This window comes from Wyeomyia smithii, chromosome 3, assembly GCF_029784165.1.
Source record: "Wyeomyia smithii strain HCP4-BCI-WySm-NY-G18 chromosome 3, ASM2978416v1, whole genome shotgun sequence".
Lineage (NCBI taxonomy): Eukaryota > Metazoa > Arthropoda > Insecta > Diptera > Culicidae > Wyeomyia > Wyeomyia smithii.
Genome location: NC_073696.1, coordinates 263,562,010 through 263,706,188, shown reverse-complemented (window position 1 = coordinate 263,706,188; position 144,179 = coordinate 263,562,010). Strand labels below are relative to the sequence as shown.

The window sequence follows — 144,179 nt, the reverse complement described above, 5'->3', positions numbered from 1 at the left end:
ATGAAAGCCTCAAGCGACCAAAGCGAGGTCGTAATCTGCGTTTCAACAAGAGGTTGACAATTTTCAATAGTACAGTATTTTAAATAATCAAAGCACAATTTTCTGCATTTGGGCGGATGCGAAGAAAATTTATTGAAAACTAACTAACTTAAATTAGTTATCGGGATATTTCAACTCAGCGGTCTTTAATTTTAGAACCAATAATTTATTTTTTTGGTATAGATACAACAGATGCTTGTGGTGTTTAATTTTTGTTGCATAGGTACAACAGAAATTCAACACCACAAGCATCAGTGTTAACACTACCAAACTATACCAAACAGTTATATGCTTTAAAAAGCCACAGGACAAAGAACAAATAGAATTTTTTCCCTGATGAAGATAATAACCGGTGTCGAAACGTTGGACAAAATTAAATAATTGGTTCTAAAGTTAAAGACCGCTCGCTGATCCGAAATATCCCGACATCAACATTACAGTCGATTTCCAGTTTACATTAAGTTAGTTAGTTGTTTGAAATTGGACATATATATTTCCTTTCTTCGTTTCAAGTTTTTCATTTTACCTATATAGTCGAACTTTCTGAGCGACGTAGTTCTACGTGAAAAAGAATCCAGACGCCCATCGCGTATGTTTGCGCTTCGAATGTAATCGAATTCATCTCAGCAGTGATCACCGTGGTGTACTTCTGTGTATACTCATTAGAGTGATTCATCTGTGGTGTAAGCATCAAGTGTATTATTTTTCAACGAGTGGCAGAAACACAGCACAAAGCAAAATGAAGAAGCTTGGTGCAAGAAAATGCTACACTCAGCACTCATGCTGGGTAAGAAGTGAAGATTCACTCTGCTTTTTCGACATACCGAGGAGAAGGCTAGATTGAAAACGGTACCGAATGTTGGCTTGCGACATATCAAATGCAAAACAACACTGTTGGCGATCGGTATTGGACCATTTGGACGTCTTTTGGCCACTACTGGCCGAGTTCCGGAAATCGAGTGCCCTGATGAAACTGGCTGTATTCACAATGATCCCGAAACCTAATCTCAATTAATCTAAGTCAAAGTAGCCAAATACGCATCGCCAACAGTGTTGTTTTGCAATAACTTGAAGTTTGATACGTTGCAAGCCAGCTTTCGGTACCGTTTTCTAACTAGGATGTAGGCCTGGTAGTAGCCTTGGAGAAGATCGTATAATGCAATCAACATTCATTCAGTTATTGCATAGATGCGTTATGATCAGTACTTTATACGCACTGAAATCATATTGCCCCGCCCTGTGCCATTTGTTTCACACCCAGCTTGTAGAATTTCTCCGCCCACTTTCAAATTATACCATTCTCTCGGTTTCGTTGTGGAGTCTAATGACCACTGTCGCCAACTGTAGAAATTTATATGGAAACGTATAGACTTTCTCGGGTTTTTCGATATAGATTTATTGCTGTAAAAATTACTGATTTAAAACAAAATTAGATAACAAGATTGCATGAGCATGAGCATGAGCATGATTGACCGCCCGCGGTTGCTACTCCGTTATTGCCAGATCAGCTGTAATTACACAAAGAACCAACAGATGATGTTTGGGACCAACATGCATCCTCAATGTGTAAAAACAGGTGACCTAAATCTCTATATTAGGCAATACCAGCGCCGGCCGCATCCGAATGCAGGTCAAAGAAGGAGTTTGTATCGGAATATGTTGACGTGATACTCGCTTTATTGGAAGCCGAGAACACCTCTGCACTTCCACGAGAAATCACTGGGATGTTGGATAAAGGGGAAGGTATACAGCAGGGTTCGTTTTGGTAAACGATGCGCTAATGCGCTAATGTCGGGTTCTTCAGAACAAGTGCCGCGTCCACAAGTTTATTGCATCCGCCACGATATTCATAATGTGATTCGAACTTATTTAGTTTGACAATGTAACACCGCAACAATAAAACGTACGCGAGGATACAGGATTTTTGACTAAACCGAGACAACTCAAAATTACCGTATATCTCCTCGTAAGGTGATGCTCTTTATACCTAAAACTATTGCGCGTTGTTGATCCATCTGTAGATAATACGACCTCATGGAAGGTACCGACGCGGGGGTTGAAATGATATTTATCGACTGAACGAAATCGACTTCGATTTTCGATGTAATAATTTAGATGCAACGCGCGAGCAGTCTCCGACTTAACGTTGATGAAGATGAGAAAGATATGATGAAATATCTGGGTTCACTTCGCGAAATCACCACACGCCGGAAGTCCATATATCAGCAAAACTCGCCCGGGCTAAATACGCGTTTACACCGAAGCGTTACGAACAACCGCTTTAATCCCCCCGGCCGACACATACGCGCAGGAACTCGGCGTTTACGTCGATTATCTCTTAACAATGTACGCCTAATACGCCTAATAAATATGAAAATTGGCAATGTTCCATGCATCCAAAGCCTCAACAATTTAATAAAAGCAAATATATATATATATATATATATATATATATATATATATATATATATATATATATATATATATATATATATATATATATATATATATATATATATATATATATATATATATATATATATATATATATATATATATATATATATATATATATATATATATATATATATATATATATATATATATAAGCCTGAATATATTCTTAAATTTATTGACAAAGTGCCGAACTAGTCATAAATATAACAAATTATGTAAAACAACTGGTCAAAAGTTAGAACAATCAAAAAATCAAAGCATATGATTCCTGAGTTCCTGAGAAACACATACTCAAAACTCCACAAACCACACTAACACTTTGTGGACAAAAATAAAACTTGTTACTGAAACCCTGCGGAAAAAAATACCGCGCACACAATTTCAACGATGAAATCAAAATCTCTCTGTATCTGTTTTCTCACATAAAGTAAAACTAGAAACAAGCATCAAAATATCACTTTACAATACAGACAAGACAAAACGTATACTTAGCTTTCATCTCTGCATTTTCCAGTTGTTTTCATCGTTTTTGGACTTTTCTTTAAATAGAAGTACAGTGGCAACATGCATGTATGCCTTCACACACTCGTTTAATCCATACAACATTTCATTCGTTGAAAAGAGATAGCACATAAACACTGTAAACGGCGATGCATGGTTTTGATCTTATTGGCAAATTTTCACTTCAAGTTTAATTAGATACAAGCCGAATATAATTTGCACTATGCCAATGAATAAATCCCTAATGAGCATTCAATCACTATAAAACTATGTGGAGCAGCTGCTCGAAAAACACTCTCCTAATTGTATGTAATAACACCACACACTCCACACTTTCAAACCGTCGCCAAGACAGCGATAGAAAAAAAAACAAGAAAAAATAAACACTTTGGTGAATCTAAAAAGCAACGCAATAATATTCAATTTTCACAATTAAATTCACTTTTTTTGTGGAACTTCACACTTTTTTTTTTTATTCTCGTTTATTTTCCGTCGGTCTATTTCCGCCACTGTTGTGGCCAATCACCGACGCCCAGGGAGGCGACTCCACACCCAGGACCCTAACTCACGACCCGTTTATTAACGGACCGGCGCCAACGGCTTTACTTCCTCATGCGATGGAAGGCGTGATCCCAGAGATTTTTCGCCTCAGAAAATCTCCCGGTGTCGGCTAGGATTGAATCTAGACCAGTTGGGTTGGTTGTGAGTGGATCACGCCACCTCACAACCATCGACACCTATGTCGGCGGTTGGATTCGAACCCAGGCGTCGAGCGTGGCTGACGGAGACGTTACCAACCACACTAGGCCCCCGCTCAACTTCACACTTTTCGCACTCAGCACATTTCAATAGAACACCTGTATATATGTTTAACAATTCTTTAGGTGTAAAATAACCGAAAATCACCAAACAATGTGATGATTTCAAAGCAGGAACCAGCTGGCCAATCTTGATCACGGCCTCGCATAACCATCCGCGAACTTTTCCAAGAAAAAACAATTTTAAATTTAGAAAATAAACTCACTCCGCGATAACATCTATAACGAACATGCACAACTAAATTAAACAATTTTTCTTCCGATATAACATGCGAGCGAAAAATTTTTGCGTCCGATTTCGGTCATGGCTTGCTTCCTAAAACAAAATTAGATAACAAGATTAAAAAAAAACTTTCTTACATACTTAGCTACGATACAATGAATGCGATCTTGCAATCCAAAAGTTTTATTCAAAAGCGAGTAAGTCGTTAAGAACTAATATTAACAAAGTCAATGCAGTCTTAGCTTTTGTTTTTTCTAATATTTATCAAATAAATAACTTTGTACTGATTCTGGTACAGACTTTTATCGGAAATAATACAGATAGAAATGATTTTTGCAGCTCCCAGACTGGCAGACATGAAAATGATAAGGAAGACATGACAAGAATAATAATAATAATTTTTCTGATACGAATTCCGCCTTCTTAGCAGAATTAACCACCCTTAATTGAAATTGTCATAGAGTTTCGTTTACTACTGATTTTTGGCACACTATAGACTTTTGCTGTACATCACATTATTGCGCATGTGCAGTGGAATCAAATAAGTTTGATTTTGTTACACAATCATTCATCTAACATCCAAATTTATATAGATAGCCGTAGAAAAGGTCGATTAATGCTATCAATATTCATGTTAATTATCGCATACGGTATTCGAACTGAAACATTATTACCCCGCTCCGCGATTGTTTTTTATACCTATGTTTTAAAAAGGTCCACCTTTTTTTAAATTACACTATTCCCTTAGTTTAAAACGTTATAACGTTTTATTCCGTAAATAATTAGAATGACAATGACTATTGAGAATTGAATTGACAATTGATGAATGACAATTTGCCTAGTCCTACATTGACTCCGCATTTGTACACATAGGCACTAATTTTCACACCTTTCTGATTAACTCCGGAAAAGCTCTTAAATTTTCAATCTTTTCGAAACAGCGTATGATTTGTATTCTGCTACTAAATTTTTTTTTGCAATTACATATTTATGTTTTTCGCCAATGTTTTCTTATTCTCAGCATGTTGATATTGCATAAATTTTTAGGTGTTAATGGATATCAATATTTAAAACATCGATAAAATAATATTTTGAAGTAGAATACTTCTCTCAGGAAGTTCGGCTACATAGGGATGTGAAATGAAAATCTAAAACCGAAAAAAATTAAAAATATGTCCAATTTCAAATGCTAATAAATCGGTTAGTATTCAATGGATTTCCTTCGTTCTTGCAGCAATAGATTGGAAAATCTTCTAAGATTCTTCCCAAAATAAGATGATTGTAATTTTATTATTCACACTATTGTACTATTGAAAATAGTCAAGCCTTGTCAAAACGAAAAATTCGACCCCTGATTGGTCGTTATATGCTTGCTTCCCAAGCACGGTCGACAGAATCATATACCTTGCAATTGAAAACATGCTATTTGGCCTATATAAGAGCCTGTTTCAGCCGGAGCCGCTCATAATAGTTCTGAACAGCGACGACAGCAGTCCTCCCTTAGCAGCAGCGGGAGCGAGCAGTGGGAACCATCGATAGCGGAAAGCGGCCACAACTGTGGCATGGCTGTGGATAGGCGTAGCAGTTCCAGCGGATCTCACCATCGATATCAGCAGGGCCAGCAGATGCAGGTACAGTGGATACCAATGGCGGCCACAACTGTGGCATGGCTACGGATAGTGTTGCAGTTGCTCAGCAGTTGGGCCAGCGTATAGCGGCCACAACTGTGGCATGGCTATGCATAGCGTAGCATCAGACAGCGACAACAGCAGTCGTCCTTCCTCAGCAGCAGCACTAGCCCGGTGGTTGGTCACCACGTCTCAGGAGCAGCGCGGTTTTTCTCAGCGTGTGTCGCCAGACAGCCATTATTCCCCCCGTGTTGGGGCAGCATGAAGATTGCCATCAGGAAATCCAATTTTGGAAATCAAAATGCCTTTTTGAAGGCAAATAATTAAGTCATTGAAAGTTAATAATTTTTGTCAACGCAAGCAAGCATTCTGTGTTGCATCCTAGCAATTTAAATTTGTCGCACCCGTCTAATTTACTGAATGTGAAATAGCTTCCACAGTGCATGTTGTCCGTGTGTCTTAATTCCCCCAATGTTAGGGCAGCTCAAAGGTTGTAATTAGCAACCGATTTTGAACAGCAAAATGCTTTTTTGAAGGCAAATAAAAAATAATTGAAGGTTAATAATTTTCTGGCATCAACACAAGCAGACATTCTGTGCGGGATGCAATCAAATTCTGTTGTAGTTGTCTAATTTTTACTTTATTTAGTAAATTCCCCACTGTAGGGGCAGCGCAAACGCTGCGATCAGCATAACCGACATTGAATAATTACCTGCCCTGTTAGTACGCATTCACAAAAGCAGTTAGTTCGACTATGCAGAGCTAATATGAAGTCGATTCAATCAATCAGCATAAACAGAATTTCGTCGTCTCCCAGCTGCCAAGTTGCAACATGATGCAACACGCAACAGCGAGCAAACGAAATTGCTTGATGTTACAAACCGCAATAAGATACGGGTTAAAACCGTTGCGTGTGTGAGAGCACCATCGGTGTTTATTCGCTGGATACACTATCTACTGTCTACTGAACGCAATAATCTGCTTACATGCGACACGGGGACGGGAACATTTTCTTCAACCAAGCTGCACAACACGACACAAAACATGTTATTTTGTTGCTTCAATGAGAGTGCTATCGGTCCGGTTCGACAGAATGTTCACAAGAAATCATTTTTGTGCATCCGTGCTACGAAACTGAGGAAAAACTTTAGAAACTGAAAAAAGAGGTGGAGCTTATCAAATGATCGCTCTCAGCCATGAGCTATATCATTCCACCACGTACGTAAAATAATTCATTCCTATTTTCATCCCTATATAAGAGCCTGTTTTAGTCGAAGCCGCTCATAATAGTTCTGAACAGCGACAACAGCAGTCTTCCCTTAGCAGCAGCGGGAGCAGAGCAATGGGTACCATCGATAGCGGATAGCGGCCACAACTGTGGCATGGCTGTGGATAAGCGTAGCAGTTTCTGCGGATCTCAGCATCGCATCGATAGCAGCTGGGCCAGCAAAAGGAGGTACAGCGGAAACCAATGGCAGCGTTTAGCGGCCACAACTGTGGCGTGGCTACGGATAGCGTTGCAGTTGCTCAGCAGTTGGGCCAGCGTATAGCGGCCGCAACTGTGCCATGGCTATGCATAGCGTAGCTGTTACAGCGGGTATATCAGCATCGGTAGTAGCAGGGTCAGCTGATGCAACGACACTCCCTTCACTAAAGTGCTGTTTCAATGTGATAGCGGGAAGCATCAGCAGCAGGCTTGCATGAAGTAAATACATCAGCCAGCAACTTTCTCTAAGGCCTCTGCCATAGTAGACGCGAGAAGCGGTGCGAACCGATTCGCTCGGCCGTAGGTTAATGTACAGTTCTACTGATGGCTGTACATTAACCTACAGCCGAGCGAATCGGTTCGCGTCGCTTTTCGCGTCTATTATGGCAGAGGCCTAATGGGAAAGTTGTATCATTTTGTTCAGAAGAATATTATTGTCGGTAATATTACAGAGATGCGATTGCGTAAATCCGATTTTGAATTAAAAAATTGTTCTTTTGAGAACAAATAAAACACTTATTTGAAGAGTTAATAGCTTTTGGTACCAAGAGCAGTATAGTGACAGCCTCAACGGTAGATGCAGATGCAGCCGGTACTTCCCTGAGGCCGATGTAAAGGTAAATGGGAGCAGCACGGCGAAACAGTTCGGGTTATGCTTAGACACGCGTCATTTTTCGTTGTTGATATTCCCCACATGAAACGACGCGCTTTCGTATGATAGCGGTGGTATTAGCGGTAGATGCATTTGCCAACAAGCCGTGTCTAGTTTTCAATGTGAAAACACCTTTCTCATTGTGTTGACCGTGCGCCTTAGTCCTCATTATCAAGGTAACACAGAGATGTAAGATAAACACTACATCCTATGATAAATTGAACAATTGTCCTTATAAGGACAACAAATGAATTAATGAAGATTTAATTTTGAATTAGAATACTTCTCTCAGGAAGTTCGGCTACATAGGGATGTAAAATGAAAATCTAAAACTGAAAAAAGTGAGAAAAATTTCAAATGCCAATAAATCGGTTAGTTTTCGATGGATTTCCTTCGTTTTTGCGGCAATCGATTAGAAAATCTTCTAAGATTCCTACCAAATGCATGAAATTGCAATTTTATCATTCGAACTATTGTACTATTGAAAACTCTTAAGCCTTGTCAAAACACAAAATTCGACCTCTGATTGGTCGTTATACCGCGCTTTCCCAAGCACGGTCGGCAGAGTTATGGACCTAGTAAATTGGGAATGCATCATTTGGCCTATATAAGAGCTTCATCAGATAATGAACAAACATTTCATCGGATATTAAATTGAACAACTGAAATTTGAAGAACACAAATGATTATTTGAAGAGTTAATATTTTCTCGTTTTGCGCTATAATTCAAAGTTAATTATCTTCCTCTACATGCATACTCTGATTATTATTACGTGTTTGCGTCGCTTAGTGTTTGGCTACGGTCATGCAGAACGCAAATAAAGGCGCGATGCGATTCGGCAAGACGAAATCTGTTGAAATGTATAGCTCTACTTCGCCTTAAAAAGAGCTGTACATTTCACCACGGTAAGGCGAATCGCATCGCGCCGGCATTCGCGTTCTGCATAACCGTAGCCTTTGTTCCGTTCCCGTTTAATGATGTCGTATTAAATGTGCATATTTCAATTCGGCAGCACTTCAACGTCTCATTTGCACAAAATTTAAAAAGATTCAATGAACTTCATTCAAAATATCAGACAAAAAGAAATTACTATACTGCCAATTAACGGTCAACGTTTATTTACTAGAAAAAATGACTGACACGCAAGCAGCCGGGTTATCTTTCTTGTAAAAGTATTCTACTTCAACCTTGCGGTCGTGGCTTTGCATACAACCTTCTTGTGATTTTTTTTCAATTGAAAAAAATAATATTTTTAATATTTGCAGCATGCCTATATTTCTTTTTAGATTCTGACTGTAAGCTTCCTAGTGAATTTTTCATAAAATTCCATAGAACACTTTTCACTTTCTCATCATTTTCGTATTTTAATAGCGTTTTGATAAATTGTATATTCTATCGGCAGAACTAGCACAATGTCAACTCAATTTATACTGTAGCAGGGGCCTAGTGTGGTTGGTAACGTCTCCGTCAGCCACGCTCGACGCCTGGGTTCGAATCCAACCGCCGACATAGGTGTCGATGGTTGTGAGGTGGCGTGATCCACTCACAACCAACCCAACTGGTCTAGATTCAATCCTAGCCGACACCGGGAGATTTTCTGAGGCGAAAAATCTCTGGGATCACGCCTTCCATCGCATGAGGAAGTAAAGCCGTTGGCGCCGGTCCGTTAATAAACGGGTCGTGAGTTAGGGTCCTGGGTGTGGAGTCGCCTCCCTGGGCGTCGGTGATTGGCCACAACAGTGGCGGAACTAGACCGACGGAAAATAAGCGAGAATAAAAAAAAAAACTCAATTTATACCTGTAAGCACTGTTATAAATTTTGCAATGCTCTCATCAAAAGTGCATTTTTATCTTCCTCGAAAGGGGTTCAGATCCTCAAAAACCCACGCACGCCCGGCGCTGATTCTCCGGCATAATTCACACGTAGGTATGTGTACGTAGTATTGCTCGTCCTTACATGCACAGCGGCACATATTTGCCAAACCTCTAGAACTGGTGATGCTCCGATGATCGAACAATATTGGATTTCGTTTCCAGTGAAAGCACTTGCCGCGCTGCTGATGGTTTTCTCGGATAACCACCATCGATCCCGCAGGATGCGGAGTACTCCTTTACCGTTGTTTACGGTGGCCAAAGTTCACGCTCATTCTACCGGTCGCTGCGAACGGGTTGAGCACAGGAGAGAGGCAGCATCGTATTTGTGGGTATAAAATATCAGTATTTCGCGATATAAATTTCATCAGTTCGGTTCGAACGCGCGCCTCCCCCACGTAGCACGGCTGTGAAAACATCAAACAGTCAGTGTGGCGTTTTCCGCGGTAAAAACCGACGATATGCTCATGTTGGTTTGTTTTTATTTTTACATCTAAAGCGCTACTGTTCGCTGTTTGCACAGCGTCCGTGCTCATGTACGAATACGGAACGGATCGGATCCCACGGATCATCGCAGCGCGATAGCAGAAGCAGCAGCAGCAGTATGCGGAGTGCCTAGATTGATTGGTTTCCGTATCGCTTTTTTCCCGTAGTACATATTTTTGAATGGGCGAGTGTTTCATGAATGCAGCAGAAAAACTTTCTGGCTGATTGTTTTCTTTTCGCTGCCAAAGCAAAGAAGACAGAGTGATGAGTTTGCGTTGCAACGGGAGCAACATTCGCTGGGCTTTTTTTTCGGCTGTGACATTTTTTGCCTAGAAAATTGCACAAACATAATCCTCCTCATAGTCGGCGCACCGACCGAATCCTGTGGACTGGTACACTGTGCCACAAGCCGGTCGAATGGCTTCATTTTTCGGGAAATTAAATACCAAACGATTGGAGTAATGAAAAATGTGCTTATTAATTTTTGATGCTTGTTCCGCAGCCGAAATGATTTTTATCACATAGTTGGCTTAATGAGCTTGAACGAATTTTTAAATTTCGAACAATTTTACAATGTATATAAATGGTATCTCATTCGTATTCAAAGATCTGGAATAAATATACTGATACATATCTGCAAAAACCTACATCTAAGTAAGCTATTGAAAGTGAAACTCCAAAAATTCAATCAAAGTCGAAATCTCAAAATTTTAGTTCAACGAATAGACATTCGTAACAGTCACAAAATCTCATTTTTATGGCGAACTATCGCCCTTTCTTGATGCAAAAGGTAAAAATAAAATATTAATAGTTCACCAAACCAAATAGCTTAAGAGCCAGTTCGCGAGAACCGCAACCACCTTTACAAGGGAGGTTGTATCGAGGTTCTCCGATCGGACTGAAACTTTCGTGATTTGTTTATCTATATAATAGAATAATGTTTTGCATAATGTCAGATTTTTTGAAAAGGGGTAAGTGGGGTAAAAAAGCACGCCAAAAATTAATGTCCAAAAGTTGCTAAAAACGTAAAATTGTTATAACTTTGTGTAAACTGAATCGATTGTCATGAAAATTGGCATGTTTATTCTACTCTATAAAGGCAACAAAATGAGAGTTATTGGAAGTTGCTATCGAGAATACATGATGAGATATTCGCATTTTTCTAAAAAAATAAGGCGATTTTCACAGCAGTTTTTCTCTTGCCAACAGATCTAGGATTAAAATCCAAATAATAAGTTTTGTAGTGCAACTCAAGAGCTTTCATTAGATATAATCAAAAAATGCGCCGTTAGAAGATGCCTGAGAAAATCCATTTTTTCTATAACATGTTATTGGCCATCATTTCGAACCCATTGTGCGAGAAGCGAAACTCCGTTTTGTGTCATTGTTCTTTATGCACTAATGCACTTATGCAAAAGTTTGCAGAAATTTTGGTTTTTGGAAAAGGGGTTAGTGGGGTAAACCGGCTCTTCCAATTCTTGTATTCAGAAACTGCTCAAACCGTAAAGTCGGCTTATTCCCGAAGTAACACGATGAAATGAGAGGTTATTTTTGGAGCTAACAGAGGTAGAATGAAAGCCAACAAAGCCTTGCGATACGTTTTGTTAAACTTTTTTTTAATATGGCCTTTGAATAATTCAATAACCAAGGGGTCGAGATCGGAGGAGGAGATCAAGACCTACCTAGTTGCGGTCTCCGCGAACTGGCTCTTAAGAACATTTCGTTTCGCATAGGCTCCTCAGAACCGGTTCTGCATCAGCACACTATCGATCCACCGTTAATATTACTTATTTTTATTAATATACGAGCACCGGTGGCTGGTTTACTTTCACTCTCGATGTATGTTATGTGCAGCCCCCCATCCCTCGCCTCCCCCCCCCCCCCCCAAGCTCAACGACGCTCGTCGTATGTTGTAACATCTTATGCAGCTCGAGTATGTTGCTCTCGTTCGGATTGCTATTGGCTGGCAGCTTCTCTTGTGCTCAGGCACTGTGGCACGGCAATGAAGCGCGCCTCGCCGCAAACGAGTCGACCTTGTGAGGCTGAACTGGATTTCGGAATGGCTGATCCACAACACAGCACACGCACCCCCATTCGGACGTGTGTTGGAACAAACCGAGCCAAAACGTGGTATACTCTCGCGGGTTGCTACCGGAGTGGATCAAGAGACCACTAGCCAAGAAACATATACGTAGCGTAGCGATATAGGTGTAAATGCGGACGTGGGTGCCGAAATAAAAACAGCAAATTCAATGCGCTAGCCGTGGATGGGAAAGAGCGAAGCCCACGTGAAGCGCGCGTATCAACATTCGTACATTATGTGGGGCAGCAGTGCAGAAACATCTGTTTTTATGAGGGCAACTGCCGCTGCTGGCCTCCGAGAGTAATTTCGAAAATAGCCCAGTGGTGTGTGGTTTCAAATATTTACCCGTTAAATTTGAATATGGAAGGCTGGGATCGTTCTATCTTTTTGCTGATAGTGCCGTACGCAATAGAATGGTGTGTTTAGTTCTCTGCCCTGAAAATGGGGGGATTTGCTTATTTGATTGTTATTAAAGTCTTATTGCCATATTCAAATGTTAGCAATTATCAAAATGGTGCAATTGGGTTTAATCTAAAACATAACCGGGGTTTGCTTCGGGGGGGAAAAAATCTACCCAAGTGAACTGGAATCTCAAAATAGGCTGATATTTGCAAAGAAATTGTTTTATTTTAGATATTGAAATTTGAACTATTCCTGAATCACAGGTTGTGACATTAAAATTATTCGCTAATGCATAGCACATTGGAAAACTGTAAAAAAATTAACATTCTGAACAATAAAATCGACCATATTTTAAATTTTCAGAATCGCCAACTTCGGAAACTTTTTTGACATGATTTTTTGCATGATACATAATAAATTTTTAACAAAAATGTCCTCAAATGTTCTAACTCTTATCTTCCAGATAAAATTCATGCATTTGTTGTGCTTTTGCTCATGAAAACTTGCTTTGTTAGCTTTGTTTGATAAACTAGATCACTTACGACCTGAAATAGGGATAGATTAAAAAGAGTTTTAGTGTTCTTTATAACTATACTTACCGAACTATTCCGAACTATTTTGATGGATGTGCTGCACAAATATCATAAAAATCAACTTGCACCGTATTTGACATCAACTTGCGAAACGAGTATACATTTATGATCTTTGATAGCATCAGCTCAATAAACAGTAATTTTAGAAATTAGGCAAATTTAGAACGAGCTTGAATTACGAGTATCGAACCTCTTGTAATTAAAGCCAACATATTAAAATATGGTTCTTCACCGATCAAAAAGTTCTAAAATCATTGAAATGCTTTTTAGGCCGAGCACGAAAAGAAACTGGTTTACTGGAAGCTGGTGTTATCATTGTTCGACAACAAAAAAATCGATCTGCTCTACCTCATTCAACCATTTGGCATATTTTGCGTATGATGCAGGTGCCCTTTTTTCTCTTAGATTGTTTACAGTAAACTGATAATTGGCTGCAAATGTAATATATTCGAGCTTGCAATTCATCTGGCTTCAAGTTACGATAATCCCATATCGATGAGTGTATGTAATTCACTGCAAAGGGTAAAATTGCACCTAACCAGATGACACACTCCCAAACCACACACACTGCGACACTCTATAATTATCGTTTCGTGATATTAGAAGAAATGACACCTTTTTTAGCTTTAGAATACGAAAGATGATGACAGGTAGAGAAATACAAAAATAAAGCGTTTATTTACGCTCTTGTCAATATATTTATATATTTTGCATTATTGAATCCGGGCCTGATGAATTTTTATTCGTTGGTTTTTTAGGGAGACAAAAATTTAGTCAATTTTAATAGACAAACAAAATAAGAAAAGTGAACATAAACAGTTAAGACGCTTATCAAAAAGTTTATTAAAGCTTAATAAAGACAAAATTAGCTCCCAAAAGAAAAACCTTCAATAAACTGAATCTTTAAATCTCCCGAATAAACGAGAAAGAAAAATTTAAAAAGGCATTTTTAGTAGCAAACCTCATCATATTCAATATAAAAATCTCTAAGTTTGCGGGAAATAATTAAAATTCAACAAGGGGCTAGTAGTTAAATGAACGATGTTGGTGTTGATCAGCTGGATCCTGCGTCATCAATTGGAAGCCGGCTTTGAAAAAAGACTGTGGTGCGACACTATACTGACGACTGTTCTCTCTTTTTACTCTAAGCTATTCACGAGAGCTCCCATACCTTTAGCTGAAGCTCGCACAAGGCAACGAAACTGTCTTGTTGCACACGACAGCTCATTCTTGCGCATGTAATTTGTTCGTTTGGACATGACAGCCTAGTTTGTTCATTTTGAGGATGTCCTGTTGGCTTGGCTTGCGCTGTTGACGACTCGCACTTTTTCCTTTCTCCTTTCTCTTATGTCGTTTTCGTTTTCGCGGTGCACTCGGACTGCAGTTTTGACACCGTGAATGTTTTATTTCACTTTCCGGACTACACTCTTTCTGTCTCTGACTACACCCGAAAAAAGCAGAGTATACTGTAGGGAGTTACTAACACATTCACACATAGTTGTCAAAACTGATCTCGTTCCACGTGGTAAAATTTCAGGTAATTTTTTTTTTCAACACAATTGCGATATGGACATATGAAATGGAAACGAGACAAAATGACGAAGACGATAATGACCGAAACAAAAGAAAATTACACTGAAAATGTTTTATTTGAAGCTGCAAGGTGTAGTCCGGAAAAGTGTAGCTACACCGAGAAAACGAATTCGACATTAGGTCGGTGCCATGAACACGAAGCAAACCGTTTCATGTGTGTTTCCATTGTTGATATTATTCCCCACGTAAGAAAACGTGTTTCGCTCCGTCTCGCTTTCATCATTGCATCGGCCTTACTGTCGTGAATCATAATCACCTGACATCCCGCTCGGATTCGTACCAAAGGATGTCGGGAATTCTGGGCAGTCATTGGCGACAGCTTGGAAGAACCATCAGACAAAAGGAGATGAGAAATAACAGCCCGTTTGGCATCGCAAGTGTGCTGTCGTCAGTGTCTGTCGGGTTATGTGCCGAACGAATGGGGAGCAGGGCCGAATTAGTTAAAAACTTGCAGTCATGGATACACAGTCATTTTCACAAGCCTGAATTTAGAAGAGATGATAATCGGACATAAAACCACCCATAATAATACGGCCAAGGAGGTAGCATGTCTCATTTCAGCGTTTTCATATACTTTTTGACGTTGTTAGCAATATGTGGCCAAGCATTGTCGTGCAAAATGATCAATTTTAATGTAGCCGTTTTTTCTTCAACGCTTGATTCAAATGCACCGTTTGTCGTCAGTAGAGTGCTTCTGTTATGGTTTGACCACCAAGTTTGCGTCCATGATTTCATTCATAGCTTCAGGACGCTCCACGTCTTCTACAGGGTCCGGCAACTAAAGTGCTACATTGAACCAAGCAGATGAGTTTATCGAAACAACAACATTTAATTTCACTTTTTGAAAATTCACTGGTCAAATTCAACTTGTTCACCCTTGAGTTTAGCCACTCAATGTAAATGATCGAGGAACGCATCACCCGAAACCCGCTGGTTCTCTTGTGGTATTTAATCCCAGATCTAGAACTGACTTCGGCCTTCAGCATTCCTCAGATGGTAAAGTCCGTAGGGTTCAAGTCCGGTCAACTTGTCGGCCATTCCGAGCTCGAAATGAACCCAGGAATATGTTCCGCAATCCAGAGTTGGATTTTCTAACACATACACATTAGAGTGGGGCAAAAAGCTCGATTTCCCAGAACCAAGTTTTTTTTTGGTTTCTTTTGGGGCCCCAAATTATCCTAAACATACCGGGAGTCGATTCGTTTTGTCTCCGCTTGGCGCATTGCATTTAAAATTTGAATTAAATGCTGAAAATCTTGTTTTCTGCCAACACTACCAATGTCCGGTACATCAGTAGGATTCCCATCAGAAGTAACCTGTCGTAACGAGTTCATACACTCAGCTGGATCAAGCAAACAAATTTAGGTCAATTTTCTAGGCGTCGGTAGGATGTTATTTCTGATAAAAATCTGACAGACGCCGGTATACTGGTAGTGTTGGCAGGAAACATGATTTTCAACATTAGATTCGCCATACTCAACTTTGAACAGCTGTAGCTTTTTTTTAACATTCTAACCATTTAGTGTCTTCGGCAAAGTGGTTAAGCATCAAAAAACCTACCGTTTGAAGTAATGAAACGTATGGTTTAAGCCATGTTGAGCTCTTTAGAATGTAAAATGCAAAAAAGTTTCGTTTTTTCATACACATTTTCATACAAATTTGAAATGCATTGCGCCAAGCGGAGAAAAAACCAATCGACTTCCAATAAATTTAGGATTGTTTGAGGCCTCAAATAGAATAAAGCGAAACTTGGTTCTGGCTTTCTGCTATCAAGTTTCGTTTTTTCCATATAACGACGTCCCACTCTAATACACATACACAGACACAATGCAAATAAAGCGACGAAGAGTCGTCTAGTGTAATTTTATGTGCAACGTAATAATGGATGTTGAAGTAATGTAGCAGTTCAACTGCCGGACCCTATATGTCAAAATCACAATTTTCGTAGCGTTAAAGCCATTCGAAACAATGTCAAGAAAATCCCTATTTTGATGTATATTGAAATTTACCCCCTCCCCCCCTCCTCTATGGGACCACCTTCCTCTTGTTGCATAATAGCTAATGTTTTGTTCAAAAATCCTTTTTCTTTTTCTTAAAATTTATAAACGTAAGACGTCTGAAAATATTGAAAAAATGACCGGAAGTGTTGCTAGATTTAAAATCTGATCGTTTCATCGCGTTCTTCGAGAAACTTTACGGTAAAACACCCCGAGGAAATACGAGGTGAACTCGAGATATGACATTTTTAAAAGAATTGTTTCAAATTTTAACATAATAATTCCACCATAGTGGTTGAATTTTAGTGGCAGAGAACGAGATGGCTATCGATTTATCATGTCATGAGCGGAAATAATTAAAACAATATAATTTTGAATTCAGTATAACAAAAAAAAATAAAACAATATAAACCATAATTGCTGCAAAAGTGCAATAAAAAGAAAAATAAAAGAAAATAAAGAGTAAAAACCTTTAGCTGCAAGACTGCTTTATAACCAGAAAAATCTAAAATCATAACTTGTGCTTGGCTCATATTACCTATGATATATTATATTTTATGATGTTCTTGTTTGAAATTGCCTTTTTGGATTATTTTGAAGATTTTCAAATAAATCTATTAGGTGCGCAACTAAGTTCAGATAGCGCTAGCGGTTTTGACATATCCCAAATGTGTTTAACCAAGTTGAGACATATTGTATACAAACCGTTTAAACACGTTAGTGATTTAATTGTGATGTCATCAAGTTTATTTGCATGAAAATGTGTGTTTTTGTAACAAACAATCGTCATTTGTGGAAGTATTACTTTTCCCATTTCATGCAAGGAAAACGGCGGCTGAAGTTTTTTAAACTGTACGGAAATGCTGATCTAAGTAAAACAACGTGCCGTCGCTTTAAAGACGGTAATCTCAAGGTTAACGACTGTTCGCGTGAAGGAAGACCAAAAACCATCGAAGACACTGAAAAAAAGTAATTGCTCGATGAGGATCCATGCCAAAAGCAGGAACAGCTTACTTCAGTATAAGGTGTTACCCGTCAAGTTATTTCCAAGCGATTGCATGCTATGGAAACGATTCAAACACAAGAAACTCAGGCTCCTTATGATTTCAAGCCAAGGGACGTTGATTATCGTTTTGTGCCTGTGCTCTAACTGCCCCAGCAACAAAAGAGAAAGAGTTTTCCTTATCGCATCGGGGTGGGTGTTGAAAAATCGATTTTTTACAGAAACCGAAAGTATAGAAAGTCATGAGGACTACCCAGTCATGCTTCTATGTCGTTATCTCGGCCGAATGTACACGCTGTGCAGTTTTATTTAAGACCAATGAAACTATCACTTAGAAACGATATCGTTTTTAATTGCTGCGAATAAACCGAGGACTGTGCGATTAATGGTGAGCAGCGAGCGGCACGAAAAAGTAGTTCCATTGCATGACAACGCTCGGCCTCTTACTACCAAAATCGTTAAAGCTTATATAGAAACGCTCAAATGAGAGTTCCTACATCACCTGCCATATTCCCTAAATATTTGGCGGGTCAATCACCAACACGCCAGAGGTAGCTAACTACCAGTCTCCAGGTAGTTAGCTAGGAGGTTATAAGAGTAAAGAGGGTGCATCACGCACAAAAGCCACTTCCCGACGTAATACTTAACCGTCGTTCCGGGAAGACCAGGGCTGGAGACTGGAGGGGTTTTAGTGGGTCGGGACAGGGATCAGTAGGTGTCTAGGGGAGTGTAACTACCCCAGCATCTCTCCCCTAGTCTCAAACCCACACCCTGAGTTCTCTTCTCAGGTGTCTGTTTGCAGATTTCCCCGCCACCTTTGAAAAAAAAAATATTCCCTAAATATTACGCCGTCCACTTTATTTTTGTTCCGTTCGATGGCAGTTTTGCTCATATAAAAGTTGAAAAATGGTTTAATTTGTGGATAGCCTCAAAATACGAACACTGTTATCCCAACGGTATTCAAACTCTGCCAGAAAATTAGGCGAAGCTGTAGGTAAAGATGGGCAACACTTTGAATGATTCACAGGTTACTTTTCTGTTTAAAATTAAATTGATTAGATAAAAACAGCGAGGACGCACCTAATACCTTTTAAAATGACAAAAACACTTGATATTTTCTTGTAATATTTTTGATCATTTTCCATAATTTGGTATCAGTTCATATCACTTTTCATATTAATGATTATCTATAGGTTATTTACTGACTTTTTTTTAATTATTTTCATTTTTATTGGTTTATTCTATATCAACGAACGAATCCAGCACAAATAAAGTCTAGTTTTCAAAGTAACCCTCACTGACCACTTCGACCAATTTCGAAGAAACCAATTCAATTTAAAATTATGTTTAATTGCAACTATTCGAACTGTCCACGCCCTGCCCTAATCAAGCAAAAACCAGATATCATCAAACATCACCAAAACCTGAAAACCAAATTACATTTCCATTCCATTGTGGACAAGGGACGCTCAAGCTGCTGTCCCGCCCGTACCGTTGATTAACTCTGTCGACAAACGTTGGCCCTAACTGGGCATCTCATCACATCACATCACATCGCATCGCATCGCAGCTGCTGTTGCTGTCACGATATTTGCCGTCGTCCGTCGGCCCGAATGCAATATTTACCCTGCTGAACCGGGCTCCACGGTCCAAGCCGGCCGAAAATGAGTAAACCGTCATTCCGGAACTCACACAACCTGATATTGTTGTTTACCTGCTGTTGATTGTTGATCCAGTATCACCTCCATAATGCAACATCCTGTCACGGTGGTTCTTCCCTCACAGCAGCCAGTGATGCTACAAACCACACTAAGCAACAACCCACATACACACAAACCCACACAAACATGCTCAAACTCTCGGACGGAACCATCATCGACGTTCGGTTTTCCCCCTCCGCACAGCAGTCCCTTCCCGGGTGCATACGAAGCTCAGTTTATAGATTTTCGCACGACAGCACGTGTTTCTAGACCGCCGTAGTTGACGCTTTGATGGCCACGTTTCGAGTCTGGTGTCGAGACTCCTCACTCTTGGCCCCGCAGCCCCATCCGGGCCCCGGTAAATCCAAATAACGAACAACACACGCATTTGATTGAGTTTCGCAAAACAAATTTTCCTTCGTGGTTCACCCTCGGCACCACACCGAGCTCGGGGGAATCGAGCAGGTATGCAGGCAGGCAACACCATTGCCATCGGTGGATCGGTGCTTACGCTAGGAAGTTGCCAGCCAACTCTCCGGTCCCAGGGTGAACCGGTTTCGGGCACACTCACCGGAACCAGGGCGTACGGATGTTTTGTGGAGCAGAGAAAAATAGAGCAAAATTACTGCAAACATGTTACTTGCCACATAATATTTTAATTAAATTTGGGTGCGATGCATTTTTCACGAAGCCATCGCCACTGATCTTGAGGATATCGCGAAGGGAAAGTTTTAGCCGTGGTTTCATTCCGTCAGAGTTTACTTCTCACGTCATTAGGACTTCAAGCAAATCCACCTGGAAGGAAGCCAGAGCGAAAAGTGTTTGGTAGTACTATAATTTTCATAGGCCAGCTGTTTGGTCAGCATTGGCACACACCGAGTAGTGCAAACAGAGCTACGAGAATAATTGGATTAAAGGCGAAATGCTTCATTCTGTATTCTACCTTCCACTGTGACTGTAGGCTTTGCAACGATAACGAGGAATCTGCAAAACTGGAACCTTGCTCTTATTTAAACAAAGATACCGGACTTGTCATTCACTTTGTCACTGCTAGATGCTGATTGTTTATTAACCCTTTTATGATTTTCATAAAGAATGTTCGTTGAAAAAAAAATTATTCGTATTTAATATTGAGCGAAATTCGACTCTTTTTTTATTTCAGACTCGGATTGTAGTTATAATTTACACACACACTATTATATTACAAATAGTAGAGCTATGAAAAGGTTAAGATGACTTCTGCTTCTGTGACTAACGTCAACATTTCACTTCTTTTACAGGATAAATGTTATCTTCTGGTTTGTGTTTGCTTGCAAATGAGAATATTTACTTATAGTCTTAAATTGTGTGTGCAGACACTGAAGAGCAATTAATCTAAGGACTAAAACTAGAATACAATATTCGACCCATAATTCTATTTCATTGATTTATTGCCTCCTCCAAGATTCGAGCCTGTAGCAACTTCTCTTTGCTTATAGAATTTTCTTCCTTTTTACCAGCGTACTGTATACTAAGAATGATTTTATATTACGATATTATAAATAAATTCGATTAGCTTTCGTATCCTAAGCGCTTCCTTCAGTTGGAAAATAAATCACAATCAATGGTCTTGAGATACGATAAATTGGAATCGCTTCACCGAGTATTAAAAGACCCCGATCCTGTGTGTTTTTATGGAAACTTTCCAAAGCGCAATCCCCATCAGCGCTTTTTCAAAAATTGATCCCAACTCAAAGCCGTCGTTTGCAAAACTACATAATTCCACGAAACAGTACGACAAGCTACGCAAACACAATGTTCGTCAGAGGTGTGATAAATTGGATTGCCTTCTACAATTAAACGCTCGACTTCGGGAGCAAGTTTCACTATTAGATAACAAATAAGTGAAATGAAAACGATAAGCTCAGCAACATCAAATTGAACATACTTCTGGAACTCTATCTCATGATTCTGACCACCTTGAGAGTTATAGTCTTCAGTAACGTTGTTCAGGAGGTCAAGGGCTTCAACCACGGAATTCAACCGCAAAGCGGCTGTGTGCACTAATGTGCACGTAGTTTTGAGTATTAAAAGAATTGCGGTCTTCAGCATAGTTATTCGGGTCAAGGGCTTTAAATTAATGCAAATTTTGATTAGACATTCTCCCGAAACCAGGTGCTAATGTGCATGTAGCTTTGTGTATTTTGGTCTCAATTTATCTCGTGAATCCTAATCCGACTTATCCGTGAATCCGAAAGTTATCGCCCTCAGCAAAGTTGTTTAGAAGGTAATTCAATTCGGCGCTGCTATATAAGCTATATAAACCCAAAAGAAATACAGAATAAAATATGAATCGGAACAATCGGTATAAAGTCAGGAGAGTCCACCAACGAAAAAAAATTTTTTCGGCATTTCTTTTGCGATGTTTCTCCAAGTCTGTTTTGTTTCGTATCTCCTTCACCTGATGGTCCAGCTTATCCCAAAGCAACTCGATTGGATACAAGTCTAGAGACTGAATTCACCATAGCATTTTTATCAGTCATCCCCTCTTCTCGAAAAAACAATATCGCACGCTTAGCCTTGGGGCTAATGGCGGCCTCGATTAACTAGATTAGTTGAGAAAATTCGTTATCGATATTGTTTTTGGCACATTTTGCATGTGTAGGATGAGTACAACGATACACCGTGCCCCAGTGCTGAGTCGAGAAAATTTCCAGCTCGAAAAGATCCTCGACTCGATCGGGAATCGAACCCGATAGCACAACCGTGTGGGAGAGCTAGCCGACCGACATCGCTATCCACAGAACCACAGGGACCACTCCCTCTTCTCGAGATTTGCCAATAATCCCCGACGAAGCTTTGAAGAGTACAACTTCTAGGTACTCGAAAACACGAATTATCTGCCAATTCCAGGTGATGCTGAACTTTCTAACTGGTGCTACAATATTCAAACTGGGTGTTGCAAATTTCAGTAAAACGATTTCAAACTTAAGGCGGGTATTGTATGTACGAATCCCGGCTAGTTTCAGTAAAATCTTAGTGCTTGCCTTGTAGTTGCAAGGTTTTGTGCTAGCATCGTGATTATAAAGTTTAATGTTTAATAGTAATTATTTTGTTTGATAGTTTTATAACCAGAAAGGACGAGTTCCGACAGCGGAATCGTTTTATGTCTATTAGAGTTTCATATATAAATTTTATTTTGTTGTTACTGATAAAGTCAGATTAAATTTTATTATTAATTTTTCGCCCCCATTCTTCATAAGCTTCTTCAACCTGAAATTTTTGTTTTCTATGCTCTGTTTCAACTGTTTTAGTGCCAAATAATATTTCGGCTGTTCTAAGTACACTGATATGAGTATGTGATATGAAAGTTTCTGAAAGTTACCACCCTGTTAAGTTTAAAATATCGCCACTTTACACCGTTTCCAGCTCATAACGTATAAAACAATTCCTTTTCATCTCAACTGTTTGTTAGTTTTCTACAACTCTAAAATAAAAACCATGAAACGTAATGTTTATTAAACAATGTCTTCTTTAATAAACCTCTGCTTTAAAAAGTATTTAAAATATATTTTTTCTTTTTCTGACGTGGGATTACGTCTTTGTTTTCTATACTGAGATGCATTCTGTAAAATAGCAAGCGACACTGGCAAATGTTACGTCAGATTTCAAACGATAATAACAGCATAACTACATGATGGATAACAATAACCAATGCATTGTTGGATAGATAAAACGTGTAACAATTTTATAATACGCTAGTCATCATTATTATTTCACTGCTCAACGGTGAAAATTGATAAAAAATTACAAGGAAGTTTACGCGAACGATGAACCAATCCCACGCGAGCATTCCTAGCACAGACGATGTGAATGGACACCAACCATTCCCTGTGATATTCTCTGTTAAATATAAATATAAAAAAAAATGAACAGAGTCTCCCCGTCCCAACAGGTCAATTTACGTTTGCTTCCATGAACTTAGACTTATCTGAAGTCTCGAAGGTAAAGATCTTTCGAAAAGTTTTGAAACAAGCCTTTTACTTGAACAATTTCTAAACCTACTGTCAGAGCATAATTAAAACTGATATCTTGAAAGAAAACATGCTGGTAAAAGCAACAATACCGTACATAACATACATATAATATACATATTATGTGGAGCAGAGCGCCGCTGGTCTCTCGTCGTCTGCAGTGGTACTCGACTTCTATTTCCGTGAAATCAAGGAAAAACTGCAATGCTGCTGCATTGATAGTTATTAAAAGTTTATCTCTTGAATATGGTTCCCCTAAAAAAACATAAACTACTCAACAAGAATTGAGCATTTTTGCAATGGTCATAAGATTTTTTTTGCATTTTATCTTCGATATTCACTAAATGATCGTGATCAAAAGAGTAGATTTATGAAAATACAAATTCATAGAAGCTTAAGAGCCAGCGAATGCTTCTGAATATTTTGTCTATTCATTAGGATCTATTCAGAATCGTTGTTACACATTCCAACATTGTTAGATGATATATTTTTGTTCTCAACTTAACAAATAATATTCTTAGTATATTAGCTGTCTTCGTAATACATTGAATGTAATTGTTGGCAAATAAAAAAAACTTGTCAAACAAAAAACGGAAATTAATCATTTAGAACTTGTAATTGTTGATTGTTATGATTTTTCGCTGGAACTTGTTGATAATTTTGTTCAACATATTTTTATGTATTCCTATGAATGAACCTATGTAACGGCTTCGAAATTATTTCCAAAATAAGATTTATGTAATAAATTTAATTTGATCAGAGTTAAACAAAACAAAATCATACCAAAATCATACCATATCATGAAAACGTAGGTACTGTTGGATTTGGTTTATGAGGAAATAGAGACGCATTGCGAAAAATTCTTGGTGCTTCTACAATAACTACGACACGCTTGTGCATTGTTAAATAGATGTTGTTCGCACACAAAAAAAAACACTACACAATATCGTTAAGTGTAATCGAAGTTCTTTCGAGTGTTGTTCAATATATTTCTGAAAAGAAATTTTTTTATGCGTATAAAAAAAAAACTTAAACTACAGAACAAACGAATTGTTGCTGTCCGATGATTCTGTAACCTTTGTAACTAAAAATCCTTCTAACAACAGTGTTTAGTCCCGCGTCACCATTTCATACAACCCTAGGGCTGTATACCTTGTAGTATTTCTCCCAAATCTGCAACCCGGGAGAATTCGTTAAAAGTACCTAAACACCATATTTACCATTCCATACCAAACCATACACATCTGTATGAGTCAAAAGAAGACACTCTATTATTTTTAATTGTAATGCGGGAAAGCAATGTTTTCAGAAAAATACGCAAAGTTATATAAAAAATCATTACATTTGTTCTCTCTCTCTCTCTATCTTTTTCTCTCTATCTCTCTCTATCACACACTGTCTCTCTATCTCCGGCTATCTTTCTCTCCCTCCCTCTCTATCACTCTCTCTCTATCACTCTCTCTCCATCACTCTCTCTCTATAACTCTCTCTCTATCACTCTCTCTCTATCATTCTCTCTCTATCACTCGCTCTCTATCACTCTCTCTCTCTATCACACTCTCTTTCTCTATCACTCTCTCTCTATCACTCTCTCTCTATCACTCTCTCTCTATATCACTCTCTCTCTATGTCACTCTCTCTCTATATCACTCTCTCTCTATATATATCACTCTCTCTCTCTATATCACTCTCTTTCTCTCAATCACTCTTTCCCTCTCAATCACTCTCTCTCTCTCTATCACTCTCTCTCTATCTCTCTCTCTCTATTACTCTCTCTCTATCACTCTCTCTCTATCACTCTCTCTCTCTTTCTATAATTCTCACTCTATATCTCTCTCTCTATCTCTCTCTCGCTATCATTCTCTCTCTCTATTACTCTCCCTCTATCACTCTCTCTCTCTATAACTCTTTTTCTCTTTATAACTCTCTCTCTATCTTTCTCTCTCTTTCTATCTCTCTATTTCTCTCTTTCTATCTCTCTCTCTCTCTCTCTTTCTATCTCTATCTCTCCCTTTTCTCTCACTCTCTCTTTATCTTTCTCTTCAGTTTGTACTGCCTCATTGCACATCTTTGCGTTTCCTTTTAAACTCAAGAGTGAACCCAAAGGAAACTCTATAGAAACTGTAACAACTACGCATAGAACAGCAGTGTAGTTCTAAGTTGCGAAAAACTCCTTCAAAACTGGTTTAATTTCTCATCATTACGGATTGCCAACGGAATGATACTCGTTTTATTATTATCTCTAGAAGTGTTCTCCACCAATTCACACATTTATGCAGCAAGATACTCCATTGCAGCCGCCAGATCGACAGGTACTCCAGCTCCAACGCGTATAATTTCCGTTACGCAGTAGATAATGAAATAGACCTAACATGAATTGAAGCCCAGCACGAGCTAAACGGGACTTTGTCTTTCCCTCAACTTCGCCTACTCTGCCACGACCAGACAATGTAACTTGCAAATTCGATTGAACGGAACAGCGTGTGATTGACTTAAATACCTACGGATAGCACTAACGCAACAAGTGGGCGACGTGGCGTAGGTGACAGAATGTGGAAATTGGCAAAATAGGACGGACTGCGCTGCACACTGTTTGTAGATATATAAACCAACGTTGTGCGCGAAAGTACACTAGTTTTTTCGTCAACTGTATTCCATCAACAAGCATATCGTTGAAAGCACAGAAAAACATTACCAGAGGTGACAAGACGAAGAGGAACTGCAAGGAGAGCTATACCAGTGAAGTTTGGACTTCCGTACGTTTGTTATTGTCTGGAGAGCTAGCCAAGCACGCTGTGTCCGAAGAAGCTAAACCCTCTAGTGCCCAAGACGGACTTCGAAAAAATCACTATGATGCTTTATAAACATTTTTTAAGTTCTTATTGAAGCTTTTCAGAGGTCCAACTAAAGACCCACTAAAGGCGACACTGGACACTAGAGGGTTAAGATGTTACGAAATACTCTTGCTCGTAGTGAATTGTTTCATTTCTCATGCTACCGGCCTTTCTCAGAACCACAAAGCAATACTGAATTTTTTTACCTTGCAAATTATGAAAAGTACAGTTCTTCATCACTACAGTTCGAGTGATTATAATGTGGTACTATCCTTATAAAAATAATTGTTTTTCGCTGAATGCTCGATATAATTCGATTATCGAGCTAGAATGAATTTTTCAAATTAAAATTTGTTTGTTTTTGTTGAAATGTCACTTAGTAATGCGTAACGCGGATTAAATCTATAGATTGATGGAGCTACACAACTCGGGAAAATCGTTTGATAATTAAACTACAAGAAATATGCTACTCGAAATAACAAGAAAACGAGAATCACCCCACGCCATTTGCAAATGGCAGTTCGCAATGACCATTAAATCAATAGACTTGCCGGGGGTCACTATGGTGACAACACCAATGGCGCTTTTAAGCGCCACGAAGTCATTTATTTGGAGTAGTTAATGTCACCACTGACCAAAACATTGCGAACAGAAAACAACAAAGAATTGTTTCGTTTTCTCTTTCAGTTTGTCATTTTCGAGGCTCCGCTCCCACTGAGAGTTCGCATCATAGCGGGCTCGCGATTGGTTATATTGTGATCATATTGGCAATGAATTTTAACGACTTTCTTTTGAAAAAATTGTTTCAAAAATCCAACGATATATCAATAAACAATACCTGTTTAATGGTAACAAATTTATAGGCATTTGAAATCTTTTATTCTGTCGTTTTACTCCATTGTCGATTTTTTGACATGCCACCCTATTAAAATAAGACGTAATTCTACGTGAAAATTATTATAACAGTATAAAGTGAAATATTCAATATTGTTCTCCTGACTAGGATAGAACTATTGTAAAGCTCATTGCTGGTCACAATAAATTCTATAGCTGACGGGGATATCATCATGGAAATGAATGGAAATAACGATAAAAAGTGGTTTTGCCCTGAAGCCCAAACTGGAAAACAATAAAGATTATAGCTTTTTAACCATTGCTGTGAATTTTGGTGCCCCTAGTACAAATAACTTTTTCAGAGACTTAACCCTGGGAAGATATTCTACGTCAGTTTCACTTCTCGCTTTTTTTCTTGGTTTTTTCCTAATCAATAAAGAAACTTAAACAACCTGAACTCTAGTTCTTGTTATTTATAGATGTTTTTATACCGTAATGACTGTTCATCGATAGTAATTGATGAAGTAAAATTTACATCTTCAATAATTTAAAATTTGCGAGTCAATTTTACTCATGATTATCCTCTTGCGCACATCAAAACATGGTTACCTTTTCAGGGCTAAATGAGTTTTATCGTAAGCAAACGTAGAAGCGACGACTATGGGTGGAACTTTCTACTTTTTAAAAGAATTTACATTTTGTATAGATTCATCAGTGATAACTTCCGTTTCGCCGGTTTCTTGCTCAGGTAAAAAATCAAATACATTTTCACTACAGACACTCGAATTGTCCGAGAGAGAGAATGCTTCTCCTCGTAGTGATGCGTGGTTTCTTTTTTCACCCTGTCCTTTCAGGTGATACGAAAGAAAAGTTAAAAACAAATGTTAAATGCAAAAGTAGGTAGTCTTGATAAAGACTGATGTGAACTAACCTTCTGGTAGTCTTTAAAAAACGCACTGACAGAACACAAACGATCAGTCCACAAGCAACCGTAAAAAAAGTCTCTCCTGTAGGATAATTCAAATCTTGGATTCCTAAATAGTGTCAGGAGTCGATTAACGGCATTACGTAACTTCGCATTTTCAACCAAACTGAACAAAATTCTTTGTAAAGGTTCTTTCTAGGTCCAGCCATTTTCAGGGCTTGTTTGAAAACCGATAATTCTGTATTCGAAAAGTAAAAAAAAAAACGAATGAACTCTCCTAGCCTAAATTACAAATTCATAGCATTATTGAAACCTTTTTTTTTTTAAAGAATTATTATGACAAAATAAGTCGCACAGTTTGAGCAAACTTAAATTTTGTGAGTTGCATTATTTTTTTGCTAGGTATTTTCTTCCAGTTCATTTTTATAAATATATCATAAATTTCAATGTTGAACTATTCTTTCTATTTTATTTATCTAAAAAAAAGTTAGGAAAACTTAGCAAAAAAAAGGGTTAGGGATTTAAGCTCTAACACACCCAAATATTTTATACCGCCGGAAAACAATATTCACGGAACACATCTTAAATCCTAGCGATATTTGGTTACCCTTTTTTTGAAAAATATACATTTTCCACTGTCGAATGGCGCCTTTTCCGTCGCACTAGCGGGTTAGCATACCATGTTGAAGGTTTCCAAAATAAAAGAGCACTTTTCGCACTGTGCATCACGCAAATACCTATTTCAGTTTCTTTTGTTCTCACACAGCCAACGACAACATGTCTCAAACCCTCGACAATCGTGTATACAAAGGCGCATCGTACATACCTACAGAAATGACATTACTAGTATTAATTTACTCTGGAGCACGCAGAACTGAATTTTACTCCTACTTTGAATGGCGTTGTAATGAAGTACGTTTCGTTGCAATTCAAAGTAATGAAACTAGAAAGAACGAGTAGAGTTTCACAAGCTTGCTTTCTCTCTTTGCTGCTGACGACCTGGATTGACCAAAATGAAACTGTGAAAGTGAATTTTTACAATAAAATTTAGAAGCTCTGTTTATTTTTCCGTAACTATTCTCAATATTTCTAATTAGATGGAGGGTAGGAAAACATGGAAAAAATATTAGATAAATGTATTTTAAAGATTATTTTTAATTTGGCGTATAACAAAATATCTTGGGATTTTACTGTGGAACTAAACAGAAACAGAGGTTGTTCATTTCTTGGGCCTTCTTTATTTAATTGTCATCAATATCTATTTCCATGGTCACATATAGGGAGTTATATACAATAAAACAACCAATCAATGTTAATTTTTCATTCTTCGCATTTTACAGAAAACATTTATTGAACCAGACTTGAACGGAAAGCTCAAATCAGAATTGTAACATCTAAAAAACGGTATATCCTAATCCTAATCCGAACAGTGTGAGGTCACGGCCCAGCAAGTAATGTTCTCCTCAAATCTCGAACACTAACAGCTGGCGTGCATCGCCGCCCAAGCTCACCTTCAAAGAAATCGTACACATCAATTCGCGAACCTAACTAGAAGTACAGAAAATAAAGCTCAGCAAAAACTCATCAAACGGTAGCATTGACACTTAAGCCGTAAAACACAAATAAACTGTGAGCAACTTGCGAGCCTTAACAAAATACTTTCCCCGATAAAAAGGGATAATTTTATAGCAAAATAGGATTACTGGCAAAACGGTCGCGATTACGCTGCTAGGGGATTAAACTTCTGGTCTGTCTCTTTCGTCGGATGTTGTGCGTAGAGTTGGGCCACTCCGGGGAGCGGTCGGTGTCCTTTCTTCACGCGACATTCCACCGACCGATATCCATCAGGATTTGACCATCTCGAGCACGAGCATTAAATCAAACAACTCTGACGGCACCGGATGATGGAAAGGACAACACGAGTAAAGATTTACAGATTTAGCGACGAGAAAGTGAAGGGCGACTGATGAAAGGTAAAATCGCACTAACGAGCATCTTCAAGTGGTTGTCCGCGTGGCAGATAACGACGATGTTGCCACTGTGGGTGCCAACAATGGCAGCAGCGGCTTTCGTCCTCGGGCAATCTGCTGCGGGAGCCGGTTCGGAGCGGGGTGCACCTTATCCTTTGCCGCTCTGGACGAGCCTTCCTGATGGTTCACGTTTCGGTAATAGCGCTGTTTGCTGCCGGGATCACCGTAAAAGTCCTCGAAACTGCTAAGTGGCTGTTTTGACCGAACCGAAAAGTACAATAGAAAAGAAAAGAATGAGAAGAGCCCGAAAGAAGATTAACAAAATGATGGTTTAGAGAGTTTCGGTGGAAAATGGCATTGTGCCGCAGCCAACAAGAATTGTTAAATTGGCGATTTGTAGCGACTTGGGACTCGAGTTGAAGAAGGCGGGGTCTCACGAGCATATAAATGAACACTAATTGCGCTTTCTGGTTGATTGGCAGATGCTCTTCTAATTTGGCAGCAGTGTTCTGTGAAATTGTCGAAATGGGAAATTTCACCATCGTTACCATTCGGCGCTGAATTGCATTGAATGCGAAATCCTCTTTGGCTAATAGGTAGACCACGTTCTACGTTCATACGTGTATTATCATTACCGAAATTGAATAATGCAAACATTTCTGGTTGGAGATACTTGGCGGAAGAAAATATTTCAAAGAAAGATTTTACTTACGTTGGACAAAAGGTCGTGATGAAAAGCGGCTGGCGGTTGGCCCCAACCCTGATTCCAGTCGTTACCGTACGCGTAAGCTGGCTGATAACTCAACAAGTTACCCAATGCTACGAAATAGACAATAATTATTTACACCGAAAAGCGCCTACCGATAGGCAAAGCAATCAGACGTCTTCCGACGTTTAAACATCATACCTGCGTGATAACTGACAAAGTTCTGCGGTATTAGCGATAAGCTGGGCTTTGGAGGTTCCAGAAAACGGAAGGAAGGCACCGGAGTGCCATAGACGGGCACTACGGACACCGTCGGCTGTACTGGCACTGGTCGCTTCACTAGCGACGGTTGTTGTAGCTTACTTTTACTATGACTATAGTCAAAGTTGAACACTGAATGGTGTGGTAACCGAAGTTCCTTGAATACCGGCACAGCCATCGGAAGACTGTGGTAGTAGTTAGCTGTGTGTTTTTGGTACTGGTTCTGCTCCCATGGCATAGGAATGGAATAGGTGCTTTCTACGGCACCGACGTCGTTATGGCTGAAAGCCCCAGTGGGGGATGTATACCGACGGTCCGAGCTCTGTGCCACCAGGAATGTCGGTCGGGCAGACCGAGCGGGATGCGGGTGAACCTGATGGCGCCTCTGTTCCAGCAGTACCCCATCCGGAACGGCAATGCCCTCACGCTGGAGCTGGTTCAACGCGAGCCGATCGGTGTGAAAGGCCGAATCCGGAATTTTACCGCCGGCATGTGGAAGGACCTGCTCACGGAATAGCTGTCGTTTCTGGCAGTAGGAGAGTAGAAAATAGTTTCAACCAGGTTCTGGTAGTCTGTTTTTTTTTTTTTTTTGTCGAAGTACATGAACTTGGTATATAAGATTTAAGGAAGTGAAATGTGCCAAAGAAAACAGCGCTTTAAATCATTCACAGCAGAAGAAATATGGCCCTTCATGTCATTCGCGAAGCTTTAAATCCAGTCATCCTACAAGCCATTATTCACCCATCTGAAAGTAGTTTCTTGCTTTCTTCTAATGCAATTTGTTGTTTGTTTGACATATAAGTTTTGAACCTATTACGAATATACATTTACTACAGATACTTCAAAATATGAAAACATCTAATAATCAGTAATTGAATCATTCAGATGGAAAAAAAAAACATTTCAAAACCCTTTTTTATATTTATTTTATTATTCTTTCATTTTGTTTCTTTTTTATTTACTATTATTCAAAGAAAATTTCAGTAATAATTGCATTGTACACATTATTTACTGTTAACATAATAAAAAGCTCGATTTCATTGCCCTTTAGTGAGCGAGAGGTTCAGTTCAAAATTTCGATTGGATTGCATTGATAATCACAGCCCTAGAGCTAAAACTAGACCAAAAAAAAAAGATTATAGCTTTTTGAGCTTTTTTCTTGCCTTTTTTTTATAGAAGAGGTACATTACGGTTAAAATAATTCAAACAATTTACAAGGGTGATCCCGTCTCCCCGCAACGATGCATGGTTTCTTGTTCGCCCTGTTTTTCGGACAGTACGAAAAAAATGAACAATAATTTCAAATTTTAAATAGGTAGTCTTGTGGAAGATTCGTGTACACATAGCCGATTTGATTACACTGGGCTACAAATGAAAACAAAATGCAAGAACTTCTGAAGTGACCCAGTGTAGGTTGTAGGTCTTGTTGAGTGTAACATTCGTTCATACTAGAAATTTTCCAAACACCCCCAAAATCTGAAGTTATGGTCAAAATACGGTTTTTTGGACCTCAGCGCAAATAATATTTTTTGACTCAGTCATTTATTAACTGATTTTCAATATTCAATCAGTTTTAGAAAGAAGACAAATGAAGCTTTCAAAATATATACAGGTTTGTTCTAATATCAATAAAACATGTTAAGTAATTTGAGTTTTCAATTTTTTCAATTTAATTTCAAATTTGCCGTCTATTTTTGTAAAACATACCACAAATACACTATAATTTTGAAAATATATTCAATTCCGAATTAAATGAAAGTAGTTTTGTGGAAATCGGTTGATATTTGGTTAGGTTATATATTTTTTAAGAAAACCAGAATTTTTGGTGTCGATCGCACAATTATGTCACGGAGCTACAAATGATGAAAAAATGCGAGAGCTTTTGATGTGACTTAGTGTGGATTGTAGCTTCAGTCAAGTGTTACTTGCGCGTTTACTTGAAGTTTTTCAAATACCCCAAAAATTATAAGTTATGTTTGAAACCCTGTTTTTTACCTTAGCTCACATTTTTATGTTTAATACGGTTATTTTTCAACCGATTTTTAATAATTTGAGAATAATTATAATATAAGAATTTTATAATTATAATATATAAATATGTATAAAAAGTTTACCTATATGTGATGAATAGTTTTAAAATAAACAAGAAGGTTTATGTTATTTTCAAAAAATTTCCAAATTTATTCGCAATTTTTCACACATTTTTTTTATGATAGAGCTTTAATTGCTGTAAAATTTGGAAAGTTCTTTTTAGTACCAAACGAAAACAATTGGTGTTGTTAATGAAAATCTGTTAAAATTTGGCTGAGAAATGATTTGATGAAACCTATATATACAGGTCGGACTCTATTATCCGGAGACTCGATTATCCGGGAACTCGATTATCCGGAATTCGATTATCCGGAATTTTGGACTCGATTATCCGGAATTTTATTTTTCTGGCATCCGTTTTCAATTCTTTTCCGTAGTTTTGCCTTTACCATCCCTTCTGGTATATTTGTTATCATTTAAATCAATTCCGGCATGTTTGGGACATATTCGAAATAAGTGAAAATAATCAATGTCCAATTTATTTATTTTGCTTCTCAAAATTATACCCTTTTTCGCCTCAGAAATAACTTCTGGTTACGCCACTGCATCATACAAGTAAAATAAAGAAAAGGAATATTTATTTTATGTTCGTTAATTGCAAAATTTCAGTAGTTTTCGTGTGATTTGATTATCCGGAAAACTCGATTATCCGGAATGAATTTTTTTTTATGTTCCGGATAATCGAGTCCGACTTGTATATGGTGGAAAACACCAAGTCATATCTCAGCCAAATAATAACAGATTTTCTAAACAACACCTACTGTTTTCGTTTGGCACTAAATGTACTTTTTAAATTCTACAGTAATTAAAGCTCGTTCATTACAAAAATGTGCGAAAAATTGTGAATAAATTTGGAAAAATTTGAAAATAACATAAACTATCTTATTTATTTTAAAACTATACATCACATATAGGTAAAATTTGAAAAAATATCATCTTATTTTATTTAAAACTTTTCATCACATATAGGTTAACTCTCCAGACATATTTATATGTTTCAAGAGTTCTATTTTTCGCCTTCCCAAAACAGCCAAAATATAAGAAATCGGTTGAAAAATAACCGAATTGAAAATAAAAATGTGAGCTAAGGTAAAAAACAGGGTTTTGACCATAACTAATAATTTTTGGGGTATTTGAAAAACTTCAAGCAAACGCGCAAGTAACATTTGATTGAAGCTACAATCCACACTAAGTCACATCAAAAGTTCTTGCATTTTTTCATCATTTGTAGCTCCGTGAAACAATTGTGCGATCGGAACCAAAAATTCTGGTTTTCTTAAAAAATATATAACTTAACCAAATATCAACCGATTTTCACAAAACTGCTTTCATTTGTTTCGGAACTGAATATACTTTCAAAATTATAGTGTATTTGTGGTATGTTTCTTACCAAAATAGACGGCAAATTTAAAATTAAATTGAAAAATTTCTTAAAAAGTCTAAAAATTTAGATATAAACTCAAATAATTTAACATGTTACATTGATATTAGTAAAAACCTGTATATATTTTGAAAGCTCTATTTGTCTTCTTTCTAAAACTGCTTAAATATTGAGAATCGGTTGATAAATGACTGAGTTAAAAAATATTATTTGCGCTGAGGTCCAAAAAACCGTATTTTGACCATAACTTCAGATTCTGGGGGTGTTTGGAAAATTTCTAGTATGAGCGAATGTTACACTCAACTAGACCTACAACCTACACTAGGTCACTTCAGACGTTCTAAATCGCTGTAGCACAGTGTTATAGTTCAACCAATCGCGTGCCCGCAATGATGCAATCTACGATTTGTTGTTGTTGTTGTTATTGCTTTGTTCGCTCGAGTGCACAACGACACGCCCACCGGAAGTATAACTTTCATTAGTCACATTTAAAAGCTAGCATGCAACAATTTAGTCTTTATTGTTCATCTTATCGCTGTAGCAAAAGGATGATCTACTGAAAACCGGATCGACCAGTAGCAAGCAGACTTGTCGCAGCGCAACAGGCGACGATTTTATGTTTGTATGTTTTTTGCTGCAACAAACGCTCATTTGATTGCAGCATACCGTAACGGACGGAATGTTTTCGTAAATAGCGGTTCACCTAACTGACATTTCGGCTCGGTAATATTTCGTGCCGAATGGTTAACCCGAAATTTACGAATAAATGTGACAACTGTCAGTTTTTTAACCGAGCACACAGTGGTGTCGTTCTCGGCAACAAATGAAAAAAAATACACTGGGGTCGCTTTTTACGCGGGTTGTTTTTATGCGTTTTTTGGAACGGGATATATTTACAATAACGCGTATTATTTTTACTCGATTCGGAAGATTCGTTGTACGTGGTATCAAATAAGTTTGGTATAAATATATCTAATCTAATCTTTCAAATGCGGTACAACCAACCGCGTAAAAAGTGACCCCAGTTTAGTGATAAAAACTCTCACTTTTCTCCTTAGTGTTCATGTTTTGACCGCAGACGGCGAAAGCAACGATTAAAAATTTTTAAATTTCTCCAACATTTCCTTCTTCTTACTGTCTTCTTACTGTCTTTATATTGTGACCTACCAGAGGCATTTTTTAAACTTATTTATCGAACGATTCTTCCGACTTGTTTAGTTGCATCAATCTAGCTATTTAATTTGTATTACACATACTAAACACCTCAATAACAAAAACAAACATATATATAAATCATAATTTAATCTAGCTCGATAGTTAAAATATGATCGAACAATAATTTAACAATTTTGGCGTCACTTTTTAATCGCTTGAAATAAATGTAGAACTGCATATTTCATCATTCGCAAGGTAAGAAAATTGATTGCTTCAACCACGTGTTTGGCGCTTTGAGATAGGCAAATTGTAATTTGTACTTGGCAGGAGGAACGAAGTAGTCCCCGTGGTTCTGTAGTTAGCGATGTCGGTCGGTTAGCTCTCATCCACATACGGTTGTGCTGTCGGGTTCGATTCCCGATCAGGTCGAGGATCTTTTCGAGTTGGAAAGTTTCTCGACTCAGCACTGGGGCACGGTATATCGTTGTACTTATCCTACAACATGCAAAATGTGCCAAAAAACAATATCGATAACAAGTTCTCTCCACTAATCTCTTAGTTGATCGAGACCGCTATTAGCTTTGCAGGCTAGCGTGCGATATTGTTGTCTTGTTAGGAGGAACGAAACAATTAACATTGAATATTTCGTAATAGCTTAAGTTCGGACCCAGCGTACTTGTACTTGACTAGCTCTCCTGGTAACAGTAATAGTACGGAAGGCTAAACTTGGCTGCTCTGCGGCTTGTGTCCTCGATGCCATCTTAATGGCGAGTTTGTTAACGGTTGAACAGTAAACGAAAAACTAATGCAATTCGAGCGCAACGTTCATACCTAAAACAACAACGCGCATCGCAGCCCAACCTTTTTTTTTACTTTTTTCCAGAACACCGTGTGCGCAACCCCGCCCACTTGCTGCGTTAGCCCTTTCCGTAGGTATTTAAGATAATTGCAAAGGTTTATTTCATCGCATCGTCATTCGTTCGTCCGTCCACTCACTTTCGTGCGGTTCGGGTGTATATTCTAAAATCGGTTCCAGTTCATACTTATTCTTCGTGTATCTCGCGATTACGTTCCGGCCGTGTGTGTGGTATATGTAGAAGAAGACGTAGTCAAAAAGCCCAAAAGTATTTAGGTTTAAAGAGATATTTGAGATTTTAAAATATTAGGAGACAAAAAGTTCAATGTCTTAAAATCTAAAATTAAAAAACTTGAAGAGGCTAAAAGTCTAAAAAACTAAAGGTCTAAAAGTCTAAAGTTCTAAAAACTCAAAGTCTAAAAATCCAAACGACTAAAAGTTTGAGAGGTAAAACAACTAAAACTCTAAATATCTACAAGTCTAAAAGTCTAAAAATTTCAAAGTCTAAAAGTCTAAAAATCTAAAAGTCCAAAAGTCTAAAAGTCTAAAAATTCAAAAATCTAAAAGTCCAAAAGTTTAAGACGTTAAAAGTCTAAAAGTCTAAATGTCTAAAAGTCTAAAAGTCTTGAAGTCCGAAAGAGCGCCAAACAGAGCCTGACAAAGTCATTTTCAATTGACAGTTATCAAGTTATAGTGACGCTTTGACCCGTCGCATTCAATTGAAAAGCTTTTGTATCATTCTCAAGTTCTTCGTGGATAACATGAAAATTACTCGGAAGCTCTTGCTTTGATTTTGACAACTGAAGGGCCAGAAAATGATACAAATGCGTTTCAATTGAAAGAGAATATTATTACCATCACTCTCGCATGACGATGAGCGCTAACGGAGATAGGAGGCTTCCATACAGTACTTCGCGCAAGTATATGGAAAAGGGAGGAAAGAAAATCGTGACGATATGAAACGGAGGACACCAACACCAGTTTCACAATTCGAAGTGATTACGCAGCGCCAGTGATGAACAGCGAAAACAATTCTGAAATATTGATCGGAAGTTGCGTGACGTATTTATTGGATGCCATTGCCGTTCTAACTACGGCTTGCGGTATTAGAAAACTATCGTCAAACGACGCGATGCGGTGCTAGTTTCAATTGAGATGCTGAAGGAAATGAAAGAGTCGACGGGAAAGAGAAAGGAGAGATTCGATGACAGCAGCCAGAAGGAAACTGTTCGAATCGAAATGACAGCGCGAAAAAATCAGTTTCATTGTTTTGTTTCGAAAATGATGAGCCCAGGCGCCAAATAATCGATGGTCGAATATCGACCGTGTTTGCTTTGTAAGAAATTTTGCACACGTATTTTGCTTAGCAAATTGAGCATTTTTCACGAATGGAGAGATTTTTTACACCCATAAGTTATTTTTTAAAAGTGCGTATGCATTTTGACATAGGATTCATTCAAAGCAATGTAGCTCAGAAACCTTTGGTTGTAAATAATGGTGTACGATAAGAGGGTTGTGTTTCTGGCTGTAGGAGTGTTGTTTGTACACTACACACACTGGACAAATTGCTCTCGAATGGCCACCAATATGAAGACAACGAAATCCAACAATTCGTTCTTTTTCGAATTTCTTACTTGCTCAACAATAAATGTTGACTCACAAGAGTTTTTACGGACGAACGCAAACTCGCATTCGCTTCCGAAATCATATGCACACATTCGCGTCTACTCTCCTATTCGCGTTTACTTCCCAACTCGTGAGCGCGACCATCCGAAGACAATGGTGTCAAGATGCATTGCGATGATTGCGGAGGGAAAAAAGAATAGTTCGAATAGGGTATCGGACTACTTCGGCAGCGGTTTTCTTCGGCTAGTTTTGCTTTAGACTGCTATAGAAAACAACGCAGTCCGATATCCCACACCCACACCAGTGGCTCTCAATCTTTTTGGCTCCTCGGTCCCTTTTGCTAAACACCAAAAGCTGCGAGGCTCTCTCTGCGACGCACAGAGAGCTTCGCAGCCCCCAAAAAATAAAATACTTGCAATACGAGGCTGCGTTTTTCAGTCTCATATCGTCCTGCAAGTCCAAGTTTCACGCAGGAGAATTGAGAATCCGCTTCCACAGGGATATACAGGAAGAAATTCTAGTAACCTGTCAAATTACCAAGTGCTTCGTGGCTCCCCAACATGAGCCTCACGGCATCGTTGTCGGCCGCGAACCTTCAGTTGGGAACAACTGTCCTACATGTTCCACTATGCAAGACTTTACAGATCCTCCGCCCCACTCTTGGCTAACGGTGCACGAATCAAAACCGGGTAGATGAAAAAAAACATTTTCGTTTTCGAGCACTTTTTTCACTAGGTGTTCCATGTCGAGCAATTTCAGTCTAGTACTCCTAATTCGCGACTACGAAGTTGAAAGAGATTTTCAAGGCTTTTCGCACCTAGGCGAACTCTCATATACAATTGTCAAAATGTGTGTGATGACAAAAGCAAAAATATTTCCTTTTCTTTTTCTCATGCAAAAACCAAACAAATATCAGCACCTTCGTAGTCGCGAATCGTAAGTAGAAACTCGTGTACCATTACGCAGTCGCTGAGTACGAAGATAAAAAAGTTTTTGCGTGCCGGTGCACGTTAGCTACTGTTCCGGCGAGAGTGTGAGGAATAAAGAGTATCTCGACAGAGTGAGTGCAAAAGACTTGAGAAGCGTAGCATATGTCTCGTTGTCAAGCAGGAAGGAAGAGAAAGGTTTGCTTCTCGCTCGCTTTGCAACGCTGATGTCAACTGTCATGCGTTTGGCGATGTTATTTTGTTTTATTCCTTTCCAGGCTCGTAAACGATCAACACTTTCATTTGATTCCGCTCCCTTAACGTGCGTCACAGTTGGCTTTCGCTCCTAAATGTAAACACAAAGAAAGGATTGTCAATCGACACTCGCGCATCAAAAAGATGCACACTGTCATTCGCTTGACGATGTTTTTTCAGCCTATTTCTGTCTACTTCGTTCTATCTTTAGCGTGGTACACAGTTGAAAAGAAAAGAGGTTCACGAAGTTTTGCTCTTTCTACAAAACGGAATTTTGACAGCTGAGAATGCTGACGTCAGTAAGCGCATGATTTTTGCTTTTTTTTTTCAAGAACACTTGAACACACTTGTTCACCGCGATCTGGTGTGAGAGCAGGGATGCCAGGTAATTTATTCAAAAGTCTTCATGATCCGCAAAAAAATGTCTTCCTACCCGAAGACCGAAGGCTGAAAAAACTTTCCGGCAAATCGAAAACTGTCGAGCGAAACAAAAAAAGGTCGCCACTAATGCACTAATGCAAAATTCGGGTCGTTCACATATTTTTCAATGTCTTCACATGTTTTCTCCAATGTCTTCACGTTGTCGTCACAAAAATGGATGTCTTCATCGTACACTCAAAATATTTTTCACGTTATTGTTACGTGAAAGTTCCTATACTTGTTCATTTTCTGTTATTTTGCATGATTTATGTGACAAACATAACATCTACGTAAAAATCGTACCATCTCGAAAAATCCTAATAAACTCGAGACTTGAACTTACAGGTTTCACGAAGCTTCAGTTCAAAGGTGGAAGAGTTACCTAAACAAAAACCGCTAAAGCGGACAATAACAATCCCCGGGAATATCGTAATATTTATCAATTTTTACGTTGTTTTATTCATTTACGAATTGACGAATTTGCATACCTGAGAGATATCTGATAGCAATCACGTTTTACGAAATGTACAGTTTTCATTTATTTCTCTAATTTTTATGAGCTAGGAAACTAGTTTTAGAATTTGTCAAAATATGTTGCGTAATAAATCACTCAGGTATGCAAATTCGTCGTTTACCAGTAGATGAATTCTACGTGAAACTCACATGAAATGCATGTATCTACTGAATAAGTTTCAAAGGATAATTCATCTAACCAGGTCATGATGAACTCAAATGACAATCACGTAGAATCTACTAGAAAACGATAGTGAAAAATATACACGAAACTTTTCCGGAAGCTATAACGTGAAAAATATTTTGAATGTAGGCTAAATGTCTTCCAATCTGGCATCGCTGGTTGTGAGACGACCAACCAACTGCCTGACGCTTTCAGTACCTGAATAATGTCAGTGTTCATTATTCCGTACAAGAACAAGTGACATTTTACTTCACAGAAGTGTTCACAGCAAGTGAACTTTGTTTTCCCTTTCGGTTTATGACTTCTTTTTAGCTGCGTACTAGCTACTAGAAGAAATTTTATGCCTGATTTAGTGCCTGAATTTTACATGGGATTGAGATAGGAAAATGAATTCCTTTTTGAACTGCATACTGCGCTTTTGTTGAGCAATATTATTACAAGATCAATGATATAAGTAATTTCCAAAAGCTCCGCACACAACGTGCGTAATTTTCATTTTGAGAAACATGTCAAAACACGTTAAGGGAAAAAATCCTTATAGTGATAAGTATTCGTTTGACATGCTTGTTCAAGAATATATTTGGACAGCGAGCCTTGCCAACGTCAGAAGGAAAGAAAGTCGTTTAGCGTAATGGATAATTATTCTACCATAACCATTTTTCGATCGGAATTATGTCTTCAGCGAAGTCCAAAAATATGTGTCATTACAAAACCATTTATACAAAAATTCTTTCCAAAAATTAATCGTATTTCGAAGAAAATACTAATCGCACAAAATAATAAATGATATAATTGAACAGTCTGAACTTTACAAATTCAAATGTAAAAAAGCTGGCAAGTCGAAAACCTGTGAATAGAAAAATACAAAAATGGGAACTTTTTCGTACGTTAAGCGAATTTAAAAAAAGCAATAAACATCAATAAGTGAAGTATCGTCTGTTCTAAAATATTACATGAAATATTCGATTACGAATTTAACAATTCGAAGGCAGAACAACACACAGGTAAACTTTAAAGTTTTTTGTTGGTTGTTCTGTTTCTAATTTCTATCATTTGGAATTTAGGTTTTGGCTGAGGTATAACTAATTTTGGATGTTGAATCCACGACATATCAAAGCACCAAACCAGCTGGGTGAAAAAACCGAATTTGGCGCATTTTACATCCACTCACTTGCACACCACTCTAATTACCCTGATAACGTGCGTTAAACCGTAATGTTTGCTGAGTAAAATCGAGATCAGAATTATGTACAGGAAATGCTTCATTTTGATCACCGGATGTATGGCATAGGTATGAAACGTCTAAATGGTGGCGCCAATTTCGTCTTTGGCTTAAGATGTCTTCCTGAAAATAGAAAAAGAAAAAAATCGTAACTTGATTATGAAGCCAAAAATAATGAATAATCACATAAATTGCCTATCAATAAAACCAACGAACCAAACAAAAAAAAAAAAAACAAGTAGACAGCCGCTTCAGTTTCATAATCCCGAAAAGTGCAAAGCACTTGTCCTCCGCCTATCATTGAAGAGACTTTTTTTTCCTCCTCTATGGACGCTTCTCATCTGTTTTTGGCACGCATGAATGTCCAACATCAGCATTCAAATCATCACCAGCCATGCCTAAGTGGAAAGCATCAGCTGATGACAACACCGAAGTCAATTATTCTCCAACCCACACTTTCCTCGAGTGCACTTCGGAATTTGACCCATCCATCCACTTGTTCGGTTTTTTTTCTTCTGTTGGGAAAAACTCACGCTTGGATGGCAATGCAGATCCCTTCTGAGGCAAAGGCACAAGAGATGTTAGTGGACTGGTGAGGAGAGACCAAGAATGGCAACATTCATTAGTCTTCATTACTCTGCTCTGTTGAGTTTTCCGAGTGGCCTAGTTGAGTGCGATACCTTCCGATCTGTGTTTATCTTGCGTATTAGGAACGGCTCCCACATCTTGCAAAAGGCAGGGAATATTTCAGAAAGGGGTTCCTTTCTCATAACGTCTCATACACTGAAATGCACTACTGAAGAAGCAAAAATATTCCTACCGGTAAAGATAAACTTTCCGCAATGTTGGTTCATTCTCGATTTATTCTATGTACAACATTCCTGTTTCTTTTTTATGATTGCATGCTTCATTGTACTGCAAAGCAAGTTTATACCTTACAAGAAGCTTCTCTCAACAACAGGGCATATCGATACACGAATTCGCAAGACAATGTTGCATTACCATTTTCAGCTATTTAGTGCTAATGGAAAGACGATTATGAGCTCTCTGCTGGGAAGCGAAAATCCTCTTACCGCCCCTTCGGCTGAACTGCAACCGGAGCACGGGAGCAACCCAATTGCACGGAAGCAGACACAATGATGGAGCCGACCCAGTGCCAGGACGCGTAAGCCGTTAATCGGTGCACTTTGGCAGAAGCAAATCCATCATCGGCTGAAATGGGACGTAAAATCGGTGGCAAATCCTTCGGAAAATCGTGTCAATTATGAAGCGGGGATGCGATTACCGTACCGTTGCCGAGAATCGGTTCCGATCGTCACTAGCGGGCCGTATAGATTTCCGGGCCTGATAAAAGGCATCGTGGAAAATTAAAACCATTTACCACAAACAGTTGGATAATTTGTTTTGCACGAAATGGATCTCAATTAGGGCAGGTACGGGATTTAATAATGGAATACTTTCGCTTCACACGAGCCGCGCTACATTGAGTTTCAAGTGAATTGAAATATTGTATGATCGAATGCGAGCGAGAATTCCGCAATTCTCATACTCAATTTTTATTATCATTACCTGACTGTTTGTACCAATAGCTTACCCATATATTATACACAATGCTTCTGAGCAATAAATTATTCGAAAAAATGTCAACTTTTCTTTCGATAACTTGAACGAATGTTTGACAGAAATCACACTCGAATAGTATTTACAAAGTGTTGCTCCTCGGTTATCTATTGGGTGAAAGAGAGCGTGATAAAGCTAAATAATAGACTATTAATTATATATCATAGCAGGAGATGAGATGGCTTTCGAAACATTTTTAGCAGAATAATCCACTCTCCGTTCTGCAGTGCAGCTGTTCACACTTGCAAAATATATTCATAGACGATTTCTTATTCCAGCTTTCTAGCATCTTGTGTCTATTCTGGCTCCTATAAATAAAATATGCATCGAACTGCTAGAAACCAACGTACGGAAAACCCACTGCATAATTCATATCGCAAAACAATTTGCAGATTCGACCTGACATTCAGCCTGTTTGCACTAGTCTAGCTTTTCGAAAGTCATTTCTTCTACTCTAGCCTAGCCAGCATAAACGAATCGGCATCGCTGTTGGTGTTGCTTCAAGCTGGACCTCTCGTGCTGCTCTTCTGAACTGACAATGCTCTGCGATGATGACTGGTGAAACGGCAATTTGCCCAAGCTCCGGCCAGATCAACTGTGCCGTTTATGGAGCGGCAAGGAGTCACACAACTGGCAAAAAAGCAGTCATCGTACGGTCATTCACCAAGTCCGTGAGACCATTCCACTTGGCATCTGACTCCAGATAGAACGGTTTATGATTGTACAGAATCCGGAGGAAGAATGTTTATGTACTACAGATTTTTCCCAATTGTCCACCGTCTGCCGTTATGCCAACAGGCCGCATTTGGTTAGTCGTCAGGTATTGTGCATTCGTTCTGCGTCTTTTCGAGGCTGCATTTTGTTGACGTCTGATTGTGTGATGAAAGCGATTATTTAATTAAATGAAATTATCATTAGAACACTTTTCCTGCACTCTTATGGCTCAACAATGGTTACTTAAAAAAGCATGAAACAGTTTATCATTCACGCCCCAAAAAAATTCAGCTGTTAGCATTATACCAAATATCTACCAACATTTTTCAGGATTGTAGGGGAATCAGGTTGACACCATCGTCCTGTTAAGGTGAAGGAGGTTTCATGGTTTTCAGATTGCTTGTAACGTGAGCCTTCCTTCTATGTCAAAGACCACACTTTTTTGGTCATCACCCTTCAACCATTCTTTTACTTTTCACTTCACTTTTATATAGCGGGTTGAAAAAATAATAATACCTCGAAAACAGATGCATTTTAAAAAAACCTAAATTAATCCACCTAGCGGTCAGACTCAGCCTTTCTCATTCAAACTTATTATTTGTAAAAATAGATTCACATGAATGCTTAAATCCAAAAAGGTATATTCACTCTTTGGGTTCTAAAATATTGATGTTGTAATTAAAGTATAAAATATGAAATTTGCCGTAATGTTAGTGCTTCATAAATAGCGAAATATAAGAAATGACTCTTAATTTTGAACAATTCAATCGAGAGCGATATCGGGAACGTTCAAATAGTACGATACCACATTTAAATCATGTTGAGGCCATATATATTGATCTAAGCAGCTATAGTGTTGAATAGTCTTTGAATTTCTTTCCTTTACAAACTTTTGAACAGTGTATCAAATTCTTATGAAGTTTGTTATTTGTAAGTTTGAGAGATGACTCGTTTGTATGACACTAGTTATGTTCAAATAAGTCGTGTAATACTTGAGATAATAGACTTTCGTTCTTTTACAAATTAAAACATAACGGTTGCTTAAGTTTGATTACAATGAAAAGCGAACGTATGGGGGAGCCAAACTTTGAAACCACGTGTTCAATCATAATTCATCAGTATATCCCTCACTAGCCCGTTCATCTGATATCAATATTGTTCAGATCGATTGTGTAGTTTCTAAGATAATGAAGTTTCGTGATTTTCACATTTCAATACATTACAGACGAAGTTACAGTCCGATTACAGTGAAATTCAATAGGGTGTTATGAGGCAGCTAGACCTTTCATTTGACACTAATTTTGTAGAAATCGGTTCAACCATCTCTGAGAAAAGTGAGTGAGTTTATGTAGTCTTCGGAATATGTTCCATTTCATAGCTGGATTTCACATTTTTAAACATAACAGGAAAAGTAATAATCCGTTCGCAAAAAAAATCATTAGGGTCTTATGGGGCAACAAGACTTTCCATATAACACTGATGAGATTAAACAGTCTCCAGAACACGTTTCTTTCCATAACTTTTGAACCATATGTTCAATCTTCATAAAATTCAAAAGTTGAGGGTTTTTAGGTAGCCCGTTCATTTGAAACCAATTTTGTTCAAATCGGTTGTGTAGTTTCTGAGATATTGATGTTTCGTGATTTTTACATTTTGATACATAACCTCTAAACTAGAAATCAGATTACAATAGAATTCAATAGGGTCTTAAAGGGCAATTAGACCTTTCATTTGCAATTGATTTCATTGAAATCGATTCAGCCATCTCTGAGAAAATCGAGTGAGATTGGGAGAGCGTTACACACACACATGCAGAAAATGCTCAGCTCGTCGAGCTGAGTCGAGTGGTATACGCAAGCTTAGGAGAATGACTGGAGAGCGACTGACGACTTTTCCCTCTCTTCACTCTAACAGCCTCATGCATGCGCTATTCATCAGAGCTCACATACAGCTACAGCTTAAACAAGGCAAAGCAACGGTGTTGTGTTGCGTACGACAGCTCATTCTTGTGCATGTATTTTGTTCGTTCGGACATGACAGCCTAGTTTGCTCATTTTGAGAATGTCCTGTTCCTGTTGACAGCCTGCTGATCGGCTGCGGCTGTCGTCGACTTGCATTTTTTCGTTTCTCCTTTTTCACAGGCCGGTGGCATATTGAATACAAAGCAAACCGTTTCCATTGTTGATATTATTTCCCACGTAAGAAAAAACGTGCTTCGCACCATCTCTCTTTCATTCTTTCATCGGCCTTACTGTCGTGATCATAATCACCTGACATCCCGCTCGGATTCGTGTTGAAGGATGTCGGAAGCTTATAGGCTGTCATTTACGACAGCTTGGAAATACCAACACACATATGAAGATGAAAAATAACAGCCCGTATGGAGTTGCATGTGTACTGTCGTCAGTTGCTGTCGAACTGTTCACCGAACGTGTGGGGAGCAGTGAGAGCTGTGCAATACAATGAGAGCCGGATCAGTTGAAAATTTGCTGTCATTGTCTTGCAGTCATTTTCATAACACTGGGTATACGACATTCGGCCCTTTTGAGCACTTTTATACCTTTAGTTTTTGCAGTGATTGCTATACCTTTGTAGGAGAAAGGCAAAAAGTGAAATGATAGAAATGACTTTTAATTTCAACTTCAATCCCGAGCAAGGCCGCAAGCATTGAAATAGTACAATATTAAATTTAAATGATGTTGAGGCCACATATTTTGATCGTAGCTATAGTTTTAAACAGTCTGCGGGTTTCGTTTCTTTCTATAACTTTAAAACCACATGTTTAAACATTATGAAATTCATTGTTTAAGGGTTTGAAAGCCCATTTGTTTGAATTCAACTATGTTCATAGCTTCTGAGATATAAGAGCGCCGAAACTAAAAGTTTGATTACAATGAAATTTAATAGCAACCTAAGCGGCAAATAGACCCTTAATTTGACACCAAGATAGAAAGAATCGGTCAGACCATCTCCGAGAAAAGTGAATGCGAAAGAAAGGTGCACATACACACGTACACACCCACACACAAACACAAACACCTATACATGCATATATGCAGAAAATGCTCGATTCGTCGAACTGAGTAGAGTAGTATATGACATTCGGCCATTTCAATCATATATAGAATATCATATATAGAAAGTCAATATATTTACTTTCATTATGTGATTTCACATTTTTATTAACAACGGACAAAGTTACAATCCGATTGCAGTGAAATTCAATAGCAACCTATGGGGCAACTAGACCTTTCATTTGACACTAATTTTGTGAAAATCGGTTCAGCCATCACTGATAAAAATGAGTGAGTTTAAACAACCTCAGGATAACTTTCCTTTACATAACTTTTAAACCATATGTTCAATCATAACGAAATTCAAAAGTTAAGGGTTCTGGGGACAGCCCAATCATTTGAAACCAATTTTATTGAAATCGGTTGTGCGGTTTCTGAGATATTGATGTTTCGTGATTTTTACATTTTGATACATAACCTCTAAACTAAAAATCCGATTACAATGAAATTCAATAGCAACCTATGGCGCAACTAGACCTTTCATTTGCATTTAACTTTATGAAAATCGGTCCAGCCATCTCTGAGAAAAGTGAGTGAGAAAAAAAGTTGCACATACATACACACACACACACACATACACACATACATACATACATACAGAAAATGCTCAGTTCGTCGAAAGTAGTCGAGTGGTATATGACATTCGGCCATTGGGACCACTTTTATACCTTCGGTTTTTCCAGTGATTGCTATACCTTTCTAGGAGAAAGGCAAAACTAGTCACCCAGAGTTTTATGATTTGAAATAACCACCAGAATTATATTCCATCATTGGAATATAACTACGAAAAAAAAATTGAAAATATATTTTAAAACTAAACTATTGAAAAAAAAACTTTTTTCCTCCAAAAGCTTGGAAATTACTTCATGTTTCAACAAAAAAAAAGTTTCAAGATAAAATTCAACTCTACTTCTTTGAATTTGAAATTTGATAGTTGTGTGGAAGGATGAATCTTAAAAAACCACTCTGAAACTGAACCTTAACCCTCTAGTACTAATTTTAGGACGTATTTCGCAAGCTTTGTAAACATTTTTCAAGTTCTTATTGAAGCTTTTCAGAGGTTCAACTGAAGACCATCTAAAGGCGGCACTGAACACTAGAAACAAAAATAGTCTCTCATACAGGACTTTTCATAAAAAGTTTCGTTACAACTTCAAAAATTTGCTCTTTAATTTTTGATTCCAAATTTTATGTTCATTGTTTTTACTGAACTTTTTCTCTCCCTAAAACTCAATTCTGGTTTTTTTTTCTCTATAAATAAAGGTTTCTAAGCTACAGTACTATAAGTAAAGTGTATTCTAAAATAGGTATAAACTCCTTTTTTGGATTTTTTTATTCTGCGATGTGCGATTTTATGAGGTGAGAATATTTAAACCTGAAAATATTTAAGCAAATCGAAACAAACAATTTAGACTTTCCTTGCAAATAATTGAGTGCGCAATTAGGTTCCCATTCCAACTACAACTTTGTCCCATCTTTCTGGCAGCGCGCGAATACTAGATCTAACCGCGCAATATCCAGGGAATAAGCGGATTAGGTACGACTTCCCGTTTGGAAGTATGAGGCCGAGCGTAGTCATGCAGTAAAATCACTTTTTCGTGCCTCTGCTCGTATTGTAACCAGTTTTCCGCAGTGCTCGGCTTAATCGCATCAATTAATCAAGTCGATACTCTTCCCTAATTATGGTTTGTTTTTAACAGCTTACAACAAATAACACCGACCTAATTCCATGTGTATACGGCCGAACCGACGACGTAGAATCATAACCGGGCAGTCTCCATGAGTCTTTTTCTTTAGGTTGCTGTACAAAACCCATTTTTCATCACCCGCTACGATGTAGTGAAGAAAAGCCTTTTTTTCACCGACTGAAGCAGTTGTTCACAGGCGAAAAAACTACACTTAACACCCCTTGGCCTTGAGGAGCTCAAGCTTTTTGTTTTTGAATCATTCTAAAAACATACCATCACTTGGAAATGGTTTGGTGAGTATCTCTCAATACCGAAGCAAGCTGTTCCTTTGTTTGACATGGATCCTCATCGAGCAATTCCGCCACCTCAGAGTCTTCGAAGTTTTTTGGCCTTTCTTCATGCGGACAGCCACCAGCATCGAAATTGCCGTCTTTATAGCGACGGTACCAAGTACTTAGCACAGCATTTTCGTAAACTTATTTAAACATGCGATGCTTTTCAGTTGCTGTTTTTTTAATCAAATAAGAATAGTGACGCTTCCCTCAAGTAACGATTATTTAAACATTTTCACGCAACTAATGCCCCAAAAATCGCTAACGTGTCAAAGTGGTTCGTTTGTCATATGTCAAAACTTGGTTCTAACTCCACCTGTGGCTGTTTTCTTTAGTTTAGTTTAGCCTTTACGAATAGACTCAAATTATTGAGAACTGACGCAGAGGGTCCAAAACCCCTGGAAAGGAGGATGGTTGTATCAACTCTTAACCATGGCTGTTACGTAAAATCTAATGGTTAAAACCCCTAAGCCAAGATGTTATGCGACACGTTTCGATAGATGATATGGAGGGGGCTGGGGGTGAACAAATTTCCAGCCACTAACGGAGCCTGTGGAATACCTGGCGCCTTTCCACAGTATTCTAGCTTTCTGCGTTTAAGCCACCGTAACACGCAGAGGACCCCCTTCTTTCATGGCAAACTCGTTTGATCAAAAATGGATTCGATACATAAACAACAAATTTCAAACCCTGGCCCCGGCAACCTTAATCTGCCGGAACAAATGGAGTTGACAAGCTCCATGGCGTGAAGCCTACAAGGCCACACTCAACAGGCAGAACCGAGGAGATGGAACTGGAGGAGGACTTCAACCTCGACAGCGAATCGCTGGATGGAGAACCTTCGCTTTCATCACTAATCCTTGGATTGCCTAGCGGAAAAGAGGAGAGCCCGACGGACTGTCTTCCCGATCCATTGACGCAGCCGAATGAAAAAAGGGAAACCTGTGTCATCTCGTGCTCCTGTCAAACGGCTCTCCCAATCGCAACGGCGGCTCCTAAAGAGACTGCTAAGCCAAGGCAACTCACGCGTGGAGGCCGCTAGCTTAGAACGTCAATCAGTCGACCAGATTGACCGCTTAGGTCAAGTCGCAAACAAGCAACAACGATCGACTGATACAGCTTCACCAAACACGAGTACTAAGGACCCGAGCTGCAAAACTGGACTTGGCATGCGCGGAGCCTCCTGCACCGCGTCAAATGTTAGGGGTAACGTACAGGGAGATGCTGGAGACAACAAGCCTTTCGATCACGTCGATCGACTATCCAGCTTCCCGACTTACCCCCGAACTGCTAGAAACTGTTCGTGACGCAATCCTGGACTGCATTGCGGACCAGGAACCATCCGCCATCAGGCCCAAGTTCAGGAGCTGCCGACTAATAAACGGCCTCCTACAACTTGACTGGGCCGATAGTAACACAGTTAGATGGCTGAAGACTACGGCGTCTGCCCTCAAACCATGGGAGGGAGCACACCTTCGTGTATTTCACACGGAGGACCTGTCAAAAGCACTACGATTCGTCGGATACTTTCAGAACAGTGTGGACACCACGAAGGAGAGAATTCTCCGTCTATTCCAAAATTCCAAAACCAGAACGACGGTTTCTCCACACGCGCATGGCGAGTGTACCATCGTAACGTCACTGGCAAGACCGTCGAACTGGTCCAGTTCCAGGACCAACAGTCTGCGAACTAAATAGCAGCACAAAGCTTCCTGCTGAACTTTAAGTACGGGCGAATGGCTCTGTCTTTGCAACAAAGACAAGAAAGGTTCGCTCGGAGACTCCCTCAAAAAGTGCACCGCTACCACCTGCACGCTGCAATCCAGCGACAGAGAAGAAAGTTCCACCGAAAAATCGGAAAAAGACCCAACCCCAAAATCTCAATCTGCCAAAACGTGGAAATCGTACTTCTGTCGCCCGCCGTCTCCTGCAACGGGAGCCTGCTGCTGATGGTGCGCAGACAACCCGACCCAGCGTCACCGCTGAATGCAATCGTCCGCCAATCGGAACTCCACAAGTTCCGACGAAGGACGCGCCGTCCACTTCAAGTGAACAGCATACGCTGCGTCCAGGTGAACCTCCACCATGCAAAGAGCGCTTCTAGTGTTTTTGCCGGAGGTTCACCAAAAATCAACTATCCGTCGCGCTGATCCAAGAACCATGGGTCCACGACACCAGGATCCTTGGCTTAGCCAATCCAAACGGTAAGTTGAACAGAAATATTAAATTTGTTCCCATTACAGAATTCATCCAACGGGATTTGATTGCCATTGCGGTGAAAGTCCAGACGACCAACGGCACTCAGAAAATGGTCGTTACCTTTGCTTACTTCCCAGGGGACCTGGACGATATACCGCCATCCGAGGTTACAGCGCTTGTGCGGTACTACCGAGGTATCAATAAGCAATTCATCGTCGGCTGCAATGCCAACGCGCACCACACAATCTGGGGAAGCTCGGATGTGAACACACGAGGTGAGTACCTGCTTGAATATCTTACTTCTAACAACGTTAATGTATGCAGTCTAGGGAACGAACCAACTTTTAGTAATGCTACTAGATAATAGGTCTTAGATCTCACACTTTGTAGCGCCTCGATAACGGAGAAGGTCAAAAACTGGCATGCCTCTGATAAACCTAGTTTATCTATGGTCTGATAAACGTATCAGATTTGACATCGAAGCTACTCCTCAGTCCTCTAACAAAAGAACACTTAAGAAATCCTAAGAAAACCAACTGAAACCTTTTCAAGGAAAAACTGGTTAGCTCAAGGACATCCTGCCATATAAATATTCGAACTCCAGTTAAACTGGATATCGCAGCGAGTGACCTACTAGGATCACGGAAGCTTTCAATTCAAGCTGCCCGTTAACGAAACGGACAGTCTGCCGTGATGTGCCCTGGTGGAACGAAACACTTAGCAACCTTCGTCGGCAAGCTAGACACCTGTTCAACAGGGCCAAAATGACGTCTAATTAGGTTGCTTATAGAGCATCCCTTACAAAATTCAACGCTGAGCTACGCGAAGTCAAAAGGAGATCCAGAGTCGGATTATGTGAGGACACTCAGACTCTGCCTGAATCTACGCAACTGCAAAAAGCTATGTCCAAAGATCACACGAATGGTCTTGGGCAGTTAAAAAGGGGAGACCAACGAAACACTGGATGTTCTTATGAACACTCACTTTCCTGGCTCGACAGTGACCACCGGGTCGAACATTGAGGAGCAATAAAGGTTCGGATCAAGACGCATGACGTCAAGGGAATCCGCAGTGCTTGCTCGTCGACTGTTCACGGAGACTTCTATCAACTGGGCACCAAGCTCTTTTGAGCCTATGAAGTCACCGGGACCGGATGGCACTCTACCAATCCTCCTGCAAAAATCGGACGGAGTCATCATGTCCGAACTCATCAACTTTTTTCGAGCCAGTATTATTCTAGGGCCCATTCCGGTCAACTGGCGGAACGTTAAGGTGGTGTTTTGCCAAAGCCGGACAAAAAAGACAAAACATTGCCAAAGGCTTTTAGACCTATAATTCTAACGTCAGGGCTTCTCAAGTTGATGGATGGCCTGGGTCTTCTATTATTATTGTTGATAAAAATTTAAAAAAAAACATCCGCAGAGAGTTTCTGAAGAATTGGCCCTTCCATAAGCATCAATATACCTATCAACAGGGCAAATCTACAGAAACCGCTTTGCTTTGCTTAGTGACGTAGATCGAGAAGACACTGAAATTTTCTTGATATTGAGAGAGCTTTCGATAACACGTCCTTTGCATCAATTCACACGGCTCTACAAATAACTTCAACCCCACTAAAACAATTATTATACCCTTTACTATGCGAAGGGTGCATTTAGTCACTCCTCCACTATTGAATGGGGTAAGACTGAGTTTCAGCAATGAGATGAGAACTAGATTACGCTATCAAGAAAACAACTTCAGCGATGTGGACGATGTGGGTTCGGCAAGACCTGGGATTTAAACACTATTAGCACTCTTGTCACCATTGCTCGACCACGTATAACCTACGCAGCCCTAGGATGGTGGTCTAAGGTAAATGAAACGACAGCCCAGGCAAAACTTAACAAAATTTAACGACTGGCCTGTTTTTCATTTACCAGTGCATTGCGCACAACGCCGACTACAGCCATGAAAGCGCTCTGCTTACTGTCACTACACTTACATGTGAAAAAGAAGGCAGAGCTTGGTGCACTTAGGCTACGAACAAACACAACGATGCTCGAAGGTAGCTTAACAGGTCACCTAAGCATTCAAGCTAACACCTTTAATAACAACAGTCTTAGACTGGATGGAAGCAAAACCCAACTTGGACGTTCCATACAGGGTGTGTTCAGGATTGAAGCACCTTATAAATTAGTTTGTAATACGAAACCTAGAGCGAACCTTTTTTGTTTTTATAAATCGATATAGAGAGATAAGCACAGGGTTAAACAGGGTGATTGACAGGGTGCTACGATATGTCTGAAGCGCAACTAGACATGTGAAAATCGGAATCTTTTCAGACAGTCAGGCATCAAAGTCTGCCACATGTGTTTTCAGACCAGTCTGGGAGTGCATTGCAACTCTTGCTTCATCGAGGTTCAACTTCTCCGAAAGTTTCCTTTCAACTCCATACTAGGTTTGGAGCACCAGTCCCAAACGGCCACTGGTTTCATCAACCATGTTGTTCTGACTTGAGGCACAGGTTTACAACCAACAAGCTCAACTCCATCAATAAGTTCGAGCATCCTGTAATCTGTGTAAAGCAATCCGGTCCAGTCACAAAAAAAAACAATTATTCCTCGCAGTCGCAGTGTCACTTCTGCCCAATGCCCTTCCTTCAGGCATATAGAAAAAAAACATAACGTTGGAATAATTCTAGGTCAGAGCCTTCACGTATTTAAAAAATAAAGTTTCATGTTGTCTGCATACATTAAAACGGTCAGCACCACACATGCTCTACATCGTTTACCAGTAAGATTAATAGTGGCGAACCTAGGTGAGAACATTGTGAGCTTCACTGATGAGTAACTGCTTTTTAACCATACTTTTAGTGTTCTGTTGGTCATATTTGAATCCATTTTTAAAGTATCGTTTTTAGTATAAGTTTTTAGTATATATATTTAGTAGAATTTTAGTATAAAACAGAAAGGACTGTTGAGAATGTCGCTATAGCGAGATTTGTCACTATAAAAAGTGTCGTTATAGAGGGACTCGACTGTACCGAAGAGAACAGCTTTGGTCTTTATGTGGTTTATCCGTAGCGCATTTATTGAAGCCCATTCTATTACTCATTGCGGATCTTTATTTAGACGTGGCACTGCAGTTGAAGCGTTAGGTTGAGAGCAATAGAATTGTACGTCACACGCGAACATTTGAACGCGACGATGTCTTACTATTCCGCGTAGTTCACTGATATATGAAGAGAAGAGCAAGGGCTCAAGTACTGAGCCTTGCGGAACACCAGAGATGACGCAGGTACTGCTGACGATACATCTTTACAATGGAACCGTTGCTGAACCACGTGGTGATGTTTTGATCACTGTTTTATCTTTTTCATGAGTTCTGATTTTGTATATCGGTACCAAGTTTAGTTTTAACTATTTTTGGTACTCCAACAGAATTTTATATTTTTTGAAATTTTCATTCAACCTCGATTAAACAACAACAACAATATCGCACGCTTAGCCTTGGGGCTAATAGCGGTCTCGATCAACTAGATTAGTTGAAAGATTTCGTTATCGATATTGTTTTTTTGGCACATTTTGCATGTGTAGGATAAGTACAACGATACACCGTGTCCCAGTGCTGAGTCGAGAAAATTTCCAGCTCGAAAAGATCCTCGCCTCGATCGGGAATCGAACCCGATATCACAACCGTGTGGGAGAGCTAGCCGACCGACATCGCTAACCACAGAGCCACGGGGACCAACCTCGATTAAAACTTTTTGAATATAGTGTCCCGACATTTTTGAAAGAAAAAATTCTTTTAACATTTACCACGGTGTTTATTTGACCGTTGTTGTATTAGGGACCATACTTAAATGACGTAGCATTTATGGGGGGAGGGGGGATATAGACCGTTCCGATAATTATAAATACACTTACGATCAACCGTCATTTCAAATAACGTGCAGTATTCAACCAAACGTTGGCTGCGTCCTGTTGTTTACATCCAAAAGAAACCGATGCTGTCATTTTTTCTAACATTTAGTGCGAAATTTTGAAAATACGTGGCCTTTCTCCAGAGCAAAGAAAGCGAATTGTGCACAAATGGGGCACCGTGAGTGGTCTTTCTATAAGAAAATTAGCCAGAGAAGAAGGTATAAGTGTCGGAGCAGTACAAACCGCATTGCGGAAGTATTGTGAAGAGTGCACATTTACTGGTGCCCCAAGACGTGGTAGAAAACCCGGGCCTGTTGATCCCACAATGGACAAAAAGGTTAAGGAATACTACAAGCGGCATCCTTCAGTATCAGTACGAGATGTGGCGAGAAAGCTTGGAACCTCGGCGAGTAACATTATGCGTGCCAAGGGAAGAATGGGTCTGCAGACCCGTCGGAAGCAGAAGCAGCCAAAACGAAATCCAAAACAAGCTGAATCTGTGAAACCGAGAGCTCGGAAGCTTTATGACAAACTTCTGACCAAAAAATGGGGTGTGTTATCATGGATGACGAAACCTACATAAAACTGGACTATAAGACTCTGCCAGGACCGCAGTTTTATACATCACCGAAGGGAAAGGATGTCCCTGGACCAGTGAAAGCCATTTACACCGAAAAATTCGGCAAGAAGGTAATGGTTTGGCAGGCCATTTGTGAATTTGTGAATATCTCGTCCATTCATTACGAATGATACAATGAATGGTAAAATTTACGTGAAAGAGTGTTTGCAGAAAAGGTTGTTACCCATGGTTAAGCAGCATAACAATCCTCCAATCTTTTGGCCCGATCTTGCTTCCTGCCATTACTCTAAGGATGCAATAGGGTGGTATAAAACAAATAATGTCACATGTGTCTCGAAGAAGATGAATCCTTCAAACTGCCCTCAAATTCGCCCTATTGAAACTTTTTGGGCTTTGACCAAGGCAAAGCTGAGGAAATATGTCGAACCAGCGGACAATGTTGAAAAATTTAAAAAAGATTGGCTTAAAGTGGTAAAAATAGTCGGAGAACACACTGTGCAAAAGCTTATGAGTAGCGTTAAGAGAAAAGTTAGAGAACTCGCGTATCCTACGAAAAATAATCCCAACTTGAATTGAAACTGGAAAGAAAACACTTATAATCTATATTTCAGAATAAAATGACTCGAAAAATCCTGTATTTTTTGTTTTATTCAAGAAAGAAGATGTATTTATAATTTTCGGAACAGTCTATATCATCGTTTTGTGACGAGCTGTGACAGGGAGTGGGGGAGATGTTGGATTAAAATCGACGTAGCATTTATTTTTAAAGATCGATTTCTTACAGGGAAAATGTACAGTAAAAATGCACTAAAACATAGTACAAAGTATTGCAGCGAGAGCTGTCGAAATCTTTTCATCTGTGGCATTCTGAAATCTTCTGAAGGCTCTACTGCATAAACAACTGCATAAACAAGCAACTTTGTGGATTTTAATACAGTCAAACTTCGTTCTAGGAGTCGATATTTTTCTATACTCGATGATGTTATCAGTCCCTTCGATTTCCCATACAAACTCACTCCCAGTAATCGATATTACTCGATGCCTCCTTCGCTCGATGATCCCGTATGGTAACTATGCTAGTTGTTTGGTTTCTATGAGCCAATGTTGTTTTCAAATTCTAAGTTCTTCTGACGTGAAAGAGTGAATGGAATCTCAATTCCCGCAGAAGATGAAGAAAACTGAGAAATGAAGGAATAATGTGCTGACTGTTGTTAAAATGTGATAGGCTAGATCGGATTTCAATGATTTTTGTTAGCGAAATTTGACGAAACAACAATCTCTAGGGCAATAATACTGGAAGCTCTACAGTTAGCAAAAAATCTTGCTTTAACATTATCCAACTAAATTTATGATCCAGCAAGAAATCATTTAATAGCAGAAACAAATCACCTAAAAGCCTCTCTAATAAAAATAACATTATCAGATGCTCACAACTCTTATTTTTCTCATTTTAACATTTGCTAATTTGGACACTTGCTATCAAAAAATGTTAGGTTTATAGTATTAAAAATCACCGGACATATAAAAATGCCGTCACTTTTTATACCTATTTTTAACTTTTGCTATCAAAGGAAAAGTTACTTTTACGTGGTATATTTTTTCTGCAATTTAACTATCTATAACCTTGTCGATTACAGTATTTCAATAAAACGCGTCATTTTTTAGTATATTATATTTTACACATTGACATTTTTAAAGAATTTTCTTTTCAGAATTGTGATTTTAAATGATCAATCAATATCATAGAATAAAATCTCTATCAATATCAAACAAATTTGCAGCTATATCGGAAACAATCGGTCCGGATCGATTCGCGAAGCAAAATGTATTGACTCTAGACACCTGTTGCTACTAAAATTGAATAATATCTTGAGTTAAAAATGATAAAAAATAGTGTACACAGTTCTATGCAATCTATTGCATGAATAATTTACGTCTTCAAAAATTTATTCTATGAGTCGATATTTCCTTGAGTCGATGGTCCCTCCGATATCGACTCCTGGTGGTTTCACTGTAGTGAAAGTTACAAGATACTCGTTTCTTTTCATAGCTGATAAGTTCAGGGATTAGTTTTGGTTGTGTTTTCTACAGATATATAGATCACGCGAAGTTGTATAAACATCTTTCCTTCTCGTGACAAAACACAAACCCTTCTAAACAGAAAATATTAATCCAGAGCAAAGTTAATATAATATTAAATGCTGTCACAAATGTATGAGTGATAAATAAATTGAATTAGACATGATTTGTTTTCAAGTAATTTGTTTTAAATTTAGTTACCACTTGTGTTTTTGTACGTTTTTCTCAAAACCTGAAGTGGAGGGGGGGCTTAATCTAACGCTTCGTTTTTTCAGAGGGGGGTTAAAGTTTTGTGACCAAATGCTGTGAGGGGGGGGGGGGGGGGGGTTTGAAAATCGTGGAAAAATTCTACGTCATTTAAGTATGTTCCCTTACATACGCCATGGGAACTGTGAATGCCAGTCAGTTTGTATTGCCATCCTGTATCTTTGATACAATCTCAAAAAACACCGTTTGAAAAAAAATAGAGCTACGCCTTTTTGAAGTTTCAACGGTGGAAAACCTGCTGGAATGGCTTCATTGGCGGAAATAAATATATTGGCAGCAAAATCAAGATCTACTACGATGTCAGTTCATTACAGAAGTGTTATTGAAGTCTTTTATTCAATGTGTTATAAAGAAAACACTCCTTATAAAACTTAGAAAGGGTGTAGGGGCCATCCACATACCACGTGGACAGATTTTTAACGATTATTACCCCCCCCCCCCCTGCCTCCGTGGACAAATGCCCATATAAATTCTTTTTTTTTTTTTGTAAGGACCTGGACATTCCACAATCCCCCCCCCCTCCAAGCTGTCCACGTGGTATGTGGATGGCCCCTAACTCAAAAAAATTCCAATGGTGTTTTTTGACAATACAAACTAGCATTTATAGTTCTGACAGCGTATTCTTTTCTAATAATTTCACCGTTATTAGAAAAGAATACGCTGTCAGAACTAAAAGTGAATTTTAATAATTTTCTACTGTTTTTTTTTTTTTAAATAGTATATTTGACACGGCACGATACAATTTATGTATAACAGAGCCAAGTAGATTTTTTTTTAAATTCAAAATTAGCAGGGAAAAGAGGGAGGCCTTTTCTTTATTCTCGCGGCCGACTACGTGCTAGTGGGGATTTAAGGTGAGAGGAGGGGTGTTACAATTTTGTTTTTAACTATTTTATATTACAGAATGTATCCATTTGTACGTGGCTAACCAGTGATGTTCTATTTGAGCAGTTTGGTCTGAGGTGTCTGCGTAAACATAGAGATGCCGAGTCTTCGTTTTAGTGTCTCCAGCCGGGTGTATCATTCTCTTTCAGTTTGTGACAGAAATTGTATTCTAGCAAATAGGTAAAAGAAATCAAATTTTAATGCCAGCATTTTTTATAAACCCGTATAGCTGTGTCATGTACTGGAGATCACCGCTTCCCAGAATGTCTCTAACGGGTATGTTCGGTTGTTTTCCTTGGGCCCGAAGGGAATCTATAAGCTCAGACCTAACACCACAGTATTCGGTACACGACCAAACAACATGCTCGATGTCACGGTAGCCAACGCCACAAACGCAGTGATTACTGTCTACAAGCCCTATACGAAAGAGATGCGTGTTTAACGTATAGTGATTGGACATAAGTCTGGACATCACGTGAATGAAGTCCCGACCTACATCCAATCCCTTGAACCATGCTTTCGTCGATACCTTAGGAAAAATAGAATGTAGCCACCGTCTCAGTTCATCTGAGTTCCATGATGATTGCCAACTGTTGAGTGTTCTCTGACGTAAAATGCTATAAAATTCATCATAAGCAATTGGTCTTTCATAAATATCGCCATCAATAGCACCCACCTTAGCTAAAGAGTCAGCCTTTTCGTTACCCGGAATCGAGCAATGAGAAGGGACCCACGCTAAGGTAACCCGGTAATTTTCATCTGTTAAAGCACTTAAAAACCGCCGTATTTTCCCCAGGAAATACGGGGTGTGCTTCACAGGCTTCATTGATCGCAGAGCCTCAATGGCACTGAGACTATCTGTGAAGATGAAGTAGTGGTCTATGGGTAGGGTTTCGATGATTCCAAGAGAGTACTGAATAGCAGCAAGTTCTGCGACGTACACGGAAGCAGGAGCACCGAGTATGTAGGAGGCGGTAAAATTTTCGTGGAAAACACCGAAGCCAGTGGACTCATCTAGATTAGATCCGTCAGTGTAAAACCTTTTATCATAACTAACATGTTTAAACTTATTGGAAAAAATCTTAGGGATCTCTTGGGGTCGCAATTGATCCGGGATACCAGAAATGTCTTGTTTCATGGTGGTGTCGAAGAATATAGCATTATTAGAAGTATCTAAAAGTGCGACATTGGAGGAATCGTATGAAGAAGGATTAATATCTTGAGCCATATAGTCAAAATATAAAGTCATAAATCTGGATTGAGATTGAAGGTCGACCAACCTCTCGAAATTTTCAATTACTAATGGGTTCATAACTGTGCATCGAATTAGCAACCGGCAAGAGAGATTCCAAAAACGATGTTTCAACGGAAGAATACCCGCTAGCACTTTAAGACTCATCGTATGGGTCGACTGCATGCAACCTTAGGCAATACGCAAACAACGATACTGTATTCGTTCCAGTTTGATCAAATGTGTGTTTGCTGCGGAGCGGAAGCAGAAACACCCGTACTCAATTACAGACAATATCGTTGTTTGGTAAAGCCTTAGAAGGTCTCCTGGGTGGGCTCCCCACCAGGTTCCGGTAATCGTACGAAGAAAATTAATCCTCTGTTGGCATTTTCGTGTCAGATACCTAATATGACAAGCCCAGGTGCATTTAGAGTCGAACCAGACCCCGAGATATTTAGCGACTAAAACCTGAGAGATCGTTTTACCCGTTAGAAGGAGCTGTAGCTGAGCTGGGTTATGCTTCCTAGAAAAAACGACCAGCTCAGATTTCTCCGGAGAGAATTCGATACCCAGCTTAAGAGCCCATTCAGACAAATTGTCTAAGGTATCTTGCAATGGTCCTTGCAGATCGCTAGCCTCGCTACCAGTAATGGATACAACGCTATCGTCTGCAAGTTGCCTTAGCGTGCATGAATTTGCAAGACACTCATCGATGTCATTGACGTAAAAATTATATAAGAGAGGACTTAAACATGAGCCCTAGGGAAGGCCCATGTAACTAATTCGGGAAGTTGTCGAATCGCTATGTGAGAAATACATATGCTTTTCTGACAACAAATTGAGCAAAAAGTTATTCAAATTTGGTGAAAGTCCCTGCGAATGAAGTTTCGCGCTTAAAACTTCTACAGAGACAGAGTCAAAAGCCCCCTTAATATCCATGAACGCAGAAGCCATTTGCTCTTTTCGAGCAAATGCGAGTTGAATTTCAGTAGAAAGCACCGCTAGGCAATCGTTCGTCCCTTTGCCCCGGCGAAAGCCAAATTGAGTATCTGAAAGTAACCCGTTTGTTTCGACCCATTTGTCTAACCGTAAGAGGATCATTTTCTCCATTAATTTCCGGAGGCAAGAGAGCATCGCAATCGGCCTATATGAATTGTGATCAGAGGCAGGTTTCCCGGGTTTCCGAATAGCAATGACTTTTACCTCCCTCCAGTCATGCGGAACAATATTTAGCTCAAGAAACTTGTTGAACAAATTCAAGACTCTGCAAAAAGAGAGTCGGGTAGATTTTTCAACAGGTTGAATTTTATTCTCTCTGACCCTGGAGCCTTATTGTTGCACGACAGGAGAGCCATTGAAAATTCCAGCATCGAAAATGGAGGCTCTTCCGTAGTTACTAATAACGCGTCGCGAAAGGTTTTCTGTTCCGGTACAGAGTCCGGACAGACCTTTTTGGCAAAATCGAGTATCCAGCGATCTGAATACTCCTCGCTTTCATTCGAAACGTCACGGTTCCGCATGCGCCTGGCGGTATCCCAAAGAGTGCTCATCGCTGTTTCCCTCGACAACGCGTTTACGAACCGCCGCCAGTACCCGCGGCAATGCATGACCCGCGGTACGAACAGGCGTACAGGCAGACGAACCCTGTCCAAAGAGATGTAGTTCGGCAGTGCGGATCCGGCGAATGTTACACGGAAGGAATCCGAAGGGAAGAATTTCTTCTTCCCTTCTTCGATGGATACTGAATGCAATTGCTTGACATCCAGTATCTTTACATCTTGAATCAGGGGGTTCTTGAAGCAGCCAACCCCGTGACGCAAAATGTCATCGACCGTGAGGCTTCCTTCGGTAACCACACCGTCGATCTCTACGTCCTTGGCAGGGATGTACACGCGGTACTCTCTCGTGAAGAGCTCGTAGCTAGCAATTGCGTTTGCTTGCTTCAAGCTACTCACAACAACTCGCAGTTTGTTCGGTCTAACCTTTGTAATTTCGGTTACGTCCGAAAACCTTTTTGCCAGGTCCTTGCCGATTTGAATAATATTTAGAGGCTTCCTTATGGGCCTGAAGTAAACAACGAACGGACCTCTTGAAGCATTCGAAGCATCTGGGTAAGCTTTCACCCGTGTTGCCGGTACCCTTGGTACGGGGCTAGGTAGCGGGGAAGGTAGAAGGAATTGATGGGGGAGATCTCAATCTCTTCCCCATTTGTTTCCACATCCAGGAATAGTTGCACCTGCATGTCGTCCATTTTGCGGGAGCGTTACGCTCTACCGCACACAAACGATAAATATTCGAATTGGGGAGGGGGGGGGGGGTCAAGTAGTTGCTATTAAATTTTAAAAACAATTTTTCAAACTACAATGGATCAAAACAAAACAAAAGGCAGTAATACTTATACTAATAACAATAGTAATAATAATAATAATAAAAATAATAATAATAATAATAATAATAATAATAATAATAATAATAATAATAATAATAATAATAATAATAATAATAATAATAATAATAATAATAATAATAATAATAATAATAATAATAATAATAATAATAATAATAATAATTATTATTATTATTATTATAATAATAACAATAATAATAATACTATTAATAATAATGATAAAAATTCTAAAGTGAATACTTCACCGAACGTCTAAGACACGACCTCACGGCTGATAGTAGGATTAATCGAGCGTCTCCGCAGAACAAACAATGACGATCCAGCTTCGTGTTGTGACACAGTGGCCGTATCCTACACGCGACCTTGTAGATGCCACTTGTAGTTGACTTCCACTCGCTCGATCGTATGGTGGTCCGTGCTGCTAGCGGGGTAACAGCGGTGCGGGAGAATTATTCTTGCTGATATATCAGCTGCGTATCAGATCACTGGCGGGGTAGCCTGCCCCTACCAGTGTGCAGAAGATGTTTCTGCCGATAAACTGCCGGCTATTGTTATCGCGCAGCACAAGAACTAATCGACAAAAAAAACACCCGTACGATAACTCGTGTATTGTTATTTTGCGAACTCAAACGGAGATGAACAATTTGCGTCTAATCGAGACGAAAGCAAAACAACGAATGAATTTTCTACTGTTACCGTTCTATTGTTTTTGTTCGTAACATGTGTATTTCATTTCTTCGTATTAGTCACCCAGACACATTTTTCTCTATTGATTTCGGATTGCGAACGCTCTAATGATTTTCCAAAATTATATACCAATTTACTTGAAGATTTTTGAAGGTTATTTTTACCCTGGGAAAACGTACCTTGTAAAAAAAAAACAATTAATTCTAGCGTTAATTGAAAAATCCGCTTATAAACCGCGTTAGTTCACAAAAGTTAAGCACCATGAAAGACTTCAGAAAAAACCCACGACGCATTTTAAAATTGTCCTCTTTGACGGCCATTCCAAATCTTTCAAATCTTTTTTTTTTTTTTTTTGACTAAGTCTGTTACTCAATGAACACTTAGACGCGTTAATTCGAAAATCTGCGGAAATTTTTCTGAATTAGCGCGGTATCGCGTAACAAACCCTGACTGAGTTATTTTACAATTGTAAATGATTGTAGACAGTTTAAGCAGCGCCCCAATATTTTTGTTCCCATTTTTTTCTGTTACAGCCTGATCATTTGTTTATAAACCATACTCAATTTCTATTATACTTTATGTGTCTCTCTTGTATAAGTCATGCCCGCCATCTTCATTCAAATTATCCTTTAATTTTTTTTCTGCAAAACACAAAATTTTTATAAGGAGCTATATAATTTTTAACATTTTGATAAATTCTATAAAGTCGAGCTAATTTTCACCTCTATAAGGCTGTTGAAAATTCCCCAACGTTGTGCCATTAAAGGCACATTTATGACATTGTCTAGTATATATAAATTTATAACCGCCTGCTTGGTTTTTCCCCAACTCTCTCATGAAAAACTTTTTTTCTGCTTCTGGGAATAGGACTTTGAGCCCCAAAGCCCCTTTCGTGCACACTTCTTTTTTTTTAACATATTTTTTTAATTGTGACTAATCTCCAAATATCACAGACCACCATGCGCTTCCGCTGTCCTGGTGCTAAATGTCCCTCCTGCCGCTGAAGGTTCCCCATCCACCGGTGCATCCACAGACCCACTCTGGAGCAGAATACACACAATACCTTTCTTTTCGGTGGCATTGAGGGGTAGGTCTTTTGTTCATGTCACACCTTTCCTTGCACAGGAACACCGTACCATACGGAATTACGGAAGGACGAATCTGGCGGAACCGGTTCACCGCTGGAAGGCTCGAAGAGCGCAAAAAAAAATTGTAAACAAGCCTCCTCAGACTGTTTGCATCGTAGCCGGATTCAGCGTTCGCGTTTTATAACACGACAAGGGGAAAAAAGAGATATTGTACGCTACAGTACGCCCCCGAGCGGTAACGGGTAAGTAGGTATTCCCCCTGGGTCCTGGCAGCTCGTGTATGTAAGGACCCCACGCTTTTAGCACGTGTGCCAGCGCGCGCGGGAGCAACAGCGTGAATGACGACGCAGTGGACGACTTCAAACGGAATTCTGTTTAGTAGAAGAGGTACCAGCTGGGACAAAACATACGCTGGCTCTAGTGGAAACTAGTCGGTGAATGACATCCGTGGGTGCATACATGCAATACATTGTAGGGCAGCGAAACGAAGCGAACCTGGCAGTGGCACCTCGTTTGAAGCAAAAAGAATGAGCTTTTCTGTCGAGCTGTTGCTGGTGGATATAGACTGGCAGGTGGGTTGCTTTTTCCTGCCTGCCCCTGGGATCGCTTAGAAGGCCGTGCATTTATTGTTAACGTGCGCGCTACGTTGGTGCTGCTATAGTAACCTTATAGTAAAGGATAAACAAGGGAATGTCAAATATCGCGCTTTTCTTCGAGTAGGGTTTTATGGTGCTTACGGAAGCAATACAAGAACAAGAAGGTTATTCTTATTCTAAGTATCGTGCAGTATGGTAACAAGATGTTTACTGCTGAGGAGTTTGGGATAATTGGCGCAGCTCTACATTTGACACAAAGGAAGCACCAATTTCCTGACTGACATACATAACGAGCAGTGATTCTTAGTACTCATGGGGTTTTCATCTTAGGAATGAAAGCAGGGGAACGAAAGGTTTTACAAAGTGAATTAAATTTAGCACGCACCACGTCAAATTATAGCAACCGTGTGATACGTAAATGTCAAACACGACTTCGAGATGTATAATAAATCCTACTTTCCATTTCAGGTTAAAAGCGTACTTCTTAGAAATCAATAACCTTTTTTTTTCTTCATCTATAGTTTATTTGACACGGCACAAATACAATTCAATGTTTAACGGCGCCAATTATATCTGGTAGCTTACTTTCTAAAGTATCTTAATAACTAAAAGCAAATTTTTTACCCTCGCTGCCGACTACGAGCTGAAACTAAATCTAACTTAAAGCTAGAATATTTTGCATTTAAAGCACAGGTTTGCTGTTTGATGGTTTTCATTGCCATAGGTAAGCAGCATATTAAATTTGTTCCGCTGCTGGGCCAAGATATTACGGACTGGCATATTGGGTTGTTTCCATCGGGCCTTGAGAGTATCGTGCGGGTCTGATTGCTGTTTCCGGATCCGGGGTCTTAACGTGTTCTTGTCGTTTGGTTGGATGTAGGCGGAAGGGGATAGGACTAAACTGGGGCGTGGATGGATTTCAGGAAAACGTATATAAGGGACATGTAGGATAGGTCACGGCTCGCCAAGACATCACGAACAGGAACAGCCGGCTGCCTACCTTCGGCCTGCAGGGAAGCTATTAATCTAGACCTAGCGTCACGGTGTACAGGGCATGACCAAACAACGTGCTCTATGTCGTGATAACCTTCACCACAGGCACAGATACCACTCTCCCCGAGCCCAACACGACGGAGATGCGCGTCAAATCTATAGTGATTGGACATAAGCCGGGACATCCCGCAAATGAAATCCCGACCTACATCCAACCCCTTGAACCACGGGTTCGTCGATACCTTGGGGATTATGGAATGTAACCACCTTCCCAGTTCCCCCTTGGTCCAAGAATTTTGCCAACTGATGATCGTATTCTGACGTACAAATGAGAAAAATTCATTAAAGGCAATTGGTCTTACATAAATATCACCGTTTGTTGCGCCCACCTTAGCCAAAGAGTCCGCTTTCTCATTACCCGGTATCGAGCAGTGAGAAGGGACCCACGCTAAGGTAATCTGAGTAGATTTTTCGGATAAAGCACTCAGATGTTCCCGTATTTTCCCCAGGAAATACGGAGAGTGCTTAACATCTTCCATCGATCGGAGAGCCTCAATGGAACTGAGACTGTCCGTAAAGATGAAATAATGGTCCGTGGGCATCAAATCAAATATCCACCGACTTGAAGACTCCTCGCTTTCGTTGACCGTTACGCGATTCCGCATTCTTCGGGCTGTGTTCCAAAGAGTGCTCATCGATGTCTCCCTCGACGTCTCGTTCACGAACCGACGCCAATATCCGCGTTTCTTTGCTTTAGCCAGGCTTTTAAGCTTGGTATTAAGCTCCGAATACCGTAAATAGTCGTCGGGTATACCTCCCTTCTGGAAGGCCAAAAACGCGTCGGATCTTTGCGTGTAGACATCGGAGCACTCTTTGTCCCACCACGGAGTTGGAGGCCGCTCTTTGATCGTTACGCCGGGATATTTCTTCGTTTGGGCTTGCAACGCGGCGTCGAGAATCAAGCCCGCGAGGAGGTTGTATTCTTCAAGTGGTGGGTGATGTTGAATCGACTCGACCGCTTTTGAAATCATTTCCTCGTATAACTTCCAATCGACATTCCGTGTGAGCTCATACGGAATGTCAATTGGTCGCATGCGAGTTGACCCGTTTGTAATTGAAATAAGAATAGGCAGATGGTCGCTACCGTGAGGATCGAGGATTACCTTCCATGTGCAATCCAGCCGTAGCGACGTCGAACATAAGGATAGATCCAGAGCGCTTGGGCGCGCTGGAGGTTTCGGGATACGTGTCATTTCACCGTTGTTTAAAATAGTCATGTCGAAGTCATCGCAAAGGTTATAGATTAAAGAGGAGCGGTTATCATTGTATGGGGAACCCCAAGCCACACCATGAGAGTTGAAGTCTCCCAAAATCAAACGTGGCGAGGGAAGAAGTTCTGTTAAATCAAAGAGCAACCGTTGCCCAACCTGTGCTCTGGGAGGAATATATATTGAGGCAATACAAAGCTCTTTACCTTGTATTGTCATTTGACATGCGACAACTTCGATGCCTGGAATCGAGGGTTAATACGATAGAAAGAATAGCACTTTTTAATCCCTAAAAGTACTCCTCCATATGGGGTGTCTCGATCAAGGCGAATAATATTAAAATCATGGAAGTTGAGATCAATATTTGAAGTAAGCCAAGTTTCACAAAGAGAAAATGCATCGCATTTGTTTTTATTTATCAAAACTTTAAACGAATCAATTTTTGGTAAAATACTTCTATAATTCCACTGTAAGACAGAGATAGAATCCTTCATATACGCAGTTGAATTAGGCATCGAAGGATACAATCGCTGCAAGGAGGGGCCATTGGGCAGTCAACTGCTTCAAAAATGATCTAACTGTTGGGAGGAATGCTGTAAGAAAAATTTTAATTGGATCGGGTACATTGAAATTTTCAAAAATCCAGTCCACAATGTCAGAAAATTTCACTAATCCAGAGTTTGTTTCATCAACTGGATGTGCAAAAGGAACAACTGGGGTTTCAGATGTTCCTGGCAGTGCTGGGAACTCCTTCTGGGACTTTAAATTTGCAAGCCCAGGAGGAGTTTGCTTCGGTTTTTCCGCAGCACTGTTTGGTTTGTTCGTACTTTTCATTACACTTTGGAAAATCTTAGGACCTTTACGGGGAAGTTTAGGAGAAGAAAAATTTTTCCTCTTCCTAGACTCCCCAGGGTTGGCATAAGATGTTCCCGCTGATGAGTCGTCAGAATCGGTTTCATCAGAGGACAACAGGTCGAAGGGGTTCGATGTTGTGGTAGAAGTGGTCACGGTCTTCTTCAGCATCTCAGCATAAGAACGCTTTGAACGCTCCTTAAGTGACCGCTTGATTTTATCTCTGCGCTGCATGTACACCGGGCATGTGGAGAGCTCATGCTGGTTTTCCCCACAGTGAATACATTTTTCAGCATTAACACTGCAAGAATCTTCCGCATGAGTCTCCCCACACTTGCTACAACGTGCCTTATTGCAGCAGTAGACGGCTGTGTGGCCTAACTGCTTGCAATTGGTGCAATTCATAACACGGGGTACATACAATCGCACAGGCAGACGAACCCGGTCGATCGAGACGTGGCTAGGGAGTGCAGATCCGGCAAACGTAACGCGAAACGAGTCTGACGGAGTGTAAACTTTTTCACCGCCGACGAGAGACATGGAACGCAATTGCTTACAATCCAAAATCTTCGCCTGTGTTTCGGTATTTTTGAAGCAACCGGTTGCGCTTTTTAGGATACACTCGACAGACAGACTCGAATCGGTTATGACACCGTCGATCTCCACGTCTCGTGCGGGTATGTAAACGCGATACTCGCGTGTGAAGAGCTCAGAGCAAGCGATAGCATTGGCCTGTGCCAGATCACTGACCACGACACGGAGCTTGTTAGGTCGGACCTTGGAAATTTCGGTCAAGGCCTTGTACCCCTTCGTCAGGTCTTTAGAAATTTGCAGTATGTTTAATCGCTTTGAATTCACTCCTGCCTTTTGACGAAAATAAACAGTATAGCTGCCCTGTTGAGATCCGTCCGGGTAAAGCCTGGGGCGAGGGGGGACTGGAGAATGAACAGGGGAGGGGGTAACAGAAGGGTCAGGGTCAAGGGGGTTCCGGGATGGTGGCACGAGAGGCGAGGGATCTATATCCATCGCGCTAAATGTAGCGCACTAGCGCACTAGCGCTGACAAGAACACGTACCTATTTACTTCTTCCTTCCAGCAGTGGTTGTCCGATCGTTCGAAGCTGCACCCAAAGCAGCCAGCAGCACCAGTACAGCAGCACCAATACAGCCACCAGCAGTGAGCCGGGTGTGAGATCACTCAGCACAGCGACACGACTCGACTGTCAAATGATGGCCTTGAATTAGAAAGATCTATTCACTGTGCACAGATCAAAACTGCAGCTGGTATTTTGCACCAATACAGCCAAAGTTGCGAGCCAGGTACAGAACGTAGCGACACAACTCACAATCTAGTTGGCCTTTAGCGCGAATAATACACTCTTTTGTTTGGCTATTCGTACACACGGACCGGATTGTAATAGAACGACCACTTTGCACGTCCGTTTCTGTCGAGTGTTCGACGCGGAATGATCAATAACCTTTTGTTGCAAATCCAATAGAAACATGATATCTCAAGGAATTTACGCGTAACATTTATTGATTAAACACCCTTAGCACAATCGATGCACCGTCAAGTATATATGTAAAGTGTCCTTTGAATAAAAAAAGATCGTTTGAAGTTTTGCGTATTCACAGACTGGAACCGTTTCCATTAAATTCGGTGCTAAATGTATTTACAGCCGTACACGCACCCGTAACACCGCCAATCAAGCACACTCCAAAACCTCAGAGTGTACACATGCGTGAAATGCCAACCACTTCCAGCAAACAATGAAATCCAAACGATTCAATTACAAAATTCGCGCAGTCGTTTATCAAGCCTTCCGAAGCGACTGCCGCGAGCTATAAAATTTTCATATCTTAACCACTTTTCAATGGGTGCTTCAGTGCTTTTCCTGTTTTGATAGCCCGTGCCTTGTGCCGTGTCGCCGTCGTTCCACTTCGTACTCGCCACACTATCTTCAACGGCTTCAAAAGTGCTTATTTTTCTTTTAGTGGTTCACCAGATAACATTTAGCGTAAGCGAGCGACTGTGAGCCAAGAATTATGTCTCAATAAATATTTCCTCGCCAGGATCCACGGGGGGAAATATCCGCATGCTTTCGCTACTTGACTGAGTCCCTTTGGTTTGGGTGGAAACGGTGAAAAAGGAAAAAGACACCAAAAAGAAAGGGAATACAGATACAGCCAGCCAGCAAGTGCTGGCCACTTCTTCTTTTCACACTCGATCTTTCCTGCACTCGGTTTCTATTATCGCCATTCTGCGACTAAAGGGTCACAAATCCAGTTCTGGTGGCTGTATCTTCGCCGTCTCTGACAATTTATTAGTATGCTATCTGCCTGAAAATCGGTCAACCAGCGCCGCCATTCACAAGCGTCTTCGCTCCGCCAGGAAAGAAAACTGCTACGCCCAGACTAACAAAAAATCAACAACACTGGAGAGAAGAATTAAGCAAGCAATCTTTTTCGTCCACGGCACTTCCCATCCACGGTATCGCTCCGGGTGGCTTGTTTTCTATCTTGGTCGTAGCTGCTTTAGTATAAATAAAAGTAAACTGTTTTAAACTCCAATAACACTTAACGACCGTAACAGGGTGAACCAGGAGAAAAGCTATAAAACACCCCAGAAGCAGACGCCCTGTGCACGCGACCGGTCGAGCAAACAGCAGAGCAGAGAAAATCCGGAAACCAGATGCACCATCATTCTTTGTGCCGCTGTATGCTGTAGGTGTAATACTGCTCTGTTGCTTTTCCGGGTTTGCAACAATAACAACAACAACAACAGCAGCAACAGTGGCAATGGAACAAATCTCGTACCTTCTTTAACACATTCTCTACCCAGCAGTGATGTTCATTTCCTGTACCTTGTCGTACCAGAAGGCAATTCAAACCAGGTCGAATACAGAATAGTAAGTATTGTTGCATACTTCTTCGCTTAACTTGCAAGTCTCAGAAGTATATCTTTGTTGCATTGAGAAAGGGAAATGTACCTGCTAGAATGTGGCTGGAAGTAATAAGTTGGAGTGGTCAACTTTTGTTAGTTTTGGCCATGTGTTTTTCAGGTTAAGTTGGTTTGGTTGAACGCTGTCTGCAGCTGGGGAGCAACTTGTTAGTTAAAATCAACAATAATAGTTTTAATAGTGCAGCTTCATGTGCCTTAAGGATTATTTTACAGGGTGTCAATTTCGAAGACCTTTCCATCAACTCGTAAACAGGAAACCTCCGCTTCGATAAATGATAATTTTCGTGAAAGCAAATTCAATTCCAATCAAACCCTTCCCGTTCCGTGCGTCCCTCAATAATTCCGGACTAATATATTAAATTAAATTAATTGTATTAGCTGTTTACCGACCTGCTGGCAACCATCGCGCCGCATCTGGAATGTTGTTGTGCGTATCGAGCAGCTCTCAGCTGAAGCCGTAAGCCATTAGCACGGGGGACGTTCAACCCACAGTCCGTTCTAGGGCTGGGGTGAGGTTTGTGCACCGGAGCTGTGGGGCAAATAATCGAAACTTACTACTGCAATGAATTCCGTTCCTTTTTAATTTGAATCGAATTTTTGTTTACCAAATTACTGCAGACTCAACTTGCCTGAAATCATTTTTCTGTGAATATGTGGAAAAATTGTTCAAGGTTGCCAACGTTGTTTTGTTTCACCAAATAACTTTTGAACAGGTATTAACGGGTGACAGCTTGAATTTTAGAATTTGTTTAAAGTTCACTCACAACAACAAAAATCTCAGAAAGTGGTGAAAGTATGTATATTTAAATTGAGTTTGCATTTTTTTTTTTTTGTTTATGCATGCTCAGTTCTGTACAAAATGGTGTCGAAATATGAAGGATGGTGAATGCATTGCATAGTTCTACACAAAAATTTCGGCATAAAAGTATACGGTAATCTCCGGTTTTGACTGTGCATGTGGAGTAGGTCAAAGTAATGGGCTAAAAGGACTTTGTTTATTTTGTCTTAATTACGGCTCAAGTCCATCACATCATTTTATGCCAAAAAACACAAATGTTCCTGGAAAAACCAATCAACCCCTTTTTACTTCTTCACGAATTTCGTATTCTGCTCATAGCACAGTGCAACAAAAAATGATTTTTTTCTGCCTTGGTTTCTATACATAATTTTTTAGTGCATTTTGATGCAAAACCAAAACTCCCCGAGTTTGAACATATTTCAACTCAAGGGGCAACAACGGCGCCATTTTGAATTTTTGAGAAATCGGAAATTTTCGATGTGTTTTTCGACGCCATTTTGTTTTAAGACCGAATATCAAAACTCTAAGAGTTTGTCCATATATCAGCATCTTCTTACTCGCTAATGTCTAAAAGTGGTAGTCCAATCAAATCTTATCTCGAGTAAAAAAGTCTCAGGAATCGATTGGTTGGTGTCTGATCTACGTAAATTGTCAGCAACCTATCAATTTTGCCCCAACTCCCCTACAATACTATAATAAGTTCTCTCGACGTTAGATTTACTTATTTGAAATCTGTTCAATGTGATATCTAGAGTGTAAGCGATACTCAAAGATATAATAACAATTTGTCTTTACATGATCCTTCCCCTTTTGCTGGCTGATCTGGAAATCTAATCAGTTTAATGACATAAAAGCTAATTAAAATAACATTAAATTTATCATAGAATCACGAAAACAAGTTTTGAAATCAAAAATGATAGAGCAAAATGTTCAAATAGTCACAAATCCAGCCCAGAGTCTTTAAACACGGTTATCGAGAGTTTCCATGTTGATTGTTGGATGATATTTGGCCATGTTTTCAGCTCACATTGGGCGAAATCTGCGTTTGAAACTAAAAAATATCACATTTGTCCACCTTTTTGGTGGACGCGTAGTGAATTTTTTATTCGATTACTGCAAACATGAAGGAAATCCGTTGAAAACTGACTGAGTTATAAGCATTTGAAATTGGACAATTTTCGTAACGCTCTTGATGCTTCCGGTATTTCAACTTGCACCACTATCTCAGAATGTTGCCGTAAGACGTAATTCTACAGCAATAAAAAAATCCTTACTGATTTGTATACAATGAATTAATACTAAAATCTTTTTTTAAGCAGGAGATACGTAGCATGTAAAAAAACAATTAGATTCCGCGTAAAAAAATGCGTCAATTCCAAAATCAGCGTAGAACCGCGAAAATTCCGAAATCATCGTAAAAAAACGCGTGAAATCCGAGGTCCGCGTAAAAAATCTCGTAACAAAAAAACGCGTAAAAAAGACTATAGTGTATTTGCTCAAATTATAAAAAATATTTATGAAAACCAGATAAGCCCCACAAAAAAATAATTCCAAATTTTGTTAAATATCATGGAAAAATTTAAAATTCCAGAAGTAACAAAAAGAGAGGAGATAACACAGTGCAACATTTTTTTTGCCTTGACTTCTATGTACGATTTTTTGATAAAGTTTGATGCAAAAATAAATTCCCCCGAGTTTGAACATATTTCAACTTAAGGGACAACAATGGCGCCATTTTGTTTTTTTTTTAGAAATCGAAAATTTCCGATGTTTTTTCGACGCCATTTTGTTTTAAGACCAAATATCAAAATTCTAAGAGTTTGTCCACATATTAGCATCTTCTTACCCATCTTTAAAAAAAAACAGATCTTAAAACGGATTATTAAATTACCTTTTTTGAAATCTGTTTGAGAGTGTAAGTGATACTCAAATGTACAATAACAATTTGTCTTCATATGATCCTCTCCTTTTTGCGGGGAGGGGGTCGCATTATCGGAGACGCGATAATTCTGTCTCATAGTTGAAGCGAGATTTCTATGTTCGACCGGCCCTGGCCAAAAATGCAGCCCCCTCCCCGCAAAAGGGAGAGGATCATGTAAAGACAATTTGTTATTGTATCTTTGAGTATCGCTTACACTCTTGATATTACATTAAACAGTTTTCAAATAAGTTAATCTAACGTCGAGAAGAACCTATTTAAGTATTGTAAGAGAATCGGAGTAAAATTTATATGTTGCTGACATTGTACGTGGATTAGACACCAACCAATCGATTTCTGAGACTTTTTTTAGTCAATATAAGACATAATTTAACTATCACTTTTAGATATTGGCGCATTATCATTAATGCTCAGACATACTCGATATTATTTTGCTTCGAAAAAACAACAAAAATTTCTGATTTCTCAAAAATTCAAAATGGCGTCACTGTTGCCCCTCAAGTTGAAATATGTTCAAACTCGGGGAAATTTGGTTTTCCATCAAAATACACAAAAAAAATATATATTGAAACCAAGGCAGAAGAAAAAGTCAATATTTGCTGCACTGTGTAATCTAAATTACGTTCTAAAATATAATCCAAATTACACCCTAGTCGCGAAAATACATTTGTAGAATTTAGTAGAGATTAGAAAAATTAACCCAAAATTTAGCTCAAACACATATTAGGACCATGACCTCCCAGTTGGTCTCGAGGTACGATGCTGGTCTAACAAGCCAGTTGTCGTGGGCTCGAGTCTCGGCTCGGGAGGTACTGTTAGTGTCAGCGGTATCGTAGCGCTAGCCCCACAATTGTCCTGTACCTACACTAAACAGTTGACTTCGAAGTCTGTGTATAAGAAGCAGAAGGTCGAGTACTGAATCGGAATGTAGCACCAAGACTTTGCTTTGCTTATTAGGACAATGAAAAAATACATTCCTATTTAGCTCAGAATCGCGAAAAATTACTTCTGAAAGCCACAATCAAAATGAAATAATTTCGAGCTTGGCTTTAAATTATGAACAACAATTTCATGAATATCAATTTAATTCAAAATTATATAAAGTTTTGTAAAGCTAAACGAAGACCGAAAAGGAAACTAACCGGAATTTAACGACATTTGAGGTTGACGAAAAACGCTCATAATACTGTAAATGCTAAAAATAACTAGATTCGCTTCTGATAACTAAATCTAAAAATTCAATAACAAGCTCAAAATTGCTAGAATACGGGCCTCAAAACCAGGAGAGATTGTAAAACAGAAAGACCTCGAATTCAACTCAGAGTTATTGGAAAAATACTCTACAAAGCTAGAAAGAGCCAGAGTATTGTTACTCCTTATGACCAAAAATGAAACGGATTCTGAATCCTTAAGGTCCTTAACCTCTGCATTTCTACGAAGGTCACAGACAGAAGATGTTTGTTCGCAGGGAAGAGCATGTTGGTTCAGGATTCACCTCGATAAGTGATTTGTTCGTACGTGTAATTCTCACCCGTCTCTATTTAGCTATTTTCGGTTTATACTCGGCCAAGCCAGGTGATCAGAGAAGCACAATTAGCTTATTTATCCTTAATACAGGCAGTAAAATTAAAAATGCTGCTGGGGCCGCACACAATTGTGCGTGGTTTGTTACGTCCAGGGTTTTGAAGAAGACTGTATATCCATGACAGCAAGTTTCCAACTGATTCGATTATCTTTGCAATGTACAGCTCTCCCTGCTTCCTGCACGCTCGATACATTAACCGACTGCAACTGACGACAGCCCACACATGCAATGCCAAACGGGCTGTTATTTTTCATCTCCTTATGTCTGTTGGTTCTCCTAAGCTGTCGCTAATGACAACCTATAATCTTCGACATTCTTCGGCACGAATCCGAGCGGGATGTCAGGTGATTACGACAGTTAGGCCGATGCCATAATGAAAGTGAGATGGTGCGAAGCACTTTTTTACGTGGGGAATAATATCAACAATGGAAACACATATCAAACGGTTTGCTCTGTATTCAATATGCCACCGGGCTAAGAAAAGGGGGGAACGAAAAAGCGGGAATCGACGACAGCCACAGCCGATCAGCAGGCTGTCAACAGCGCAAGCCAAGCCAACAGGACATCCTCAAAATGAACAAACTAGACTGTCATGTCAGAACGAACAAAACACAAGCGCAAGAATGAGCTGTTGTGTGCAACACAAGACAGTTCCGTTGCCTTGTGTGAGCTGTAACTGTATGTGAGCTCGACTGCATGAACAAGCTATTGATGAGGCTGTTAGAGTGAAAAAAGAGAAAAGTCGTCAATATAGTGTCGCTCTGTAGTCTAATTCCTAAGCTTGGTTACATCAAAGCACAAAAATGTGCAATTACCTGGTTTTAGATCGATTCAAACTAATAGACGATACACTGTTAGTGAGGCCACGCACAGGTGTGGGAGATACAAAATGTTATACTACACGACGTGAATCCAAAATAATCCAATCTACTATACTGCCCCTGTTTACATAGTTGACGTAAGAGCCAAAATGACCAAAATGCACTTTTTCGTTGATTCAGCTTCCTTTCCCCAAGATACATACCCTACAAATGAAAAGAAAACTATTTTGTTCTAAAACTTTTGAGAAATATTGGGAAAACGTTTTGGCGTAACTGCCAGTTGGTTGCAAAAACTGGCGTCACTCCATACAAGGTGCAATTGTCTATGTTAAGTCGTTTTACTCGACTGTCTGTTTGTCTAAGTTAAGTCGTTTAATTCGACAAATATTCCATGGAGAGGGGAAAAGGGGATAGGGGGAATGAATTCTTGTATTGTATATTAATATTTTTACAAACACTCAGCCTCAGGAAGGTCTAAAGTCACCGTGTCCTTTCCCCCTACTAGTGGATATTTGCATCACATGAAATAATTAAAACGTGTGTGTGTATAACGGTGGGTAAATTTAATCGATTTGCCAGAACGTTTTTATGGTTCTATAAGGGGCCCCAAACAATCCTGACACTACCGGAAGTGGATTGATCGATAGCTCTCTAGGAAGAAACATGCGAAAAACTTTTCCTAGATTAATTTTCATACAAATTCATGTACATGCATATGTAATGCACCAATCAGAGGCACGAGTAATCCATATTCGGCAGGTTCAGCATTGTCTGGGGGCCTAAATTGAACAAAAAAAAAAGTTTTTTCTGGGTCTGTGCTGTCAAGTTTGCATTTTTCCTTGTAACGATTACCCACCTTAGCGTAAATGTAAGTTTTTGTGCATGTGTTCGTGTGTGTGTGTGTGTGTGTGTATGTGTGGGTTTGTGTGTGGGTGCGTATTTGTCTAATTGAAACTGCCGATGGACAATAACTGACGTTTGACCGAAACACGATTGATAAAACTGTATCAACTGCGAGGCAGAGTAGGAAGTAGTCGAGTTTTTACACCAAGCTATGCGAACAATCAGCGAGAAAAGCGCATGTTTATTCGTATAAACTGGCGTAGCGGTTTTTCTGGATTAATTACCATGGGCAGATTCGTATAATCCTTGGGGCCTCTATTCAAACATCAATCTTCATAAAATTGACAGACTATTTTGTTGAAATTGCATCTCAATATAATTATTTGGGTTAAAATAACAAAAACGCGTTTTTCTCGCAATGATGGTGTTGGTTGTTACGTCAACTATGTAAACAGGGGCAGTATGGACGCATTTCGCGCCAACTCGACCAGATGTTGGCAGCATCCTCTCAGAATTGAATGAAACTTTGTAGTGTGTACACACTTAAAATAAAACACCAAGTTCGGTTTACCGGAATCTCAACAGCTAAACGTTCGGTGAAATTCTCGGTGTTCCCGAAAATTACCGAACAGCTTGTGAAACCACCAACCGAGTAGTTGGCAATTTTCATAGCTTTTTGGTAATGTTCCAAACCGAGCAGTCCACAGAATTTACCGAAAGAAACTGCAAAAACGCACAAGAAAGAAGAAAAATATCGAGCGCACCTTTAAAAAATACCGGTGGCAGAAAAAGTAGGCTATGAATGAGCCTGCCGGTACCGTCTAAAATCAAACTAAACTAACTAAATTATGTAAAAACATATGTAACGATTCGTAGATTTTGCTTCAGCAATTCTTCATAAACACTCTCCACATTATAATTGAATTAACAGACAACAAACAATTAAAAAAATCAGCAGCACCAATAAAAAATATTTTTTTTTTTTTTGTGTAGGTTTCAGTGTGTAGGTTTTACTAAACCGAGCTTTGCTTTTCAAAAATGTATCTTTACTAACATTTGAAAAGAGCTTGGTTTTTTTTTTTCATCAAACGATATATCTGAAATATGACCAAAAATGGAGAAAAGTTGTCAATGGATGACTATTAGGGAATTATTTGAAAGTTTACTCTTTTATTAGTATAGAAAAAATAGAATTTGAGTTTCTACGCTGAAAAAAATCATTTTGAAAACGAAAACAGTGACCACCACCAAATAGACAGTTCAGTTGCCTAAAACTCATCAGAACAAATCCAAATGGGTACTCTCAAGAAACAAAAATCTAACAAAAACTGGTCTCGTATCCAACATCTTCACCTGGAAATGTTTCATAGAAAACAAATTTTGTTTGTTAACAATTTTTTTTCCCAAGAGTGCTCATTGTGATTGTCTTAATGAAGCTTACTTCATCAAGCATTGGAACAAATTTATGTTTATATTGTGGCGCTCCTGGTGGACGAATTTGGAAGTTCTTGGCGCCCGCGTATCGGAAGTTTTGTAAGCTTCACCTATGTATTTTTGACATTCCGCCAGAAAATTCATTGAGACCAAAAAAAGGGAAATAATTGTACACAGTCATTTGAAAAATCCATATTGGTCTGCATCTAGGCTTAAATTACCCAGAAATACCGTATGGCGCATTTTCAAAGGGTATAGGGAGACATTGACGACGATTCGGAAGTCTCAAGCCAATCAACGAAGCAGAACTGTCGACCGAAAACTGCGTGGTAAGTTATTCCATCAAGTAGACCATCAATTGAAATCCTAATCTGTCGGACCGTGATGCAACCAGATAATTCGGTGCTGTCCATAATACAGTGAAAAAACTCGATTCCCATGAGGAATCAAGTCGTATCGAGCTAACAAACAGCCGAACCAGACCATAAAACACAAAAAAGGCGTCGTACACAAATTACGTAACGCTAAAAATCTAGATTTCAGACCCCCTCCCCCCCTATGTAACGATAAGTAACGTTCGAAATGACTCCACCCCCCCCCCCCCCCCCGTCAAATTACGTAACGCTGAACAACCTGACCTCCCTCAAAATATTTAATTTCGAGCCAACATAGCAGTTACGTAACTGTCCCTACTACTCCCCCTCCCCCCTATGTAACAATAAGTAACGCAGACTCAACCCCCCTCCCCCCCCCCTTCATGCGTTACGTAATTTGTGTACGACGCCAAAGTGGCCATAATCCGTGCTCAGAAGCTATACGACAAAGTTTGACGTGTGGCTTCTGATGGACGATGAACTTAGATCAAACTTGGCAACGGCTCGGTGGATGTTCCAGCTAAACTGAAATTGGTTTGTGTCGAAAAATTTGTTTCAGAATAAAGAAAATTTACGTTAAGGGCCATCCACTTTTTCACGTGGACAGATTTTTAACGATTTTAACCACTCCTCTCCCGTGGACAATCGTCCATATAAATGCTAAAAATTGTGTGTGGACTGTGAACATTTCAGTGATCTTGAATTCAATACTAAATAACTAAGGTACACGCAGCTGTTTTTGTTCCAATCTGAAAAAGCTTCAAGAGTTTGGGGCAACTAAATTGGCTGTCTGAAAAACTCTGTAGTATACAAAACTGCTTGAGGTGCATGACCTACACACACAAAGTTTCATCGGATTTTTATAGAGTGTTGAGTTGGCGCGAAATGCTTTCATGGGAATGCTGCTGGGGCCACGCACTAATGGGTATAGTCTACTTGAAAGAAACACAAAATTTACTATATTGTGTGTGTGTGTGTGGTTTGTCTGATTAGTATCGAACACAGGCACACGTTTGCGTAAAAAAACGAATTTTTGAACAATCGCAATTGTCACAAAATATCAAATATTGGTTGCAGTGACGAAAATATCCAACACGGAAAAAATACTTTTTAGTAGTTCACATTTAAAGAAACGGAGTAAAAAATTCAAATAATATAATCGCAAATGAGAGGAACCACACCGAACGTTATAAATTCAAAATGGTAAAACTGCACACTATTGGCGAACGCGAGAAAAAAAAACAGAAAAAAAAACAGAAAAAAAATATTTTAAATAGGAATAGATGGTAGAGTGCTGCGATGAGATAAAGAAAGTTGTTGGTAATCATCTTGAATCGAAACAGCTCGAATATTCGAACACAGCGGAAGGAAATATCTATACCTATAAAAATGCAGTCCGGTCTGTCTGTCTGTCTGTCTGTCTGTCTGATCCATATAGGCACGGAAACTACCGAACCGATCGACGTGAAAATTTGTATGTAGGGGTTTTAGGGGCCGAGAAAGGTTCTTATGATGGTTTGAGACCCCTCCCTCTTCTATAAGGGAGGGGTCCCATACAAATGAAACTCAAATTTCGCACAGCTCGAGAACCAATCAAGCAAATATAACCAAATTTGGCAAGTGAATGTTTTAGGTGTAACCAACATGTCCATAATGTTTCGACATCCTTCCTTTTTCTGGCATGTCTCCAAATACCATTTCGAAATCCAAGATGGCGACTTCCGGTTTCTGAAAAACAGCGGCAAATACCACCCAACATGGGTATTTCCGTAATTGTTATGATGCACTGAAACCACAAATCGACCTCAGACAACATTTCGAATTGTAAGATGGTGACTTCCGGTGTCTGGAAAACAGCCGAAAATGACCAAATAACACCCAATATGAGTGTTTCTTAAACCAGAATGACGCAAAGGGGCCAGAAATTGTCTCCAAATGCCATCTTGAAATTCAAGATGGCGACTTCCGGTTTCCGAAAAACAGCTGCAAATGACCAGATACGACCCAATATGGGTATTTCCGGAATTGTTATGATGCACTGAATCGACCTATCGACCTCAGACAACATTTTGAAATGTAAGATGGCGACTTCCGATGTCTGGAAAACAGCCGAAAATGACCGAATACCACGTTTCTTTAACCAAATTGACTCACGGAGGCCAGAAATTGTTCCTAATAGCTATTTTAAAATCCAAGATGGCGACTTCCGGTTTCCGAAAAACAGTGGCAAATGACCAAGTACCACCCAATATACGTATTTCCGGAATTGTTATGATGCACCGAAGCCACAAATCGACCTATCAACTTCAGACAACATTTTGAAATGTAAGATGGCAACTTCCGGTGTCTGGAAAACAACCGAAAATGACCAAATACCACCCAATATGAGTATTTCCGGAATCGTAATGATGCACTGAAGTCACAAATCGACCTCAGACAACATTTTGAATTGTAAGATGACAACTTCCGGTGTCTGGAAAACAGCCAAAAATGGCCGATTTCCATCAAATATGAGTATCTCCGCAACCAGAATGATGCACAGAAACTAAATATCGATCACAGACATCATTTTGAATTCAAAGATGGCTACTTCCAGTGGCTGGCAAACAGCCGAAAATGACCAAACACCCTCCAATATGATTGTTTCCGGAGTTAGAATGACACCCGAAGGTCAGAAGTCCAAGATGATGAATTTCGGTTTCTCAAAAACAGCCTCAAGTGACCAAATACCACCTCTGGAACCAGAATGATGCAAGGAGCTGAAAATTGACCTCAGACACCATTATGAATTGTAAGATGGCAACTTCCGGTTTCTAAAAAACGGCCAAAAATAACCGATTTCTATACAATATGAGTATCTTCGGAACAAAATGATACACAGGAGCTAGAATCGACCACAGACACCATTTTGAATTCTAAGATGGTGACATCCGGTTCCTGGAAAACAGCCGAAAATGATCAAACAACACCCAACATGGGTAATTCTTAGACCAGAATAACGCTCAGGGGCCAGAAATTGTCTCCAAATGCCATTTTAAAATTCAAGATGGCGACTTACGGTTTCTGAAAATAGCCTAAAGTGCTTAAATGCCACCCAATATGAGTATCACCGAAACCAGAATGGTGCAAGGAGCTAGAAATTGACCTCAGACACCATTTTGAATTGTAAAATGGAAACTTCTGGGAAACAGCCGAAAATAACCGAATATCACTACATATACATGCATATGTTCGTATTCAAAATGATGGAAAGAAGCCAAACATTGACCCTGGGCACCATTTTGAATTCGAAGATGACCACTTTCAGTTTCTGGAAAAAAACGAAAATAACACGAAATATATTTCCGGAATAGAGGTGAAGTACAAAAGCCAAAAGTCGAGGATGTTGTCATTTCGATAAAACCAATCATTTCAAACGAATCGGAATCAATGAATTTGAAATGTTTAAAAGTAATTAAATTAAGCAGTAAAATAGGCAGGACGAAGTTTGCCGGGGCGGCTAGTACCAGATAAACTTGAAATTTGGCAATATTCATGCCTGTGTTCATACTTGAAGGTTATAATAAATATGATTAGTAAATTGTATTTGTATGTTAATGTTGTTTGTAGAAATAGGTTAGTAGGGTTAGTCAAAATGAAAATAAATAGGATACCTAAATTTGTCAACACACTGGAACAATATACACGTCACACAGTGGGTACAAGTGGGTGGTAAAAGAGGCAGCATCCATCCAGTATGACAGATTAAAGGTAGGAAAAGAAAACGAAAACTACAGGTAGAAGTAATTCATGAGAAAACAATTCAAACAATTCAGAGAATTTCGCAACGACTATTGAAAGTGAGACCTTTTGTAGTCATGAGTCGTTTGATTTATCAGAGAAATGGAGACAAAAAAAAGAAATAAAAAAAGTATTTTGAGAGAATTAAGCTGAATTTTGAATTTTGGTACCCGTGGCCAGCAAGGAAGTGAATCAAAAGGCCACAGAGTAACTGCTTGTCGAGTTCGTTGCTTCTACGTTTAATAACGCGAGAACTTCGTTTAACTCTCTGAAGACCTTATGCGTTTCCGACTTGGCTGGGAACACCGAATTCGACTGGAACAGTTAAAATGCTGTAATCTTTCATTTATGTTCATTCTGATCTCTAGTCAAACCTGTTTTAACATCAGGTTGACAGAGGTGAAAAAAAGCAATAGAGCTCATAAAAAGGCAGAGGTCGTACAATAGGTCCGTCCCTTTTAATTTTTGTCCAAACTTAGCTTAAACCACTGACAGACGTCCAAGCAAGAACAACATTGATCAAAATTTCCGTGTAAATTTTCAAAGTAAATTGCGTTATAAATCACTTGTACATTAGCGCCGCCTGGTGACCTTATCGCTACAATACATTTTTTTTGCTGGTGTACGAGGCTGGCGGTACTGGAGGCGCTATCTGGTTACGAATTGCTACTACAAGAAACTTTACACAAATTTGGAACTCAGCTTGGACGTCTGTCTGCGTTTAAACCTTTGGTTTCTCGGTATCGCAATTTCCACCACGGAAAAAAATCTGAATTTGAATCCTCGTATCACTTCCAAAGTTACCCAATGAAACGTCTTTCGGCGCACAGCTCTAAATCCAGTTCCGACAAAGCTTAAGTTTCAAACGCCCCCCACCCAACCAACAAACCCTCCACTCCCCCCTCTCACACACCCACTTTGTTTACTAGCCGAAGCTCATTCGACAAGTGTTACCAATTCCGCATGGATGAGTTTCTTTATCATTTAATTGAGATCAGCGCAGGTCCGGTCCGGTCTGGAGGCTCACAGTCCGATAAGATTAGAAAACTATTCCCGCTGGCTAATGAAAATTGAGGGAAGAATACAACAGATTCGGGAAGGGAGCTAAAATGCTGGTATCCAGAATTTGAAGAGGAAATTTTATTGCAGGGTAGCAGCAGCTAATATCAAAACGTTTACTGGAAACGTTAATAACACCGGACAAATTTTTGACTATTGTAGAAGATCTGCTGAGTAACAAAATGAAACACGTTTGCAGAATAAAATGCAGCGAGATGAGCTGTTGAGTGAACGCTGGAAGCTTCAATCCACCAACTTCAACTAAAACAAACTCTTTCGCAAACGCAAACAATCTATAGAATTGTAAAATTTACGGTAATTGATAATTTAGCGATAATAAAAATTAACTCCGCCATCGCTCCAGTCTGCACTGCATTGTTGTTTTACCAGTACTGCTTGGCCATTTTTCGCGCGTTATCTCATTGTAGACTTCTTCGTGTAGCGTTCGTTGTGTGAAAATCCCTGAGCTGGAAAACCTGCACCTGCGGACGCATCGTACAGATCCCTTAAGCCCGAGTTTACCGAGCAACTCTAAACCATCGCGCTCGTTTGTGTTATGTGTACTCACCATCTCATTGCTGTTTTAGCAGCCGGAGAAGATTCTTGCACTCCGGATATTAATATTCATGAGAGGCATTATTTCCAACGCTAGGTACCTACAATCTATCTGCTACTGCCGGTGGTGCCGCTGCTCAGTGAAATCGTTCGCTTGCTGCCTGGAAAATACTCCTGAGATGTGTACCAAGCCGGATGACGGCGTTGGGTTTTAAATTTTGACGTCGGTTTTTAGAGCAATTCTTGCCGAGACGGGCTTATTTAAAGTACTATTTACTGTTGATGGTGAGATGAATTGTTCGGCTTGAGAAAGGCTTAGTTCCTAGTTTCAATTCGATGAAGGTTATCATACCCACCAGGGCTTTTAGAAACGAGTATTCGTCCTTCATTTCCCTTTTGCGTGATTCACCAGAAGCACTTCTGGCATTTGTAACATTTTCGACATATTTGACAAATTTGTTATTTTTGACATTCCTAACATTGAAAAAAGAATTATAAATGATACCTCTAACCATTTTTGAACGCTAGCTCTGGAAACATGTTCAAATTAAATGTCATTCGCATGAGTTTTATATTTGTGATTATCACAAATACTTAGCCAGAGAAATGCCCATCGTTACGCACCTAGCCCACTGATGAACAAAATTGGCCTCGATGGGCTCTCTCGATATCCCTCAGTCAAACTACCGGAATATAGTCTGTCAAAACATGATAGCCCATCAAAAAGGAACCGAACCGTGCCGGAACTCTGTTGCCTTTCTGCTGTGCTGTGGGAAAATAAACAACCGGCAAACAGGTCCATTTCGTACCGCCTCACACTTGCAGCGAAAACGGGGGCCTAATCCCAGCGTAAGCTCCAGCAGCCCCGAGAGCGGGGAAAAACAAAGCCATTAAATGATCCGTATCAAGTGATTTGGTTTAGCCGTACAGCAACTCTGTGTGCGGGATGGAAAAACGACGAACGATGGCTACTGACGACGATATTGCGGTTGGTAATGGACGCTACTGCTTAGAGATGAAATCCAGCAGCTCAAACTGGAAGTTAGTGTAGCAGTGCGCTGCTTCCTGCTCTGGTGGACGGAAACCTTCCCAAGCGGGATGCTGCGGTTTTCTAATCCATCACACAGGTGGTTACGGTTGGCTTAGTATTTAGGAGCTTAATAGTCTAGTCCATCCGGGTATCGTTCTTCCACCCCATAAAGAGGATTAAAAATTGTCCCTGGTGCGGGTGAGTAATTTCCGTAAGGGTACTACAATTGTTGTTTGTCACAATGACACCCAAAATATCAATTTCTGAAATCAGCCTAGCCAGTAGAATCAACAGCTAGGGTTACCAGATGTCGGCCGCAATTAACCGCTCGGTTTACAGGTAAACGGGTCACAAAGCTTGGTATTATAGTTTAATCAAGTGTACATGCCGCCAATCGCTAATCATGCCTTGCTGGCAAACATCACAATCCGCTACTGCTTTGACACTGTGTTTGTCAAAGCTGTACACCAGTAGAGGCGTGCACTGTGACGCCTCTAGCGAGATGCGAATTTGCATATTTAACGCCCTATGTCAGCGTTTACTGCAACATCGTCACTGCAATTCTCGTGTCTCGTGGTGATGAGCTCGAGAGAAGCACGCAAACCGCACGCTTTTGGCGTACGAACGTCTTGCGACAGCGTGGGTAAAAAGATTCGAGACAACGGAATTAGCAGAAAATTAGTTCGAGACTTTAACAACGACACAAATTTGCTCAAGATGTCAAAGCTCGAAGATTTTCGAAATTAAAGCAACCTCCCCTGTGCCACCACAAATTGCTATCTGTTAAGGTGAAAACTACTAACCGGTAATACGAGCGCACTGTGATGCTGATGCTGAGCAGACAAATCGCAGTTTGCATTCACTTTAATTTATGTTGACACTCTGAGAAAATATTATTACAAAATAATGACGTTCAGGGGAGCAGCATCACACCGCGGCAGAAGACACAAGAACGGCTGACACTCGAGCTGCAACCGTGAATTCCCTCGGCGAAGGCAGAAGCACAACAATCACGCTGCTCTTACTGCCAGGGTTTGTACCGTAGGATTTCGTTCAATCCAGTGTATTATTGTATAGTAACCCTTTATGCTTGCATACTGCTGCAGCAGCAAACAAGGCGGTGTAACTTAGCGATAATGCCGACCGCCCCCGCCAGGCGGCGCTATCGCGCGTGAAATTAATTTCCGAAACTGTGCTGCCGCTAATGCGCGTAGCGGTTCACTTTAAGGCAATATGTGGTGTAAGTTCGCAATTAAACTTACTAATTGAGGTATCGCCCGTCGGAAAGGGCAACGGGAGATTTTCATTTCTCTTTTCACTATAGAATGAACAGTCTGTGAGCCAAAATTTTACCGGTTGACTACATATCAAGCTCGGAGTTGGTTGCTGTTTTGCAACAATTTTAAATTTTGACTTTAAACTGCAGCTGAATTTAAAACAAAGTAATTTTTTTTTATTGAAATAAAATTTAATGGTAACAGTTTACATTTTTGTACAAACAGTCTTTTCAACAAATATTCATAAACATTCTGAATTGTCTTTGAAAATCTTCTCTGTAATTCCAACGTATTTCTCGAATGGTTTTTTTTGACGTTGACTAACGTCTATATCGAAGTTAGGCCCCTGAATTTGAAAATCTAGTAATTCAACCAGGGAAAACCAGAGAAAAGTGGTCAGGTTTTGAGCGCTTATTTTGCAGTCATCTATAATCAGGTTTTCGAGGTTTTGGCATCAATCGATCAGAAATTCTTTTACGGTTAAATTTATGTAACAAAAAAAACTATTGTTTGAGATACACTATTGAAAAATTGGTAATTAATATCGAATGTCTAAATCATACCGCGCAGCCAATCACTACCTCTCTTCCCAAGCACAGTCGACACTAACGGATACAATCGATCTGACTTTGTTGTTATTGTTGTTGTCACTTTCTGTTTCCGATGTTTATGCTGCTGCTAGCGGAAAAAACCTTGCAAATATGCATCTTTTTGTTGGTGTTAATTTTACGACAGCGGCCGGCGCCCCATCATTCTGATTCCAAAACCGCACCAGTGACATGCGGACGCTAGGTGTTAGCAGCTGAAAGGAGGAAATACAAAATAGTACCGGTCATCTCGTGCCGGTTTCACCCGTAATGCTGGTGGCTTTAGTAGTAAATGGCTACTGCAAAACACTTAAATGGCTGGAATTCTGGACGGACTAACCAGGAAACTATAATCGGCAACTGGCACCTTTTGGTGCCTCGAAATTTTGGTACAGAAGCGGCTAATTGAATTTTCTGTTTTACCAAATGCTGCTGCTAGCGGAAAAAACCTTGCAAAAATGCATGTTTGTGTTGGTGTTAATATTACGACAGCGGCCGGCGCAGCTTTCAAGAAACATTTGTCTCTACCATTCCATCATCTATGTAGCCCCTCCCTTTTTCTAATTATCTGACGAAGCCTTGGTATAAAACGTATCGTTCGAACATTTCACCCCATCAGTTTCATTATTAAACCGTACCGGGTACATACAGACGCTCGGTGTTAGCAGCTAAAAGGAGGAAAAACAAAGTAGTACCGGTCATCTCGTGCCGGTTTGACCCGTGATGCTGGTGGCTAAACAACTAAACAAGAAATCGGCAACTGGCACCTTTTGGTGCCTTGCAGTTTTATAATAGAAGCGGTTAGTTGAATTTTATGTTTTACAATTGCTGTTGCTAGCGGAAAAAAACCTTGCAAAAATGCATGTTTGTGTTGATGTTAATTTCACGACAGCGCTAGGAGTTAGCAGCTGAAAGGAGGAAAGACAAAATAGTACCGGTCATCTCGTGCCGGTTTCACCCGTTATGCTGGTGGCTGTTAGTAATAAATGGCTACTGCAAAATACTAAAATGGCTGGAATTCTGGACGAGAATAATCGGAAACTGGTACCTTTTGGAGCCTCGAAATTTTGTTACAGAAGTTTTGTAAAAGAAGCGTTGCAATTCCCTCTACTATTTGCTTCAATGGAATATTTTTTTTTTTTAAGAATACGGTAGTCAACGTCATGCGGTCGTGTCTTGAATACCACCCTCCTACTTTTTAATACAAATAAACTACATTTCGGAAAACATTTCATTATTTATGCACAGTAGTGGCTAACTAACCATAGGGCTGATTTCTGTCGGAAACATTCGAAATCTAACACACTTACCAGTATATCTTCAAGGTCTCTAAAATCTATGTTCATTTTTATTCTTAGGGTTGATTCTACCCAACATCTTATTTCAGTAGTTGCTGGACAGCTTTTTAACCTGTGTTCATTTGTATCAATCGCTAGACAATTTTCACAAGTATCACTCGTTCTTCGTATTCCATATTCTACCAGTTTCTTTTTGTTGGGAATCAAATCATTGATTATTTCAAATATTTTTGAACGATCTTCCGTCTGCAAAAATATTTGGCTGATATTAAACCATATGACGTTCCAGTTTATTTCTGGAAAATTCACCTTTACTTTTTATTTTACATTTTTCTTTTTCTACAAAATATACATACAATATTTTACACGAATTCGTATTATAATTCTGCACAACAAATCTTCCTTCATCTAAATAATCTCTCACGTTTCTTGTTAATTTGGCAGGATACTTAAATATCATTAAATAATTTTCATTTACAGTATTGGGATCCATAAAAATATTCTTTAAAAACAAAGCTTTGCATTTAGCCACCGGATCTTGCAGCCCTAGCCAGCCTTTATCATGAGGCAAATATAATTGTCTTCTATCTAATTTGAACATGTTATTGTGCCATATGAACATTCCTACTTCTGATTTAATTTTTGCAAGGTGTACATTTTTCGGTGGAAATATTTGGGCTGTATACCACAGTTTTGTTAAGATAAATGAATTTATAAGCCATACACGTTGTACTAAATTCATTTTACGGAAACTATTTAGGCTCAACCTGTACTTAATATCCTTTACCAATTTATCATAGTTTACTACACCTAACACTTTCAACTCGTCAGTTTCCTGGATTAGATGCGGTCCAGTTTGACACTTATTTAATCTTATAAATTTAGGTTTTTTTTAAGTTAAGCTTTATTTTGGCGAAGCTGGCAAAGGATGTGAAGATTTGGATTAGCAAATCAAACTCTTCTTCAGTTCGAATGAATACATTTATATCGTCGGCATATGCGATTACTTTAAAGATCTTATCAAACACAAGAATCCCATAAGTATTCGAATCAATTCTTCGAATCAAGGACTCTATATACAAAACAAACATAATCATGCTTAATGGACATCCTTGTCTCACTGATGACCTAATATGGAAACTTTGTGTGAAAAACCCGTTGAACATGATTCGCGACGTAGCATTTGCGTATAATGTTTTAATACAATTAATGAACTGATCAGGTAAATTTAACTTTTCAAGTGTCTTCCAAAGAAACGGGTGATGGACACGATCGAACGCTTTTTCAATGTCCACACTGGCAATTATTCCTTTAAATTTTTTGGTTTCTAAGGATTTCGTAGAGATTTTTCGCAAATCCTCAAGATTACCTAAGCATGATTTTTCTGGTAGACATGCACTTTGACCTCGGCCTAGCAATAATTTTAGTAAGGGTTGGATTCGATTGGCTAGTATTTTCATCAGCAATTTGTGATCGGTATTCAACAAAGTAATTGGGCGATAATTTTCAATGAGCGTTAAATCTCCTCTTTTAGGAATCAAAGTAACAACTCCTTCAGTAAACTCTTTAGGTGGAATAGATGTTCAATTCCAATATCCATTCAATAATTTACACAAATCCTCTTTTAGTACATCAAAATGCTTCAAATAAAATTCGTATGTCAGACCATCTGGACCTGGTGATTTTTTCTGATTACAGACTTTTCAAGTTTCTTTGATTTCATCTACCGTAAACGGATCGCAGAGAGCAATAGACTCATCCGCATTCATTGAATTAGTGATAAAATTTAAAGGATTTTCATTCGGATTCAATTCTTCATCGCCAGAATTACTCTGAAACATACCTTGAAAGTATTCATGAATAATCTTATCTAAACCTTCTTTGTTTGCAACAAGTTCATGTCCATTGGATAGTTTAAGTTGTTGATTGCTTACACCTTTGTACACCTGTTTTGATACTTGAAAAACACCCACCTTTTCACCTTCCGAAATACTCGATACTGGTAATTTTTTTGAATAATTTTTGATTCTGTCGTACTCTATCTCCATCAGTCTAGACTTGGCTAGCTTAATTAATATCGAAACGTCTTCTCCTCTAGCTCTTCTTTCATTAAAATCTATTAGTTTTCTCAGTTGTTCACTTTTTGCGTTCCTTGTCTGACTTTAGGTTTCATCAGGTTTGCGTAAAATTGTCTGACTTTAGGTTTCATCACAAAATTCCACCATGAGCTCAAATCGCTCGTGTAGCTTGCACGTTCTGTCAATGTTTCATATTCTCTAACAAATCTTTATGCTATTGCATCTGAGTCAAGAATACTGGGATTAATCTTCCAATATCCTCTACCTCTTAAAACCACATTATTTCTACATGTTCTTATTTTCAAAACTACTGCAGAATGGTCTGAAAACGATGTTGGAACTTTTTGACAGTCAACGACATTTTCAACAAATTCAAGCGGAGCATAATAACGATTCCTAAGTGCTTCGTAACATCCTTTAGTTGGAGAAGATCATCCAAAATTTTCAACCCAGCACATGTCATCTTTGCACCCCGTGAGTCACTATCTTCCGATGTACAAATAAAATCTCCTCCAATCACAAATAATTGAAATATTGTCTTGAAAAATTTCGAAAACGACTACATTTAGCGAGGTGTTTACGTAGAGCAGTTACGCTTCCAATTACATTAAAAGTAGTGCATACAAAAAAGTATTAAAATAATTGTTGCTCTGTCTTGGAACAAGTTTTAATGCTTCTCAATAATCGATCCCAAATAATTAAAATTGAAAAAAAAACAAAACAATAAATGATGCTATTTTTTGCATATTAAGTTAAAAATTCTTAGCAGGGACCAAAGCATTTTAGATACAATTTTTCAATTATTTTACCCAATTAAACATATACATTATCTTCAAAAATAAACCTTTAGTAAGAATGATCTAAATACTTGAAAAAGAATCATGGGAGCAAGACCACGCCAACTGATTTGAAATCACTCTAAAATTTGATCGATCATTTTTGCTTTGAATAAAATGGAGTATTTAATGTATTTTAATGTTGCAGTTATTAATTACTATATTATACTATATAGTAAGTCAAAGCAACAACAGACGGACGCAATTTTTGCTCAGGCTCACACTTTTGCTTATATTTTTGTGGCTTATGACTTATAACGTTCGATGTTTTTTTGAAATTTTATCATAATTTTTTTATTATTAATGTGGATATGAAATATAACTAATATACTAATTTATACGTTTCAGCTCGCAATCGACAGCGAGAGTAAAAAAAAAAATCACAGGAGGGTTGTGTGCAAAGCCACGACCGAAAGGATGAAGTAGAATACTTTTACAAGAAAAAAAACCCGGCTGCTTGCGTGTCAGTCATTTTTTAATTTTTTTTTCAATTCAATATCGGATAAGATACCGATCACATCTTGGCGTTATCACTGACAGTGAGTCAATGAGTCAACTTTTCATTGAATGCATTTACTAGTGCCCGCTATAGCACAGAGACTGCATTTCACTAAAGTGCCTCACTGCATCAGCTGCTCTTGATGCTAAACCCGCTGCAACTGCTACGCTATCCGTAGCCATGCCATTGTTTTGGCCGCTATACGCTGCTATTGGTATCCGCTGTCCCTGCATCAGCTGGCCCAGCTGCTATCGTTGCTGAGATCTGCTGCAACTAGTGCACTATTGCACATTGCTATGCCATAGCTGTGGCCGCTATCCGCCTGGTATCCACTGCACTGCTACTGCTGCTGGTGAGGGAAGACCGCTGTTGTCGCTGTCTATAACTATTATGAGCGGCTTCGACTGAAACAGGCTCTTATATATGGATGAAAAATCTATCGATAGTAGTAGGAAATCATCGATAACTATCGATAGCCATTTCAGTCGATAATTCCCCTCCTTACTCTTATACAGCCAAATAGCAAATTTAAAATGGCAAGGTCTATGATTCTGTTGACCGTGCTTGGGAAGCAATCATATTAACGACTTATCAGATCAGTCGAATTTCGCGCTTCAACAAGGATTGACCATTCTCAATAATATAGTTGCTTGTCATGATTTGGACTTGATGATTTTTAAATTTCAATTATGCGAAAAATTAATTTTTATGCTGATAATGAATGCTTTTCGGATGTTGTGCTCATGACTGAAGGAAAAGATAATTCAGTACGTTCTGAGACACGGAGATGAAGCCAAATATATTTCTATTCCAAATTTCTTGAAAGTGTAAATTGATTTAAGAGAAAATATCAACTCTTCAATTAGGTTTTCATTTCATCCTGAAAAGGACAATTTGTTGTTTTATTCAATGTTTGATAAGATGCCGATCACATCTTTGCGTTATCACTGGAAGTGCGTATAAAGTATTCCTTGGGGAAAAATAAACACTGAAAAGCTTTCCAGAACGTTCTTTTCATTGGATGCTTTTGCTAGTGTGCCTGCTATCGCTCAGAAACAGCATTTCACTAAAATGCTACACTGCATCAGCTGGCCCTGCTTAAATAAACGCTGAGACCAACGTCAACCGCTGCGCTATCCCCGTTGCCACAGTAGTGGACGCTTCCGTTGCCATTGGTATCCGCTGCCCTGCATCACCTGGTCTTGCTATCGATGCTGAGACGCGCTCCGCTATCCGTTACCATACCACCGCTGTGGCCGTTATCCAGTGCGCTGCTACTGCTGCTGTATCCACTGCTGCTGCTAAGAGAGGACTGCTCCTGTTGCAGTTTAGAATTATAATGAGCGGCTTCGAGTGGAACAGGCTCTTATATAGGCCAAATTGCACATTTCAAATGGCAAGGTATATGATTCTGTCGACCGTGCTTGGGAAGCAATTAAATAACGACCAATCAGTGGCCGAATTTTCCGTTTTGACCAGGCTTGACTAATTTCAATAGTACAATTGTTTGAATAATAAAATTACAATTACCTGCATGTGGGAAGAATCTTAGAAGATTTTCCAATCTATTGCTGCAATAACGAAGGAAATCCATCGAATACTAACCTATTTATTAGCATTTGAAATTGGACATATTTTTCACTTTTTTCGGTTTTAGATTTTCATTTCACATCCCTATGTAGCCGAACTTCCTGAGAGAAGTATTCTACTTCAAAATGTCCCCGGAATAGGGTAAGGAACGACTTTAGGTGAAACGGTATTGAAGCCACAAACAGCCGATTTCGAGTCACCACTTCGAATTTTTAAAAGCGAAAGACTCCATCCCTGTGAAGACGCTATTTTGTATTTGATTCACCACAGCAAACATAGAATAGCGTTTTCATAGGTGACGCATCAACTGTTACGGAGTCTTGTACCTTTGAAAATACGAAGTTGTAGCTGGAAGTCGGCCATTTTTGGCTTCAATACCATTGGGCTCAACCAGTGGCGCCTATTTTATTCAGTTGAGAAAAACGGGTCTCAACTTGCTGAGTTTTGATCAATATTGACAAACGTAAGTTTAGGTCTAAAAACTGGGTTTTGACTGTAACTTAAATTTTTTAATGTAACACTTGACTAAAGCTACAACCCACACTAAGTCACATCAGAAGTTCTTGCATTTTTTCATCATTTGTAGCACCGTGAAATAATTGTGTGATAAAAGCCAAAAATTCGGGTTTTCTTAAAAAATATATAATTTAGCCATATATCAACCGATTTTCCCAAACTACCTTCATTTTATTGGAAATTGAGTATATTTTCATAATTCTTGTGTATTTGTTATATTTTTCTTACCAATATAGACGGCAAATTTCTAATTAACCCTCTAGTGCCCAATGCCGCCATTTGGCGGGCTTCAGTCGAAGTTCTGAAAAGCTTCAATAAATACTTAAAAAGTGTTTACAACGGTTTATAGTGATTCTATCGAAGTCCGTTTAGAAATTAATTTTAGCACTAGAGGGTTAAGTTGAAAAATTGCGTGAAAAAGTCTAAAAAATTTAATTTAAACTCAAATAACTCAACATGTTTTATTGATAGTAGTACAAACCTGTAGAACCTGTGAAAGCTCTGTTTGTCTCCTTTCTAAAACTGTTAAAATATTAAAAATCGGTTGATAAATGACTGAGTTAAAAAAGATTGTACGCGCTGAGGTTTAAAAAAACGTATTTTGACCAAAGCTTCAGATTTTGGGGGTGTTTGGAAAATTTCTAGTATGAGCAAATGTTACACTCAACAAGACCTACAACCAACACTAGGTCACTTCAGAAGTTCTTGCATTTTTTTTTTTTTTTTTGACGGAGGTATTCGGAGGGTATTCAAATTTGGTGGATTATACAGATAAAACGCGTTGTTGATTTTTGAACTCTACACTTTGTTTTTCTCAGATTTATTTACTAAGTATTTTAAAGACAATAGAAAACCAAAACGCAGATTATTAAATAGGTAAATAATAATTTAAGTTAATATGACAATCCTAGTTGCACCCCGTGGTGGCAGTATAGATCGAAACCAAATTTATTTCGTCTTGATATTGAAGTTCCCCCATTTGCATGGGCGTAGCTACGGGAAGGCTTAGGGGGGCTACAGCCCCCCTAGCAAATTTTAAGCCCCCCTAAGAATTTCCCAGAGAATAATTGTAGTCAATATAAATACATCCCATACTTCCTATCAGAGCATCAAAATCAACACAAATTGAGAAGTCATCATTCATTGGCTGAGAACTAGTTCTGTGCCCAGGATCGATTCTCAAACCTAGTTCTCTTACTTACCTTACTAATAAGACGAGTGCCGTGGTGGCTCATGCTGTATCAAGGAGTTGTTGCCATGCTGCTCGGTTTTGGGCTGTGTTTCGCCAGTTCCTCAGACGTTACATCACCCGCAAGTCTCTTTCGATCTGGTCGAGCCATCACGCACGCTGCACCCCCTAGTCCACAGGGTTGCTGAAGAGAAGTGATTTCACAGGATCATCGTTCGGCATCCTTACGACGCGACCGGCCCACCGCAACCTATTGACTTTCGCCAGGTGTGCAACGGGGTTCTCTCCAAGCAGCGCGTGCAGTTCATGGTTCATGCACTGTCGCCATTATCCGTCGTCTGTCTGTACTCCACAATAGATAGTCCGCAGCACCTTCTGTTCGAAAACTCCAAGAGCGTTGAGGCCAGAAGCGTTGATGTATCGATTCCGTAGAGAACTACCGGTCGTATCAGCTACATCGTCAAGTTTTTACTTCGTCGCACTAGACTCGATTGAAGTGGTCATACCAATACCCCCACCACAATTGGTGCGTACGTTTGTATGTCTGAGTAAAAAGAGCCGTCGATGAGAACATGGTCAATTTGGTTTGTTGTACGTTGGTCAGGTGATCTCCAGGTGGTGCGTGGATGTTTTTTTTCGGGAAAGCAGGTTCTTCGGACTGCCAGTCTGCGGGAAGCTACGAAGTTGACGCATCCCTGGCCGTTGTCGTTCGTGACGGTGTGCAGACTGTGCGGGCTAATCACCGGCTTATAAATGTTTTCCCTACCGACCTGAGCGTTGATGTCCCCAATGACGATTTTGATGTCTCTACGCGAGCAGCTATCGTAGAGTTTCCCCAGCTGTGCATAGAACGTTTCTTTCTCTATATCGGGACGTCCTTCGAGAGGGCAGTAGGCAGGGCCGGATTTACGATTGTTGGGGCCCGGGGCCCAGTTATAGTGGGGGCCCCGAAATAAAACAAAACCTTTTTTTTATCGTACGAGTTAAAAACATTTATTTGCTATTGAAAAGTTATCAAAAATTTGTTAAATTTTTTTCTTACGTGTTGTTTTGCAGAAAACTTATTAATAAAATAATCAACATTCAACTCATTCAGTATACTCGTACTCGAAACTTAATAATGCTAAGACTGCCTTTCATTCTCCACAGTCGTTCGCAACCTATTTTTAATTAGTTTCATCTTCGATTTTTTTTTCTTGATACCTGAAAAAAAAACCTAATTTGAAAAAATTGCGATCCACAGGCAAAAATTTGCACACAATTTGAGAAAGACTGCGCAAATATAAGACGACTCTGACAATGATCTGCAGAAACTAGGAAAAAACTACACACATCTGCAGGTCAATAAAATCTGCACACGAACTCAGAAAATCTGCATTTTGCAAAGCACATCTGGTGTTCCTGATTCGGACAAGTTAGCAAAAGCAATGCATTAACCCCCCTGGGCCCCCCCATAAATCCGGCTCTGGCAGTAGGCATTGAGGATGGTGTAGTTGTAGAACCGGCCTTTTATTCTCAACAAACACAACGTGTCGCTGAACGCCTGCCACTTGATTGTACGACTCTGCATCCTGCCCAGCACTATAAAACCGGTACCCAGCTCATTGTTTGTGCCGCCGCTCTGGTAAAATTGTGCCCTGCGGCCACAAATTCGCCATACCTTCTCTCCTTTTCGGTAAAGCTCCTGGAGCGCAACGATGCCGAACTGGTGAAGTTCTAGCTGATCCAGCAGGATCCGGTCGGCATCCGAGGCGTTGAGCGATCTACTGTTACATGTACCGTGCTTCTTATCGTCGGCCTTATTTCGTCTCTAGATCATTGCGGGTAATTCCGGTTCGTTTTCAATTCTTGATTGTTCGTAGTATGTTTATTTTAGCATGCTGCTTTACTAGGGCTGCGATACCTAGTCTCGGGACGGGGCCGCCGTCTTGGGTGTAGAGGCGAGACACCGCATTTCATAGTTCACCGTCCACTTCGGATCAGTCGCTGTTCGAGCCACCCCCATCCTGGAAAACAGACGCTCAGACAAGCTGCTCTCCAAGGAGAGCAACTACCGCTTCCTTGTCAGCATACGACCAAGTTCCCACCGGTTCCCCAATCTTCTCATGGTTGCTCGTATTCCAGTCGGTTGCACGTGGAGTTAAGAATATGGCATTATGCCTTGGACCACACTGGGATCTATATTATGCCGACTAGCACGGGTGTACTGCTGGTACGCACTGCCCAGCCGTTTGCCAAACCTAGTTCGCCATAATATCGAATCAGTGTCAGCTGAAAGAGATTGTCAAGATATTCAATACATCTTCGGAGATTTATTCCCGATTGAAGTGATTTTGTCTTCTGTTACGACACTACTTTATGCGTTTTTAAATAGGCGCTTTGTAACTTTTTTCCTATTTTTTTTTTAATGAAGTGTATGAAAATTAGCCTAGAAATTTTCCTTAGCTGCTCCCATGCCCATTTGTATTTGTAATTTCAATTAAAATATTTTTACATCAGCATCTTCAAGATAATATTACTTTCCATAACCTTACTTGTAATTGAACAACACTATTCAAACATTAATTGCGGAGGCTAATGTTTTTTATCATTCTAGCCCGGTTTATTTTTGAAGAAAACAGACTCATGCTTGTCATTCTCCTCAGTATGTGAAAGGAGAGGAGAAAAAATTCACCGCGCACTTTCCTTCCAGTATGTACCTGCGTGTAGCAAATGCTTTCACCACACTGCTTCTTTCTCCATTCCAAAGTGTCTCAACCAGCTTACAGAGAGACAAACACACTTACAGCTCACCCCACATCTGATAGAAACAAGAGGGATGAATCACTCTACAGATAAAACGCAGAAGTACAAAACAGTGTCCACTGGTGAGTAGTCCGGAAGGTGAAAAAAAAACCTACCGGGCAAAACTGTAGTCCTCGTGTAGCTACACTGCGAAAACGAATTCCACCAGAGAAAATTCGACCGGCACGAGCAACGCAGTCTATTTTTTTTCTCCCAATCTCATTTCCTCTTCTGCCATGCTCAAGAAACCAACTGTAAAACTCACCGCAGATAGCTCTGCAGTGTAATTATTGTGCGTGATGTCCACACGTGTGAAAAAGTACACCATAGTTTATTGTCTCGCAAGAGAAAGAGTTCAGATTTCACCGCAGTGCGTTCAGGTAGCTCAGCAGATGAAAATCGTTTGTCGCTCTCTTCTAGAATGAGCGTTGATTTGCTCTTCAGTGTGACGGCAGTTGTTTCCGCAGTGCAAGATGTTCTCCTGCACTCTAGAGGTTTTCTGAGGAGAAAAGACAAGCATGAACAGACATATGACATTCAAATATGCCATCTTCGTTGTTTGTTGATATCTTGAAACTGATTCACTTTTGTCTAATTCTGTCCACTGATAAAATGCTTAAATTGACCTGAATTGAATGTAAACATGTTCATAAAATTCTATGTCAATTTCAAATTTTCTGTGAACATACATTTTCGTCTAAAAACTGTAATTTTTTATCATTATTTTTTTCACGAACTTGTAACTGCAGGATATTTTTTTTTATGTGACATCTTTGCCGCTTGACGTTCGGTGAGTGAGCCATCTTCTATAAGTCAAAGAAATATAGAAGGAAGTTTAATTTCTACTAAATCGTACTCATTTTAGATCTGTATTGGAGGATGCCTTTTCGAGTATTGAAGAAAATTGACTGTACTATAATGAAAGATGTTCATCAATATTAAAGAAAATATTTTTTTTTTCTAAACTAGAGTGCGGCAAATAAATAATCAAAATACAGACCCCGTTCGATTTTGGCAACATTGGAATTATTTCTTTTGCCAAAAATGAACGGTTCGCTTTTTATGACTTTTTTTTTATTTTGTAAGCGGCAAAGACGTCATTAACAGTATACATGGTCACTAATAAACTAGTTTTAGTTCCAAGTCGTTTGAGGTGATGAATTTAGGCTGACGATCTAGATGCTTGATATTACCACTCGAGTAATTAGAGGTATAGTACAGCTTTGATCATGGTCATTGTACTACCGGAACATGTTCCGGTCCTTTCTTAGGAACCGTTTTAACGATTCCGGTCATCCGCTTCGGCAACATCAAGAAGCAAAATACTTTTCTTTTGGAGGATGTTGAGCTTGAATTGGTTCAAAAAATCAAGAAGACTGAAAAAAAATTTGAATTTCAAAATGACATGTAAAATTGATTTCTGGCTTCTGGGCGTCATTCTGGTTTGGTCATTTTTGGTTGTTTTTTTTTCCAGAAACCGGAAGTCGCCCTCTTAGAATTTGAAATGGTGCCTGAGGCCGATATTTGACTTCTTTGTATCGTCACAATTACGGGATTTGGCCACTTTCGGTTGTTTTTCAGAAATAGGAAGTCGTTATCTTGGATTCCAAAATGCCACGTGGAGTCGATTTTTGGCCTCTGAGCGTTATTTTGGTTCCAGAAACACCCATATTGGGTAATACTCATACCCATAATGGTTGCTTTGGATTATGATAGTCTCGAGTGTAAACCGTTTCTCCTAAAATAAAATTCTTCTTCTTAACGTTGAGATCTTCAGTTGTCTCACGGTGTGGTTTTTTTTAGAATTAGTTTTGAACTAGTCCAACCGGATTCACATTTTCCTCCCGACCGTTAGTTTGTATAGGCTTTCTCCGGTTGTAGCATGATGAGTGGCACGCACGATACACCTCCAGGTACGAATTCAGCTGCCACGTCACTGACTTCAGCTTGAACGCTGGATCTGATGACAACTTCTTCAATGTATTTTTTACAGTTTTTTTTCGCATTTTCAGGCTTAATACTCTGGTTTGTGCAAAAGCAAAGCCTTGGTGCTACATTCCGATTCGAAACTAGACCTTCTGTTTATTTATACACAGACTTCGCAGCCGACTGTTTAGTGTACAGGACAATTGTGGGGCTAGCGCTACGATCCTACTGACACTAACAGTCTCGCCCGAGCCGAGAGTCGAACCTACGACGACTGGCTTGTTAGACCAGCATCGTACCTCGATGATCATCTTGGAGAAGGTTTGTGCAGGAAGCTCTGAGTTGCTTCGATGAAAACGCAGTTCCGTTATCGGGTACCAGTGTTCCAATGGCTCCGAATCTACTTGCAAATTCGGCAATTTTTTCGACAGTTGCTCCCGAGATTAATGAACGTACAGCATACGCCTCGATTTGCTTACTGTAGCTATCGATCAACACTAAATATTCAGCTCCACAGAACGAAAAATGATCTACATGTACACAATCACAAAGTACGCTAGTAAGACGCCCGGGAGATATTGGTTCGCTTCACTCTGGTCGGTTTTGTATACACAGGTCGCACTTTTTGCTAATGTCTTCATTCTCTTTGTCCAGTGAAGGCCACGAAAAATATGATCTGGCAGAACACTTCATCTTCACTTTTTCGAGATGGGCCGAATGAAGCTCACTCAGCAAAAATTTTCTCAGTTTGGCAGGAATCACAATGCGATAATCCCACAACTAAACTCTTTCTTTACTAACGTGTGACAACTAAAAATTTGGATTTTTTTCTACTGCTGTAAAAAAGGTGGATGAACTTCAGGAAAAACTTATTTATTTCTCATGAAGATACATTAATTATGAACTATCGAAAATATTGAACATTTGAGAAAGGTCCGTTACCGGCCTCCCGACGAAACTTTCTTATGATGCCGGAACAAAAGTGTTGTACAATGCGTTTGCGGAGTCCTCCTTGTTTCAACGCCATTTTAAGCGAAACAGGGCATGCATAAACAAAACAAAAAATACAGATAAAAAAGTAGATTGAGAAAGAGAGAGAGAGAAAGAGAAAGAGAGAGAGATTTAAAGAGAGAGAGACTGAGAGAGAGATTGAGAGAGAGAGAGAAAGAGAAAGAGAGAAAAAGAGAAAGAGAGAAAAAGAGAAAGCGAAAGAGAGAAAGAGAGAAAGCGAAAGAGAGAAAGCGAAAGAGAGAAAGAGAGAGACAGAGAGAGAGAGAGAGCTTTCATATAAATACTCCCATTTCTCTTTGAGTGTGTTCGTTGTGGAGTAAGAGAGCCACTAAAATAGTTCAAATTTTTAGTTGTCACCCGTTATTGAAGAGAGAGAATAAGAACAACGTAAAATATGAAGTGTTTTCCTGCTTTCATTAGTGATACCGCTTTCCTTGCAATAGACGTGCTGTTTAAATTACCCCGTTGCGGGGTTCTCTCCGGGATAACAGTAGAATTTGATTAATAAAACCAATCTAGCAACGGACTGGAATCGTGGTGGTCGTTATTCTCTTCGCCCGTACGGAGAATTATGTATTATAAATCATTGGCAAATCCCTTTTTCATCCTTTGGGTTAAGGAAAATGAAAAGACGTCACTTTGTTATCAAAAGTCCCGTGATCTTATTTTTTTGAATTAACTAATTTTACATTACTGATCGTCTCTTACTTCCTACTTCTTAATAATGTAACAACAGTCTACAAGTATACCACCCACAATAACCGTCTCCAGCTCGCTGCATTACATATCTCAATTAAGCTGCTGACGGTTGAAATTTTGCTTCTTTTCAGCGACAGCAACAAAGCATTGGAATTGAAATAGATGGGTTGCCCATGGCAGGGTGCATTTCCAACGTCACACTACTAAACGGACGTAATATAATTCTGCAGCGAAAACCAAACTTATCCTTTGCTGCTGCTGCTGCTGCTGCTGTTGCTGTTGCTACTACTTGCGTCGGGAAGTGCGCTTCCATCGTTGTTAGAAGTGCACAGTTTCCTTCCGGTGCAAAATCTCTTTGACACGTCGTACAACTTGCAACACTCGCAGTGAAGTTCTACTATTTCAGTGGAACTTATTAGCACCGAAATATAAAACAACAACAACTTCCTCTGCTTGGCGTTGTCGTTCGTTTTTCGTCACTCTCTGCAAGGCGAGGGCCCACAGAAAATAAGCAACTCGAACCGAGCGGAGAAATAAAATGAACTGTTTTTGCTTTCCGGTGATTTTCTGAATAATAGTTACTTTACACAGTGCTAGCTTTATCCCGAGGGAAAAGTCATGCTCTCCCTCCCCATCTTCGCTGCTGGACACCGGAGCCACCTGCTATCAACAGTTGTCCCCGGGTTCGCTATATCTTCAATTATTTATCGGTTCATTTTTGACTAGCTTCGTCCAGGATGCTCTTGCACTGGCTCTACTTGTACCTGGCAACGCGGTAAATTAAAAAGGAACCCGACCGGCAGCACGTGACACCGGTCTCCGAGCTCCGGCGGAACTGCAATGGGTGCTGAAATCCGACCCACACATATGATGGCACATGGCTTTCCGCTTTTCAACCCCTTCAATTTTCTTTCTACGAAAGGCTACACAACACCCACTGGAAACAACAATCGCTCCGCTTCGAAATGAATGGTTCTTCAGTTTTGCACGGAAGAAAATCGGGATCCGATTTTTCCAACCTTTTCGCATCTGTAGAGAAACGGTTTTCCAGGTGTACTTAGGCACAGAGTCGGCGAGCTTTTGTTACAGCTTTTCGTTTGTGTGTGTAGCTTCAGCTGCGAACTGGATTAAGCTCGCACACGCAGAGATAATTTAGTTGTGTTTATGTGTTTGTGTCTGTACGCTCGGTAAGGTAGCAGAATAGAGTCCCTCTTCCGTTCCAATTGGAAGCCTTTCGGTCCCTGTTGCACCACGCTAATCCTTTAAGCGGTGTGTTATATTAGACTGCTGTCTTACCTACGTTTCCATTCGTCCCTGGAGTCATTGTAGTTTATTATTTTCGTTTGTTGCAACTGACGCTTTGTTTCGTGAGCGGTTAAAAGGCACAACAAAAAAAAATGAATCATTTTAACAGTTTGCCGACTACAAAGGAACACAGCGGTAGTAAAATTCAAAATGTAGCCTTTATTGCGGGTATCAACCTGGGCGAATGGTTCCCATTTTTTTTTTTTTGCTTGCCGGCTTTGTATGTGCGAATAAACGGACTTATTTTTCTTTAGGTTTCTGCAATGAGCATTCTGATAGCCGAAAAGAGCCTGCTTTTACTACAGTGCTTACTAGAACGCCGCGAAAACAAATGATATAAAAAGCTCTTTCGGAACTTTAAAAATTTGCATTCAATGCAGCGAAACAAAAGGTGATTTACTAGCAAATCATTCATTTGAGATACGAAGATTGTTTGCGGTAATTACTGAGCACCTATAAAGTGCTGCAAGTAACGAATGTCCTTGAAAACTTTCGCACAATTGCCTTCGTTAATTATAATGTTTAAACACTATGAGCGAACATAACGCAAACATCTAGAAGCTACCGAAACGCAGTAAAAAATTAAAATGTGTAAGACACTCGAAACATGTTCAAACTGACTCTTAAAATTTATAGGAAGATGCAAGTGAGGCCTATCACAGCTTCTGGAAAATAATCCAATATTTACTTAATGTTTAACAAAATACAGAAAAGATTATCAAAAACCTATGTAAAACTTATTGTATTATCAATAATTTTCAAGAAGTAATCAGCGAAATGTTAAAAACTACCTAACCATAAAGGCATAAACATACAAAGGACGCCATTTTATTTTTAAATCATACAAGTCATGTAAAAGTGCAGTCATATAAAAATATACTCAGTGAAAGCTTCCATGATTGTGCAAAAAATAACATCAAAATATTATTAGGAATCATTAAAAAGCAATCAAGAAATTTAAGAAGGTTTGAAAACTTTTTGCAAGCATCAGAAACAAAATATAATAAATTAAACCTATTTTTTTTAATACCCATTATTTCTTCAAAAAAATATTCAAAAGTAATTCAATACTGTCTTAAAAAGCATTTCAAGAAATAAAATAAAAATATTTTATTGCAAAAAAAACCCTTTTTACCTTTGTTATATTAAACAAAGGTTATAAAATCGATCGAAAAACACAAAACAGATGCTGCTTTCTCAGAGATGGCTGGACCGATTTTCATAAAATTAATTGCAAATGAAAGGTCTAATTGCGCCATAGGTTGCTATTGAATTTTATTGTAATCGGATTTTTGGTTTAGAGGTTATGTATCAAAATGTAAAAATCACGAAACATCAATATCTCAGAAACCACATAACCGATTTCAATAAAACTGGTTTCAAATGATCGGGCTGTCTCCAAAACCCCTAACTTTTAAATTTCGTTATGATTGAACATATGGTTCAAAAGTTATGTAAAGAAAAGTTATCCTGAGGTTGTTTAAACTCACTCATTTTTCTCAGTGATGGCTGAACCGATTTTCACAAAATTAGTGTCAAATGGAAGGTCTAGTTGCCCTATAGGTTGCTATTGAATTTCATTGTATTCGGATTGTAACTTTGTCCGTTGTTCATAAAAATGTGAAATCACATAATGAAAGTAAACATATTGACTTTCTCCTAACGATCACTGGCTAATTAAAAGGTAGAAAAGTGATCCAAATGGTCGAATGTCATATACTACTCGACTCAGTTCGACGAAACGAGCATTTTCTGCATGTGTGCATGTATTGGTGTATATGTTTGTGTGTGGGTGTGTACGTGTGTAGATGTTTTCCAGAAACCGAAAGCTGCAAAATCGGGTTACAAAGTGAAATATGGAGTTTACTCCCGGCTTTCGAGCCCGGGATAATGTTCCTGAAAAACATTGGTAATGTTTGTCCCTTTAAGGTTGTTTTCCAGAAATCGGAAGCTACTAAGTATCTAGAAATTTAAAATGGCGTCCTAAGTTAATTTCTGGCCTTTGGGTGTACCGCTTCCGCAATACTCATAATGGATGAAGTCGGCATCTTCGCCATAGAAATACCCGGATTAGGCAAAATTTAGCCATTTTAGGATGTACTCCGGTAACCAGAAGTAGTCATCTGGATTTTTGCGTGATGTATTTGAAACATATTTATGTCATTATATTTGCATATGTATGTTTTAATGTATGCTCATATGTGTGTGAATGTTAGGTTTTAATTTTAATTTAATAATGATATAGTATTTAATAATGGTATTGTTGTGCTGAAATCAGCAGAAATTTTCAAGGTGTATTTTTTCTCTTAAATCGTGTAAATCTGTTCTAACATATAATAAGTTTGAATGAGAAAGGCTGGGTCTGACCGCTAGGTGGATTAATTTAGGTTTTTATATGAGACATTTACCTTTTGAGGCAAATTGAGGCCATGTGTTGTATACCAATCGACGAATTGAACAATTTCTGTATGTATGTGCATGTTCTGTAAGTACGTGTGTGTAAATGTGTTGTTTATATGTTATAATTTTTTTTTCTGTGTGGACTCATCACTGCCACCAGAGATTAGATCTATTGTGATTTTGCCCAGGTGTTTTCTGTACTCTGCACTTCATATTATTGGCAGTATCACTAGTGAAGTAAGTGATACGCTTGTCTTTCATATCCGTGCTTGTGCGCTCGCCAAAGCGGACTCTTGCGTGTAGTATATACGAATCGAACCAAAAAACACTAACAAAAAAAAAACAAAAAACACTTCTTTTACAGAACGCCAATTCCAATTTTGATATTTGCAAGCTCAAATTAAAGCCTCAGAGTTCTTTGGAAATCATACTGAGCGAGTTTTTTTTTATTGGTTGCTTGAACTGTGAAGATTTTTCCTCATTATTGTTTATAGTTTCATCCGTCATGGACCAACAAACGTCATGGACCAGCGTAGAGCTGCGATTTCTCGACACGTATATTATAAACGTTGAATTGTGATTTGACAGCAGTGGATTCCCTCTGTTTTTTTTTTCACTTGCCGGACTACACTTTTTCTGTCTTTGACTACACTTTTTTGTCCTGGACTACCCCCGAAAGAAGCAGAGTGTTCTTTTGGGAGTTACCAACACTTTCACACGTCTGTGTCAAAAATGGTTTGGTTCTTGTTCCGTACTGTAGTGATCTCTGTTGTGTTTGAGCGTATTGTCCTTTCATGTGGAAATAATCACACCAATTTATCATCTCTCTGGAGAAATATTCCACAGCGGTGGTTTTTGCGAATTCCTCAGATACACTCTATTCGCTGTTTTCTTCAAGCAAGTGCGTCGCTTTGCTCAGCAGTGTGAGAGTACACCCAACAAAAATGAGGAGGATTTTGTTACTCTATTGCAACATTTTATTACTTTTTGTTTTCTATGACCCGCATTATACACAAAGTGTAATAACCAAAAAGTAACAAAATATATGACATGAACATACACCCAAAAACCGCAATGCATGTGTATCGAAACTTCACTCCCTGCATTTGTATTGATGCAACGATCAGGTTTATTTCTTTCCCCTTTTTCACACATAATCAGAATCTCAACCGTCAACCTTAAATGTCTAATCAAAAACTCTTTCGTTTCGTTCCCCATTGTTTACTTGAAATGGAAATATGTAATGCCATGTGATCAGAGTTGTCGGAGTTGCGAATGTTGTTCTAGACGGGCACAAGTTTGGTATCTTGAAACAGGTCCAAATAAGTTTCCATGAACCAATGAGCGTGTGTTTTAGATAGCTTCCAAGAAAGCGAATGTTTGTGTTTTTCTCCAACGCAGTTTACAGATCGTAATGTGATTTCAAGACGCATTTGAAGTCTTTGAAATCATCAATGTTTGCATACTGTATGACGAAGAAAAATGCTACTTGGCAGCTCTTGTCATATTTTTTCTTCGTATGCATACAGCGAGCGAACTCATACACGCACACCGGATGAATTGAAGATAGCAAAAACTAGTAAGGCCTGAAACATGCTGAACGCAAACTCGAACGATCGGGCGAGATTCTTGCCATAGGTTAATGAACAGCTCTACTTACGGCTGTTGATTGATCTACGGCAAAAATCTCGCCCGATCGCTAGCGTTGGCGTTCAGCATGTTTCAGACCTAACATGTGCAAGGTGCAACACCTGCGACGGTGTGTGATTTTTCTTGACTGGTGATGGAAAGGGAGCATTTTTCGACAGAGAAAATTTTGCATATGGTTGAAACGACCATTATTAGATAGTCGTACTCCCGTAAAACGTGCAAAATATATGACAGTATGTGTTGTTATCTGACTAGGGAAGAACTTCATTACCTTTTAAGTAACAGATTTGTTACCCAAAGGGCAATTTTGCGCTGTTGCTTTGAAAGTATTAAGGAATTGTTTTGCGTGTAGTTGCTTGCGCAGTAAAAGATAATCTCCTTCACCGAGACAAGATTTATGAATCATAGGGGTAAATTGACACTCTAATTACATAAAATTTTCATAGGTCTTGAATATGAAAATAATAGGAGATTTACATGTGAGCTAGACGTATACAAACATGTTTATGCAAATAATTATATCTAGATATAGAGCTTGTAACAGAAATGCACATAAATCTATCGTATATATTTTGTTTATTTGTTTTCAGTCTTATATCATGTATTATACACAAATTCGACGTTAACACATTTGCATATATGCATAAATTGTAGCTCTACTTCTTCATAGAGCTGTGAACAGCTTTCTGTTGGCGCAGGTGCAACAAAATTCGCAACCAAATTTTCTTTATCAGGAACGATGCAGTTTTGATCTGCCTTTTTCTTTAAATAATTTCATAAGGTGCTGGTATGACATTCTCACAAAAATGACATTTATAAAAACCGCAAGTCGCATTTTTGAAATGCTTAAGACGTATATGAAATTCATAACGTGCCTATGTATACCATAAGCTACTAATAAAATCAGAATCAGGTACGTTCCAATTGAAAATGAAGTCACACGTCAATTTGATTTAATTTCTTCCCAGAATTTTTTACCTGCAGAAATAATTGAAACTAACTTGAATGAGATTAAATCAATTATTAAAAATTTCAAAAATATGAAAGCACCTGGTGACGATGGAATCTTTAATATACTAATCAAACATCTCCCTGAGAGCACAATGGAATTTTTAGTAAAAATTTTCAATTGCTGCTTCAAAATTGCATATTTTCCCAAATTATGGAAAAATGCAAAAATTACTCCAATTTTAAAACCGGATAAGAACCCAGCAGAAGTTTCAAGTTATCGACCAATCAGTTTGCTTTCTTCAATAAGTAAACTGTTTGAGAGAATTATTCTTAACAGAATGATGTCACACATTAACGAAAATTCAATTTTTGCAAATGAACAGTTTGGATTTCGCCATGGGCATTCCACAACTCAACAATTGCTCCGAGTTACTAATATGATACGAGCTAACAAATCTGAAGGTTATTCCACTGGAGCTGCTCTTTTAGATATAGAAAAAGCATTCGACAGTGTTTGGCATAAAGGTTTGATTGCGAAATTGCAAACTTTTCATTTTCCAATTTTCCTAATCAAAATTTTAAAAAATTATCTTACTGATCGAACTCTGCAGGTTGTCTATCAGAATTCAAAATCTGATAGATTTCCTGTCAGAGCAGGTGTACCTCAAGGTTCAGTCTTGGGTCCAGTCCTGTACAACATATTCACTTCAGATCTTCCTGATTTGCCTCCAGGATGCACAAAGTCATTGTTCTGCGATGACACAAGCATATCCGTAAAAGGAAAAAGTCTTCGTGTCATATGCAGTCGATTGCAGAAAAGTTTAGATATTTTTTCTCCCTACTTGCAAAAGTGGAAAATCTCTCCCAATGCTTCTAAAACTCAAATGATAATTTTTCCGCATAAGCCTAGGGCTTCTTTCCTCAAGCCAAACAATAATCACGTCGTCAAGATGAATGGGGTTATTTTAAGTTGGTCCGACAAGGTTAAGTACTTGGGACTAATTTATGATAAAAAACTTATTTTCAAAGAGCACATTGAGAGTATACAAGCCAAGTGCATCAAATATACGAGATGTTTATATCCTCTCATTAACAGGAATTCTAAACTTTGTTTAAAGAACAAACTTTTGATTTACAAACAAATTTTTAGACCAGCAATGCTTTATGCTGTACCGATCTGGTCAAGTTGCTGTTCAACAAGGAAGAAAACGCTCCAAAGGATTCAGAATAAAATTCTGAAAATGATTTTGAAGCGTCCTCCTTGGTTTGGTACACTCGAATTACATAGACTTACTGGTGTTGAACCATTAGAAGCTATGTCAAATAAAATTATTAACAATTTTCGACAAAAATCGTTGCAATCCTCAATTGCTACGATAAGCTCTCTTTATAGCCAAGAAGTTAGCAATTAATTTAGTTGTAAGTTTACTTCCCCTTTTCTGACAAGTAGGTTTAAATCCCTACGAACGATAAGTCCTAATTGCGAAAGCAAACAAATCCTAATAATGAAAATTACAAATTTCTAACGGTGACAGTCCATTTGTGATTGGACACACATACTCATTATTTACTAATATTTATCATAAATACTAAAGCTACTAACAAATCCCCCCCATTAAAAAAAAAAAAGAATCAGGTACGTTCATAAGTCATAATGTATAAAACTCTCAAGTGTTTTTGCCCTGGTGTACACGGTAGTGTTTCACCGAGGAGGAAAGACAAGCCTACCCATTGGTAGTAGTCGCTAATACACTCGATATGGAGAATAAAGTGTTGTGTATATGATACATATTTTGATTTCAATCATGTTTGTCTATGTATTCCTTGTACAGCTGTTGCGTTATGCATTCCACATTTATTCTGTGCTAAAATAGAGCAGAAAATGTGTGAACTGAGAGGACACATTGATTGATTAAGATTTGATGGTTAGCGTGTAGTAAAAGTTAGTATAATAAAGATTTCTGCACCGCTAGGTGGATTGCTTCTGGTTTTTACATATACTACGTCGGAAAAACGTCGTAAAAAAGAACCGTGAAAACTAAAACCGTGTAAAAATGAAACTGTGTAAAAAAGCCTACTATAGTCTGTTACCGTTAGTGTTACTTACTGTAACAATTTTACGCGAAGACGAAAATCGTGCAAAAAAAAATCATGTAAAATAAAACCGCATTATTTGAGAAAACGACGTAAAAAAATCGCGTAACTTGGACAATCGTCGTAAAAAATAATCGTGTAGAATAAAACCGCGTAAAAAGCATTCACCTGCCAAATTTCGTTCCATTTACTTGGTTAGTTTCCGAGATGTACAGAAATTTGTGTTTCATTTGTATTGAACCCCTCTCTCCCAGAAGAGAAGGGGTGTCGAACCATAATGGACATATTTTGTACCTCTAAAAACATTGACATGCCAAATTTGGTTCAATTTGCTTGATTAGTTCTTGAGTTGTGCAGAAATTCCTGTTTCATTTGTATGAAACCCCTCCCTTCCAGAAGAGGAAGGGGTCTTAAACCATCCTAAGAACCTTTCTCGGCCCCAGAAACCCCTAAATACAAAATTTCAAGTTGATCGATTCAGTAGTTTTCAAGTCTATATGGATCAGGCAGACAGACAGACAAACAGACCGGACTGCATTTTTATATGTATAGATAGAAGATAGATGGGTCATTCCATATGAAGTGTACATGCCACTTGGACATGACCATCGCAGATTTTGTTCAAAGTTGGGGGAATTATTCATCTACTGTCTCTTTGGAAAAATCCCAATTTTGGTATCGATTGAAAAACCCCCCGCTCTCTAGAACCCCCTTCTCTATTGCATAGTCGCGCAATTTCTGTCAAAAATCTCTTTTTTTCTTTTTCTTACAATTCATAGACGTAAGATGTCCGAAAAATACTGATAGATGATTTTTGAAGAAAATAAACCAAAGAATCCAGAAAAAAGTAATATTTTTTGACCGGAAGTGTTGCCAGATAGATTATTTTTGTGTTTTAAAACTAACTTCGCATTTCTCGGCAAATGAAGCTAATATTATTTTAAATTTGTTGGTTTCATCGTGTTTCTTGGAAAATTTCACATAAGAAACAACTATCATCCCGAGGTAATATGAGCCAATCTTGAGATATAACATTTTTACGAAAAATTAATTACGAAATTCAGAACTATTTTCGTAAAAATGTTATATCTCGAGATTGGCTCATATTACCACGGGGTGATAAGTGTTATTTGGAATATTCTATTCCATTAATTGTTCGAATGAATTTTATTTTAAATTAGTTCAAACTATTTTCAATTATTTTTGCTGTGGCAGAATCTAACAATAGTGTAACTTGATGTGTTTTTTTTATTAAAAAAAAATCATTTATACTTTATTCTCAAATATCTCAAAAACGTATGCATTTATAAAGTTGAATACCAGAAGCATTCTGATTTTAAATTATCCCCAAAATCATGTTTTAATATTGCAATAATATTATTCTTCAACAATTTAGAAATAAGGAAAATGGTCCTGAACTCAGCCTCTAAGTGAAAATTTTACCTTACAATAATCTTGTCCTCTCCTCCAAGTTTTCTAATGATTTCGAGTTACAGTAAAACAAGTATCGAGAAAAAATTAACCCTCGATTTTTCAATTAAAATATTGATAAGTTTTTTCCTTGTATCTTGTTTCAAAACATTTGTTTTCAATAAATATCTTGTTCATACAACTAAAGGTTCCTTTTACAATCACTCTTGAGTCTAAGAGAAATTCTACATCGGCCAAATTACGTGTGAAAAGTTCCATTGAAATAAAAAATGGTAGAATATTTTTTTGCCACAATGATCTACTCTGACTCGTAACGCCAAAAAAGAAAAATAAAGATACAGTGTAAAGGAAACAGAAATCAAAGGAAAGCGGATTTAGGAAAGAAAAGAAGAAGAAAAGAAATTTTTAAACAAGGTGAGGAAATGAAATACAAAGCTAGTAGAGACAAAATCTTTCTTTCGCGAAAAGTATGTTAGGTTAACTAACAAAATTTACTTTTGCTCTTATCTTAATTCGGTTTTTATATCAACTTGACTCACTTCTTTCAATTTACGAAAATGTTTGGTGATTATCTTATTACACGGAAACGATAAATTTTCCGCCGATTTCAAAGGAATGAACCAAGTCCACTGAATTCTTTAGCAACTAATTTATTGTACACAAAGCTTTAAGCTAAAATATAATCGTTTAGAAAATCAATTCAAATATATCTTGTTTCACTTACAATTTTCAGTGAATCGCCTATAGAATACCGCATGTGTTTTACAATTTTCAGTGAATCGCCTATAGAATACCGCATGTGTTTTATGTTAAGCGAATTCCTTTTAGCTGTTATTTTATATATCATGTTAAGTACATTATAAGTGTATTTATGTAGAACTTACGATTTAGCCTAATAATATTTAATAAATTTCCAGATTGATGTAACTTTTATCTAATAGGTGTTTAAGAAATAAGTAATACGTATTTAAGAAACTATAATTTCGCTACCGCACAGTATGATCTTCGATCAGCAATGACAATCACTTTGACAGGGGAAGTGGATCAGTTGTATTGAAGCGGCGCGTCTATTGTTGATTAGACATAGGGTACCCAGTCGCAACATCCTCCCCCCCCGTAACACTGGCCACCAGATCCAGTTTTACCATTTTGCTCAACCTCCAACACAGCCAACTTAGTCACTGGCCTACGCAACATCCCCCTCGCAGTTTGTATACAGCTTGTCGAACTCTTCCATCTCTCCCTTTTACGACTTCTTGAACCCGTCCCCGAGCCCAGCCGTTCCTGCGCTGGTCATCCACGACAAATACTAGATCTCCTACAGTTATTGGTTTCACTTCGCCGAACCATTTTGACCTTTTGGTTAGCATAGGAAGATACTCTCGGATCCAGCGTTTCCAGAAGGCATCGAGTTGAAGTTGAATTTGATTCCAAGCATTTTTTGTAGCGAACTTGGGGTTGGCGTTAGCAACAATGGGCTGTCGTGCGCCGTTTGAACTTCCCAGCAAAAAGTGGTTTGGTGTTAGAGCCTCTCCTTCTTCAGAGTCCAGTGGAAGATATGTGAGAGGTCGGCTGTTGACGATTCCTTCAGCTTCTATAACCATTGTTTGCAATCCCTCGTCATTCATTGCTCAGCAACCTTCGCTTGGGAAGTGTCGCATTTATTTACAGCCGCTACCGTCATTAATTTTCTTTATAATTGCAGATCTGAAGTATTGATTCAATATTGGAAATACCAGGATTTGCAACTCTACAGGATACCGCCATCAGTATTCAAGAGATTTGAAGATTCCAAGAGATCCAGAGCTATTCAAGATTTGCTGCTCTACAGGATACAGGAATCAGAGTTTTCAAGGGGTTCGAAGGTTTCGAAAGATCAACGACAATTCAAGTACACCAAGAAATTTAAAGATCAAGATTTCTTTTATTATAACAGCTAAGTATAGAACTTAATTTATTATATTTGTATCCATTTGCACTTAGTTGCCCTACCATAGTGTGCTCTTTCACACACAATGGAAGTGGATGAAAAAAATTTGGCCGATCCTGTTTATATTACACCTAAACCTCCTGACCCTTTTTCCACTGTTTCCTCAATTCCCTCACGCGTTAAACTGTATCCAGACGGATCGACTGGTTCATTTGTTGTTTATTTCCGACCAAAAATAGGGCCCAAATCAAAGCCCTTAAACATCATTCAGATATCTAAAGATTTAGAGTCTCATTTCAAGTCTATCATTGAAATTTCTAAGGTACCTAACAAATTGAGAGTTGTGGTTAAAGACCTTACTCAAGCTAATAAAATTGCTACTTCGGAGTTTTTCACCCGGGAATATCATGTTTATGTTCCCGCTCGAGATGTAGAAATTGACGGTGTTGTTACCGATTCCAGCTTATCAAGTGAATTTCTTTTAAAAGACGGTGTTGGATATTTCAAGAACACTTCCATTCCAACGGTTAAAATTCTCGATTGTCGACAATTGAGATCCGTGTCCTTTGTAGAAGGGAAGTAAATATATTCCCCCTCAGATTCATTTCGTGTCACATTCGCTGGATCTGCTTTACCATCTCACATCTCGATTCACAATGTCCTTGTACCCGTTCGCCTGTATATTCCACGAGTCATGAACTGCACCAATTGCAAACAGTTAGGCCATACTTCTGCCTACTGTTGCAATAAAAGTCGATGCGGTAAATGTGGGGGTAACCATCTTGATGACTCTTGCAATCAAGAAAATAATAATTGTTATTACTGTGGTGAAACTAAACACGAACTCTCGAATTGTTCCTTATTCATTCAACATAAAATTAAAATGAAATGATCTCTTAAAGACCGCGCTAAACGCAGTTATTCTGATCTCCTTAAGCAATCGGAAACAAATTCTCTTATTTCTTCTAATATTTATGATTTATTGTCCTCTGATGAGACGGACTGCGATGTTCCTCTTGCTGGTCCTTCTTTTTCAAACCCTGGTTGGTCTAGAAAAAGGAAAAATCTTTCTTCCCCTAAACTTCCCAACAAGGGCCCTAAAATATCACTTAATAGAAATGGTAATGTTCCCAAATCTAATCACGATACTGAAAAATCAAATCAAACTTCCTCTAGAATTTTAAATTTAAAGTCAACACAAGAGTTTCCACCACTATCACCCAAAAACTGTGATAGCTCATTCACACCTTCAAATAAACAAACAAAATCAGGAATTCTGAAATTTTCTCATGTAATAAACTGGATTCTTGAATCATTAAACATACCGGACCCTTTCAGCAAATTTATTTATTCATTACTCCCTGTTTTCAAAACATTTTTAAAGCAGCTTACCTCTCAATGGCCCCTCATTTCTACTTTAATATCCTTCGATGACTAACTTATCGTCTGAGACTAATGATTTTATACATATTTTACAATGGAATTGCAGAAGTATCATACCTAAACTTGATTCATTCAAAGCTATGATTAATAATTTGAAATGTGATGTGTTTTCTATTTGTGAAACATGGCTCACTTCAGATATCAATCTCAATTTCAATAATTACAATATCGTACGATTAGATCGAGATATTCCCTATGGAGGTGTACTTTTAGGGATTAAAAAGTGTTATTCTTTTTATAAAATTAATTGACCTTCAATTCAAGGCATCGAATGTGTAGCTTGTCAAATTAACATACAAGACAAAGATCTCTGCATTGCTTCTGTATATATCCCTCCTAAAGCACTAATTAGACAACAAATGCTTTCTGATATTGTCGAACTTCTACCCTCACCCCGTTTAATATTGGGAGATTTTAACTCTCATGATGTAGCTTGGGGTTCATCTTACAACGATAACCGCTCCACTTTGATTTATAATCTTTGTGACAATTTTAATATGACTGTTTTGAACAATGGAGATATGACACGTGTTCCGAAACCACCGGCTCGTCCAAGCGCATTGGATTTATCATTATGTTCAACGTCATTACGGTTAGATTGTAGCTGGAAGGTTGTCTATGATCCCCATGGTAGTGATCATTTACCAATTTTAATTTCAATTAATAATAGGTCAAATAGTACTCGACCAATTAACATTCCGTATGACCTTACATTAAATATTGATTGGGAAATTTATAAATTAAAAATTACAGAAGCTTTAGAGGCATTGCAACACCTTCCACTTCTTGAAAAATATGATTCATTTGCGGGTTTAATTTTAAATTCTGCAATACTAGCCCAAAGGAAAAAATATCTTGGCGTTTCAACTAAAAGACGACCTCCTACTCCTTGGTGGGACAAAGAGTGCTCAAAAATTTATGTTAAAAAATCAAACGCGTATAAGATTTTCCGGAAAAAAGGAAAAATCGAAGACTTTGTAAGATACATGAAGTTAGAATCCATGTTTAAAAACTTGATCAAAGCTAAAAAACGTGGTTATTGGCGACGATTCGTTAATGAGCTTTCCAGAGAAACATCTATGAATACTGCTAGAAGAATGAGAAATCGAGTAGTGGCTAATGAAAATGAAGAATATTCAAATCAATGGATATTAAATTTTGCAAAAAAAGTATGTCCAGACACTGTTCCTGCTCAAAAAGTTAATCGTGACAATTTTTCTGAACAATCGGTGATGGAACTACCATTTTCTATTACTGAACTGTCTATCGCTTTTCTCTCTTCCAATAATAATGCCCCTGGTCTGGTTAAAATAAAATTTTATTTACTGAAAAATTTACCTGACATTGCTAAAAAAATGTTGTTAGATTTATACAATAATTTTTTTGAACTAAACATCATTCCACATGATTGGAGACAAGTAAAGGTGATTGCTATCCAAAAACCTGGAAAACCTGCTTCTAATCATAACTCATATCGTCCAATTGCGATGCTTTCTTGTATTCGTAAATTGTTTGAAAAATGATTTTATATCGTTTAGACCATTGGGTTGAAAGTAATAATTTATTATCACATACCCAGTTTGGCTTCCGTAGAACTAAAGGAACAAATGACTATCTCGCATTACTTTCAACAGAAATCCAGATTGCAGTGCGTCTTGAACTGTCCTACAGATCAGACGTTTTTTCGGTTGCTTGTGGACTGGTCTTTGACTGCCTATAGCTTCAAAGTTTGTGTTTTGTCAGTGTGTCTTTTAAAGACTACCTGAAAGTTATTTCCCATCAGTCTTTCTCAAGACTACCTACTTTTGAATTTAACATTTGTTTTAACTTTTTTCGTATCACCTGAAATGGCTGGACGGAAAAAGAAACCTCGCATCGCTGCGGGGAGGAAAAGAGAGGCATCTCTTCCTGACACTTCGAGTGTCTGTAGTGACAATCCTTTTGATATTTTGCATGAGCAAGAAGCTGGTGGAATGGAAGTTATTAATAATGAAACTATACAAAATATAAAATCTTTAAAAAAGGAGAAAGTTCCACCTAATGTGGTAACTATTTCTTCTGAATTTAATATATTCAAAAAGGAACTTTCAACGTTTGTTTCTGACGTTAAAGTTACCTATCAAATTGGCCGTAGAGGTGAATGCCGCTTATTAAAAACTCAGTAAAGGGTCGTGATCGTCTTGTTCAGTATTTAACTGACAAGATGTACAAATTTTTTACATATGACACCAAGAACGCCAAGCCGTTCAAGGTTGTTTTGAAAGGTCTCACCAACGATCAAACCGTTGATGAGATCAAACTTACTTTAACAGAATTACTTGGCATAGCCCCTACCCAAGTAATTCTAATGAAACAAAAATCACGAGGCGAAAACAGTCAGAGAACTGGAATTTCCCTTGCTAATTATTTAATTAATTTTAACCGCAATGAGGTTAACAACTTAAAATATTTTGAAAAAGCACATGCTTTGTATAATGTGCGTGTAAAGTGGGAAATTTATAGGAAGTATGGCGGAGGTGAAAAGCATATCACCCAATGCCGTACTTGCCAACGTTATGGCCATGGATCCAAATTCTGTAACATGGACCAAAAATGTCTTAATTGTGGAGACTCTTCTCACAAAAAGGACACATGTCCTGTGAAAGAGAGTAAACATTTTCGCTGTGCGAATTGTAACGGCAACCATATGTCAAATTTTTATCAATGCCCAGTCCGTTTAACAATTGTTAAGGCAAGGCAAGGTAAACAAAATTCAATTTCTCAATTAAAACCAACTTCAAAACAAAATTCTCCAAGCGTACCAGTGACGCATAGTTTACCTACTCCTTTGCATACCCGTTTAACTTATGCACAGGTTACAGGGAGTTCGAACATTATACCGCCTAGTGTTGGTAGTTCGAAAATGACCGTTAATATGGGTAAGCAAAACACGCTAGAAAATAATTGTACACCTATCACTCCAGCTAATATTGCTACCGAAAATATTTTTTCTAATGTCAACTGCCTGGGGCCTATTACGGCAGGTAAACTTTCTTTTTTGCAACAGGCAATGTTCGATCTTATGAACGCCATGTTGCAGGCAAAATCAATGTTTGAAGCCATTCAAATAGGCACAAATTTTACTATTAAAATTGTTTCTAATTTAAATTTTAGCAATGATTTTAAATAAAACAATTAAAATATTAAATTGGAATGCTCGCTCATTGAAGGCCAATGAGAATGAGCTTTTTAATTTTTTAACAGTAAATAATGTGCATATTGCAATTATTACTGAAACATTTTTGAAACCTAACATAAAATTAAAATATGATCCCAATTACGTGGTTCATAGATATGATAGGATTCAGGGTTCCGGCGGTGGAGTTGCAATTGTTATTCATCGCCGAATCAAGCATCGTGCTCTTCCCCATCTTGAGACGAAAGTTATTGAAACTTTGGGATCAATTCCCAAAGTTTCAATAACTTTCGTCTCAAACTGAACTTGGGATTTTATTTATTGCCGCAGCATATTTACCATTTCAATGCACACGCGAGCTCAAAAATTATTTTAAAGGTGATTTACAAAAACTCACCAGAAATCGTTCGAAATTTTTCATAATCGGCGATTTTAACGCTAAACATCGTTCATGGAATAATTCTCAAAGTAATTCCAATGGCAAAATTTTATTTAATGATTGTTCTTCAGGATACTATTCTATTTTGTCTCCGAATAGTCCCACATGCTTTTCTTCTGTAAGAAACCCTTCAACAATTGATTTGGTGCTAACAGATCAAAGTCATGTATGTAGTGATTTGATCACACATGCTGACTTTGATTCTGACCATCTTCCAATAACTTTTTCTTTATCACATAAATCAGTTTTAAACCCTATGAGCTCTGTTTTTAATTATAACAAGGCTAATTGGGAAAGATACAAAACTCATATTGAGAGAAATTTCAATAATGAGCTTGATTTGCAAAACGAAGTGAATATTGATTCCGCTTTGGAAGCATTAAAATGTGCAATTGTTGATGCCAGGAATTATTCTGTTCCAAAGGCTCAAGTGAAATTTGATTCATCAATAATTGACGAAAATCTTCAACTTCTAATTCGTTTGAAAAATGTCCGCAGACGTCAATATCAACGTTCTCGTGACCCTGTTTTTAAAACTATTTATAAAGATTTACAGAAAGAGATTAAGCACAGATTTACTCTTCTGAGAAATCAAAATTTTGAGACTAAAGTTGAAAAATTGAAACCATATTCAAAACCATTTTGGAAGCTGTCGAAGATTCTTAAGAAACCTTCAAAGCCTATTCCAGTTTTAAAAGATGGTGAACGTTTTCTTGTATCCAATGAACAAAAGGCTCAAAGACTTGCTCAGCAGTTTGAGAGTGTTCATAACTCAAATTTGAATTTTGTGAGTCCAATTGAAAATGAAGTCACACGTCAATTTGATTGAATTTCTTCCCAGAATTTTTTACCTGCAGAAATAATTGAAACTAACTTGAATGAGATTAAATCAATTATTAAAAATTTCAAAAATATGAAAGCACCTGGTGACGATGGAATCTTTAATATACTAATCAAACATCTCCCTGAGAGCACAATGGAATTTTCAGTGGAAATTTTCAATTGCTGCTTCAAAATTGCATATTTTCCCAAATTATGGAAAAATGCAAAAATTACTCCCATTTTAAAACCGGATAAGAACCCAGCTGAAGTTTCAAGTTATCGACCAATCAGTTTGCTTTCTTCAATAAGTAAACTGTTTGAGAGAATTATTCTTAACAGAATGATGTCACACATCAACGAAAATTCAATTTTTGCAAATGAACAGTTTGGATTTCGCCATGGGCATTCCACAACTCATCAATTGCTCAGAGTTACTAATATGATACGAGCTAACAAATCTGAAGGTTATTCCACTGGAGCTGCTCTTTTAGACATAGAAAAAGCATTCGACAGTGTTTGGCATAAAGGTTTGATGGCGAAATTGCAAACTTTTAATTTTCCAATTTTCCTAATCAAAATTTTAAAAAATTATCTTATTGATCGAACTCTGCAGGTTGTCTATCAGAATTCAAAATCTGATAGATTTCCTGCCAGAGCAGGTGTGCCTCAAGGTTCAGTCTTGGGTCCAGTCCTGTACAACATATTCACTTCAGATCTTCCTGATTTGCCTCCAGGATGCGCAAAGTCATTGTTCTGCGATGACACAAGCATTTCCGTAAAAGGAAAAAGTCTTCGTGTCATATGCAGTCGATTGCAGAAAAGTTTAGATATTTTTTCTTCCTACTTGCAAAAGTGGAAAATCTCTTCCAATGCTTCTAAAACTCAAATGATAATTTTTCCGCATAAGCCTAGGGCTTCTTTCCTCAAGCCAAACAATAGTCACGTTGTCAAGATGAATGGAGTTATTTTAAGTTGGTCCGACAAGGTTAAGTACTTGGGACTAATTTATGATAAAAAGCTTATTTTCAAAGAGCACATTGAGAGTATACAAGCCAAGTGCATCAAATATACGAGATGTTTATATCCTCTCATTAACAGGAATTCTAAACTTTGTTTAAAGAACAAACTTTTGATTTACAAACAAATTTTTAGACCAGCAATGCTTTATGCTGTACCGATCTGGTCAAGTTGCTGTTCAACAAGGAAGAAAACGCTCCAAAGGATTCAGAATAAAATTCTGAAAATGATTTTGAAGCGTCCTCCTTGGTTTGGTTCACTCGAATTACATAGACTTACTGGTGTTGAATCATTAGAAGCTATGTCAAATAAAATTATTGACAATTTTCGACAAAAATCGTTGCAATCCTCAATTGCTACGATAAGCTCTCTTTATAGCCAATAAGTTATCAATTAAGTTAGTTGTAAGTTTACTTCCCCTTTCCTGACAAGTAGGTTCAAATCCCTACGAATTATAAGTCCTTATTGCGAAAGCAAACAAATCCTAACAATTAAAATTACAAATTTTCAACAGTGTTGAGAAGTCACCATTTGTGATTGGACACACATACTCATTATTTACTAATATTTATCATAAATACTTAAGCTACTAACAAATCCCCCCTTTAAAAAAAAAAAAAAAAGAAATCCAGATTGCATTTGCTCAAAAAGAACAAATGGCTTCTGTATTCTTAGACATTAAGGGAGCCTTTGATTCTGTTTCTATAGATGTTCTTTCTGATAAACTTCATCAAAAAGGTCTTCCTCCTAAATTTAATAATTTTTTATACAATCTACTATCAGAAAAACATATGCATTTCTCTCATGGTAGTTTGTCAGCGTTTAGACTTAGCTACATGGGTCTTCCACAAGGCTCATGTTTAAGTCCACTGCTCTACAATTTTTATGTGAGTGATATTGATGACTGTTTGGTAAATTGCACTATCAGACAATTTGCAGATGATAGTGTGATTTCTGCCACAGGTCCCATGGCATCCGATTTACAAAGATCTTTACAAGATACCTTGAACAACTTATCCAATTGGGCAATACAACTAGGTATAGACTTTTCAGTTGAAAAAACTGAATATGTAGTTTTTTCTAGAAAACATGAGCCAGCTCAGCTCCAACTTATGTTAGTGGGTGAACCCATTACTCAAGTTTTAGTTCATAAATATCTTGGCGTATGGTTCGACTCAAAATGCACTTGGAAAAGTCATATTCGATATTTAATACAGAAATGTCAACAAAGAGTTAATTTTTTGTGCACAGTAACTGGATCATGGTGGGGAGCACATCCTTGGGACCTTATTAAACTTTATCAAACTACAATTCTATCAGTGCTCGAATACGGATGTTTTTGTTTCCGTTCTGCCGCAAAAACTCATATCATAAAACTTGAACGAATACAGTATCGCTGTTTACGCATTGCCTTAGGTTGTATGCATTCAACTCATACGATGAGTTTAGAAGTGTTAGCGGGCGTTCTCCCCTTAAAAGATCGTTTTTGGATTATCACTTCTCGCATTCTTGTGAAAAGTGAAATTTTGAATCCTATGATAATAAATAACTTTGAAAGACTTGTTGAACTTCAATCTCAAACTCGTTTTATGACTGTTTATTTCAATTACATGTCTCAACCCTTCTTCATTTCCTTCAAATAATATTTACTCATTAGATACCTTTGATTCTACCCTATTTTTTGATACATCAATGTTAAATGAAATTCGTAGTATGCCTGATCAACTACGTATACAACAGATTCCAAATCTATTGCGTGAAAAATATCAAAATATAAACTGTAATAATTCATTTTATACCGATGGTTCTTTTCTCAACGGATCTACTGGTTTCGGTGTTTATAACAATAATTTATCCGTCGCTTACAAACTCGAAAGCCCTGCTTCTGTTTATGTCGCAGAGCTGGCTGCTATTCAGTACACATTAAGTTTTGTTGAAAATTTGCCTAAAGACAATTACTCCATCTTTACGGACAGCCTCAGTGCTATTGAAGCTCTCCGATCGATAAAAAGTATAAAGAGTTCTTCGTATTTTTTTAATAAAATACGCGACCATTTGAGTACTTTATCCGAAATCGCATCACAGGTTACATTAGTATGGATCCCTTCTCATTCTTTGATTGAGGGCAATGAGACGGCAGATTCATTAGCTAAGATCGGTACGGTACATGGTGACATTTATGAAAGACCTATTGAATTCAATGATTTTTTTAGTTCTATACGTCGAGAGTCGCTCATGAACTGGCAAAACTCTTGGGACAATGGAGATCTAGGAAGATGGTGTCATTCAATTATTCCTAAAGTTTCTTTAAAGCCTTGGTTCCACAAATTGGACGAAAGTCGTGATTTCATTTGTATGATGTCTCAGCTTATGTCCAATCATTACTGGTTTAATGCTCACCTTCGTCGTATAGGACTCACAGAGGATCACCTTTGCACCTGTGGCGAGGGTTACCACGATATTGAACATGTTGTTTGGTCATGTCCGTTATATCGTGAAGCTAGATCCAATTTAGAAAATTCTCTTAAAGCTCGGAATAAACAACCAAATGTCCCTGTTCGTGATGTCTTAGCAATTTTAGATTTCCCATATATGCGTCTTCTATATTCCTTCCTTAAATCAATTGATGTTCCTATTTAGTACACTTTTGTTTTCATTTCAGATTCTATTTACGCGCTTAACCAGGAATAAGACGTTCCCGAAAATATATTTGGCTCTTGAAGCTGCAGGAACCATACTTATCAAGATTGTGTTTTATGATTTGTAACTTATTTATAATTGTATTATTGTATATGAAAGATGAGAGGGTTTTTATGCCTGTTTGAGGAGAAATATTTATTAATTTTACTCAAGCAGGCTTTTCCCTACTCCAATAATTACTTCGGCCCCGTTATGCTCTCTGCGATTGGGCCTTTATCTTATTACATTTAATTAGAATAAAAAAAAAAATCTCTCGTCATCCAGCTTTTGATTATTGTTATATGCCATCTGCATCGCTGACTTAATCGATCACACCATCCTTTCCCATGCACCGCCCATATGGGGTGCCGCGGGTGGTATGAAAACCCATTTTGTATGTGAGTTAGTGAATGTTTCCGCCAGCTCGTTTTGTATATTTGTGAGTTGTTCTCGTAGTAATCGCTCGGCACCTTGAAAGTTAGTGCCGTTGTCCGAATAAATCTCGGCAGGTAAACCGCGTCGACAGACGAATCGTGGTATAGATTTCACACAAGATGAGGTAGTAAGAGTGGGGACAACCTCGACATGAACGGCACGGATAGTCAGGCAAGTGAACAAGCAGATCCAACGCTTTGCAACACTTCTTCCAACTTTCACTAGCAATGGACCAAACAGATCTATACCGGTGTACGTAAACGGTCGAGTGAATGACGACAATCGTACCACAGGAAGCGGTGCCATCCGAGGTACTTTCGGAGTTGCTTTCATCACGATACACCACTGACATGCTGCAGCTACTTGCCTTACGACCGCCCGCAGCCTAGGGATGTGATATAATTGTCGAGCCTCGTTCACCACTGTTTCTGAGTTTCCGTGGCAAAACGTTTGATGCAAATTTTCCAGTATCAACTTAGTCACAAGATGCTTTCGTGGAAGCATCACCGGATATTTAGCATCAAACGATGCATGAGGTGCAGCTCCAATCCTTCCATCTACACGCATTACTCCGTACTCATCCAACGTTGGTGACAACTGATACAAACTACTGGATTTCTTCGGGGAACACCTGCCACTGCACCATCCGCATAGTAGTGTTTTTTTTTGCCTTTTGTAGTTCATGTTGCGTAAGGTGTGCTAAATCCAATTTTTGCTTAAGACGTTTGCGTCTGATATTTTCCGCGAAGCGATGCACGTACGCAATTGCTCTCCATAATCGGTTCCACTTTGAGAAACGGTTAAATTTCACTATGAATTCTGGCAACGGGGGTTCTTGAATCACGTAGCAGTGTTTCAGCTCCTCTTCTGGAGAGGATAGAAGCTTTGTCTGTTGCGGCCAACTCTCCTCAGGGTTGCGAAGAAATTCCGGCCTGTTGAACCAAACGTCGGTGAAATCAGAGCACTTATTTTTCCCCCACTTTGTGGCTGCGTCGGCAGGATTTAATTTGCTAGGAACCCATTTCCACTCTGCTACATCAGTTGTGGAAAGCAGCTCACCGATTCTATGCGCAACGTATTGTTTATACCGACGATGGTCAGCTCGCAACCAGGCAAGCACTGTCATGGAATCGCTCCAGAGATATCGTTGTTTCACTTCTACGGAGTGGTTTTCTATTATAAACGTCATGAGGCGGCTGCCCAAAACCGCTGCGCGTAGTTCCAAGCGTGGAATTGAAAGCGGCTTTAAAGGAGCGACTTTAGTTTTGGCGGCGACTAACGAAATTTCTGCTGACCCGTTTAGTCTCATCACTCTAAAGTAAACCACGGCAGAGAAGGCAGTTTCACTAGCATCTACGAAGACATGAAGTTGCAGTGAACTATACGTTTCCTTCGTTGCACCGTGAAAGTAGCATCGTGGTATTCGCAGAGCACTAATTTGCCCAAACAAACCAGTCCATCTGGTCCAGGATTCATAGATCTTATCCGTCACTTTCTCATCCCACTGCAAACTGGCACGCCACACTTCCCGTGGACGAGAAACATGCCTAAAAGACCCAGCGGATTAAAGATGGCCATCAGACACTTCAGGATCTGTCGTTTAGTGGGTCGTTCTTTGTTATCAATCAGCTGTTGGATTTCAGCTTTCAATCTGATTGAGAATTGTAGTTCATCACGTACTGTCAGCCACTTCATGCCCAACGCTCGGTCGCTTTCTTCGATTGGGTTGAGACAGAAATCTTTGGCATCCAAGGGCTTTTCCACGTTCATTCCGTTCAATACTGCAGCGCTATTCGACAACCAGATTCGCAGCACAAAGCTCTGGTGGATGTATCGGGTTTCAGTGGACACGCGCACTGCCTCTTCTTCACTTTCGAAGCTATCGAGGAAATCATCCACGTAGTGGTTTTTCAAAATCGCTTCCACTGCACGTGGGTAACGATCAGCGAACTCCTCAGCGTTTTTTTTTTAATATGTTGAGCCGATGCTGGCGAACAGGTTGAATCAAACGTGGCCACATTCATTAAGAAGATCCCAAAATTTTCCGTCGGATCGTTCCTCCACAGGAATCATTGAGAATGGCGATCAGGTTCCCGTATAGATATCTGGTGAAACATTTCTTTGAAATCGGACGAAACTGCCACCTTGTACTGTCTGAATCGAGATAATACTGCCGGCAGTGAAGCGAGCTGGTCTGGGCCCTTAAGCAGCATGGTATTCAACGATATTCCATCCACTTTGGCCGCAGCATCCCAAATTAAGCGAACTTTTCCCTTTTTTGTCACCACACCCAATGGCAGGTACCACACTCGCTTCGGATCCCCGCACTTAAGCTCATCTTCTGTCGCACAACGTGCGTAGCCCTTTCGCTGGTATTCCGACATTTGCTTCCTCAGGTTGGCCGCTAGTTCCGGATTTCGACTCATCTTACCCTCCAAACATTTGAAACGCTTCACCGCCATGCTGTAGCTGTCCGGAAACTCTATGTGATCGTATTTCCAGAGTAATCCCGTTTCAAACTTGTCACCAACGCGGACCGTAGTTTGCTCCAATATTTTTCTTGCGCGTTTGTCCTCTTCAGACTCCAGTTGTTGCAGCGGTATTACTCCTGTATCCTCAAGCGTAAAGTAATCTCTTACAACATCAAGCAGCTTCTGATCAACCGCGCACTCACACGCATGGTAATTAAAAACAGGCGTAGCTCCCGTGTCGTTACCACCAAAAACGCACCACCCCAGTCTGGTTTTCACTGCTACAGGTTCATTTTTCTTGCCTTCCTTCGCTTGTATTGGAACGATTAAATTTACGTTGTTGACTCCAATTAACAAACGAGGGCTTGCTTTTTCATAACTGCTAATCGGTAAACCTTTGAGAAGAGGAAAGCGTTGGGAAATATTCTCAAAGCAAAGACTTTGCTCGGGTAGAGTAAGTTCTTTTACGGTACGAACATCGTTGAGTGTGAAAAATTTTTGACTATTGTTTCCTTTAATTTTAATCTGCACTTGTTTCGAATCCGGCTCAACTCTGGTTACATTTCCGGTCCATTTCAGGCCGATGGTTTCGTCCAACTGTCAATTCCCAGTTGCTCCACCAGTTTATCTTCGACCAACGAAAGGGATGATCCGTCATCTAGGAAAGCAAAGGTAGCTTGAGGTCCGCAAATCGTGACCGGGATAATACGGAACAAAAGAGTTTGTTCCTGCTGTTGATGTGTATAATTTTATGCTGTGGATGAACCACGGTTAACCTGATTACTTGCACGATTAGAATGTAGAATCGGGTGGTGACGGTATTGGCATCCTTCGACAATGCATTGTCTTGCATTCCTGCAACTTCTCCTGCCGTGCATATGTAGACAGCTTCGACAAAGGCCGTTATTTTGTACAAACTTCCATCGGTTGTCTACGGTGTACGATTTGAACAATGGACATTCCCATAATCGATGCCCAAATTGCTGACAGCAAGTACACATCCGTTCATTTTCGCGCGTTGAGTCATGTATTTCAATTTTACTAGCGTGGGTGTTTACGGTTCCTTTTGGTCTCTGTTGATTTCCGCTACATCCACCAACGTGCAACGTGACTCTGCTAACTGCTGTGATAACTCCTAGCATAAAATCGCCGAAAGTCTGAAGATTAACCACTGAGTGTTGCTGTATATGATTTGCCCATTCCATCTTAGTGTGCACAGGCAATTTTTCTACTAGCTCCGTCAGTAAAGATGGGTTGGAGAGATGCTCCTGTTGTCCGGCAGCTTCCAGATGGTCACAAAGGCCGCGCACAGCTATGCCGAAATCAATAATGGTTTCTAACTTTTCCGGTTTCGGTGCTGGAACACTGCGAATTTTTTGTAGCAAAGCATTAATCAATAATTCAGGTCGCCCATACAATAGATGAAGAGTATCGATTACGTGAGGAACTTATTCGTACGCGGGCCCTTTCAAACATCGTTGCAGGGGCGCGAGATTCTCGGAACTATTGAACCCACAGGTTAATGTACTATTGACAAAGCTACTTATAAAAATCGGCCACTCTGCCGGGTTTCCGGAAAATATGGGCAAATCGTGTGGCATGACCTGCCGGGCAGCTAACTGCGAGGGGGAGGGTGTAAACTGATCGATAATGGGAAATCTTAGTGACGAGAGAACGTTTCCTGCTGATTGCGTAAACTTGGAACGAGATGACTCTATTCCAAACGTCGGACAAGAGTTGTTTACCGTAGGTAGCGTTTTCGTATCGCGCCCCGAAAAGGGGGCCGATGGCGCAAGGGAGCCAAATTGTTTTATCATTTGTTGGAGGGAGTTATCAGTATATGTTGAATGACTTTCATTTGGATAACACGGTGGCTTACCTCGGGTTACATGGGGCATCGGGGGGAAGACATTACCTCTTTGCTCATCTACCTTTCGTTGTTTTGGGTCGATTTTAGGGATCGCGCCATAATGCTGCTGATCGCGCCGAGTTAATTTTGGTTTTAAAATCGTCTGTAGGGCTTGATTTGCTGCTGCTGGTCCCAACTAACGGTCTTTGGATCAGGTATCGTTCCTATAAAATGTTCCTGATTTCCTTTTATCGATCTCGGATCGGGGAGCGCTGTTGAGTTCAGCCACGGTTTGTTGTTCGTCGACTTCGATTGTTCCTGGCGTAGCGCTGAGTTGGCATTGTCGTCTTCGAAGTCATCTCCATACCGTTCTTCATCCTGCTCCACCGTTTGCTTCTCTGACTCTAACTTCTGTACTCCGTTAATATCAGTCAGGTTTTCGATACATTCCCGTTGCCACTGATGAATCGTTCTGATGTCAGAGTGTATACGAGCTCTACTTCGATTACTTGCCGAATCGCTTACATCTCTTAACTCTTCTTCCAGTAGCTTTTGCTTCTCAAAGAGATGACGTTTTTCGAGAGCTTGTTACTCTTCCAACAGTTGAAGTTTTAGTTGTAGCTGTGCGGCTCTCTTACTAGACGTAGTGGTGTGGGAAGAGAGGCTAACGGGTAAACAGTTTCGACAACTCCAAGGTCTTTCGGACACCGACTTAGATACTCCAGCGCAAGACATATGCCACCAGTCCTTGCAGTCATCACACTGGACAAGATCATCACTAGAGTCGGGCCGGTCGCAGTTTATGCAACTGTTAATGTTACTTCGCTCGCGTGTCTTGACGTCGAGAGATGCATCTGTATTTTCCATTGAAAATTCTTAAAGGTTTTGTTCCGGCGATTTCAAAGGAATGAACCAAGTCCACTGAATTCTTTAGCAACTAATTTATTGTATACGAAGCTTTAAGCTAAAATATAATCGTTTAGAAAATCAATTCAAATATATCTTGTTTCACTTACATTTTTCAGTGAATCGCCTATAGAATACCGCATGTGTTTTACAATTTTCAGTGATTCGCCTATAGAATACCGCATGTGTTTTAGGTTAAGCGCATTCCTTTTATCATGTTAAGTACATTAAAAGTGTATTTATGTAGAACTTACGATTTAGCCTAATAATATTTAATAAATTTCCATTAATAGGTGTTTAAGTAATAAGTAATACGTATTTAAGAAACTATAATTTCGCTACCGCACAGTATGATCTTCGATCAGCAATGACAATCACTTTGACAGGGGAAGTGGATCAGTTGTATTGAAGCGGCGCGTCTATTGTTGATTAGACATAGGGTACCCAGCCGCAACAATAAACTTGAAGCTTCACATGAATTAGCTAATTAAAAAAGCGACAGTCGAAACGATATCATTCGTTCCAAATAACAAACCATTCGACTCTCAACACCCCATCTGGAACAAACTGCCAACGTCCGTTCGATAGTGATTTTATGAAAATCAGAAACGAATAAATTTCCTACCAGCAGCAGCAATATCAACGAACGATTAGCTCGACACATCAAATCTAGCTGAAAATGTGTCGGGTGGTAGCCTTCCCACGCGAAAGCCACGTTCTACGAATTTTCCTTTCACTTCCTTTCCCTCTCCCACGCAGACATGAGTCAATCGCCCAGAGCGGAAAAACAATCTCATCACGAAAGTGCCCAGTGTCGCTTGCTGCCTGCTCGGCTCAATTGATTGAATTAAAATTAATTTCTTCGATTACATTTAATTTCCTTCGCCGGCTTTACGTCGCTCTTCGACGGCGGGCGGTCCGGGTTCGGAAGCGTCACTTTTGTGTCCTTGTAGATCAATATATTCGGCGTCCTAGTTCGCACCATTCGTCACTCCGTCTTCGAATCAAAACATCCTGCCGAAAAAGCTGTTACAGATTCACTCAAAAACTACGAAACTATTACACTATGGAGCGACAAGGGAAATATGGTGGAAAATAAGTTTCTAAAGAAATCGCTTTTAATACCAGGAATATGCCAAAAACAAAATATGTTAACATCTCACACCAAGACGAATTTTTAATCCTGTTGCCCTGGTCGTACGTGACTAAAAGCTAAAATACTCTTCAAATTTTCTCACCGTCTGTTGCCTGTCATCATCCACCCATGCTTCGAAGGCCAATATTGATTTAAAGTTTGCCTCCCCATTTGATGGAAAGCGGCAAGGCAACTCATAAGATAGGGGAAAGCCATGTTCGACCGGATGAGAGCAAGATGTTGCGCAGTGGAAGGATCATGCGGAAGGAAAGCTTTTATCACTGTCACCCTTGATCATATTTTACCCATTCATTTCATTTTTTTATCGTCAAAAGCGATGAAGACAGCTACAGTAATAACGTGTATGATGGGTTCAACTAAAACGCTCCGCCGGGACACGGCCGGGAGTGTACCGGACGACGCCGGGGGAATCTCGATCTCGACACATTACGATGGAATGATGGAAAATCAGGACATTAAATCGAGTAGCGGAAAATAACTGGAATTCTCCCAGTCACCGTCACAGTGACAGACACTGTGAAGCGCGTTTACGGGGCAGAGCGTTCGTTTCCGATTTATCGTGGGAATATGTTTTTATTATGAACCTCTGCTCTTCAAGCACACTTTCGTATATATGGCAGTCTCAATTCTAATGGCTTCATGTGGGCCATTTACCCCGAAAATGTATCAAAGAGAGAGGCACGCCGAAAGACCTGCGGGAAAGTACACGGGGAGTGATTTATTTACGAACCACTTACCAGTAACGCACCCTTAAATGCTTGTCATTTTTGCTGCCCTTCAAGTTTCGGTTGGTGTGAGTTGGTACTAGTTAATTATATTAAAATTGTAAATGTTGTCCATTATCTCAATTAACACAGAGGGATATTTTTTTGCGAATGTCAACGAGGTTCTGTTGACTTTTTGATTCTTAACAAAAATGTAAAAAATTGAAAAAGGTAAATATAAATTGTCTTGATTTTGTGCTGATAATTAAATGAGCAAAATATATTTTAAAACGCAAAATGTTTTTTAAAATGTATGTTTTAAAATGTCAGTTACAGATATCTATCTAACAAATATTGGCAAAAATTCGACATGGTGCTCCAAATAGAATAATATCAATCAAGAACAAATATATGACAACTTTCTTTAAATTGTAATAAAATTTGTATAATGGTTCAAAACTAGAACTAGAGCCCAAACTAGAAAAATATGAAATGTTCGTAAATTTTGGAGTCTTAGCGAGCTCGGACGTACGACAACAGGACGAGAGTAATTGGTCGCTTCTAGGTATTCTAACGGGGAAACTTCATTTAAGTCTCTGGAGACTTTGCGCACTTCCAACTTAGCTGGGAGCACTACAGTTCACAAGAACGGTTAAAGATAATATTTTTTTATCCAGTTTGAGCTCAAAGGTTTTATTTATTACTTTTCTCGTTTTTTTGTCAACACAAATTTGACCACAAACTCAAAATATACATTATAGCTTTTTGACTGTTCCTGTAAATGTTGGTGCCAGATCAGAAGAGTCTTATTCCGCGGCCTTGTAACGTACGTTCAAGCTAGCTTGAGGCACCAAGGTGCACAAAAATGGTCTTCCATATTTTTCCATATGAAAGTATCAATGTAATCCATAATTTCTTTCATTTTATGTAATAAAATATAATCGCTATACAATTTTTAATCATTACTGTCTAAATCGTCCTGAAAACGCCGAAATTTGAAACTAAAAATCTTATGCAACTTTGTATATATATTTTCTTCTAGGAGACACATATCTTTTCTACACATATTTAGACCATTTTAACGCAAAGCTTATTTTTGAAATCGATTAAGATGGTATAGTGGGTAAAATATTTGAAAATTTGTATCTCAATAGCTTTAATCTCTACTCAAATATTAGCTATGGACGAGTTGTAGAAAATAAATCCTTTGAAAAAACGAAATTTTCACCATGTAAAATTGGTGACATCGGGATACTCTTTTTTATACAATTATTCTTCAGTCGAAATAGTCCAAATACCTGAAGAAAAGTTATATGTCCTGCAGTAAATACAAAGTTTCAATCAAATAAATTTTTCTAGTGATAAAGTCTGTTTTGAAATCATCTTGTTTTCATTTTATTGTCTTTAATGATAGTCCTGTGCATTAAAATTTATCTGCAGTTTTTCATTCACTTGTTTGGTGGGCAACAAATTTCTTCCTTTTTTTAAAAAAAAAGCAACTTTATTCTGAAAAAGCATGCAATCGCACAGCAGGTAACTCCTAATACCGACGCAAGCTGTTCCTGCGTCTGGCATGGATCTTCATCAAGCAATTCCAAAGCAGAATCTTTGATAGTTTTTGGCTTTCCTTTACGCGGACATCGAAATTACCGACTTCAAAGCGACGGAACCAATGATGTCTACGTCAAAAGTTTACTAATAAGTCAATTGAAAGCTGGATTTCCTTCTTTTCTTGCATCCGTTCAAATGCAGAAAATTTGAATTTGTTTTAAACACGAAATTTGACCTCTGATTAATGCTTACTTTTCCAATCACGGTCGACAGAATTATAGACCTAGTAAATCGGGAATGTACCATTTAGCCTATATAAGAGACTGCTTCTGCCATAACTAGGCACATTAGTTCTGAACAGCGACTAAGACAGATTCTAGTAAAAAACTGCTTTTGTGCGGTAGTAGATACATCAGCCGGCACATCCTTCAGTGAAAAGTTGCCTCATTTTAACAAAACACTAACGTTCTGGAATGCCTGCATTCAAAGTACAGGATGTTGAGAAGCTCACTTAAAATCCTTTAAGGGTGAGGACACTATTTGACAAAAAAAAAATCCTACCTATTGCTTCCTATTACTTTCAAAGTGAAAAAGCAGCTTAACTAAAAAAGTTAGATGCTTGGTGTCAAAGAACAACTTGTAGAGTAGACTTGAAGGTTTTATTTAGTTTACAAAAAAACTTATGTTTATCACACATTTCAATAAGAAAATTGCTGTTTAGTTTTAAAAAACATGTGATTTCACAATTGTTCCTTTCTTAGTGCTTCTTATTCTCTTCAATCCGACGTTTTTAAGACACTATTGATTACGAAATTTTCTCAGCTTTTCAACGAAGGCAACAGAATTGAGCTAGCTATCATAATTCTTATGCTAGACCTAGTTGAAAAACGAACATAACCGAAACTGGAAAAAGTAAATAATTCTGCAATATTCTTCGAACTAAATTTCTATTTTTAACAATTTAGCTCGGAAAATTTAGCCCTACGAAGCACCTTCCGTTGATGTGTCGCACTTACAAGCACGACTCAGACTGACTTTGGTCTCTATCACACAGGTCTATAAGAGTTGTCAGCATCAGCTGATTCTTCTGTGTGTGATGAGACATTCCTTTCAGTCTATAAATAAAGCTTGCACAGCAGTATGTGCAGTTTGGGATGAGCAATAGAATAAGTCGGCAGTGGAATGTGATACGCATATAGATTGTGGAACAGGTACCACCGTCCCCCGTAGTTTAATTGGTCAAAACACCATGCCGGAGACAGGGAGATTGCGGATTCAAGTCCCGTCGGAATGCGGAATATTTTTCCAAATCTGTATCATATTTTCGGTTCGCTTATTTTTCGCTTTCCCTACTGCACACACTGTCTGCTTAATGAACTCAATTCTGTAATAGTTGAGTTTTGGCCATTTCCATAGAATTTTTTCTTACATCAAATAGGATCTAATGGATTTTATTAAGCCGTCAAATTTTTCGCGAAAACAGTTTTCCAATTTATTATCAGAATACCTTATTCTCACTGTCAGGTATAGCGCAAGGTAACACCTAATTGAATGGTTAATATTTTCTCGTTTATTCATTACACTTCATCTAAAATACCTCAAAACGTACTGAATTTTCTTTTCCTTCAGCAATAAGCAACACTCAATAGCTTTTGTTAGCTATAGCTTTGCCACAGACAAAATTTAAACGCATAATCAAACTTTTAAAATTGTCAAGCTCTAATAAGAATTTTATCTGTTGACAAAATGCAATACAATACAATTATGCACACAACTGTCCTATTAAAAATGATCGATCGTTGTCGAAATACAGGTTACGAATGATCTGATTAGTCGTTTAATAATTGCTTTCCCTGACACGGTCAACAGAATTAAAGACCTAGAGAATCTGAAATTCAATTCAATTTTTTCAGGTGATCCTCGTGGTCCTGTGGTTCGCGACGTCGGTCGGCTAGCTCCCCCACACGGTTGTGATATCAGGTTCGATTCCCGATCAGATCGAGGATCTTTTCGAGCTTGAAATTTTCCCGGCTTAGCACTGGGGCACGGTGTATCGTTGTTCTTATCCTACAATATGCAAAATGTGCCGGAAACAATATCGATAAGGAGTTCTCTCAAGTAATCTAGTTGATCGAGACCGCATTAACCCCGCAGGCTAGCGTGCGATATTGTATTGTTTTGAATCGGAAATTTACTATTTGGCCTATATAAGAGCCTGCTTTTGCTCCAACTAGTCATATTAGGTCTGGACAGCAACTAGGACAATCCTTAGTTAGTAGTAGCAGCTACTACACAAGCATTCAACTTTCTGGCCTACAACATTTCTGCTGGCTGCCTGATTTATAGTGTGAAAACAGCCTCTACTTTGTTGACAGAGTACCTCATTGAAATTTGGTAATATTTTGAATCGAATTTTTACAAAATTTTCAAATATTCTGGTTTGTTCTATGCAATAAAACGAATTAATGCTTTCATTGTACGTAAATTCACCATAATTCCAGCCAACATCGGGGTAGAACAGAGGTGCAGTAAAATTTTAAACTTAACAACAAACTGTCCTTTCCAGGACAACCAAACAAATGAATTGGAGATTTAATACTTTCTGTTTTGTGCTAGAATTAAAAGTAAAATGTCATTCATATCTGTATGCTCTCTGACTGTTGAAATATTTTTGCGCTGCATAGTGTTTGCTCCATCCCGATCAGAAAAAAAAAAACAAAAATGTAACACAACTTGTTAGTTTGTTACGGGAAAAACCTTACAGGCTGTGTTTTCAATTTGGTCCCGTTAAGTATTAAAATAACAGAAATTATAACAGAAATGATTCTACTAATATCAAACACATATCAAAATTTGTTACTAATATATCAGCTTTCTAAAAAAATAAGATAGTATATAGAGCAATATAATAACAAACATTGTTAGAAACAACAGGTTTTGATAAAAACGAAAAGTTAGTTAGACTTGTTTCAGACCTACTTCATTACACGTTTTGTTATAATAACTCATTCAGATTTAATTTGGTTATCAAAATTATATAGAAAAATACGAAATTGTATCAAAATATGTTATTTGTAGTACCTAAACTCCTCTTTTGCATAAAATTTCAAACATATTCAACACAACTAAGGTAAAAAACAACCTGAGGTAGTTCTCCGTCAACTTTACGGTTTGCATACAACCCTTGTGATTTTTTGAACTCTTGATTAAACGATAATTATCCTGATTATAATGACTTTTCCTGTTATTGACTATTTTTGGAACAAAATCAAATATTTTTATGCAACCAAAAGTATATGACACCACAATGGAGTCACTAACGTGTCAAAACGGTTTGTTTATCGTATGTATGAGCTTGGTTCATCACGTTTTACTTATTTATTCAGCTTATTCACTATTTTTATTATATCGAAGAAAAAAAAGTATTTCCTTCCAAGAATACCTAGTTGTGCTGCTTACTGTTCACTAAAGGTTTTCAATACACACGCATTGAAAGCGACATAAAGTTTGTTAATTGGACCACAAATTGCGAATTAAAAAAAAAGGATTTTAACTGGCGAATCTAGGTGTCTAGTAACAGGATTAAGCCTCTTCAAGATTCCAGTTCCAGATTTTTCACCTCTGAGAATTAACTCCACTATCCTAATTTAAATTATTTATATTAGCATGATCCACAAATTCAGTTGGGTTACCATTCGTATGGACAAAAATATAATCAGTTGATTCTCTAGATTTGTTTATCAAGAGAGGTTAAGTTTTGGAAAATTTATTTATAGCATATTTCTGCAAAAGCATTCACAAACGTTGCAATAGTCATGATCAATTGTTTTGGCTATTTCAGCAAGGCAAATGGTTTCGGAAACGCATAAGAAAAGCTGAACACCATTAGCAAACATTATGTACTGGTGAGTGCTACGGAAGACAAATCACGAATGAAGACAGAAAACAGAAGCGGGCCAAGATTATAACCTTGCGGTACACCAGATTTAATTGGTTCAAACTAAGATAGAGTGCTCTTATATAACACTGCTTGGAAGCAGTTTTCTAGATATGATCTAGCGGTTTGATCTAGCGGTTTTCTAGGATTACGGGAATGTTAGAAAACTGTGAAAAATTACCCAGTTTACGTAACAATTTCGTATGAGATACCCGACCCCGATGCTTTGGTAATCTAGTACTTGCCCTATGGTTTTTTCGAAATCCAGACTAATAGGGGATCAAAAAGTTTTTTTTTGTATGGACCGTGCGACCAGTAGTTTTGATCTTTTGTGGCATTGTCCGGACGTTTTTGTTGTTCTCACTTTTTTTTACCCTTTTGCTACCTATTGAGAGAAGTAACCGTAAATCACTGAGAAATAAAATAGAAAATGCTTTGACTGAGATCAGTAAAATGTAAACTGATAAAAGCTGCTCAGATCGGTAGAAAGTGAAAAGTGTTTAGAAATGTTTAAGCTCAAGATTAAACGATGAATTTATTCTTCTTAAGCAAAAGTTGACAAATTCTTTAGAGGCGGAAAATTTTAAAGTATTAACGGCAGTAACGGCTGGAGCTTCGATGATATTATCAGATTGCTAATGAAATGTCTGAAATTCTTCGAGGCGCTATCAAAAATGAAAACCTCATTGGCTGTACAAGCCGGTATTCCAACAAAACTTGTCTGTTCACCAAAACCACGACAAAACAAGAGTGTTCTTTTCTCTTCAATAGTAAGAATGTAAATTGAAAGCTAACACACTTTTTTAACGTAATGTTATTGACCGCAGAAGTCGTGAACCCGAAGCCACTTGTATTCTTCAGATCAGCTTTATAATGGATTAGCAGTAACACTGACATTGAAAACTCCAAAAATTTTCACTGAATAACTTGCATAATTTACAACTGCATAATCAAAACTGCAAAAAAAAATCAGACACCAATGATAAGCAAACTGGTTTAATCGGATGGGCAAATTACAGTCCAAAGCAGTTCAGCAGTCACCAAGGCTGTTTTAAAAGTTTGGCGTTTTGACACCATAAATAACCAGTTTACATTGAATTAGCACGTTTTGCGATAATTCCATTATCCGTGGGTGTAAGAATTTGAAAGCATTCAATTGAAGCTTAACACAACGCTATTCATTTTCACCACCCGACTGCACAACGATTCGATGGTAGTTTTTAACACAATATAGTTTATTCTCCAGACTGTAAAACCTACCACTTTTCAAACCAGTCACGCCGCCCTGGAACGCATCCACCGCTCTACCACTCACCTCCAAGGCTCTTCCAGCACCGTCTCTGTAATAGCTATTGATCCACGAAACGTGCCTCTTTGTAACCTCAATCGTTAGCGGTGTAACACCAGCAGCCTGTCTGCAACCGGCCAAGGACCTTCCACAGCTCGCGTAGAATCTAGATCAGCAGCGTGTGCATCTGCAAATACTCCAATCGCAAATCGTGCAGCAGCTATGCTTCTTTAACACTGTTTCATAAACTTTTATTTACTGCCTTCGTTTTCGCAACTGTAACACTGTTTAGAAAAAAAACTCACATGCACGCTCACTGTATCATGGCCATTAGAAACCGTTTAATTTCACCAGCAATTATCGCACCGCCCTCGAGACACCACCCAGCCAGTAGTCGATTATCCTAGCAGCAGAATCGCGCACACTCGCAACAACAACAAAAAACGAATCCGCGTGTCTATCGCAGCAGGGCTAATCTTGAAATAACGTAATTATTAGCATCACTGTTTAATTTTATAAAACCATAGATTTGAGCAGCGCGCGCACGGCTTTGTTTGCGACCGTTGTTTTTCCGTTGTACGGCACTCGGCTACTATTCCTTTCGCTCTCGTTCGATTGCCTTTGACCGCGACGACGACGGCAGCCACGGCAGTTCTCCACGCTCGGGGAGGGCACCAGCAGAAGCTTCCCCAAAAGAAACGCGCGCGCGCGCACAGACAGACTCATCCAATCCGTTCATTCAGCCCGCGTCTCCGAGTGAGTTGCCGTTTTCGCACCACTACAATTCGCCACGCTCTGGGGGAAGGGGATTAATGCTGCTGTAGAGTGGCTGTTTGACAATTCAGTGCCGTGGCTACTTCTGTGGCTCATATAGAGCATCCGAGACGCCGGCAGCAATGTGACTGAGTTCAAACAAGAATTGATCACTAGCAAAGTATTTCGTGACTGCTGTGTATTGAATAAACGGGGCGATCGGAAGGGATTTTGGGGGTTCAGATAGACAAACAATTACACAAAATGAACTAATAATGGGATAAGTGCAAAAAAAAACAAATATTGTAAATAAAGGCTGGAATTTTGGGTATTTAAAAATATTTCAGCAAGAATTTTACAAGAACAAAAGCAGAATGCCTGAACGGGTAGTAAAACATGGTTCGAAAAGTTCAATTGAATTTTGATAACGTAGACTCTATCGACCTTTGAACAATTTTCCAACTTGCACGGCATTTGTAACTAGAAATATAAAAATAAGTCATAAGTCGTAAAAATAAGGTAAATAATTTAATTTAAATTCAAATATTTATCAGCAATTCGACAAAAATCACACAAGCATATCACCAGGAACTTTGATTCTACGATAACGGGTTAATGATTTGATCGCAAATCGAGAAAAACATTCAGTTTTTTTTTTCGTTAAAATTAGCAAAAATCTACCAACGCCGAATGTGGATGGCCCGTTATCCAACTTTCACAGTCGGATTGCAAGCTGCAATGCTAGCGCAAAACCCATGAAAAAAAAAAAATTGGATCAGAAATTGCTACTAAGGTGTGATCGTCCGTCGCACCGTCCAGCAGTAAAATAATTTGTTTGAGCTGGAATCAGAATCTTATATAGCCCCCTATGTGCTCGTCAACACTGACAAGAACGAGAAGTCTGCTGCTGCTGCTCAAATATGACCGTTTGTCCCACCATCCACCAGTAAAATGATTTGTTTGAGCAGGAGCAGGCGCTTATATATCCCAAAGAGCTCATTCTCGGTTACTTAGGTATTATATTCTGTCCACCGTGTTAGGGAAGTTAAGCATCTATGATCAGTCGAAATTTGTGTTTTAACATGGCTTGACAATTTTTATTAGTAAAATAGTTTCCAATCGATTGCTGCAAGAACGAGGGAAATCCGTTGAAAACTAACCAAGTGACAAGCATTTAGAATTGGATATGGTTTCGTTCTTTGTTCTGATTTTAGATTTTAGGCCCCCTTGGACCTTTTTTTTTCCTGTGTGGGCACATCACTGCGACCAGAGATTAGATCTATTAGATCTATTAGATCAATATCACATATTGCCCAAGTGTTTTCTGTACTCCGCACTTCATATTATTGGCAGTATCACTATTGAAGTAAGTGATACGCTCATCATTTATATCCGTGCTTGTGTGTAAGTTTTATCTTTCCGTTTCAAGCTTACTACTCTACTATACCGAGCCTCTGTCCCTCCTAACAATATCGCCTAATTACAATTCCCTGGAGAGAACTTTCATACGTTACTCACACCAGTTTTATTATAACAGGGACTTATTTTTGTTAGAAGGAGAGTCAACAGAGGTACTGTGAATTCAGATTGAAGGAAAGGTTTTTGGTGGGAAGCCTGAGAATAAACCCATGCTAAAGTCTTTTGGCAACCAAATGGCCTGATTCTACTAAGATTCGAACCCACGACCATCCGCTTACCAAGGCGGACTCTGTAACCTTGCGGCTACGGAGCTCCCCTTGGACCTTCCTTAAAGCCGTAGATCTACGTCAAAAGTAGAGGGTTGGATATGTAACACGACCGCATTGTTCACGTCGGACTACGAAAATTGTAATTCGTCTTACTGTTTAGTGATAAATCTGGTTGGGCTTTGCGAAAGCAAAATTCGTATGTGACAAATCATTCAATTTTATAGAATAAAACGGATTACTTTCAGATCCCATCAATATTGTAGGAACACATTTGTTTCGATCAGGTTTTGCTACTTTTTTTGAAATCGCTAAATTCTTGTCGTTTTCAGAAAGACGATTTATGTGTACACAACAAAGCAACATCATCAACGCTTTGCTGTGGTAAGCCACATCTCACGCCTACCAACACGGGATAAGTTTCGTATTTCTCCAAAACGCTTATTGAACAACAGCAAATTGAAGTGTCGCATTACTGAGATCACACCACTCTGTCAGCACTTCACAGCTACTAAAATGAAATGTTTTTTGTTATAAGCACCTGATGAACTGAATGGGGCGGGAAGTAACCCAGCTAACAGTTTGGCCCGTATATTTTAGTTGTTGTTGAAATATAAGTACCTTTGTACAATGTGATAAAGTTGTATATAACGTTCTATATGAGCTTATAAGTACCAAAGTGGAGGCAATATACGTACCAAAATGGTTCGCGCAGTTAAAGATATACAACTTTTTCTCACCCGTATTATGATTCTACTACGATGCTATACGAACTAAAACGCAGCAATGTAGCATGTACTGCAAATAAATTTTGCATTATATTCAACCTAAAGTTACCACATAATAAAAAACGTAAAATTGAGTAGCAGCAACAATATTTCTTTTTTTTTTTTCAATGAGAAGTGCGCATACCATTTTACTTGTAATACAGTTCTTGGTATATATTAATAATTATTGGTTGGTTGCGGCATCTTCCTTCGTTGAGCCTCGAACTCCCAAACGTTCCGATCACTGCTCATATTCCCTAGCCTCAGAGTCATTTTACGATGCTGCGTGTCAACAAATTTAATCCAGTACTGCTGAACGTTTTAAATCGTATGAACCTGTGAAACGTATATAATGTCTCTTATTGTCTTCAATGTTGACCCAAATCTATTTATAGACACGGATGTCAATACGTAACTCAATAATGCCTTATATACGAAGGAATAATAACATGCGATGTGCATTGACCTTCTTTTCAATTGTTAAGCGATTCAAGCAACTGCAATCAACAAACATTAAACAATCTTTCAAGGTGTTGCCCGTGTTTTTGTTAAAGTCAACTGTATGTGTCACTTATTTGGTGATTTTTCTTTTAGTCAAAACTGCGTTCAAATTTCATGTTTCATAATAGACGATTTTGACTGTCACGAAAAAGTAAATTGTATAAAATTTATTATGACCCTTTTACAACTGTTACAGGAGTTTTCAAGGAATATCAATGTTAACGTGGATCACACAAATTAGAAATCGTACTATTTTGCACTGCAATTGAGTTTAGCACTGTAGACAACTCTGTGATAAAATGTACTGTGACTGTGAATGTGACTGTGATAAAATGTAATTTTTTCTGTGCATTTAGACGAGGAACAATATGCAGTCATATATCACGGACAGCACGACCCATATATGATGAAAAATAACTTGAACTGGTTATAACATGAGCTTTATACAATTTCGATTAAAACTAGATGGTTATACGATTTTATATTGCCATTTTTATACGGTTTCTGGTTATCTAGGGACCCACCATTCTCATTTCATAAGTATTGATAAATCAGTACGTTGAAGAATCAATAACGGGGACGTCCACGTCTTTTTAATCAGGTGAGAAAGAGAAAAAGGATGTTTGGACCTTTGGTGATTGGAGACCGACCGCATCTCCCCAAAGGTCACAGAAAGACCAAGATAAGTTTGATTGATTAGTGATGCGATAAAACATATAAATCCTACTCCAGTTAGCTGTATCCGATTTATACTTTGTTCTACCAGCTGATCAGGGAAGCACAATTAGCCTATTTATACCTAGTACCGGTTTAGACCAACAGACAGTAAGAATGCTGTTGGGGCCACGCACAATTGTGTGTGGTTCATTTCAGCAGTGGACACATTCCGTTTATTCTCTAAAAGGGGTAATTTGCGACGTAAATTTCCAGTTGGCGGTCTAACGATTTTGTTAACTTTAGAGTTGATTAGCGAGCTGTTAGCTGCGCTAAAACTTATTTAGTGTGCTATATGCTTCAAATGATATCTCTTAATAATCTGCGTAATAACTTTTTGAACACATGTTTCGTTCGAACAAAAATCAATTGTCTTATTACTGTCTAGGATTCCTCTTTTTATGAGAAGTTTGTTTTTTTACTACCAAATGGGATTTGAGTTATCATTTTTAATTGATATTTCAGTTAGTGATATTCTTTAAAGTTAAAGTGACCAGACGCTCCAAATTTCTCTGGATAGTCCTACGTTTTGACAAAAATTCCTGCTAGAGTGTTCCCACGTATTTTAAATGTCTTATGGACAAAGATGGTAAAAATCGTATCAGAGAATTATCATGAGAGCATCCTATTGGATTCTGCTCACGCATAATACGCGATGTTTTGTATCGTCTCTCGAGAAGAAAACCTAAAAGCAAAGCCTTGGTGCTACATTCCGTATCGGAACTTGACCTTCTGTTTATTATACACAGACTTCGCAGCCAACTGTTGAGTGTACAGGACAATTGCGGGGCTAGCGCTACGATCCTACTGACACCAACAGTCTCTCCCAAGCCGAGACTCGAACCTACGACGACTGGCTTGATAAGCCAGCATCGTACCTCGAGACCAGCTGGGAGAGAAGAAAACCTATGTGACAAATAAATTACCGAAAGAATACTCCGTGAACTTCATAGCCTGTTAACTGTTTGCGAGATTATCGTCGCTCGTTAATACGATGTTTCGATTGTCTCATTTGCTCCAATCGGTAATTCATTATCGTCTCCCGATCCGATCGAGCCGTGGAACGAAAATCTTCGATTTGAATCAGCTTGTGAGTGAGAGTGTCCAGATAATCGTGAAATTGTATCGCCAAAATCTCAGAGAGGGAAAAAATGCAAGCGTTAGACCAACTAAAAGGAAGCACAAAACAGGGATACCAGATTTACAGAATTGTTTGTGAAATGCAGGTTTTCAGAGTCCGTGGCCGATTTTGTTTTTTCAAATGGCAAATATTTGTTGTTACTTTTTGCATAGCTTGCAAACTTTTTTCGAATTTATTTATATTTGCGGATTTTATTCCAGAATGTAAATGGTTATTGCTTGTAAAAATAACTTCGATATCGGCCAACATACATCAGTGAACAAACCTTCGATGCAAATAAAACCGACGAACAAAGGGACATCGAGCTGACAATGACAACAGCAAGCGACATTTTGTTAAACGATGAAATACCTATTTCACTGTCAACACTTGCGACTCAGAAAGAAACGAGGATAATTGTTCAAGCGCTCGCAATCACTTCTCTTTTCGGATTATTATCGTCTCGCGATTCTTCTCTTTTGTTTTGACACTTGGATACTATCAGCGAAGAGTGAATCATCGGTTTGTACAGCTTTTGGAAATTCCATCTCTGAGAGAGAATAAATTATCTCAGCGAATCTCCGAATTGGTTCACTCGGACTGGCATATCGTGCGATAAATTTTGGAACCGACTGAGAGACGAAGTTGACTCGCACGCTGAAAAAGATCGAATGTTATCACCGATTTTATCGCCGATCACCATCATTGCTTGTGGATTTTAATGGAAGTTTTTTTTTTCTCGTAGGCTGTTCTTTAACAAAATTCGCATGTTAACTCTGAAAAAGCGACTTTAGTACCTATACACTAGGGTGGTATTGGGATGTATGAAAAAAAATGTCATGTTTTGCACAGATCATTTGTTGGGGTCAATAAACAAAAGGTACAGTCGGTTTTAGAAATTTGACATGACCATTTTTACTGTCACCCTACTATACACTCACGATTGGTTGTGAATAGTATTCAAAAGCAATAACTTACGTTTATTTTGACGGGCAAGTTTAGTAATTAGCGAGCCTAATTTGTCAGTTAACGGAATAGCGTTTAGCGTCGCTTAAGTTTTGGTTAGCGATTCCCACCCTAATTTATTTCAATCCAGTTCTTGAATCGAGTTGTCGACTCAACCAACAGGCAATAGAATGCTGCTGGACCACGCACACGTGTGTGCGCCTGTGTGTGTTGTATGTGTATTTGTGTGTTTGTGACTGTTATGGTCACGAACAAATATGTTAGATTTACTGGAAAAAAACACAAAAGTTATTACATTTGAAGGCTTTCGCACCAACTCGACCACATGTTGGCAGCACCCTCTCAAAATTTAATGAAACTTGATGAGTATGTAGTCCTTACTATCCTAACCAATTTCTT

At 38.9% G+C, this 144,179-nt stretch overlaps 1 protein-coding gene across 3 annotated transcripts; it reads right to left on the bottom strand.

Moving 5' to 3' along the window:
- Window positions 1-29,473: 29,473 nt before the first annotated feature.
- LOC129731093 (uncharacterized) lies at window positions 29,474-137,988 on the bottom strand. 3 transcript variants are annotated; one of them, XM_055690851.1, is made up of 6 exons: window positions 137,580-137,987; window positions 137,302-137,510; window positions 41,676-41,829; window positions 31,018-31,603; window positions 30,823-30,929; window positions 29,474-30,362 (listed from the first exon to the last, which is right to left on the bottom strand). In XM_055690851.1, the coding sequence occupies exons 3-6, from the start codon at window positions 41,748-41,750 to the stop codon at window positions 30,138-30,140; spliced, it is 993 nt and encodes a 330-aa protein (XP_055546826.1). In that variant the 5' UTR covers window positions 41,751-41,829; window positions 137,302-137,510; window positions 137,580-137,987; the 3' UTR covers window positions 29,474-30,137. The 3 variants fall into 3 exon arrangements, with proteins under 3 accessions (XP_055546826.1, XP_055546827.1, XP_055546825.1); XM_055690852.1 differs by having other exon boundaries at window positions 137,247-137,988; XM_055690850.1 differs by having other exon boundaries at window positions 137,302-137,987.
- Between the last annotated feature and the right edge of the window lie 6,191 nt (window positions 137,989-144,179).

Coding starts and splice junctions, on each gene's coding strand:
- LOC129731093 (XM_055690852.1), bottom strand. CDS start 41,750: ATGAAGCATTTCCTGTACATAATTCTGATCTCGATTTTACTCAGCAAA. Junction 31,604..41,675: donor GTTTAACGCACGTTATCAGG/GTAATTAGAGTG, acceptor TCCTACTGCCAG/AAACGACAGCTATTCCGTGA. Junction 30,363..30,822: donor ATCACGACCTTTTGTCCAAC/GTAAGTAAAATC, acceptor CGGTCAAAACAG/CCACTTAGCAGTTTCGAGGA.